The sequence below is a fragment of the Psittacula echo genome, assembly GCF_963264785.1.
Source record: "Psittacula echo genome assembly, chromosome: 27".
Taxonomy (NCBI): domain Eukaryota; kingdom Metazoa; phylum Chordata; class Aves; order Psittaciformes; family Psittacidae; genus Psittacula; species Psittacula echo.
This window is the reverse complement of record NC_137762.1, coordinates 1460223-1582118: the sequence shown is the minus strand read 5'-3', so window position 1 is coordinate 1582118 and position 121896 is coordinate 1460223. Positions and strand designations below refer to the sequence as shown.

The following is a 121896-nucleotide window of genomic DNA, read 5'->3' as shown; positions in this document are numbered from 1 at the left end:
AGCAAAAAGAAGAAGAAAAAAAGGGGGGGGGGGGAGAAAGGGGGAAAGGGAGAAAAAAAACCTCTAGGGGAGATATAAGAAACCGATAAGTGAACAAAGAGCCGGTATTGAAATAGATCTGAGGCCGCGCCGGATCCCTTTGCAGAGCAGTTTGGGGCTTTTCAAAAGCAGCATCCACATCCGCACCCGTGGAGAGAAGGGGGGGCCTGGTGCAAGGTGGGTGCTGGCAAAGAGGGTGCTGAGCATCGCCCCGCCACGGCCTGGGCTGCCCTCACCACCACCACCACCACCGCGATCCTGGCACACGGCACGGTTCGACGCCTCCAGCACAGCGCTCGCCCCATCCAGCTCAGCTCCATGAGCCCGCAGCCGGCCCTGCCCTCTGCTGGGGGTGCGGGTGCTGCTGCCCCCCCAAACTCCCTGCCTCTGCCCTCAGTGCTGGGGCAGCAGCACCGGGGTGAGGCTCAGCCGTGCAGGGGAACAGGAGTGGGAGCCGTGGAGGGGACACTCGAGGGGGCGACCGGAGGGGGACACCGGAGACCCTCGGCCGCTGCTCAGCTGGACGGGGCTATGCCCCTGCTCGCCGCGTGGGGGCGCGCTCATGGGGCGCCAGTGCAGCCCCCCAGCTCCCTTCTCGAGGGCGGCGGTGCCATCTGGTGGCAGCTCCGGGTACTGCATCGGTGACCGGGGATCGGGGCGGGGGTCGCTCCGGGAATCCCGGGGGGGGACGACACAACCACGCATACGCAGGATGAGCCCCCCCTCCTTTTCCCCTGGGACCCCGCATGGAAGCCCCCGTGCTGCCACCCTCCGCCCTCACAGCGTCCATCTAGGGTGCCCCTCGGGGCTCTGAGGGTGTGAAGGCAGAGAGCAGAGCGATGCCCCCCCCCCAGATTGCCGTGTCCCCCCCAAAATCCCTGCCCACAACCATCAGCCTGCTTCCGTTTTTAAAAATTTTATTTATAACAATATCTGTTTTAGTTGTAAAGTAATCCAGCAAAAATTATTATTAAAACATTTCCCCCCAACAAAAGGATGGGGTTGCCCCCCCCCCGCGCTCCCCCGTCCCCACCAACCCCCCCCCCGACATGCGTCTTGTTTATTTCTACTATAAAAGCCAGGTCGTTTCCATGGATTTGTTGGGTTTTTGTTTTCCTGTTAAAAAATGTGCATGTTGGAGATGGGGCGAGAGCAGAGTGAGGGGCCGGGGACCCTCAGCCCTGCACCAGAGCGGGGGCTCCATCCCTGCCCCCTGTAACAGTCGGGCAGAGCCGGGTGGTTGGGGGGTGATAGAGGAAAAGGTGGGGAGAGGGGATAAGGGGGCCAGGTTGCAGAGGCCAAGCTGCAGGAGAAGGGGGACCCAGGAAGCAGCGGATTTGAGGGGGGGGAAAGAAACAGGGTCCCCAGATAGAGGAGCTGCAGGGTCTGGGGGAGACAGAGGCTGAGAGGAGGGGAGCGATGGCCCCTGCTCTGTGCCCCACATCACCATCACCCCTTGTGTCCCATCAACCCCGACCCCAGAGCTTCATCCTGGGCCCCCCCCAGCCCCGAGCGCGGCACCACCAATGGGTGCGAGGGAGAGGGGAGGGGAAAGGGGGGGGGTCCAAATGTAAAGAGATTGAAAAGAAACCAAAGCTGGATCTGGCAATGAGGCGCCGGGGGCCTGGTACGGGGGAATATACAGGTAATAATACTGCTCACATAGAAAAGTAATAATCCTTCATTTGTACATTTATACAGTGGCTCTCGGCCCCCCCCCCGGCCCCCGCCCACCTCCTGCAATGGGTGTCTGTGCCCCCCATCCTGCCCCTATGCCAGGGGGTCCGCCAGGTCGTCATCCGCGCCTCGTGACAGCAGCTCCCGCTTCTCATCCGTGCTGGCCAGCGAGTTACGGCTGTTGTGGGCACCCATGTACAGCGTGGCATAGACGGGGTTGGTGAAGTTGGTGGGCTGCAGAGAACAGGGAGGGGAAAGGATGGGAGGGGGGGCACGGGTATCGCAGTCCCCATCGCTGCCGCTTGGCCCAGTGCAGCATCGCTTGTGCCATGGCGGCCCCGTGCCCCTCACCTTGTCAGGGTCCAGGGCGAAGTCCGCATCCAGAAGCTCCCCCACGTCATCGTCGGGCTCCCCCTCGTACATTTTATAAGTGGGGTTCCCGATCTCCACGTTCATGGCACCGTTGGTCATCCGCTGGTGCTGGAAGCCCTTGGCGCTGGGGAGGGATGGAGCAAGAGGGTCAGTGCCAGCAGCACAGGGCCCCCATTCACCAGTGCTCCCCGCTTGTTTATCCCTCTTCAGTGAGGATTTCAAGCCCTGCAAGGGGGGTTTCTGTGCTGGCTGGGCCCCCAGCAGCCCCGGACTCACCCTTTAATCCTCCACTTGTACCAGACAAAAGCCACCACGGTGAGGAGGATGAGCAGCAGCAGGATGGGAATGATGATGGAGGCTGTTCCTGCAGGAAGAGAGGCACGGGTACAGTCACATCATCAGCAAAGACATACCCTGACACCCCCCCCACCCCGGGTTCGGCACCAGGCCCCATGGACTGCCCCACACGTACGGCTGCTCTGCTGCTCGCTGACGATGAAGTCCTCGCAGCGCGTCCCCGTCATCCCCACCGGGCACCTGAGAGCATGGGGAGAGCATCGGGGTTAGCAAGGGATGGGGGACAGCATGCAGAGGTGGGGCACAGACCTGGGGGCCGGGGGGGGGCACACAGATGGGGGTCTGTCAGTCACGTCTCCCTCTGCTCACCCGTACCCCCCCATCCCACCCCCCCATCCCCTGCAGTGCTTACAGGCACTCGGGCAGCTGTGTCTTGTCGCTGATGGAGCAGGTTCCGCCGTGCAGGCAGTAGCTGTCGCAGGTCAGGCAGCTCGGGGCTATCTTCCCATCTGGGCAGCTGTGGGGCAGAGGGGGTCAGGCACACGGTACCCCCGGCCGGCCCTGGGCCCCCCCAAACCCAGCACATCAGGATGGGCTTAGCGGGTGAGATGCCCGCAGCTCCCGTGTCTCCCACACTGAATTACTGACCCAGCATCTCTCACCCACAGGGACACAGTGATTCTTGCACCCACCATCCCCTCTTCCTCCCTTGAATCCAACGTCCCCGGTACCTACATGCAGGAGACTTCTCCACTCTGCTTATTGATGCTGCACTTGCCCTCCTGGCACCGGGAGCATTTGTTGTCCTGGCACTGGGCGCCCTCGAACTGCGGAGGGCAGCGGCACTGCTTGGCACCACTGGCTGTCATCTGGCAAACCCCATCGTTCTCGCAGTAGTCAAAGCATTGCCCTGCAAGGGGATACGTGGGGTCAGCCCCACGCCATTCCCTCTGGGGGTCCCAGTCCCACCCCGGGTCACCAGAGACATCCCCCAACAGAGGAACCCAAGCTCTCCCCAGAGCATCCCCCAGAACCAGCGCCCTGGGCAGGCAGCACTCACGGTACTGGCAGCGGTCCCCGATGAAGGTGGGCAGGCAGCGGCAGTTGGGCTGGTTGCCCTGGTTCACGGTGCAGCTACCGTTGTGCAGGCAGTAGTCGGTGCACACTTGCTGGTTGCACCGGGGCCCCGTGAAGCCAGTGGGGCAGCGGCAGGTAGGCATCCCTGAAGAACCAAGAGCCGTCAGCATCGCTCCCTACGCACCCAGGAGCAGCCCCGACCCCCAGGCTCGGCCCTCACCCGATGGGGATGCGGCGCACGTGCCCCCGTTCTGGCAGTAGTCCCAGCACTGGTCAATCTGGCACTTGTCACCGTTGTAGCGCGGTTGGCAGCGGCACTTGGCCTGCCTGCGGGCGTTGAGGAAGCAGCTACCGCCGTTCAGGCACACCAGGTCGCAGGTATCGGTGGTGGGCACTAGGAGCGAGGGATGGAGGTGAGCGGGACCGCGCTCGGCTGGGAGCATCCCCCTTTCCTCCTCCTTGCTCCACGTCACCTACCAACAGGGGAGACGGTGGGCGAGGGGATGACCACGCAGGTGCCGTTGTCCAGGCGCTTGCCGTTGGGGCAGGTACAGACGGGGCCGCTGGGGCTGAGCAGGCAAAGCCACTCGCACTTCTTGCGGTCACAAGGGTTGGTCACTGCCGGGAGGGAAGGGACGATGCGGGGTGAGCCAACAGCTTCAGGGCATCTCCCATAGTGCAAACCCAACGCCCTGGGGTTGCCATTGCAGCTGCCTCCCCTTCAATCCACCCTTCTCCCCACCATCCCCTCCTGCCCTGCCCATCCAGATGCCCCCTGCTTGTGTGGCCAATCTCTTGCCCGATCTCCATCAGAGATCAAGCCCCACTTGATGGCACCTCCCTCCCACCCCAAGAGAGGGGTGGGGGTCCCAGGCCCGGCACCCACCCTCTGGTTGCTTATACTGGTGGTAAAGCACGACATCGGTTGCGTGGTTGAGGCCAGACGTCAGGTTGGTGACAGCCTTGTGCCCGAACTTGTGGATCTTGAAGATGCGGTTGTTGATGTAGGTGACTCCATAGATGTAGTCCTCAAAGATGTCGATACTGAAAGGATGGCTCAGCCCTGCAGAAGCAAAGAGGGGGCAAACTCAGCTGCTCGCTGCCTTGTGACAGGGCTGATGAGGGATTCTGGATCCCGTTTGGGGTGGTGTTGGGGTCCTCCCATTTACCCTTCTTGTTGTCAATGGCCACCACAGGGTCGGTGCCGTTGAGCCGGATGCTGCCGATGACGGAGAGCTTGGCATCAGCCCAGTACAGCCGCTCATTGTGGTAGTCCACAGCCAGGCCTGAGGGGACACACACCCCCCACTGAGGTTGAGGCCCCCAGCCCACCCCCCGAGCCCCTCCTGACCAAGTCATGGCCCCTACATGCTCCTGCCATGGGGCTCAGAGCTCCATGGTTGACCCTCCCCATCACGGGTGGGTTGTACATCCCCCCTGCAAGGTCTTCACCACCCCTTGTGCCCCCCTCAGCACCCGTCTTTGTTCACCTGTTGGCCACTGGATGTTGTCCTGCACCAGGGTCTCGCGCAGCGTCCCGTCCATAGCCGCTGTCTCGATCTTGGGGTGATTGCCCCAGTCTGACCAGTACATAGTCCTGCGAAGGACACAGGCAGGTCATTCCCAGTGCGGCAGCAAGGAGGGGAAGAGCAGGAGGACATTGCAAGGCCCCACGGGCAGGGAAATCCTTCCCTATTCTCCCCATAGCATCACCGTCATGACCCAAGGAGCCAGTTGGCTCGAGCGGACACTGGGCACAGGGAGCTTCCACCATGGATGGGCTTGTTGGCAAGAGGAGCCAGAGTGAGGACTGGGCAGAGACAAAGGAGAAAGGGCTCGAGTCTCTCACCCCCTAAGTGGGTCGACCACGATGGCATGGGGCTCATCGATCATGCCCGAGATGAGCGTCTTGCGGTTCTCGCCCTTCATCTGTGCCACCTCGATGACATCGCGGCCCGAGTCTGTCCAGTAAATGTTCCCAGCGACCCAGTCAATGGCAATGCCCCGCGGCATCTTCAGCCCCGAGATCTGTGAAGGGCACAAAGGGGAGAAGAGGTGAGGGCAGAGGATGCCAGCAGCCCGCTCTCGGTGCCTCCCACCGTGCCCCCTGGCAGAGCTCACATTGAGGTGGGTGACACCGCCATCGATCTGGCGCCGGTTGCGGTTGGAGGCGGTGGAGGCGGTGGAAGAGGCGGGCAGCTCCCGGTATGAGATCCTGCCCGTGTGCCAGTTGGTCCAGTAGATCTTGTTGCCCTTGACATAGATGTCCATGGCATCGATGCGCACGTTCTCATCGCCCTGAAAGGCCGGCTCGTAGGCAGAGTTGGGGTTGAAGGGGTACATGCTCCGGATCTTGTTGTCATCCGCGATGTAGAGGATTTGGTGCTCGGAGCCTGCGAAGGAAGAGGAGATGTTGGTGTGGGCAGAGGTGCATGGGGAGAAGGAGCAGGGAGGGAAGAGGGATCCCCATTCCCTCCTCACCTTCTGCTTTGCACATGTTGTCCGTCTTCATGAAGTTCTTGGCGCAGCTGCAGACATGGGAGCCCTTGGTGTTGTTGCAGAGCTGGGAGCAGGTCCCAAAGTGCAGGCACTCGTTGACGTCTGGGTAATGGGAGATGGGAGTCAGGAGGAGAACAGGAGGGTGCCCACCTCAGGGGCTGGTCAGTGCTACCCAGCACTTGGGAGACCCCATCTCTCTCCAAGCCCCACGGACACCATTTCTGATGCCCCATTTTAGGGGCAAAACCCAACCATAAACCCAATGGCCTGACCCCAAACCATATCCATCAGTGTCGGGAAGTACCTTGGCAGGAATTCTTGTCTGGCACCTTCTGGAAGCCTCTACGACACTTGCAGTACGTGGTGGACTGTGACTGGATGCACTGGGCCTCATCCCCACACATGGTGGTGTTGGTCGTGCAGTTGTACGACTTGTGGTCTGCAGTGGGGATGCACTATCAGCACCTTCACAGCTCCCCCAGTGTCCCCCCCTTTGCCACCCCAATGCCCACCCACCATGGGAGCAGGATTCCTCATCGGAGCCATCCCCACAGTCATCAAAGAAGTTGCAGCGGAGGTTGGCACTGATGCATTTCTTGTTCTCGCATAGGAACTCATTCTTGTCCTGGCTGCAGCTCTTGGGTTTGGCCGTGGGTGACTCTGCGGGAGCAGGGGTTGCGGCTGTGATGCTCCATGTCCATGGGCACCCACCCCTTGAGTGCAAACGGTGCAGAAAGGGACAAGGACACCGGCGCCCGCTTTTGGCAATGAGGCAAAGCGAATGCCAACCTCTGGGCTACACACCAGGCTCTGCAACCCACTGCCCGGCTGATGCTGGGCATGCAGCGGTGCCCGTAGGCAGCCCCACTCACCGCAGTCCTTCTCATCCGTGTTGTCTCCACAGTTGTCGATGCCGTCGCACTGTCGACCGATCCACAGACATACCCGGTCGTTCTTGCAGCGGAACGGTCTGTTGGGGGGACACTGGAATTTCACTGCACCGGCAAACAGAAACAAACGGTGACGGTGAAAGGAGACGCCATAGCCGGGCTGTCACGCTTGTCACGAGCTGCTGCTCGGCCTCTGCCTCCGGGGAGGCTTTGTCCCACGAGGGCGAGCGGGCTCCGGAGACTAAAGCAAAGAGACTGAAGCAGAGACAATCGCCCAGTTCCTGGCCCAGCCCCGCTCCCCATAGCCAGCCCCAGCACCTCCAACTGGAGCCATCCCTTGGCACAAAGGGGACCCGTGGCTCTGGGACTGTCACCCCTCAGACTGCTGCCCCTGCAGCACATGCCAGGGAACGGGGAGAGGCACCGCAGCATCACTCACAGCACTCCTCGGGGTTCTCATCCGAGTTATCCCCGCAGTCATCCTCCCCATCACACTTCCAGGCCAGGGGCTTGCACAGCGTGTTGTTGCACTGGAACTCATCCAGGGGACATGTGCGAACTGCGACAGCAACGGGGCAGGAGGAGACATGTGAGATGCTGCTGCCCGGCTACCAAAACCCCAGCCTGGCTCTGCAATTTACACTCCAATTTACAGCACAGCTCCAATTTACAGCATAGCTGGGGGGCTCTCCAGCGCTCGGATATGTGCCTGCGCATGCCCAGAGTGCTCCCACCCACACTGGGGACACAGGAGACACGAGGGACAAGGACAACCAGCCCCGAGGGACACTCACAGCGTTGCCCTTACCCCCAGTGCCGCAGTTCTCCTCGTCAGTGCCGTCCATGCAGTCTGCATCAGCATCGCAGCGCCAGCGCATGGGGATGCAGTGCCCGTTCTTGCACTGGAACTGGTCGAACTCGCAGCGCGGGGTGCAGTCTTTCTGCACGGGAAAGGCGAGAGGCAGCAGTCAGCAAGGACAGCCCCGCACGGGGCAGCATCCCATCCCATAGCGGCACACAGGGTGAAGGTACCTCATCGGAGCCATCCGCACAGTCGTGGTCCCCATCACACTTCCATCTGCCGGCGATGCAGCGGCCGTTGGCACAGGAGAACTCGCTCTCAGAGCAGGGCCGGGGTGCTGGGGGCAGAGAACACTGGGTGAGCCCTCAGTGGGAGCTGCAGGCAGGCTGCGAGGGGGGCACAGGCTGACACAGACACAGGTCCAGTGGCACAGAGTGGGGTGCAAGCAGAGCTGGGGAACTGCCAGAGAGGGGCACGGCTGATGCCACCTCACAGCCCCTTCCCATCCCAGTTGCCTGCGGGGAAATGGGGTTGTTGGGGGGTACCATGGCCATACAGACCGGCTCCTGGCAGCTTCTCTGCTGCATGTGGTCCCCCCAGGTCATTCTCCAGCAGCCCTACAGCTCCCTGCTGCCCATGGCCAGGTCTAGCAGTGCTGGCACATCGTCCCCTCCTTGCATGGCATGGGGACAGAGCCCTCACAGCCCAACGGGCCAACACCAACACAACCAGTGCCAAATCTGCCTGCAGGAGGGCAGTCTCCCACCGGGATCTTTCCCTTCCCTATCACTCTGGTGTAGGACATGTGGGGCAGGTGGCCCCTCTGGCCGCAGGGCAGAAGCCAACAGGGCTATAGGGGAAAACGGAGGCAGGGAATGTCCAGCCGGAGCAGAAAGGGTCAAGGAGGGGATGGATTTTGGAGCCGAATATGAGCCATGCATGGGCCCCGGCAGTGGAGGCAGCAGGGTCAGACCCTCCCTGACTGTGGCTCCAGTGGAGGGAGAAGCTGGTGCTGATGCCCGCTAAATCCGGCTGGGTTGTCCGGTCCCGACCCCTCTGCCCTCACCTAGGATTTATTGTCTTCATTTGCTTTAGAGGGACTGTACATGGGATTAGAAAGATTTCGGCAGGAACCTACCTCTGAGTGCCCCGTAACGACAGTGTGAAAATGGAGAAAAACATAAGATGAAGTGAAATGGCACAAACTCAACCCCACGATGTGAAGCCAACAGAAAACAGAAAGCTGCACCCTAGAGAGCTGCAGGGAGACAGCAGGCCCCGGGTGGGAGCTGATGGTGGGGAGAGGATCTGGCTCTGTCCTGGCCCCTCCAGGATGTGGCAGGGCCCATGTGGATGCCGGGGTCACCTCCTCCCTTCTACCTGTCCCATTTGGACCTGGCACCATCCACTGATGCTCCTCTCTGGAGCTGGGGGGCACTGGCAGGCATTGAGGCTGGAAGGGGGGATCTGAGCCACTCTCCACCAGCTCCCAGCATAGCAGAGGCTCGAAGGCAGCACATACTGCAGCTCTCCTCGTCCGAGTTGTCCCCGCAGTCGTTGTCATAGTCACACTGCCAGCGACCCGGCACGCAGCGGTTGTTCTTGCAGCGGAACTGGTAGGGCTCGCAGGTACGTTCATCTGGGATGGAACGGGACGGGATCAGCACTGCCCTGCCATAGGGCTCCCTGCCACACGGTGCCCTCTGGGCTCACCTCCCCAGCCCCTGCTCACCGCATTCCTCCTTGGGCTCATCGGACCCATCCCCGCAGTCGTCCTCCCCATCGCACTTCCAGCGCGCTGGGATGCACCGGCCCGAGTCCTTGCAGCGGAACTCGTCCACGCCACACGTCATTTGTGCTGGGGGGGGGGACACACAAGATGACACAAGTGGGGTTAGCATGGGCAGGGCTGATGAACACCTTGTGCATCGCTGCTTGGAACACAGAGGGCAAGATCCCCCCGTTTCAGGCAGGGAGAGGTCATAGAAAGGCACAGATCAAGGCAGAATCATCACCACCATCACCCATTGACCACAGGGACCCGCAGCACACAAAGGCACTGGGGAGCTCCCGGTTTCAGTGTGGATCCCCCCATCCCCGCACAGGCTTCTTACTGCAGTTGGCAGGTTCATCTGAGCCATCGACACAGTCGTTGTCCCGGTCGCACACCCAGACACGAGGGATGCAGCGCTTGGTGATGGCGCACTGGAACTGGTTGGGAGCACAAGTCACCTCCGCTGCAGCGGGGAGAAGCTGAGTCAGGAGAGGCAGTGCGGCACAGCCCCACAAAACCCACCCCACTGAGCAGGGGATGCAGATCAGAGTCATGGGATGGCTTGGGTTGGGAGAGACCTTAAAGCTCATCCAGTTCCAACCCCCTGCCATGGGTAAGGATGCGTCACACTAGACCAGGCTGCCTAAAGCCCCTCCAACCTGGCCTTGAACACTGGGATGGAGCATTCACCACTCCTCTGGGCAACCTGTGCCTCTCAGTAAAGAACTTCTTCCTTATATCTAACCTGAGCTGCCCCTGTTCCCGTTTAATCCCTCAGCTGTGCAATAGGCTCAGTGCAAATCCACTGCAAATATTGACCCTGCGCTCTGAGGGATTTAAGGATTTCATTTCCACTAGGAAGCAGGAGTGCCTGCAGGGCGACAGTGGGCAGAGGCAAGGAGAAAGCCTCTGCCCAGAGGAGCCAATACCCAAAGACACGCATCTGATGCAGCACTGAGCTCCTCACCCCAACCGCGCACGCTCCCCGTGGCTCCCAGCCCCACACTCACGGCAATCCTTCTCATCCTCTCCATCACCACAGTTGTCCTGCCCGTTGCAGCGGAAGATGCCGGGGATGCAGCGGTTGGTGTTGGTGCATTTGAACTGGCTGGGCAGACAGACGTGGATATCTGGGAAAGGGGAGGCAGCACGCTCAGGACCTGACCCGCTGCACCTCTGCTCTCCTGGGACACTGGGCTTGTGAGGAGCAGATGGGGAACCTACCACAGTTGGCTTCATCCGAGTTGTCCTGGCAGTCGTTGTCCCCATCACAGATGAAGGCCGGGTTGGTGCAGATGCCAGTGGAGCACTGGAACTGCCCTGGCCTGCATTTGAACTCGGCTGCAGGGTGAGTAAGACAGGGTGAGACGTGTGCCCTGGCAAACCTTCACCTCCCACTTTCCCCTCTGGGGTCCTCAGCACTCAACTGTGGGGCAGTGAACTGAGAGCTGTTGTTATCCCCCCTGTTCCCTAAGCCCCATTAATACAGTGACTCTCCCCTATGCTGGAGCAGGCAGGGAGCAGCAGCACCGTCCTGAGGCCAGATAAGCCGTGGAGCTGGGGGGGACCAGCAGCTCTGCACAGCACACGATGCTGGAGGGGTGGCAAGCGCATGGCCGAGGTGCTGGGACACTGCGGTCACTCACGGCAGTCCTCCGGCTCATCCGAGCGGTCCCCGCAGTCGTCCTCTGTGTCGCATTTCCACCAGAAAGGGATGCACTTGTCGTTCTTGCAGACAAACTGCGATGGAGAGACCCACGCTTGTGAGGGCACAGGGAGGGAGGACCCCAAAGGCTTTATCCCGCTTCCCAGGCTGTATCCCCTCAGGATGCTGTATCCTGAGCTGGGGGAAGAACCTCGACCCACAGATACCCTCTGGCCCCCCTGGGCACCCCCAAACGACTGCAGTCTGTGTGTGCTGGTGAGTGCCACAGGAGGGAGGTGTTGCCTGCGCCTGCAGACACCAGATGCACAGCATGAGCGCACGCAGAGGAGCTGGGACCTGCTGAAACCCCAGCACAAGAGCACAGGGCATGGCCGGGCAGGCAGGGCTGTTACCTGGCTGGCCGTGCAGTTGGAGACGCAGGTTTTGCCATCGCTGCCCAAATAGAAGTTGGTGGGACAAGCACATTTGTGCCCCCCGCCCGGCGAGAGGAGGCAGAGGTTGCTGCATCCAGCGTTGTTGGTCTTGCAGGGATGGTTGGGAACTGGCGGGGGGAAGCGGGGACACAACCATGGGTCAGACCAAGGCAGGGGACCCTCAGCTTCGAGACCCTTCTCCCAGCCTGGTACTGGCACATCTCAGCTCACCGTCAGGCTGGCGGTAGGGGTGGTAGATGTGGATGTCCATGGGGCGATGCAGGGTGCTGATCAGCAGGGTCTTGTTGGCGCCCGTGGTCTTGTGGGCCCGGTTGATGGACTTGGTCTCCCAGTCGGTCCAGTAAATGAAATCCTCAAAGAGGGTGAGGGCAAAGATGTGCGGGATGTCCTGGCTCAGCACTGCAACAAGGGGAACGGGAGGCTCAGCCTCACACCACCCCTTCCAAGGAACAAACCTCTCCTCCTGCTCAGTGGAGCTGGGGACCATACCCAGTCCTGGTGGCACCCCGGGACCCCGGTGCTCTCACCTGTGTGCCGGTTGGAGCCATCCAGGCTGGCAAACTCGATGTAGTCCTCCCGTGCATCAGCCCAATAGATGCGGCTGTTGATGTAGTCCAGGGTGAGGCCATTGGGCCAAGTTATCTTGGTGTCAACGATGACGCTGCGGTTGGTGCCATCCATGCCAATCTTCCCGATCAGGGAGTGGTCCCCCCAGTCTGTCCAGTACAGGTAACTGGGGATGGAGCAGAAGAGCAGAGGGAGGCTGAGTCCAGCCCAAGCCACAGCAGTGAGTGCCCATCACGTGGCTGCACCGAGGCGATGGGTAGGGAGAAGCAACCAAGAGTTCCAGAGGTGAGGAGGGAAGACCTCATCCCATCTCCCAGCCTCCTGGACTACGGCAAGATGGAAGAAGGGCACAGAGGAGAAGGTGCAGGTCCCCCAGGCTCTCACCCATTCTGGACATCCACCACCAGTGCCCGGGGCTCACGCAGACCCGAGTTCACCAGGACAGTGCGATAGGCACCGTTGAGCTTCGACACTTCGATGGTGTCCCGACCTTTGTCGCACCAGTACAGGTTGCCTCCCACCCAGTCCACAGCCAGCCCATCGGGGTTGCTGAGGCCAGTGCGGTGAAGGACCTGTTGAGAGAAAGCAGAGATGTTGGGGCTGGACAGGAGAAGCAGATCCCACCCTGGTTCCTCGGGGATGACAACATGGAACCATAGAATAGTTTGGGCTGGAAAGGACCTTGAGATCATCCAGTTCCAACCCCCAGCATCCCACTTCCTGGTCCTCCCTAACGGTCCTCGCCAGTTCCGTTTCCTCAATCCTCCCTTCCCACCCACTGCTCTGGGGCAGCGTGGAGCCCATGTCTGGTTGGGATGGGGATGCAGAACACCCCGTAGCAACCTAGGCTGATGCCCTGAGCTCAGTGATGACCCCACGCAGTCACTGGTGGCGTCCCTGGGGCAGGAGATGGGTGAGGACCAATGGCCCAGGCTGGGGCTGCCTCAGTCCTCACCTGAACATTGCTGCCGTTGATGTGCATGCGGCGGATCATGCTGCCCTGCGTGGTGACATCAGTCCAGTAGATCATCTGCTCCCGGTAGTCGAAATCCAGCGCCACCGCGTTGTTCAGCCCCTGGGAGGAAGGGAGAAGCATTGGAAGAGCCTTTCCTGCAGCACCTACAAGTAACGGGGCCCTTCTCCAACCCCCAGCTCCTTCCAAACCTGCTTGAGCAGCGTGTAGTTGGAGCCATCCAGGTTGAGCTTCCTCAGGTAGTACCGGTTGGCAAAGATGAGGAAGGGCTCTTCATCTGCACAGGGAAGGCAGGAGAGGTGTCAGGGATGTGGGTCCCACCTCCCTCCCTGCCCCACTGCTTCCCAGCTCTCTTCCATATGCCCAGGGGCAGCAGCTTTGTCTCGTGGAGCACCGTGACCGACTCCAGCACCAGCAGCATCACCAGAAGAGTGTCCCTGCCTCCTCCACTCTCACCTGTAACAGCTTTACAGCTGGTGGGGTTGTCAGGTTTGAGCTTGTAGCCCTCTATGCACAGGCACTTGTAGCTCCCCAGAGTGTTGATGCACTTCTGGCTGCAGGGGTAGGTGGTGGAGCACTCGTCGATGTCAATGCACGTCTTCCCATCATCCTTCAGCCGAAACCCGGGCCGGCATCTGCACTGCAGGAGGCAACCCGGCGCTGTTAGACATAGCCAGGGACGTGACAGGCATCACCACGGGACAAGCGGGCACAGACAGCTTGCAGACATCAGCCCATGTGAGCATCCCCTGCCCAGCTGGTGCAGGACACGATGCTGCGGAGGAGGAAGGGAGCAGGAGAGCATCCCTTTGGCCGATGCTCCCGGCCTGCGGGCCCTTTACCTTGTACCCGATCTTGAGGTCCTCACACTCCTGGGAGCAGCCGCTCAGCTTCTTGTTAAGACACTCATTGATGAAGCAGTTGAGCTCGTCGGAGCCGTCGGCGCAGTCGTTGTTGTTGTCGCACAGCAGAGCCTCAGGGATGCACTTCCCGTTCTTGCAGAGGAAGAAGGAGTCGTTGCACTTGTTCTCTGCAGTGGGGAGGTGGCAGCGGTCAGCACAGGGGCATCCGGGCGGCCCCGCTCCCAACCATGGCCCCCAGAGGTACCTGGGCTGGTGCAACGCGGGTTCTTGGGCGCCTCATCCGAGTGGTCGTGGCAGTCGAACTCGCCGTCGCATTCCCACTGCCGGTTGCTGAGGCAGCGGCCGTTGGCGCAGCGGAACTCATGGGGACCACACGTGGGGTACTCTGTGGGACAGCAGCAGCTCAGGCGATGCGGGGAGCATCCAACCCCTCTCCTCACCCCGAACCCGTTCAGGATAATGAAGACTTTTCCAGGGTCCCACAGAATGGTTTGGGTTGGAGAGGACCTTAGCATCATCCAGTTCTAACACCTCACACCGGACCATGCATCCAAGGCTCCGTCCAACCTGGCCTTGAACGCTGCCAGGGATGGAGCATTCACCACTTCTTTGGGCACCCAGTGCCAGTGCCTCACCACCCTCACAGGGAAGAACTTCTTCCTTATCTCAGGAGACCCAGTGCTACAGGAGATGCAGCCCTCGCTGTCCCCACCCCCAGTCCCACTGGCACCCACCACACTCCAGGGACTCATCCGAGCCATCCCCGCAGTCATCGTCATGATCGCAGACAAAGTGCTTGGGAATGCACTGGCGGTTTCCACACATGAACTCCCGCTCATCGCATGTGTTGTTGTACACTGCAATGAGGCATCACTGTCAGACCCCCCCGTCAGACCCCTCTGCTCTCCTGCCTGCCCTCCCATGGCTGTGAACAGCACCCGGGCGCCTTTGGCCCAGACGCCCCCATGTCCAGGTCTGGTGCGACCACAGTGCTGCAGGATGAGGCATCCCATCTGCTCCCGATGGAGTGCTCTGCCTGCACCACACTCTGCTCCTCCAGCCTCTGGCCCTGCCAAGCACCAGCCCATGGGGGACTCACAGCAGCCAGCAGCGAGGGTCTCATCAGCTCCATCTGCACAGTCCTTGTCTCCATCACAGAGCCAGCGCTCCGGCACGCACACGTAGGTACCCGGGCACTGGAATGATCCCGCGCTGCACGTGGTCAGCCCTGGGGCAGGGAGAAGCAGGAAGGAAGCCGATCGCCCCCAATGATGAGAGGGGGATACAGAACCCAGGACCACGGCACAGGAAAGCAAGGGTGGAAGAAGGGATGGGCAGAGGGAGGAATGCATAGGGATGGAGGCAGGGACTGAGGGGGGTCAGAGCAGCGGCTGGAGCGGACTCACGGCAGCGGCTGTCTTCATCGGAGCCGTCCCCGCAGTCGTCTGCCCCATCACACACCCAGAGCTTGGAGATGCAGCGGTGGTTGTTGCACTCAAACTGCACGGGGTAGCAGAACTTGTCTGGGAGAGGAGAGGAAGGGTCAGGTCTAAGACAATGCAGGGGGAAGGACGCAACGGTGATGGGCACTGGAGCTACAGGACCAGTGGGGGATTCCCTGCTCTACAGCTGGAGATGTTCCCCAGCTCCTGAGCAATGGCTGGGGTTTGTTCAGGGGGGTTGGAACTGAAACTATGAACCAAGGGAGCCATAACTGACCACCTTCAAAATGCCCCTGAGCACCAGTGTGTGCACTGAGCAACGCATTGGTCACAGTTAAAAGCCCAAGCTTTGGTGTAAGACCATAGAGAGGGAAGAATCTGGAGCCTGGTCCTTGGCAAAGGGGTGTCAGAGAGGGCCCTGCCTCCCCTGCCGCATGCCTGCGCTCGCCACCCCATGCCATCACCCTAATGTCCCTTGCTCTCCCCACCCTGCCGCTCACTGCAGTGGGTCTCGTCTTCTCCATTCTCGCAGTCATCCTCTTTGTCACAGGTCCAGGTCATGGGGATGCATCTCCCGCTTGGGCAGGCGAAGTAATTGGCTGGACACTTGGGTTTCCTCCCGCCTGGTTTGTGAAGGGAAACATCCAGAAGGGTGCTGGGGACACATCCTGCCTCCTCCCAACCCAGAACCACCCGGCTCCAAAGGTTTCCTCCCCAAAAGCCCTCTGTGATCCTGCATCCATCAGCACCCTCCACGCAGGACCATGGTCCCAGTGTGCCACCACTCAAACGGACCCCAAAGGGGCATCACCCATCGGGATGCCCTGGTTCTCCCAGGCCCGAGCCCCCTTCTCCTCTCCCTGCACTCACCTGGGCAGTTGCGCTCATCTGAGTAGTCTCCACAATCATTGGCCCCATCGCACACCCAGCTTGGGGCGTAGCACAGGGACGTGTGTTCACACTTCTGGAACGTGGTGCCCTTCACCCCCAGCTTGAAATAGCTGCTGCAGTCAGTGGCGGCTGCAAGGAACCACACCAGGAGCCCCGTGTGATGGGTGCCCTTTGGTCCCACCACGCAGCATCAGCCCTCGCCTGCATCCACCAGCCCTTCCCTCCCAAGAGCAGCACTGAGCATCAGCCCTAAGAGCTGCTGGGACCACGTTAAGCACTTCTGATGGGCTATGGGGTGGTGAGGGAATAGCACGGCACGGAGGGATGCAGTGACATGGTGACGGGACAGGAGGCAGGCCCCTTCTCCTTCATCCCAAGGACTGAAACACGGTGCAGGGACCCAGAGCTGCACCCACAGGCGCAGAGCACAGGAGCAGCTCCATCAGGGCAGAGCTGGGAGCAAGGGGCAGAGCTGGGGCACTCACTGCAGTTCATTTCATCCGAAGCATCCTCGCAGTCAATGAACTGATTGCAGCGGCTCGAGTTCCCGATGCAGGTCCCGTCCCGGCAGCGGAACTCGGTGGCAGCGCAGCTGGTTTCTGTAAGGGGGAAGCCCCACAGGGGATGAGGCTGGGGGGGGGACCCAGCAGCCCCCATACACCCAGTGCCCAGCCCAGCTATGGGCTGACTGATCCTGTACCCCCATCTCTGGTGTCCTTCTGGCTGAGACCTGGTGCCTCCCCAGCTCAGCACACTCTGCCTGGAGCTGGATGAGCTCAGGGAATCTCCTGCTCTTCCCTGTTGGTTCTGAACCAAGCAGCCCTGCAGGGACGCTCAGGGGAGCACGGGAGCCGTGAGGAGCAGCGATGCTGCGCCTGGCCATCGATTTGTGCTCCTCCTGCTGACTGCTTCTCCCAGGTGCTGTGCTCTGGGCGCTGCGTGGCAACGCTCAGGAGCAATTCCTCCCCAGCTGTCAGGGACTGAGCTCACAAAGTACAAGCAGCATGAGCAGGATTTAAACCTCGGACTCTCCATGAAGCCCTGGCTCTGCTCTGATCCTGTCAAGCTCAAGGTAACCCTTTCCCGAAGCTGCTGTCCCTGTCCCAGGCAGCTGACAGAGCCCTGGCAAGGGCTGGCCAGGAGCCAGGCAGCATCCTTACTGTTACAGGGCACTTCGTCTGAGTTGTCCCCGCAGTCGTCCACCCCATTGCACCAGTAGCGGCTGGCGATGCAGCGCCCGTTCATGCAGTGCAGGTAACCCTTCTTGCACTTGCGGCTGCCTGCAAGGGGGGACAAGGAGGAGGAGGTGAGGGTGAGGCTGTCTCAGCTCCTCAGGGACCCTTCAGCAGGAAGAAGAAGCAGGCAGGGTTAGCAGACAGGCTCCCTATGCCGGCAGCATCCCATGTTTAAACCTGTGCCGGCAGCATCGCAGGGTGAAGCATCGCCTTTGCCCAGCTGAGACCCCTCCAGGTCAGGGTTAGACAAGGGATGCTGCAGCCCCACTGGGTCAGCTCAAGGTGTTCCACTCTCCATCCTGCTCCCCAAAACTGGGAACAGTCTGGAGCACTTAAAGCCCGGATGGACCCATCTCTGGGAGGGCAAAAGGGACACAAGAAGACACTCAGGATCCCTGTCTCCCTTTGCCAGCCAGAGCTGGGTGCCTGCACGTGCTGGGGGTGCATGTGTGTGTGTGATCAAAGCAGCAAGAGGAGGAACCTTACTGCAGTAGGACTGCTTCTCATCTGACTTGTCTTTGCAGTGGACGACGCCATCGCAGGTCCGGCTGAAGTCAATGCAGTCGCCGTTCCCACACTCGAACTCGTCGTGCACGTTGCAGGTGGAATTCAGGGCTGGAAAGGACAGGGGGGGGAACGTCAGCGACCGGCCTCTCCTGCCCTTCCCATCCCCACCAGCTCCCGCTTCCACGTCCCCATCACCTTTGCAGGTGAAATCCTCCTGCAGGACACGCTCCCCACGGCAGGAGCAGTTGACGTGGCCCTTGGGAGTGAGCAGGCAGAGGTCCTGGCAGCCGCCGTTGTTCACCCTGCACGGGGACAGCTCACCTAGGACAGAGGGGGAGCGGTCACGCCAGGGGCAGACCCAGTGGCCCCTTCCCCTTCTCCTCCCCAGGCAATTCAGGGGGCACTATGGGGATGCACAGGGTTGGGGCGCCCACTCTTGCAAGGAGGATGCCCTCAAAGAGCGCAAACAGGGAACCCTCCAGCCTGCACAGGGTTTGGAGATGGAAATGCCTTGGCGTGAGGGTCCTGAAGGGGCAATGGCAGGACTGATGGGATGGGTTCTCCCTCCCCTGGCACTGCCTGAGATGGGGCTGAGAGGGGGCAGAGGCAGGGATCTCCGCATCCTTACAGCTGTCCGTGTCGTTGGCCACGGCAATGATGCCCATGGGCTGCTGGGGGATGTCAACACGCAGGAGCTTCATGTCCGTGCCCACGTATTTGTTGGCTCGCTGCACAGCCCTGCGCACCCAGTCCGTCCAGAAGATGTAATCCCCATAGACAGCCAGGCCAAAGGGGTGCACGGGCTCTGATTTCAGGATCACCTGTGGCACAGGGACACACCATGAGCACAAGGGACACCAAACCATAGGCAGCCAGTCCCTGTGGGTCCCCTGTGCCCTCGGACATCGCACCAGCCCCATCCCTGCACTCACGTGGCGGTGGGAGCCATCGTATTCACAGCGCTCGATTTTGTCCAGTGTGGCATCAGAGAAGTAGATCTTCTCAGCCTTGTGGTCAATGGCCAGCCCATTGGGTGTCCGTATGTCCTGGTCGATGATGATGAGGACGTTGGCACCAGAGAGGGTGGCACGCATGATGCTGGGGTGCTGCTCATTCCAGTTGGTCCAGAACATCAGGCTGGAAAGGGAGAGAGAGATACGCAATGGCTTTACAGCCCCAACTCTCAGTCACATCCACATTGGCTCAGCACACCCCTCTGCTGTGGGGCTTCCAGGGACTTTGGGATGGATGGGACGTTGTGGGGTGCGAAAGGGACAAATGAGGCCATTGCAGCCAGCTGGGAAACGTGGTACCCCCTGAAACCAGCCAGGCAGGGAAGGGGATGGGACTTTGGGATGCTGAATGATGTGTGAGGACCTTTCCTCCACGGGTCCAACACTGTCTGTGCTGGGAGCCGGTGCTTCCAGCCCGATGGAGGGCTGTCCTGGATGCTGGCCTTATGGACTACGCATGGACACTCACTTCTGACACTCATCCAGCACGAAGGCACGGGGGTGATCGTCCCCTGACATGGTGATCACCGTCTCCCTCTCGAAGGCGCCCAAGCGGCTCTGGTCCACGGTGTGGCGGGTGATGGTGGAGGTGGTGTAGCTCGTCCAGTACAGCGTGTCCCAGCCGCGGTGGTACGCCAGCCCCTCCACCGAGCCCACGTCTGCAAGGGGAGATACAGGCCAGGGGCACATCAGCCACTGATGGCCATGACACCTGGATGCACCTTCTTCGGCAGCCTGAAGTTATTGCTTCTAATTGCACCCCCTCAGAGGCTCTGGCTGCTTTAACACCACCTGACTGGGCTGGTGTCTGTGCTAAGGGGTGAGATGGGACCCCCCCATCTCATTGAGGAGCCTCCTGGGCTTTACCAACCCAGCAATGACACTTCCTTAAAGGAAGGTTGAGGAATGTTCACCAGTGACAAAACAAGGGCTTGAACTCGTGCTCTGACCATCAGCCCTGCACTGGCCAGGCCTGGTCCTCCTGTCCCCACAGCATCTGCACTGGCAAGGGGAAGGTTCTCCCTCTGCCAAGGGAGGGCTGAGACCCAGAGGCACAAGGTGACAAGACAAAGACTCGTGGCCAACCAGGGAGTCCTTCTCTCCAGCTCCCAGGCCAGGCGCTTGAACTGCTCACCCATCCTTCCCCCGTAGCGACCAGCAAAAGGCTTAATGAACCATCTGTGAGAGCTGGGCCCTGCCCTCCTGATCTCGGTGACAGCGGCCATCCCAAGTGCCAAATGCGAACACCCTCATTAGCAAGCACATCCATAACCCTTGCTGGAGATGCTCCCCAGCGGCAGAGCAGCAGATGTGGGCTCTCCAATTGCTGCAGGAGCCAGTGCAACCATCCGAGGGCAGGCAGGGGCTGGAGGTGAGGACGGGGCAAGGTTTGCTCAGGCTCAACGGCTCCGTCTTGGAAGTCAAAGGCAAACAGGGAGCAGCTCCCAGGTTTGCTGCAGTGCCTTGTTTCTAGAGCAGCGCCTGCCCACGTGCGCGCCTCAGCCTCGTGATACGCTCTGCGTGCCAGAACAAGCTCTGCAAGGCTGCTCCTGACGCCCGCGTCCTCCAGCACAGGCTGCTGCCCCTTGCAGAGGCTCTAGGAGAGAGCTCGCAGCTGAACCCTTCACATTTACCACTCCAAACGCCTCCCAAACACCAAACCACATTGATCTGGGGTGAGGAAAGGGGGAGTTCAGGATGGGGAGAGCACAAAGGAGGGGTGTGAGGGCTCAAAGAGCCCTGCGACACTCACTCTCCACAATTGTCTTGCGCCCGGTGCCGTCGTCGTTGATCTGCTGGATGTTGCCGAAGTGGATGTCGCTGTAGAATATGCGGTTGCTGCCCTTGGAGCCGTAGCGGTAGTCAAAGGCCAAGGCAATGACGTTCTTCATGTGCTCAGCATCCTCGAAGGGCTTGATGGGCGCGTTGAGGTTGTTCTCGTCTGATAGGTGGATGCTCTTGAGGATGGTGCGCTCCGAGTACAGCAGGTATCCATCGTAGTCCCGGCAGCTCACCCCGTCCTCGGACAGCATGCCATGGGCACAGGCACACGTCCTCTGCCCGTTGCCACGGAACAGGCAGAGCTGCTGGCAGCCCCCATTGTTCTGAGCACAGATGTTGGTGCCTGGGGAGGAAAAGGGGGGTTGAGGGGGGCTCTGGGTAGGATGGTCCCGCTCAGCCGCTATTCCCTGCTCCCCCATTCCCAGAGGAAGCTGATCCCCTGCTCCCGCACGCACCCTTCTGCCTGGCCCGGTTGAAGACTTTGATGTCCTTGAGCTGCACGCCGATCCCCGTCCGCAGGGACACCGACTCGGTGGCGTTGTCCTTGTTGCCTCTTTTGATGGAGCCATTCGCATGAGTCCTAAAGAAAGGATGAAGCCACTGAGTGACCCGCATGGGACCAAATGCAGCAGCACCCTGTGGTGGGACCCATAGCACCCATCTTCCGAAGCACCCCCAACACCACCGCATCCCTTGGGCCCCGTACCTATCGCTCCAGTAAATGTACTCCTCAAAGACCGACACGGAGAACATGTCCATGTTGTTGCTGGACAGAACAACCTCTCGGTTTTCACCCGTTTCCAGGTCAATCCGTTCGATCTTGTCTGTCCGGGCATCGCACCAGTAAAGTTTTCCATCCTGACGTGATGAGAAAGCAGCTGAATCAGCAACGGAGCAGTGCATTGGGGTGGCACAAAGGAACCCTCCGCATCTCCCACCACAGAGTTCCTTTGGAACAACCCTCCCTGAACTGGAGAGGAGCTCCCTTGGCCCTGGCAAAGCCGTGTCCCACCAGCAGAGGCATGGCTTTAGGGACCTCTGGGCACACTGTACCTCGTAGTCGACGGATATCCCATTGGGCCAACTGATGCTGACGTTAACCAGCACCATCCTCTCGGTGCCATCCAGGCGTGAGCGTTCAATGCGGGGGTATTGCCCCCACTCTGTCCAGAACAGGTACCTGCAGGGGACAGCATGGATGTGACCAAGGGGCTGGCCAGAAGCAGCATCCTTGGGCCTTTGGAACAAACACTTCTCCCCCTCATCCCTCCACACCAGAATCCTGCTGCTCCGCCAGGATCCCACGTGCTTGCAGGGAAAGGAGCGCTGCATTCAGCTGGATGCAGCCCAGAAAGCAGGCACAAACACCCCATCCTTCCCTGGATCCAAACAACTCCCCTCTCCCTGTGAGTGGCCAAAGCTGGAGCTGCAGCGTCTCACCCCTTCTCTGGATGGACCGTGATGGCCCGCGGCTTGTCCAGCCCTTGTGATATGACCACGTAGCGGAAGGACCCATTCAGCCTGGCCACCTCGATCACATCAAAGCCCTGGTCGGTCCAGTAGATGTTTCCTGCAGACAAGGGATGGTGAACGCCACCATGAGCCCTGATCCCATCCGTTCCTCCCCGCTCCAGAGCCCTATCTCACCGGCGATCCAGTCCACAGCGATGCCCTCCACACGGCCAATGCCATTGGTGACCACGTCCTCCCTCCACGTCTGGTCCCGCTTGGCCCGGCTGATGGTGCTCAGGCCCATGTCCACCCAGTAAATGGTGTCGTTCTCTGCCAGGCAGGAGAGTGGGCATCAGTGACCACCTCTAGGTCACCCCAAGAGCAGCACAGACCCCAAGGCCCCAGTGTGAGGACCTAAATCCCTCCCTCGCCCGAAGCTGCTGAGGGGAGATGCTGTAGGACAGAGGAATGGTTCCCTCATACTCCCCAGCCTCTCAAGCCCCATTGTCCTGCTCCCAGCCCCTGCATCACCTGCATGGAAGTCGATCCCCACGGCCAAGGAGGTTCCTGACACAGGCACGAGAGCATCTGACTTGTCATTCGGGTCCAGAGGAATGCCTCGTATCCCTTCATGGACTGAATACAGGAGGAAGGAGCCAACACCTGTAACATAGATGGCAGGGGGTGACGCTCAGACGGGCAGCACTGTGGTTTCTCAAGGAGGGAGGGATGCCCCTGCACGATGGGGACTAATGAGGATGAGCATACGGAGGAAAAGGGTGGCTTTTACTGCCACGCTGGGCAGGGGGAGGGATGGCAAACCCTATGGAAAGAGGGCAGGGAACAGAGTCCGGGATGAGGTTGCGGATGGCTGGGGCAGCAACACAATGAACAGCCTCAAAGCCCTTCCCTGCCCAGCTCTGCAAAGGGGCTGTGTCCCAGCAAGCCCTGTCCTGGACCCCCTAGATGCTGCAAGGCCCCTATTCAGGGGGTTCTGAGCCACGCAGGACACAAGGGAGGCACGAGCAATGCCTCTGCAGAGCGCTGCTGGCAAAGGCTCCGCACCGCATCTGGGTCAGGGCAGTGCTTGTTATTCAGTCCCTGCCCTGACCCAGATGGTGCAGCAGCTCTGCCAGCGCCCTCCGAAACACCAGGAACATTCTGCACACAAACAGCCTTTGAGAGGCCCTGGCAGTGACCAGGCTCTTCCCTCCCAAGGGAGATGATGGCAACACTGGCAGGGAACAGGGATCTGCAGAGCGAACACTTCCCAGACCCATTCCCAGTGACCCAAACAGGGAAGTTCAGGTTGGATGTAAGGAAGAAGTTCTTTACTGTGAGGGTGGTGGGACACTGGAATGGGTTGCCCAGAGAAGTGGTGAATGCTCCATCCCTGGCAGCATTCAAGGCCAGGCTGGACAGAGCCTTGGGTAACACGGTTGAGGGTGGTCCTCTCGGTTGGAACTGGATGACCCTTTCCAACCCAAACCATTCTATGGCTCTGTGATTCCACGGCTGCACAGCACCACGCGGCACAGCAGAGCTGCGGTACGCAGCAGGCACGGGGGGGTCTCTGTGCTCACCTTCACAGGACTGCTGCCCGCTCTTCAGGCTGTAGCCCGCAGTGCACATGCAGGACCGGGAGGTCTCGGAAGTGGGGAGGCAGAGCTGGGAGCAGTCCCCATTATTTTGGCTGCAGGGGTTGGTTCCAGCTGCCGTGGGGAGAGAAGGGGTTGAGGATGGGCTCAGACAACCACCAGGTCACCGTGGTCCAGCTCTGGCCCCTCCTGGCACCCCGGCCACTGCACAGCCCGGTGCTCACCTTGCTGGATGCTCTCGTCGTACACCTTCATGTGCATCACCAGCGTGGTGCTGTTGCGCAGCACCGTCACCTCCGTCCCGTCCTTCTTATTGCAGGTACCCATCCTCTCGGAGGCCTGGTCAGCCCACCAGAGCTTGTCACCTGAGAGGAGAAGACAGGAACATGCAGCAGCTTTCCCCCATCCCCTCCCACCCCAGGAGCAAAGAGCAGTGGATCCACATGGATTTACAGCCTGGAGAAAGGGGCCTGAGCTCAGCCTTTGGTGGAGAAGCATCCCCTGCACTGGTGATGAGGTGGCCACGAGCAGCCTGTGCTTGGGCAGGGCCAGGAAAGGGCTTCATGAACAGCACCCATCACCGTGCCAGCTCTCACCCATGATGGCCAGGGCAGTCGCCTTGCTCAGCTGGCTCTTGATGGATTCGATCACCTCCAAGTTGCTGCCGTCCAGGTTGCATCTATTGATGGTGCCGTTGCCAGAGCTGATCCAGTACAGCTTGCTCTCAGGGTAGTCAATGGCCAGTCCTACAAAGCAAAGGACCATCAACGTCCAGCACACGGGGACCATCCATCACCACGTGGGAGGTGGGATGACAGGAGAGCAGATGGGGTGATGCAGAGAACAGGCACATGGGGTCAGGGTGACCCAGCACAAACCATCTGCCAACCCCTACGGAGCTCAAGGCTTTTAGGCCCAGGAAGGGTATTGTGGGGTGGTACTGGGGGTGCAGGGGGGGTCCGTACCAACAGGCCCTTTCTGGTTGGTGAAGAGCAGAGTGCGGTTGCTGCCGTCCATGTTGGCCACACTGATGTTGTCCCCGTCTGTCCAGTAAATCTTCCTGTTCCAGTGAGGGGACATTAAGCACAGCAGCCCCCACGCACCTCTGCTGCCCCCCCAGCCCTTCCTGCTCTCCATCCCTCTCCCCTCTCACTGCACAGCCCTGCAGCATCCCCACTGGTGTGGGACCGGTGCAGCCAGGCTGGCGTGCACAGGAACACAGCTTCTGCTGCTGACAACCCCGCACAGCCCCCGGCTCCTCTCACACACCTCCTACACGCTCTGACACATCGGGAGAGCAACCTGCTCCCTGCACCTCCACACGCGTGTGCACACGTGTGCCTGCACATACACCTCCTCCTGCTCCCACAGCCCTGGCCTGACCACCCCCAGGTCTGCAGCATCACTTACCCCTGGAGGGGGTGAACCACCAGGCAATGAGGCTTGTCCAGCCCCTGGATCACTGCGTTCTTGAAGGAGCCATCCAGCCGAGCCACGTTGATCTGCTTCTTGTTGGCATCATAGCTGGTCCAGAAGAGGTTTCTGGAGACCCAATCCACGGAGAGGCCATGGGCATTGGGCAGGTCTGAAAGGGAACGGAGGAAGGAGACTTGTTAGCAGTGAGGATGGGGCTGGGATGCTGCTCAGAGGAAGAGGAAGGGCCGCTTTCCTGGAGCCAAAGCCTCTGCCCTGCTCTGCTGGGACGATGCTCATGCGCACCCACCCGCAGAGACGACGGTCTCCACACCAGTGCCGTTGATGAAGGCTCTCTTGATGGTCTGGGTGCGGACATCAGACCAGTAAATGCGCTGCTCCAGAGCATCGTAGTCGACCACGGTGACGTTGTCGATGTCAGGCACCGTGAAGGAGATGATGTAGTTGTAATAGGGGTTGTCGATGTCCACGCCGCGGATCTCCATCTGCCGCGCGTACAGCAGGAACTTCTTAAACTCTAGGAAGGAGAACAAGAGGGGTGGTCGTGGGGTCTGCAGAGCCAGCTCCAGAGCACCCACACCCCCTCCTCACCCTATGGTGGCCTGCACAGACCCTTACCATAGCAGGTCACGTTGTCCTTGTCCAGCTTCATGAGGTGGGGACAGGCACAGGACAACGTACGGTTGTAGTTGATGAGGCAGAGGTGGGAACACGGCCCTTTGCCCCCATTGGCTTCACAAGGATTGGGAGCTGCAAAGGGGGTAAGACTCAGCAATGTCCCTATTCCACGGGGCCCTAAAGAGCTGCAGACCTCGCAGACCTCAGCCTGCCCCATTGAGGAGCTGGGACCGCTCAGCATCATCACCCCAGAACACCCCTTTTGCTCTCCCCGCTCTCCTCACAGCCCATCCCATTGCCTGTGCCCCCCCAGGGCTCACCCAGGGGCTGCCGGGAGGGGTGATAGACCTGCAGGTCGAAAGGCTGCGTGTTGGTCCTCTGCACCACCGTCACGTTGTGCCCCGTCCACTTGTTGGCCTTGGCCAGTGTGTTGGTGCGCCAGTCGGTCCAGTAGACCTCCCCTCCGTACAGGGTGACGGCGAAGGGATGCGACAGGTACTCGTGTCCCCGCAGCACCTCAATGTGCCCCGTCCCATCGTACAGGGCTGAGTAGATGGCATCTGACCTGTGCACAGCAGAGCCAAGCACAGGTCTGTAACCCCAAAGGGCTGAAGCAGCCGCCTCCTCTGCTCTGTTTAATGCTGCGGAGGAGGACGATTTACACCAGTGATGAGAGCCCCCGCAGAGGACAAAACCCAGAGCAAAGGCTGGGACGTGCTGCAGACACAAACAGACCCCACAGAGCAAAGCCTTCAGCTCCCAGCCCAGCAGTCAAATGGCAGCACAACACAGGAGCAATGGGGAAGGAGCTGCGAGGGCTGGGTCCCAGAGGGGACGGCAGCTGTGGGGCAGTGCCCTGGTCCCACCTGGCATCAATCCAGAGGATGCGCTTCTCCAGGTAGTCCACAGTGAGCCCATTGGGCCACCCTCCAGAGCCCGTCTCCTTGTGGATGGTGCGCCGGCCCGCGCCGCTCATGGAGGCAGCCTCAATGCGGGGCAGGCTGGCATCCCAGTCTGTCCAGAACAGGATCCTGCAGGGAACAGCGCGCAGGGACTGTCAGCACGGGGACGAGCCCTGCTCCCGAGCCTGCACCGGGATGTGTGCCCAAGCCTGGCTTCACACCATAAGGATGCTTGCCCTGGGGACCGACGGCTCCTCCTGCCTTACCCATAGCGAGGGTCCAGGGCGATGGCACGGGGATGCTCGATGTCCCCAGCCAGCAGCGTGGTGCGCATGGTGCCGTCCAGCTTGGCCACCTCGATCTGGTCCAGGTTGCTCTCCACCCAGTAGATGTTGCCAGCGATCCAGTCCACGGCCAGCCCCTCGGGGGTGGCCAGCCCGTACTGTATGACCACCTCGAAGCTGGTCAGAGCTGTGGGGCACAGCACCGGGCAGGATCAGGTTGGTGCCTCTTCCCCACCACTCCTGAACACCCCGCTCCTGAATAGCTCCATAGGGGCCTGCTTCATCCCCAAATGGGGCCTGAATCCCAAAGGGCTCAGCCCCATGTTTGTGGTCCTGGCTGGGTTCTCACTGCCCATTTGCTCTGCAGCACTGATGGGGAGGGAGCCTGGCTTTGTGCTCGCAGCTGCTGGGCTGCAATTACCATGAGGGAAGTGCTGGGAATTCTAATTAACTCCTACATAATGAGCAGCTTCAGAGAGCACAACAGGATCGCTACAGGGGCTGTGGACTCCAGTAGCTGCACCACTGCAGGGTGCCAAGGAGCCATGGACAGCGCCCGATCCCAACCTGCATCCCTGCCTTCCCACCCATCTGGTCCCCACCAGCTTCCTCCGTGCCTCCATGGCTACGCACCCCCATTCTCGAGCAGTTTTCCCCTGTAGATCTTGTCCTCCACCACGTCAGTCCAGTACAGCGAGCTCTGGTTGAGGTGGAAGTCCAAGGCGATGGTGTTGCGCAGCCCGGGGACCAGGACGCTGTAGTCACCCCGGTGCAGGTCAATCCTGCGGATCTCGTGGCGGTTCGAGAAGATGATGAACGGCTTGAAGGGGTCTGGGGGGAGCAGGGCAGGGTCAGAAGCAGGGCACAGACCCTGGTCCCTGGCCCCAGCTCCATCTACTGCCCCGCACAGTAAAGGGATGCTTGTGCGAGGTGGGGACAGCGAGGGGTCTGCTCTCCCCCAGGACCTGATGCTGCTGCCTCCAAGAGCAAGGGGAGGACCCCCCTATCCCCTGCATCCACGCACCCAGGCTGCGGCAGCTCTCTCCATCAGGCTCCAGCATCCAGCCCTCGTAGCAGGAGCACTTGACGTTGTACTTGTCCTGCTCGCACTTCTGGCTGCACTTGAGGTGCTTGGCACAGTAGCTCTGGATCTGGCAGGTCTTGTTGTCCGAGCCCAGCTCCATCCCCAGGGGACAGGAGCAGACGATGCCCTCGCCCGGGGCCACGCTGCAGTTGTGGCTGCACCCGCCGTTGTTGAGGGAGCACTGGTCTATGGGGAGAGGATGCGCTCGTCAGGTCCCCATTGGGGAGCCCCAGTGCCGCAGCGCCCGGCTCCGCAGCCACTCACCGCAGAGCTCGCCCTCATCGGAGCCGTCCCCGCAGTCGTCGGAGCCGTCGCAGAGCTTCTCGGGGGGGAGGCAGATGGAGGTGTTGTTGGCGCAGGTATGGGAGGGGGGTTTGCACACCAGCGACTCGCAGTTCTCCTCGTCCGAGTTGTCCTCGCAGTCGCTGTCCCCGTCGCAGACCCAGGCCTTGCTGATGCAGCGGGCTGCCGCGGGGCGCAGATGCAGGGATGATGTTGTTTAGAATCAGAATGGTTTGGGTTGGATGGGACCTTAAAGCTCTTCCAGTTCCAAACCCCTGCCATGGGCCCAGACACCTCACACTAGAGCAGCCTGCTCCAAGCCCCATCCCACCTGGCCTTGAACACTGCCAGGGATGGAGCATTTACCACTGCTCTGGGCAAACTGTGCACCCGTGCATCACCACCCTTACAGTAAAGAACTCCTTCCTTATCTCCAACCTGAACTTCCCCTCTTTCAGTTTAAACCCATCACCCCTTGTCCCATCACTGCAGTCCCTAATGAAGACAAAGCACCCAGAGCTCGTGTCCCTCCACCACTGCCCCTGTCCCCATTGAGCCCGGCCCAGACGGGGGCAGTCATTTCCCCCCATCCCATGTGCCCTCACCTGAGTCCTTGCAGCCAAACTTGACATTGGGGTCGCAGGCATGGGTGACCCCCTCGCAGTTCTTCTCATCACTGGAGTCCATGCAGTCCGTGTCGCCATCGCAACGCCAGCGCATGGGGATGCAGAGCCCATCCAGCCGGCACTGGAACTCATCAGTGTGGCAGCCCCCGGGCGGGCGCGTGGCTATGGGGGGGACACATACACCCGCTCACTGCTTTTGCCCCCAGGAGCTGGATACTGAGGTGGGGGCTCAGGCATTGGAAGGGTTGGGGGCACCCAGAGATGCAGGAGCGCGGTACGTGGGTGGGCAGAGGATGCTGCGCTATTCCCTCCCTGGAAGTGCTTAGGCAGGATGTCAGCAGAGCTCATGCTCCACCTGGTCCATCCCCATGGGACTCACCCTGGTTGGTGCAGTTGGCGTGAGTCTCGTCGCTGTAGTCCCCACAATCATTGTCCCCATCGCAGGTCCAGTGCACGGGGATGCAGCGCCCGCTGTTGCACTTGAACTGGTTGCTGGAGCAGGAGTGGCTGCAGCCCGCCTCGTCGCTGTTATCCCCACAGTCATTGTCTGCAGGGGGAAAAGGGAGCAGGAACAGGCTCAGAGGGTGCCCAGGAGGGAGGGTTGGTGGAGGCACAGCAGGAGGGAGGAAGGCAGAGACCCCCCCTCCTGCCCCGGGAGGCAGCCACGGGAAGGGGGGGAACAGCAGGGATGGGGATGGACCACACCGACAGACAGGACATGGGGTGATGGGCGGCCCCTCGGTGCTGGACCCTCCATCAGAGAGGTCCCGGCCCCCCGCCTCCCGCCACAGCACCAGCAAAGCACATAGAAAATGAGACACAGAAACTGCATAGATCAGCCATGTACCTGGGGGGGCACCAGCAGCACGGGGACGGCTCTGCTCCCTGGGGGAGCGGAGCTGGGTGATGGTGCACTCCTGTATGGAGCGCATCCATGGGCAGGTTGGGCTCGAATGGCCAACTGGGGGGGTTTCTCTTGCCTGGAGGAACACCCATTGCCCACTGATGGGCAGAGGGAGCTTTAGTCTGATAGTGCTGGACAATGGCAATGCGGCCCCTCTGCCTGCCCTGCACAAGGCAAGGGACTGGCCTGGCTTATTGGGGCTCTGCTCCATGGCAGATGCCTTGCATGGGCTTGGGAATGAGCCTTTACCTCCCGATGCCTCTCCCTCCCCTACACAGGGGAGCTTGTGATGGGCACAGGGATGATGGCACTGGTGATGCTGTCGTTGCTTCACCATCCCCAGCTCCGGCAGCTTTGCTCCCTGGTACCCAGCACAGGGGCATCACCAGTGTCTGGAGCAGCAGCCCACAGAGCGGGGGCAGGTTTGGGGGTTGCCTGGGGCCAGGTTGGGGGGGTTCTGGTGCATGTTGATCTATGCACTAACCGGTAGGCTTTGGACAGTTCTTTTCGTCAGAGCCATCCCCACAATCTTTTTCTGAAACACAGAACCAACCAAGACAGGAGAGTGGGCACGATGACAAACGAAACACCAACAGCACACGCACAGAGGGGTGGCCCCAAACCAGCGCTGACACCGGGACGTGAACACTGACATGGAAGAGGGACACACACAGAGGGGATGCACAGGCACCCGAGCGGCCTGGGGAGGCGAGAGCAGACGCAGGTGCCTGATGGGATGCTCCATGCATTGGTTCCTGTGGCTGCCAGCACTGGTGGGTCCCTGGGGTGGCTCGGAGCTGGGGCTGCCCATGCAGCTCCCTGCTGACCCCCAGCACCAGCAGCTCTGAATGGCTCTCGCCTGCTCTGAAGCCATCAATTAGACCTAAGGATGCAGAGCTGCTGGAATAAACCTGTGGGGAGGGAAAGCAACCTCGGGGCAAACCCTCCCTTCCCAGCCTGGCCTTGGAAGCAGATGTGAGGCCAGATGTGAGCTCACTGGGAGACCTCTCCTGCCTTCCCTGGGGCTACAGGCTCTGGCTGCGCAGCGCAGGCTGCTCCACGCTCATCCCAAACACTGGGGGAGAGCTTTGGCCACTTCACAAAGAGCACCAAGATCTGCTGCAATGATCCCTGCCAGGCTGTGCCTGCGGCACCCAAGGAAAACGAGCATGGATGAGGGATGCGGATCCAGCTTCAGTGAATGCCTCCTCCCTCCAGGGCATGGGCTCTGCTGTTCAAATGGCCCCTGCAGGACCAGGGCTGGCACCCCTGCGTCTGGTCTCGCCGTGCCCTCGGCCGCAGTGGGGCCGTGGCTCCTCACCGTTATCACACCGCCAGTTGATGTTGATGCAGCGCCCGTTGTTGCAGGTGAACTGAGTCAAGGGGAAGCAGGTCGGGTAGGCTGCGGAGGAGGCAGAAGCACCATCAGTGTGTGTGTGTGCGTGTGACCCCCTCCATCCCAGCCCTCACATCCCCAAAGGATGCTCACCACACGAGGCGGACTCATCGGAGCGGTCCCCGCAGTCATCATCCAGGTCACACGTCCAGGAGATGGGGATGCAGCGACCACTGGCACAGGAGAACTGGTTGGGGGAGCAGGTCCGAGCTGGTCCAGGGAAGAGAGACAGAGCTTTAGGAGCTTTGCAAGGGGAAAGGTGGGAACAAACCCCCCTGCGAGGCAAAACAGGCTGCAAGGTGGGCAGCACGCTGTGTTCAATGAAAGCTGTGGACCAACACATCAGCGTGAGCTCCCCTGCTGTTCCCTAAGGATGAGGCAGGCTCCTCACCCGAGCACGTGGAGTTGGACTCGTCCTCGTTGTTCCCACAGTCGTTGTCCCCATCGCAGAGCCAGCGGTTGGGGATGCAGCGGTTGTTCTTGCATTTGAAGCGGTCAGAGGGGCACGTGTGCTGGTCTGCAGGGGGGATGCAAGCTCAGGACCTGCCCTTCATCCCCCCCCCATTCCCCTCCACATCTGCTGGTGAGAAAAACTGAGGCAGGAGAAGGCAGGGATGCAGGCACCCTCATCAGCGTTCCCCCCCTCAACTGCTTGAGCCTGCTCCCGTCTTAGGTATCCGGCTGCCCGGCCCCACATCTCAACCCAAACCCTGCTGCCCCATTAGCACATAAACCACGACCCCACCGCACAGGAGGCAGCTACGCACGGCAGAGCTCCGGGGCCTCGTCGCTGTTGTCCAAGCAGTCGTTGTCCCCATCACACTTCCAGCGCTCTTGGATGCAGCGGTTGTTCTTGCAGGCGAACTCCCCGGGCTGGCACTGCGGAGGGGGGATGTAGGACGGGTTGGCTGGCAAGAGAAAAGCAAAGGGAAGGGAGGATTTTAACCCAGTGCAGGGCAGCAGCGAGGACAGCCCTGTGTCGAGAGGCACTGGTGCCCATGCACATGATGGAGGAGGCACCAGCACAGCTTCACCCCTCTCCTTTAAGCACGGCCCTGCCCACAACAACCCAACCCTCCCCTTCACTGGCAGCATCCTGCATGGAGATGCCACCAAGGATCTCTGCCCGCTGGCATCCTACCCTGGCAGGTCACAGTGTCCGACCCCAGGATCTGGTCCTCAGCGCAGGCACATTGCCGGCCCCGCGGCGTGGCCAGGCACAAGCTGCTGCAGCCACCGTTGTTGACACGGCACTTGTTGGAGCCCACTGCGGAGGCAAAGCAGGGGTGAGAAGGGGGCTCCAGTCCTAACAGGACTCCTAACCCTAACGCCAGGGCTCCTTCAACAGGCTACACAACTAGAACTCAGTTCATCACGCAAGGCAGCAGGGACCCCTGAGGCTGAACTAGCCAGGAAGGGAAGTGAGGAGAGAAAAGGCTGGAAGGGCAGGGGATGAGGGATGGTGATGGATATACATGCAGGGATATGGATGAAAGGAAGCAAAAAGGGGGGGGGGGCTCCTTAGGTGGGGCAGCCCCCAGCCTCCAGCCCCCCATCTCCTCATTGGGGCAGGTCCCTACAGCACCAGGCAGATGGTGAAGAGCTGGCACAGGGTGCCCAAAGAAGTGATAAACGCCCCATCCCTGGCAGTGTTCAAGGCCTGGTTGGATGGGGCTTGGAGCAACCTGCTCTAGTGGGAGGTGTCCCTGCTCTGCCGGGGTTGGAACTGGATGAGCTTTAGGCCCCTTCCAACCCAACCCATTCCCTGGCTCTATGTGGCCCCAGCACCTTGCTGCTGCTGCGCGTCGTACATCCGGATCTCGAAGATGGGCGGGCGCTCGTTCCGCAGCAGGCTCACCACCTTGGAGGCCTGGTCCAGGCGGTAGATGCTGCCGCTGCGGTACTCGGTCCAGAAGAGGAAGTTGCTGTAGTGGCACAGCCCGAAGGCATGATTCAGCTCCGGTCCCTCGTACACGATCTGTAGGTGATGGAGATGGAGGGGCTCGTCGTTAGCTGGGATCCCACGTGGTGGGACAGGGCAAGGGACATTGGAAGGGGATAGGATACAAGGAGCAGGGGAGCACGGATGCAGTGGATGCATTGGGGTCCTCATCACGGCCCGAGTGCCTGAGAGCCTCCACTTGCCTTCCTCTCGGTGCCATTGAGATAGACCATCTCGATGCGGTCATAGAAAGCATCCACCCAGTAAAGGATCTTGGCTGGGATGTCCAGGCTCAGCCCATTGGGCCACAGGACAGTCTTGGAGGTGATGAAGACGTTGCGGTTGGAACCATCCATCCAGGCTCTTTCGATCTTGCCCCTTTTGCTGTCCTTAGGATCCTCCTCCCAGTCCGTCCAGTACATCCACCTACCACAGACACGAAGCTGTTATAGATGCAGACCCAGAGCCCACCCCACCACTGGTCAGAGTGGACCCTCTGTGGAGGGATCCTGTGCCCATAGATGGGTCCCAGCCCAATGCAAAGGCCCAATGGCCCTTCCGGGCACCCGCACCCATTCAGGGGGTCCACCACGATGGCACGGGGATGGGTCATCTTCCCCTCAATCAGCGTCTTCCGTGTCTGGGCAGCCTTCTCCAGGCGAGCCACACTGATGGTCTTCTTGGGGCCATCATCCGTCCAGTACAGGTTGTTCCCCATCCAGTCCACAGCGATCCCTTCCACATTGTGGATGCCTTTGGGGAGAAGCACGAATGGGCGCCCATCACCAGGGTGAGAAGCAGAACCAACAGCCTCCTATGATGAACTCATATTCGGCACCACCAGATCTCAACTCATAGCAACAAGGCTGACAGAACCCCCTCCAGCTCCAGTGCAGGCAGCTCCCCCAGAGGTACAGCAGCCACAGGGAACTGGGTTGGATAAAGCCCAATTTGGGAGCATCCTTAGCTGGTTTGCTCCAAGGCAACACAAATGTACCCAGTTGCGGCAGCATGGGGATGGAGCAGCCACCGCACTGACCCCCAGGGACTATGTGCATCCCTGTCCCTCCCATCTGACCTGATGGTGAGGGGGACATCCCTCTCCCACCTCTGCTGGGCATGTGCTTGGTACCTGTCTCTCTGCATCAGCCTACAGATAAACCCAAACAGCAGCTTCAAACCACAGCTGGGCAGGAGCGCTGCACTACATAGGAGGAAATGCCCTGATGGCCGCTGCTGCCAGCTCCTGGGCTCTGGCCACGCTGGGGAGGGACCCTCAGCCACGCACCGTCCTTCAGGATGGTCTCTCGCTCCGTGCCGTCGATCTTCTGCCGCCCGATGAGGTAGCTGGTGGTGTCAGCGAAGTAGATGAAGCCCGTCTCAGCATGGAAGTCCAGCGCACGGGGGTTCATGAGGTTCTCAATGGGGATCATGTGCTCGTCCGGCACCTTGGCCCCCATGTCCATCCCGCGGATGATGCCCGGACGCCCCTTCCCATACACCAGGAACAGCTCGTGCTCGGGTTCTGTGAGGAGATGGGGAAAGCCATCACCACCAGCCCGGTGTGGGCCTGCAGGTACCACAGAGCCTGGCAGGCAGCCCATAGCTTAGGCCAGGAAGGAAAGGGATGTTCGGAGTGAAGGAACTGCAGAGCTCTGCTTGCCCTCCAGGACTCACTTTTGCAGGACTTCCCATCACTGCCCAGGCTGAACCCGGAGCGGCACCGGCAGGTCCGGCTCTTGTGGCTGTTCCCAAGGAGGCAGATATCGGAGCAGCCTCCCGGCTTGCCAAACTGGTCGGGCTCGCAGGCATGGCTCCTCACTGCAACACAGAGCATCACAGAGGTGTCCTGCCCAGCCCCGCGGTGCACCCATGGGCAGGGGACACTGCCCTGCAACCGCTGGGATGTGGAAACGGTCGCATGGATGGGGTGGCTCTTTCCTCCCTGGAGCTCCCAGCCAGGAGCTGAGCATCACCAAGGCCAGAGATGGGAAAGGACCTGCCCAAGGTGAAGGATGCAGGAGGTGCTGCCTGTCCCCATCACCACCCAGCCAGTCCTTGGGACCCCAGAAGCTGCTGTCACCCAGGCTGGGGTCCTACCTGTGGGCTGGCGCCGTTGGTGGTAGATGTGCAGCGCTCCCCCCTTGTCCACCCGCGTCACCACTTGGTACTCGGTGCTGTTGAAGCGGTTGACGCGGATGACGCTGGTTTTCTGCTGGGCATTGGCGTTGTCGGAGTTGGTGGCATAGAGGTAGTTCTCGAAGACGGTCAGCCCATAGAGGTGCTCGATCTGGGAGGCATCCAAAGGGAACGATGGAGGAGGCACATGCAAAGCCCCTCATCCCGCCCTATGGCTCATGCCCTGCCTCCTCAGGCCAAGTTCAGGCATAGAACCATAGAATGGTTTGGGTTGGAAAGGACCTTAAGATCAGGCAGTTCCAACCCCCCTGCATGGGCAGGGACACCTCACCCTAGACCATGTCACCCAAGACCCCATCCAACCTGGCCTTGAACACTGCCAGGGATGGAGCATTCAGAGCTTCTCTGTTCAACCCATTCCAGCACCTCACCACCCTCACAATAAAGAACTTCTTCCTTAGATCTAACCTAAATATCTACTGGACATGCCCCCAAGCACACTCCATTGTCAGACCCCAACCTCCCCCTGGCCTCACTCACCAGGATGCCCTGGATGATGGTGTGTCTGTTCTTGCCCTCATAGTCCACCACCTCAATATAGTCAAGGTAAGCATCAGCCCAGTACACCAGCCGGTTGACCAGGTCCAAGGTGATGCCGTGCGGGAAGACGATCTTGCTGTCCACCAGCTTGGTGCGGTTCTGCCCATCCATGTCGCAGCGTTCCACCTTGGGGATCTGCCCGTAGTCGGTGAAGAACACTTTGCTGTATGAGAAGGGCAAATACAGGAGCTCAGAGCCTGGATGTCGAGTTCAGAGAGGGAGGATGCCCCATGTACATGGCCTGTGGACACGGGCACCTTCCTTATACAAGGCCAGAGTCTCCCTCCAGGCTGCTATATGATATAAAACCCACTGTGGGTTTCCTGCTCGACAACATCATCTCTCTTCACCCAGGCAAGGATAAAAGCACCCATCTGGAAAGCAGCAGGAGAGGGAGAGATGTCCCCATCGCTGCTCCCGTGACTCAGCATCCCAGCTTCCCCGTGTGGGATTCTGCAAAGGGGAACTGTCATCTGACCGCAGCACAAGGGGAGCTGCTCAACCCGTGCTGGGTTGAATCCGACTGTTTCGGCTACTGAAAGCAAAGCTGTAACCACACAGCCACAGGATGGAAGCAGCAGCTTGACCTGGTCCATCCCCTCGTAAGCTGGGAGTTGCTTCTCCATCAGCATCCCTGCTACCCCTGGATGCAGCAGCCGGACTCCCTTGACCTGCTCCACCTCCCCACGCTGACGGTGCAGGTCCAGGCAGCAACACTGAGCCCTCCCACCCTCCAGCACATCCCTTACCCCATCGCTGGGTCCAGTGCTATTCCCTTGGGGTTGTAGAGCTCCAGGTCCAGCAGCGTGACGCAGGTGACCCCATTCTTGTTGCACACAAAGATCCTGTCGTCGATGTCATCCACGAAGTAGAAGTTGCCCGTGAGCCAGTCAATAGCCATCTGCTCCACGTCTAGGCCATGGGAGGAGAGGAGAGGTTACACAGGGAGGGAGACAGGAGCCCCATGCGTGATCTCCAAGCCCCCCAGGACCTACAAACACAGTGGAGGAGCAAGGTCGTGTGAGCCACGAAGGAGCTGTGATGGGGATGCACAAGGGACCTGCCCTCTCCTCCCTAGGGGGAATGAAAGCATCCCACGGGAATGCCATCTGGAGCAAGGGGGCTCTGCAAGGTGGGCACTGGAGGAGGCTGAGCAGCACGGAAGGGAGATGCCATGGAGGTCTGTCCTGGTGCGAGTGCCCCATGAGACCCTGCACACAGCAGCGCCAGCATCGGCTTCACGCCATGGGGAAGGCAGAGCAGGGCTGGGAGCCCCATAGTCCGGCCACCCCAAGCACATTGGGACCCAGACAGCCCCCGAGGAGTGGGGCCAGACGCTGCTATCATTAACCAGAGCAGCAGCTCGGGAGGGAAAACATGAATCAAGCCAGGATGTTTTGCAATGGCCAGCCCTCCCCTGCTTGCAGGGTGATATCAAGCCCTTCCTCTGCTGCAGCACCACTGGGTTTTGAAGAGACCCAACTGGTGCGCACCCTGGGTTTGGGGGTGCCCTAACACAAACCTGAACCCTGAGCTATCCACATCAGCTTGATGAGCATCTGGTGTCAAGGGATGGGGATGACAGCGATGACCGGCTGGTGCCCAACTGCCCTCCCTCGCGGAAGGGTGAGGCCACGGCGCCCGCAGCCACCACCCAGCATGATGCAGCTCATAAAAACAAGTGGAAACAGCCAGAGCCAAGGACTTAGCATCACATCAGCAGAGCCCAAAGGCAGCACAGGGCTTGCTCTATGCTGCCCAATGAGCCAGAGCTGGTGATGGGGCCAGCACAAAGCTGGGGCTCCTGGTCCAAGCAGGGACCCCCTGGCCCAGCTGGCGATGGAGGGGCAGAGATGCAGGGGCTGAGCTCTGCCTCTGGGATGGGGTTGCCTGAGTCACGCTCCCTGGACCAGCGCCTTCCCCCAGCCCCGGTTCAGCCCCAGCAGCAAAGGGATGTGCAAGAACTCCCCCAAACACAGGTCTTGGCTGGCGCCCACGGGGCTGAGTCAGAGTCACAGGACCAGGGAAGGGATCCAAGCAGGGCCGGACCGGGAGCACCCAGCGGGACGAAGCAGAGGCCCTTGCCCCCCCCATGCACAGGGATGCAGATTCCCCCCTGGCCATCGCTGCCCCATCAATAGCACCTTGGGTCTCCTTTCCCACCACTCTCCCTTCCCAAAGCATCACGGGGCTGCTGCCACCTCACCGGCCACATCCCACAGTGCCAGAGCCCCATCCAACAGGGCAGAAGTTCATCAACACGGCTCTCGAGGGCTAAACAGGAGGGCAAATGGCCAAAACAAGCTCTAAGTCTCCAGAATCTCACTTCCTGGGGCCCGTGGCTCCCCTCACACCATTCTGCACCGTTGCCTCTTGCCATCAGAGGGTCCTGAGCCGCAGGGCCGGGGTGCTGGGGGTGACGCAAGCCCTTGCTCTTCTCCCAGGCTGTATTTTTGCAGCTGGAAAGCATTTCCCTCCTCAAAGGCTTTTGTTTTGCAGCTTGCTCCTTCTCTCCCTGCTCACCATCCTGCCCTCTGCTTTGCAGAAACCAGGGGGTTATACCATCATTATTATTATTGTCATTATTATTATTATCATTATTATTATTATTCTCATTCCTTTCAGCTCTTTCTCGCAGCCAAACCTGGATTCCCTCTTGAACTCTCAGTAGAAGCTAACTTAGCAAACATCTATCTTCAGCCCCTCGTGTTTAGCCCACAGCGAGCTCTCCCCTCACTCATCCCTTGGCTTTGGGAGATGTGGCAGCACAGTGGGTGCCACAGCCACCCAGAACAGCAAGAAAGGGACACCAGCAAGGACAAGAGGGATCCTATGGAGGAAGAAGCCGGGGATGGGTGGCAGCTCCCAGCAGCAAAGGGGGGCCGGCGAATGCTTCCTCCCTATCAATTCCCATCCCGGTGTCTTCCTCCTTGCTCAACTGGGGCTGGGCGTTGCAGGCATTGCAACACACACAGGACTCATTTCCCAAGTCCTATTTATTGGCTTGTGTTTGAAAACGGGCTCGAGAACAGGGAATGGCAACTTTCAAGGCTCTTGCTGGAGGAAGCCAACCAATCTCTGCCGTCCACCCTCGGCCGCGCTGGCCAGGACAAGGCCGGTTGAAGTGAGCTTTGACCTTCCTTGTGGGGAGAGGGCAGATAAAGGGAGGATCGGGGGGAGAAGGCGCACGACAAAGTTCATCTTCAAGCAGCGCATTGCTCAACCAGGGCAGTCTGGCAACTTCAGCAAACCCCAAACCCACCCGCACAGATGTTTCCTGGTTTCATGCTCGCCACGAAGCCACTTTATCCCCGACCAAGCTTTTGCTGAGGTCCCTGCCACAAAATCATCCCTGGGCTTGGATTTTCCTTCTCATGGCCACCAGCGCAAGGAGCTGGAGCCGGATGGATGGAGAAGGCTCCTGGGAGTCCCTTCCAGCCCACACTCCTCTTACATCGGGTTGAGACCTGTCATAGCACTACCAGCACATCCTTAAGGGGAGTAACAGCCCCAAGAGGCACAGAAGCATCCAGCCTCCACTCAAGGAGTTCTTGGCTCCATCAACTCTCCCCTGGCACTCCCAACAATAACATTTCCCCCTTTCCCAACCCCAATTTCACCCTGTGCTTGAAGGGGGGCTGTGAGCATCTCATCCTGCTCAAAAGAGCTCCTTGGTCCAAGCGGATCATCACCTCCACAGAGGTTCTCCCTCCCTTAACCCGAGCCAAAGAGCATCTGATTTACCCCAGGAGCAGTGAAGCACCGCAAGGCTGTGGCTTTCCTTGGGGAAGGAGCTTTGCTGAGCCAGCACATAACTCTGCTCCGGCATGAATCAGTTGTTGTGCAGTCTGCAAATACATCAATTGTGGCCTGACACGAGGAGGAAGGAAATGCGCAATCTTCTCCTCTACTAAAAAACACGGATTTCAACACAGTTCCGAAACAGCTGCCACTGGGATGCGTGCAGCTCGGCAGCAAAGCAGGGCTCTTGCACAGCAAAGCGTGGAAGTGAAACCACCTTTAGTGGGGAAGGTGCAAAGAGCTTGGAAATAAGTGCTCGGTGCTGCTGAAGGTCCCCATCCTGCTGAGGCGCGTTTTCCCCCTTGCCCAAGCACATGGACAGAAGCTGTGGTTGAGCCATCCCTGGCAGTGCTCAAGGCCAGGTTGGACACAGGGGCTTGGAGCAAGCTGCTCCAGTGGAAGGGGTCCCTGCCCATGGCAGGGGTTGGAGCCGGATGAGCTTTAAGGTCCTTTCCAACACAAACTATTGCATGATTCTATGAAACACTGAGCTCTGCTGATGCCATTTCACGTTGCTTTTAAATAAAGAACATTTTTGTCCAAGTGCATCTACTAAGAACAACCCCCAAGGGGGTTTCACCTATCGTGGATAAGACCTAACACAAGCCCCAGCAGTGAACAAGTGCCCGAGTCACTGGGCTGCAGTGACCTGCACAGGGACAACCATGCAGTCCCAAGCGGAAGATGCACCAGTGGGTACCACATTGGAGCCAGGCATCCTCCTGCTCCTGGCAAAGCCACGTGAGCCCGAGCCCAAGGGGCGAGGGGGGTCCAATGTGGCACCCAGCACCACGCGAGCGGCTCCTGCGGAAAACCAGCCTGGAAAAGCTGCCGCATGTTCCGCTTCCAAACCGCCTCCAGAAGAGGAGCGGAGGCTCGTCAGGAATGCGGTCCCCAGGGCTCTGCAGAGACGTTGGTTTCCTACTTTCCTTTTTACACGGAATGATCCGCTTGCTGCATTTACATAATACCATAATCCGGAGGAATTTCTGTCTCTTCCCTCCGCAGACATCCCTTCTCCCCCCTCCGGAAAACAAGACTGTCTCTGTGACGGCAACGTGCTCCATGGATAAACACTGCTCCTGGGGACAATTTTCCTTAATTAGAAGTATGTTAACAGGACAGGCACGAAGACAAACTCCAGCCCCGCAGCGATGGACGGGCACCCTGCGTCCCTCGCGGGACCAGGAACAGACACCTTCTTGTGCAAGGAGCCACCCGCTTCCATAGGGAAAGGAGGGACAGGGGCCAGGGCAGCCGCCGCCATCACGTCAGCCTTGCTGCCTTAGAAAAGCAGGCTAAAAACCAACCCAATTTAAACCCCCTCTTGTTAAGCTGAGGAGGAACCGCTGGGTGGAAGCCGATGGCCCATGTCCAGGACGTCTGACTCGATGCTCGGAAGGATCCCTGTGGCCTCCGCACCAGCCAAACCTCCCCAGGAGGTAAAACCAGCCCCATCGGCTGACATGTAATGGAAGGTACCAGAGCATCACCCTTCCCAATGGACCTCCGCGTCGTCCGGCCAGCGCGGCATCGCAGCACATCCCAAAGGGAACACTCAGGGGCCACTGGCACAACCCCAGCGCCAGGCTCAGCCCCACAGTATCCCTGCACGAGCCCGGCTGCGGCACCGGAGGTGGGAAGAGCAGGGACAGAGCTGGAGCTGCATGGAGGGCAGCCAAGGGACCACTAATTACTCTGCCTTAATGAGACCATTCCACTGGCAAGAATACTCAGCAGAGGCCGAGGGAGGGACAGGGCACTTGGCTTCCTTCTGGATGAGAGGAGACAGACACAGGCTCAACGGGAACACAGGGAACTGCCATTGGAAAGACTGGAAGGGGGGGAAGAAAGCAAGAATGGGGCCAGTCTGACCCCAGCATCATGGTGAACCCAGCATGAGGCAGGCAGATGCCCACACAGTGCCCATCTAAACCCAACCCTATCCCTGTGCCCGAGAGGATCCCAGTTCCTCTGGCCATTCACTTCAGCCCTGAACAGTTAAAAAAGGCAAAACAGGAAGGAGTCAGCAGATGAAGTTACCAATCATCCCGCTTTCTTGCCAAGCAAGTTCACATCGGAGCCTCTTTCTTGGCTAGGAGGAGGCAGCAAGGAAGAAAAATAGCTTTCCATGCAAAGTGGGGGAAGAAATGTACTTGGATCCCTCTGCAGAGCAGCATCCCCTTGCAATCAATTTGTCCCAAACCCTACAGGCTCTTCTGCTCCCTGGCAACAGGACAGGTCATTACGAGTAACAGGGCTGGGACGGAGTCAATGAAAACAACCTCCTAGACATGCTTGTTTAGATAGATGCTGCCCAGGAAGGTATTTTAATAATGGCCAGATTGCCATCGTTTAGGGTTTATAATACACCCGGGATCAAATGTCCTGATATCCCAACCCCCTTCCCGGGGGCTTGCTTTAGAGAACAAAAAGCAAACAACGAACCTTAAAGCAAGAAGGAATAAATCAAAGAACCTCCCTGAGCCCTTTCCCAGCAGCGTCCCGCCGAGCAGACGACATTCCTGCCCGCTCCGCCTGGGAGCTGGCCGCGAGCCCCGGCTCCGGTACTGCGGGATACAGTGCTCCGGCACCGGGAATGCTGGGTTCAGCCAGGACACGGGGCAAAGGAGCAGCAGCACCTTCAGCACAGGAAAGCTGCTGGTTCTGAGCATGCAGAAAGGGGGGGAAAAGAAAGAAGAGGGGAAGGGGAGTGCTAAGAAACCCATTGGGAAACTCAGGTTTCCTTCTCTGCCACAGGTTCTCCGGTGTTTTTCCATAGTAGAAAGCAGAGAACTCCTCTGGCTCTTCCGGAAAGCAGAGGATCCCTCACTCACACCCTGCTTTAACACCACGCTCGAATGCCACGGAGGCCAAGAGGTGGCTGGCACAGGGTCAAGCTGCTGCCAGTGAACGGTGTCCTCTTAAGGAGGGCTCCAGAGGCTGCCAGAGGGGAGACTGGGATGGGATCTGAGGCAGAAGCTGCTCCCTATGAGGGTGCTGGGGCACTGGGATGGGTTGAATGGAGAAGGTTTGGATGCTCCATCCCTGGCAGTGCTCACGGCCAGGTTGGAGCAAGCTGCTCTAGTGGATGGTATCCCTGCCATGGCACGGGTTGGAACTGGATGAGCTTTAAGGTCCCTTCCACACCATCCTGTCCTGAATTGAGTTTCCCCCGGGGGGTTGTGACAAGGAGATAAGGTCACTTGCTCGCTTCTCTCTGTCAGGACACTGGAGAGAAACCTGGGAATCCAATTAGTGGCTTCCCTCTTTATGTGCTTCTTTATGGCATTATCTGCTAACAGCAGGAGCCAGGCTCCCCTGGTGCCTGCCTCTAATGGGGCTCCGGTTGGCATCGGATGGGGGAAGAGTGATGCTGAAGGGCCCCCAGCTGTCAGGGGTAGGTCTGGGCTGGCGCGATGTCAGCCCAGCTCTGACAGCAGCCCCTGCTTCCCTGCCTCCCTGTCCCCGCAGAGAGATTAGTGTCACTTGTGCTGGGGGAGATGTGTTAAATGAATGCTATTAACAGGCCTTGGCAAGGCCCACTGCGCTCCAAGGCTTTGCTTTCCCCCTGGTCCTTGCACTTCTAAACCCTTTTCTCTACCCACAGTGTTGAGTACCGAGCACTGCTTCATGCTGCCTGTCCCCTGGTTCCCAACGCACGCTGCCCATGGGCATTCTTCACAGGCAGTGATTTTCTCAGTTGATCTGAGCTGGCTGCTTCCCTCCCCTCGGGTCTTTTTGCAAGGACCCGTTAAAAACAAGAGGCTGCTGAACTCCTTCATCCATTTCTCTTACAAAAAGCACTTTGTGTTGGAACTGAATGACTTTCCTCCATCATCAGCCCATGGAGAGAGCTCTGGCACGGAGGTGATGGGGAGGACACTTGGGAGCTCGGTGCTGGTGGTCCAGCCTGTCCCCATCCGCACCTCGGAGGTGGCATATTCCCAGCCAGATGAAACATGGAATCATGGAGTCAACCAGGCTGGAAAAGACCTTTAAGTTCATCCAGTCCAACCCTTCCAAGGCCATCACTAACCCATGGCACTGAGGCCTCGTCTGCATGGGTTGGGAACACTTGCAGGGACGGTGCCTGCAGCCCTGCCCTGGGCAGCCTGTTCCAATGCCTGAGCACCCTTTGGGGCAGGAATTGTTCCTCAGCTCCATCTAAACCTGCCCTGGTGCAGCTTGAGGCCGGTTCCTCTTGTCCCTCAGCCGTTCCCCATCAGACTCAGAATGATCCAGGCTCGGCCCCATGAGGAGGAGGGGGCAGGAGCACGCGTGCAGGGATGCAGGAGCGGTGCAGGGGAGGGCTCGTCCTTCCTGCCAGCGCTGGATTGCAACAAGGGGACCTTGTCTCATCCTTCCTCCCTTTCCGCTCTCCCTTTCTCTGCTCTCTGTGAAAACCCAGCGCTGTTTCGGACCGGGCAGGATCCTGGCACATCCATTTGCACTCAAGGACAGAAAGAAGCGCTCCAGGCGAGCATCGCTGTGGTTCACCATGAGCCCCACACATCCCTATCCAGATCCCTCCAGATCCAGTTTCCCGGGGCTGGGAATGGCTCGGGACCATCTGAAGCACACACAAGCACTTGTATAGGTGAAGGAGTGGAGCTGCCCCTGCCCTGTGCCTGCACCCCCGCTAATCCCTGACCCTGGACGTGCTGATCCCATGGCTTTTCTCAACCAGATTCCAGCTTCCACGTGCGGCCCCAGACAATGTCCTTGCTTGTTTGGAGCTGGGCTTCCAAAGAATTCCAAAGCAAAACAACACACCAAACCCCAAGCTGCTTCCGAGCCCTTGTGCTGCTCGGCGCTGCCTCCTCTATGGGTCCTGTGGCCTGAGTCTGTGCTGGGGAAACAGCGAGTCCTGGTTGCCTTGGGTACAACTTTTCTGCCACCATGATCATGGAATCATGGAATGGGTTGGGAATCATGGAATGGGTTGGGAATCATGGAATGGGTTGGGTTGGGAATCATGGATTGGGTTGGGATGGAAGGCACCTTAAAGCTCCTCCAGCTCCAACCCCTGCCACGGGCAGGGACCCCTTCCACTGGAGCAGCTTGCTCCAAGCCCCTGTGTCCAACCTGGCCTTGAGCACTGCCAGGGATGGGGCAGCCACAGCTCCTCTGGGCACCCTGTGCCAGCGCCTCAGCACCCTCACAGGGAAGAGCTTCTGCCTAAGAGCTCATCTCAGTCTCCCCTCGGGCAGGTTCAAGCCATTCCCCTTGGCCTGTTCCTACATCCCCTATCCAAAGCCCTTCTCCAGCTTCCCTGTCACCCCTTTAGGCACTGGGAGCTGCTCTACGAGAGGAGCCAGTTGGAACAGAGACCTCCTTAAGCCCTGCTGAGGGTGTGAGCAGAGAGATGAGAGCCGAGCCCCGTCCTGCCTAATTTCAGGCTATCGCCTGCAAGAGCCTCTCCCTAAAAATACACACAGCCCTAAAAATACACAGCACGAGCTGGAATGAGCCCTGCTGCACACACCCTGGAGCAGCCTGCGGAGCCTCAGCCCTGAGCCCCACATCCCAGCTCATGCCCCATGCTCTCGGCTCCGTGAGCCACCTTTACTCATTTGCAGCCATCAGTTGGCACGTGCTCACCATGGCCAGGTTAGCTGTTGGTGGTGATGAGTTGGTGGTGGTGATGATGATGAACCGTTGGGGATGATGATGAGCTGTTGCTCATCTCCTAACAACACCCCTGTCCCTGCGGAATAAGGGGATCCCTCTTGCATCCTCCAGCTTCAGGAGGTAAGAAACAATGGGAAAACGATGCCAGGGAAGCCAAAGGCTGCAGAACCTGATGGAGACACAGTGCAAACCCCACCAACCCGCAGGAGCACACAAGGAAAGCATCAGGAAGCCCTTAGGACCCCTCACCAGGGAGAGCGGGCACAGGTCTGGGTGCCAGAAATCTCTGCCAGTAACTGTCCTTCCTATTGCGACTCTGAACCGGGACCAGCAAGCCCAGACAGGAGACAGAGCTGTAACCACAGTCATTATGGCCAGGGAGACACAAGCAGAATGAAACCACCATCCGCCAATCACGCCGGTGACTCACGACAGGAGGCACGTTCTGCTTGGGATTCGGTCCCGCTCGGAGCAGGGACCAAGCCCAGGGACAACGCGGGTGGAAAACCAAAGGAGGAAAAGCAATGAGAAGCGCCGTCCCCGAACCCGCTGCGCAGGTACCGTGTCAGCTCCTCACCGCATCGGTTCTCCTCGCCCAAAGCAACCACAAACCTTGCTAGAAACAATCAAGAGGAGGGGAAAGGAAAGCCAAAAGCTACGTTTGTGCTGAGGCCTCTGTGGGAAGCTGCCTCCTACCAAACTCCACTCTTGCCTGGGGATGCTCCTGATGGGGACGGGGGGAGCAAGGTCCAAAAGGGAGCAGCACTCACGGTGTAGGCTCAGGGAGATGTTGATGGAGCGCTCTTCCACGAAGCCCTTCAGGTTGGGGATCTTGGCACACTTGAGGACGGTCTGGGAGGCACTGTCCCCCACGTGAACCCAGCACACCGTGTCCTCGACGTAGTTGAAGTCCATGGCTGTGGTCTGCTTGGCGCTGGTGGGGGTGATGTTGGGCACAGGGGCTCCGCTCAAGTAGGTGGCCAGGATGTTCTGCGAGTTGGCGATGAGCAGCACCGGCGGGCGGTCCACGGGCTCTGGCAGGGAAAAGAGGGAACAAGGGTGGTCATGGCAGGGCACGCAGAGCCTGCGGCTGCAGTGAGGGAGCAGCTCCAGGCAAAACAAGAGCGGGATGTGCAACCCAAGGAGGTGGCAGCAGAAGTGAAGAACCAGGGGCAGGGGCACACACAGGGCAGGAGGCCACGGGCTGCAGATCAATCTGCTCCTCCTGTCATGGTTCTCACCATTCTTGGCTTTGCAGGACCTGTTATCAGGCTGCAAGAGGTATCCTTCGACACAGCTGCACGTGTAGGAGCCCTCCACGTTGGTGCATGTCTGGCTGCAGGTCCCGTAGACAGTGCATTCATCGAAGTCTGGAAAATAAGGCAAAACCTTATTTTGGGGTATATTTGGGGGGTATTTGGGCCAGCAAACATCTCTCTTTACGAGGGAACAAAGGCTCCTCCCTTTCTCCAAATAGAGCTGCAGGGGATGATATGATCCCCAAGCTGAAGGGACCAACCCAAGGGAATAGCTGGCTAAGGTCACCTCACATCGCCCGCATCAGCAGCAGGACAAGCCCTGCCCCACAGCTGAGCCTTTTCAAGGCCTCATTATCCTTGTCCCTCCTCTCCACATCTGCACTGAAATTCCCAGCCTGCAATCTCTAATCTTCAGCTTCCAAAGCTCTGGAAACCGCTGCTCTTTCTTCTGCTCCATGGAAGAGCACCTTGCCCCCAGAGGTGCATTGCAGGAGCTGATAAAGGCCCCTTTCACCTCTGCTCAGATAAGTGAAAGAGATGGAGCTGCTGCAATCTCTCACTTCCAGGCTCATTCCCAGCCATCACATTGATCCCATCGCTCCTCACTGACCCTCTTCCCGTTCATCCAGCATCCTCTCTGAGGTACGGACACCGGGAGCAACGGGCAAAGCCTTCTCCTTCCTCCCTCCCAATAGTCCTCACTCAGGCTTTCAGGACCTGCACCCATGCAACATCAAGGAAGCAGAGCCCCATCCCTGACGGCAGGGTCTGCCCCGAGTCCCTTTGGCCGCATGGCATCGTGATGGGGCGATGGCAACGCCACCCTGTACCAACCTTTGCAGCTCCTCCTGTCCTCGGCCAGCTGGAAGGAGTTGTTGCAGTAGCAGGCGGGTCCGCTCAGTGTCGGCACGCAGTGGTGCTGGCACGCCAGCGCCGTGCAGTTGGCCAATTGCTCTGAGGAGACAGGGAAAGGAGCAAGGGAGGATGGCACCGAGGTGACAAAAGGGATGGAGGGGGCCTCCATGCTGTCCCTTGCTTGCCCAGTGGGGAGGGAAGGACCAAGACCCTCAGCAGAAGGATGTAATGGGTACATGGCTGCTCCATGAGGCCGGGGTCTGAGCAGCCAAAACCATCTTCATCAGGGACTGGAGCGATAGGACAAGAGGTGATGGGTTTAAACTGAAACAGGGGAAGATATAAGGAAGTTCTTCCCTGTGAGGGTGCCACAGGTAGCCCAAAGAGGTGGTAAATGCTCCATCCATGGCAGTGTTCAAGGCCAGGTGGGGCAGAGCCTTGGGCAACGTGGTCTAGTGTGGTCCTCTAGGTTGGAACCACACAATCTTGAGGTCCTTTCCAACCCAAACCATTCCATGATTGATCCTTTCTCTTCCACAAACCTGCCAGCAGTAGGGAAACAGCCTCAAGCCTCTCAAAGCAAAGCCACTGTCCCTTCACAGCCAGGGATGGATGGGAGGTGCTGGGAAAACCCTGCCCCTCACATGTGGAACCATTTAACCAGGCAGGCAGGGGCCAGCTGGGCTGTTTACTGAGGTTTATCAGCTCTGGCAGGCCCAGCTATTCATTTCAGACCCTTATCTCTCAGCTCAAGCATCCCAAACTCCCTCCCCAGGTCTGCAGGAAAGGGGCCGATGGGCAGGTTTGAGGCCCCGATGCCATTTCCACCCTTGTGCAAGGGGGCATCCTGACATCTGCATCCCTGCAGGGAAGGGAGCGGGAGGCAGGGGCAGGATGCTCCAGCAGCCCGAGCGTGATGCGGGGTGACAGCTCGTCCCCCCAGGCATGGGGTGGAAGCAGGAGGAAGGAAATGCCTCCCTGGGGTGGCACCGGCTCTACCCCAATGGGCAGGGGGAGGACCACAGCATCCGACACGAGCATCGGTGAGCGCTGATGTCCTCAGCGTGCCCAAACCTGTGGGCAGCAACTGTCCCGTGAATGGTCCCATCCCACATAAGTAATGAGAATGATTAGTGAAAGGTTAATTGTTAGCATGGGCACAGCTGCTGAAGCCGCCCCAGGCTGTCCCCATGGGAGCCAAGCAGCTCCATCCCAAGCTGGGCTGGAGGGAGCCCTTAGAGCAGGGTGTCCCTTACCTGGTTCAGGCCATGCAGGGCAGGAGCCCTCAGCCCCAGGCAGAGGAAGGGGGAAAAGCTGCTTGCCCAGAGCCCCAGCTCCAGGGGTCAGCTCAGGACACGTGTTCCTGATCTGAGCAGGGATTCAGGGAGTGCTTTCCAGCAGGATTAGCAAGTGGGGACAGGCCAGGAGGGGGGACAAAGCTCCTGGAAACCAGGAAACAACACTAGAGGGGTCTCTGTTATCTGAAGCAGAACCCCAGCCCTGCAAGCTTTTAAAGCCAGGAGACAATGGAGCCATTTAATGGCCTGCAGGCTCAGGAATGATGGGCATTTCACTTGCACATGGCTCTGGCTAATCTCGGGATCTGCTCCCAGCCAGCCCTGAGCCCTGCAGTGAGGGATAAAGGGGAGCACAGAGCACGGTGGCACCGGTGTGAAGCCATTCAACACAGCCCATAGAGCTACAAACTGGGTACCACTGGGGACCTCATGACCATGGGGAAAGGAGGGGCAAGGGCAGTATTCCATAGGGAAAGGAGGGGCAAGGGCAGTATTCCATAGGGAAAGGAGGAGCAAGGGCAGTATTCCATGGGGCAGCCCCCCGCTGACCATCATCCCCCCCCCAAACACCTACCCCGACAGTGCGGCCCCTCATCGGAGCCGTCGAAGCAGTCGTGGAGCCCATTGCACAGCTTGCTCATGTGGATGCACAGCTCCGTGCCCAGGCAGTTGTGCTCATTGGGTTGGCACCGAGACACCTTGCTCTGAGGACCTGCAAGACAGCAAAGGGCAGGACGGTCAGCAAAGGGAGAGCTTGGAAACCCCAACAGCCATGAGGGAGCGTGTGTGAACGTGCTTTGATTTCCTCTCCCTAGCCCTCTTTTCAACCCTCCTTGCTTTGGATCCCTGTACCCCAGAGCACAAGCAGCATCCACCAAGCAAGGCTCCCTGCAGCAGCTCAAGGCCAGATAAGGCCACCAGAAAAGGCTCAAGCCAGGCTCTGTCCCTGCATCCCGAGCTCTCCCTGGAGGAAGCTTATTAAGAGCCATTGGATTTCCCTTTCAAAGCAGCAGGAAGCTGCTCTCCGGAGTGAACTTTCCCTTTCCATCAGCTTCACAGCACTGGGCAAAGGGGATGGAGACCCAGAGCATCCACAGACCCCCCCTTGGGGATGAGCTGGGATGGGGTCCCAGGAGGAAGGTGACCCCAGGCCTCAGCAGACTCCTTGGCCCAGACTCTTGACTCTTAGGGCCCCATCACTACTGGGGGGCCCTAAGCCCCAGCTCTCACCATAGGCACTGCCTCAGGTGCCAACACACTCCTTGCTAAGCTCAGCTTGCGGGGGGCCGCTGAGCACCAGGGCTATGGGCAGACTTAATCTCCATTATTAGCTAGGAAAAACCAGAAAGGGAGTAAGGCTTTTCGTGTTAAGCTGCTCTGAAAAGCAGCACGGCATTGAGACAAACAACAAAATACACCATCAAGCCATGCACATTCTGAAACGAGCTCCAGCAACACTGGGCTCAGGCCAAGGGTGATGCACTGATGGAGAGCCCCGGCTCAGCATCACCAGCACAAGACATGGACCAGATGGCCCTGCAAAGCCCGACTCCCCTCCGTAGGCTCTCTCCATCCCCTTGAACCCCAAACCCAAGGCTTGAACACGCAGCTCCCACTGGAGCCCCCAACACGTTTCTGCTCAGTCCTGGAGGCCCATTTAGCAGGGAGACAGAGGCTGTTTATGCCTTGCCCTCCCATCAGCAGTGCAGAAATAGCTCCCCAAGCTCCCCACGGAGCACCCCGTCCTTGGCAGGGTGAGCACTGAGAAGGGCACATCACATGCCGAGTGCTTTGTCCGTTTTAAGACAGCTCCTGAGACCAGCATCACCTTCACCCACAGCTCCACCGGTGGAGTTTGTCCTAAATAAGCTTAAACTCTCCTTGGCGAGGAGTGTTACATCACACACAGCTCGCAGTGTGCCAGCGCATCCTTATCCAGCAGGATTCCTGCCCTGCCAATGAGGGCTCGGATTCACTCCCTGCGTGCTGCCACTGCTGAGATACCCTAAAGGAGCTTTACCCTTAATGCAGCCGGGGGTAAAGGCTGCTGTGAGCACCCAAACACATCTCAAACACATCCCAGGGTGTTCCCAGTTAGCCAAGTGGGCCAATGGGTTCCAGCAGGATAACGGATACAGAGCTGGGGACTCCATTGCAACCACTGGGGATGCAGATTCCTCCTTTCCCAGCCCAATGCAGGGCACCCAATAGATGATTCCTGGAGTGTTTTTTACTGCTTCAGAGCTTCTGTTTTCCAGGGAAAAATTGCAGATTCAGGGTTAATTAAAGAGGTGTCACCAAATGGGCCAAAAGAACAAAGGCACTGAAAAAAAGAGCACAGCCCATCAGTCAAAACTGATCCACCGTGTCCATTACTCCCCTGCAAAGGGCCTGGATCAAACCACTTATAGCAAACAGGGCAAGATTAAGCTGCAAGCCACTTTGTTTGCTTTTGACTGTGTTGGCTCACTAATAAATGAGCCCATTTATTACATGTGACAAGCTTGTGGTACACCCCAAGGAGCTGGATTAGGTGGGGATTTTTAACCTCTCCAAACCACTGGGAAAGAAAAAAGGGGGGAACGAAAAGCAATTCCTCCTCCTGTAAATGCAGCCTGCAGTTGATCTGGCAACAGCCCAAAGAGGCACAGATGTAGGGGAGCGTGCTAGGGAACAGGCCGGAGCGGGATGGTCCCGCTGGGGTCACAGGAAGAAGCAAGCAAAGGCTTGGCAGACGATGGGCTCACTTGAGATGCATCCGAACCCAAGCAGCCATTGAGAGCTGCAGGCTTGGTGCGGTGAGACCAGGGATGGGAGATGCTCTTAACCTTAGGATGAAGTGGTGGATGCTGAACCCTCGCCAACATCCAAGCGACCGAAGGCTGTGGATGCGCAGATTCGTCTGTGGTAAAGCCAACGGTGCCAACGCGGCACAAGGCCATTTCTGAGAGCCCCACATCTTTGATTTTCAACAGGATGGAGCCTCTTGTCCAAGGCGTTTCTCCCTCTAGGAAAGCTCCAATCGCCTGGGCAAGAACCGGGTATGAGCCATAAGCACAAGCTCGGGAAGGGAGCTCTTCCTATGCTCAGCAAACACGTGAGCAAGGCCAGCAAATACTTAAAAGGATTCCCCAGGGAGGAAAACCTCACACATAATAGACGGTGTTTCAAGAGCCTCTGACACGAGTACATCACTACAATGTCAATAGCGCTGCCAGGGCGCAAAGGGGTGCGCCAAGCAGCGGGGCGAGAGCTTCGGAAGCAGATTAAATACAAGCAATCAAAGTCATTCTCTCCCTGCCAAAGAGATAAGGGGGATGAGAGCCTGCTGGGAGCCCCGGTGCCAAGGTGGCGTGAGAACAGCTCGCCTGGCAAGGCCGGAGATAGCGGGCTCCGCGCCCTGCCTGTGCTGACAGGTCAGGGCAGGAGCAGGCAGGCAGCAGCCTCCATTCATACCCCAGCCATGGGAAAGGCACCCGGCTTCATGTGCACCATTGCCAAGGTGCCAGTGGGGACAGGCACTGACCCCAGGGCACAGCATCCTTGCGGCTCCCTCTTGGTGCTCCCCAGGCTCCAAGGAGGAACTGAGGGCAGGTCACAGCCTGGCTCTGCCTTCCCCGTCCAGAAAGGGGGCTCTGCCTTCACAGAGGAAGAAAGGAGAAGAAAGGGAAAAGGGAAAGAAGGAACAGGAAGAAGGGGAAGAGGGCGAAGCATCCAAGGGGTCCGTTTCCCCTTCACCTGTCCATACGGATGGCTGCACAGGCACGCCATGCGTCAATCAGGACGGGTTTCTTCCAGCCAAGGAAGGCCTCTGAGTCCTCTGGCAGTAATTTTCCAGGGCTGCAGATTGACTGGAGCCAAACAGCCCATCCCAGCCCCCTCGTCCCTCCCACGGAGGGGACGGTTGCATCATTTTGCCTTAAGAAATAAATAACCCCAGTGCTGAACCAGAAACTGCTTTAGAGGAGACCTTTACGGCAAGTACAGCGGGAAGCAGGAATCGAGGAGGACGAGAGGGACAAACCCTGATGCAGTAAAACAAGGCAACAAGGGCAGCAGAGCTTCCCTCCTCCACGTCCTTGCTCCAGCCACAGCAGAGCCCCCATGCAGACCCCTGCTCCCCCAAACATCTCTTGTGCCCCATCTAACCCAGCCCTGGTCCCCATTTGCTTCTGAAGAGACCTGACCGCCCCGTCGGAGGTGGAAGCATCCCTGGTGCCGCCGCAGCAGAGCATCCAATGGTAAAACCAACCGAGCATCCTCATCCAAACACATCCAGGGACCGCAGTGTGGCTTTCCCCAGGACTCCTATAGACTTCCTTCCTTCTCCTCCATCACCGGAGGCTTGAGGAAGGGATGCAGTCGCTGCCCCATCCTCCACCTTCCTCACGTCCGTCAGTTGGGATGGAATCACCACCAATAACCCAGCGCTACCCCACGCCCAGGAGGCTGGTCTGTGATGACAGATCACAGCCCCATACAGATACAGGGAGAACAGAGAGATGGATGAGCGGTACCCACCCCCACCAAGGGGAGAAGCAGGAGCAGAGGTAGAGCGGTTGACGCTGCCTGGAAGAAGCGTGCAAGGAGGGGATGGATGAAGCAAACCCAAAGGAACACGATGAGGAAAGGAAAGGCATACATACATATATCGGGTGATTCATCCGAGCCATCCGGACAATCCTTTTCCCCGTCACAGCGCCAGCCCTTAGATATGCACGTTATCTGATCTTTGCATGCAAACTGTTTAGGGCTACATGTCTTCGGTGCTGGATGAGAAAAGAAAGAACGAGAAGAGAGAAGATCAGTTTCTTCCCAAAGAAAAAACCCCACTAACATTGAAATTAAAGGCTAAAGATGGCTTTTGGGTTGATTCCTTCCTAACGGCTCCGCAAAAGCTGGAGCCTGGCATCAGCTCCATCAAGCTTGCCCCTAAGGAAAGGAGAGAATTGAAAGCGGAGCATTAATTACACTGCGAGAAAACAGGAACCGGGATCCACGATGCGCTACCCGATTTTAAAGCTCATTTAACTGGGATGAATTAGCTCCGGGAGCCAAGGGAGGGTTGTTTTCTACGCTAGACAGGAAAAAAAAGGGGGAAAAGCATCAGAAAACCCAAATGAGAGCAAATTAAAAAGTCCCATTTTTAAAGGATGCAAACGGCGCCAGCAGCGGGATGGGGGTTCCATCCATCCTTAACACACATGGACACGTGGGCACTGTGGCTGGAATGGTGCTGCCAAGGGAGGGATGGTGACCCCGGCACCATGGTCCTGCCCCAAGCAGGAATACACTAAAGCCAGAGCAAAAACCAGCAGGAAAAACTAAAGCACAGGGAGCAAACCAGGCCTGATCCCTGTGGATAGGAGCAGGGCTGGGAAGAGTCCCAGTGCCCTCATCCCATTGACACAAGTGGTACCTCGAGGGAGCTGCAATTAGGGCAGGAAAGGCAGGAATTCTTGGAAACCCAACAAAAAGCAACCGTGGAGGTTTGCATAAAGCAAAGGCAAACACACACAATTCCCTAAGCATTTATCTTGTGCCATCCCTGCCTCCTGCTAAACTCCCTGCTCCGAGGATCTCTGTGGAAAGAGGGGCTCTGCATGGGCCTTGCTGCAGCATTCCATGACCCTCAGCTTCCCGACAGGCAGAGAAGGTGCCACAATCCCTCTCCAGCTCCTGCCATGGGAAGGAAATGCTGCAGCCAGGTCTGGGCAGCTTCTGTCCTGTCTGCAACAGGGATGCTGCTGAGGATGGGTAAAGCCCGGTCCCCACTCCAAATCCCGGCTCCTGAAGGGTGGGAGGATGCTCTCCCCGCCATGGAACAACACTGACTCTTCCTCAGCCCTGCACAAGGGCTTTGTTTGATGTCACTCGCTTTGATTGAAGGGTACCACCTCCCACAGGCCTCGCTTCCCTTCTGTCTCCCGAGCATCCGCAGCGTTGGAGCTGCTGCTTTGCGGGGAAGGCTCCACACCTCGACAGGGAGCTCAGCGCAAGCAAGATGGAGACTGGACCTATCAAAATGGATGAAACAGCCCCGGTTATGAGCAGATGCCTCCAACACCCCCCCCACAACTCTTCTTTAGGATGACTTGGAGACCAAACCTGTCCCCATCCTCCCACAGGAGGAGCCTGGGGACCAGCTCGGCTCCGCCGCCTCCTCCTCTTCCCGGAGGAGCTCATCTCCCACCTCCATCTCCCAGCCACAAGCGCACCAAACGCGAGGCTCCTTAAGGGAACCACAGCAAAGAACCAAGCCCCCCTGTGGATTTCCTGCCCTCCCTTCATCCTCCCAGGTCTGCACCAGCCCCAGAGTGACCCACGGCAGCCGCAACCGCACCACCGACAGCAGCCAGCACCCAGGAACCAACAGCATCCATTGTCTGCCCCGCAATGAGCTCAGCCCCCAGCCTCTCAGCACCTCCTGCCCCTCAATGGGAGCGGGTAGGTCCGTAGGAAGAGGGTTAGTGGTCCCCAGCCTGCTGGGGAGGAGAAACCACAACCAGGAGCTTGTATTGCACTGGAGACACCAGTCCTGGAGCAGGGATGCTCACAAGCAGGGAAGATTGGTCCCTCTGGCAGGTTAAAGCCGTTCCTCCTTGTTTTGTCCCTACATCCCTTGTCCAAAGCCCCTCTCCAGGTTTCTTGTAGCCCCTTTAGGCCCTGAGAGCTGCTCTAAGGTCTCCCCAGAGTGCTCTGGGGGTGTAGCCCAGCACATTGAGGGGTTCTGGGCTCAAGCACAGACTGAAGCCAGGTCATGGTGGCCCCTATGTACCAGCACCTACACCTTGCGGAGCAGCCCTATCGCCATGGATGCTCTTGGACCAGAGCGGAGCAGGTTCTCCTGTGTTGGCAGCAGCTCCCCCAAGCAGGAGCAGTGTGGGACCTTCTCCAAGCACTGCAGCTCTGTCAGGCTGCACATCACGGCTTTCCTTAAGGAAAACCACCCCTGAGGACAATACCCTGCTCCTGAAGGGGTGATGCCACAGCACAGCCATACCCAAACCCAGCTCAAACCCCCTCCACCATTCCCAAACATGACAACAGCTTCAGTCAAGGCCTTGTGCTTGCCATTGCTGCCACGGCTCCATGCACGGGGAAGGATGGAGATCACTTCCCCTTGGCTCCTTGGCAACCCAGCGCGCTTTCTGTCCTTGCACAGCATGTTCCCAAGCGAGTTAAATGGCCCCAGAGTAAGCGTGGGGATGGCCCTGGTGCCAGGTGGACAATTAGAGGCGGTGTCTCTTAATGCATCCTTCACACGGAGCCAAATCTGCTTCCCAAAGCCGGGCACCAGCAGAAGCGGCAGCGGAGCACGAAGCGGGGAATAAAGGTGCCTTCATGCAGCGCACAATGGCCAGCTCAGAGCAGGGCCAGGGCAGCTGCAGGAGCCATCGCACGTCCCTCTTTGGCAGCCGGAGGAGAGATCCCTGCTTAAAAGTAATTCAAAGGGGGAAGAAGGGGGAAAACTGTCCTTAAAAATGGCTATTTGGGTCCAAGAAAGGGGATCCTTCTTCATCCCGCAGGATGGGGACTGAGCGCCTGGCCCTGCATCCCGCTATCCACGGGCTCTGCGAGCAGAGGGATGGGCAGAAAAGGGCTGTTCAAGAAACACAACAGAACCCATTTCATTTTGCCCAGAGCAAGAACTGAACAATCCCATTTCACCGGCCCATCCCGTTGCGGGAGCTGCTGAGCAGGGTCTTCACCTCGAGCCAAGCCATGCCAGGACGGCATAAAAACCTCGCTGAACTGGAAGCAAAGCCCGCAAGCATTAAAGGGCTCCTTTCCCGTCCGTTCCTCTTCATCCCAGCTCCTCCTCCCCTCCGCAGGAGGAGGTGGCCAGCAAAGGAAACAGCCTGGCCATAAAGAGGGGCTGGAATGAGGGTGATTTGCAAACCAGATGTTCTGGAGGGGGGGGGGGGGGGGGGGGGGAAGACGAAAGCACGAGAGGGAGCAAAAGAAATCCACTCCACATTCCTCCCAGGTCTCCATTCCCTGCTTCCCCCTCCTTTCCATGCTTCCACACCCCATCTCCTGCAGTGGGGAGCCTGCCAAAGCACACACCTCCTGCGCCCTGCACACGGAGCCGGGAGCCATCATCCCACCCGGTACGATGGATCCAGAATGGTACCCGCAGCATGACCAAGCATCACGCAGCTCCCAATGCTGCTATGATCTGATCTCATCTGCTCCCATTTGGGCCACTTTGGGCTGATTTCTGGCCTTTCTCCAGGGAAATGACCCATCAGCCAGCTGAACATCGCATCTTCATGCCTCCTCTTCACTGTCCCTCCCTGTGGACTCAGGCCTCAAGGCACCACTTGTTTGGTGCTGTAGCACCCAATGAACCAAACACAGAGCTCAGAGTCACCCTTTCATTCTTCCCCCCTGCACCGTCCATCCTTTGGCCTTGAATTTCAGGGATAAACCCCACCATTGGCTCCTTTTCTGCGCTTTGCACTCCCAATTTCCCGGAGTTTCTCCAGGAAAGGATAAAGCAGGAGGCACACGCACCCCTCGGCTCTTCCCTGCTGCAGGGGCTTGGTGCAGAAGCCATGAGGCTGATGCTAAACCCCCAAATCCCTGCAGAATTCCAGCTTTGGCTTCAAAATAGGGTAACAGAGACACTCAAACCAAGCGAACCTAAAGCCCAAGGCACATTTTTCCAATGGGAAAGGCGAACGGAAGGTTGCTTCGTTCCATTCTGCATTTCCATGCAAGAGCTCTGAACAGTTCAGATGCATTTTTGCAATTCTTCCACCCGGCCCCTTCCAACGGGAAGATTCAAACCAGATCCACGGCTCCATCCCAGCGCCGCTTCCATGAATGACGTTGCTGTGCGCTCCCGGCCATTCCCGACGGAGAAGCCGCAGGTATGAGCGGAGGGGCCCGTCCAATTGCTAAGTAAATATTGACTTTCAAATACATCCCCCCCCCCCTTTTCCTTTCAATTCTTCTCCTACTGCATCTAAATCCTGCGGGATCAACCTTCATAAACACAAAAAGGAGACAGTTTGGGGAGGAAGAGCAGCATTCCAACGGCAGCACAGCACTGATCCTAGGAAAGGCTCCGGTTGGAATATTGCGGCTCCTTTGCTGATGATCTTAGGCAGACGTTCTTCCCTGTGAGGATGCTGGGACACTGCAATGGGTTGAATGGAGAAGCTGCCCCATCCCTGGCAGTGTTCAAGGCCAGGTTGGACACAGGGGCTTGGAGCAAGCTGCTCTAGTGGAAGGTGTCCCTGCCCATGGCAGGGGATGGGAACTGGATGAGCTTTAAGGTTCCTTCATCCCAAACCATTCCATGATTTCTCCTGACTGCAGGATCTGCCATCCCTGCTTCCCAAACTCAGACAAAAGAGGGAAGGGAAGACTTGGGGGGGGGGGGGAAAGAAGGACAATGGATGGGAGAGCATTGCCCCTAAGGGCAGATGGGAGGCTGCCCCAGGAGCATCCAGGAGGAAGGGGGAAGGGGAATAACATCACATTGTGGCTCCCAAGGGCTGCTTTCATCCCACAGCCCTGCCATCACCTGACTTCAAACAGAGCCAGGGGGGAAGACGATGGAAACGGGAGCACGGATCAGGAAATCTGGATGCGATGGGAGGAGGAATGTGCTTCCCCCCTCTCTGCCCAGCCCCTTCCCTCCCGATCCCCAGATGAAATGCATTAAAAACACGGGGGGGGGGGGGGGGGGGGAAGAGAGAAATCATTTGCATCTTAAACCAAATTCAGAATCCCCCTCATCCCCCTCCTGCTCCAGCCCCACAGAGGGGTCCAGGGAAGAATGAGCTGGAAAATGGCAGGAGATGGAACCAGATGAAACGAATCCAGTAAAAGAGCTTGATAATACACAACGTGCTGGGGAGGGGAGGGCAGAAGGGGCTGGCTCCAGCCACACACTAGAGGGTGTTTGGAGGCAGATCCGTGCCGGTTTGGTTTCTTTCTCTTTTTTGCAGCTTATCTGCAATGTAAATGAAAAGGAGGGGATAAAAAACAGGGAAGAAAAAAGGCATTTGCAGCCAAGAGAAAGGGGCTTTGGATGGGCTGCAGCCACCCAAGGGGATGCTCCGGCTCCCCCCCACCCCAGTCACCCCATCAGGGCTGACCCAAACCAGGCAGCGGGGACGGGTTCCCCTCTACCTGCTTTATTCCCTTGATTTATTGTAGGAATGCTAAGTGGGATGTTTCTAGCCTGGGCAGTTGGGAACCCAAACAGAAGAGAGTGTTCTGGCCTGGAGGCAGTTATTTATGGCTTGTGGCTAAAGCTGATAACGCTTCCTCCAGAGACCTGCCTGCATTGTGCAATAAAGTAATTGCACATTATAGATTAATAGGCATTTCATCTGGGCAGCTGAAATCAAGGGGCAGAACGCTGCTGCTGGAGCTCAGCAGAGGAGCCCAGGGCTCCATGCAGCCTATGGGGCTTTGCTGGGGGCAGGAGGGTGCTGGTGCTTCCCCTGCCCGGGCCGGGCAGCAGCTCGCCAAGGCTTTCAAAGGGCTGGAGCCAGGCCAAAACCATTGGCCTTAATTCATCAGTCAACTCAATTTCGCTGCCTTCGCAAATAAGGACTTTGTCTGAGATGGGGAAACGGAGCAGAGCAGCTATTGTGGCCCCGGGAGCGGGCAGAAAGGGCCCTTTGAGAGGACACTCTGCCGGAATAAAAGTCACTTTCATCCCAGAATAATTAGCATGCTCTGAGTACACTAATTATTCCGGCATAAAGGGACTCTTATTCCCGAGCAGCGCAGGGAGATGCTCTGGATTCTGGTCCACCTGCCCGTGTGAACGCAGCATCAGAGGGGTGATGAGGATGTGGAGATGCAGCTCCATCTCCAGCCAGCAGGTCCTCTGTGGGGAGCATCCCCCAGTGCTGGGGAGGACACGGAGCCACCACCATCTCCTGCTGTTTTAAGGTCTCCCCATGACAAAACACTGCTGTGGCCCATACAGGGCTTCTGGCCGTCACCAGCTCCCATCCTGATCCCCAAAAGCAAACCTGACCGCCCTGCCACGGCATGGCAAAATGTCCCATCTAACTGGTACAGATGTTTACAGAGGAATCCGTATGGATGTGTCTCTTCACGTGCTGCATCCCAGACGCTACCCTAGCCCTTGGCATCTCCATCAGTGATGAAGCTCTCGCCTGCAGCAGCCTGGATGCTCTAAGGTGGCTCCTGTGGGTCAAGGATCCTGGCTGGGCTGGTTTGACCTTCTGCAAGTTGCAGAAGAAGAAGCTTTAAGATTTTATATAGAGATATAGAGAGAGCTATATAGATATATGGATATAGAGATATATATGGGCTGGGTGGGTTTTGAGGGATGATGGCATTGGAGCAGCTGCGGAGGAGAAGACCAAGCTGGTGAGTAAGCACAACGCTGGGCTTCAAATCCACGCTTCCGCAGGGAAAACACGCTCCAGGCCACAAGAGGAGACGCTGAGTGAACCCATCTGGAAGGGCCGGGGGCTGCGGCAGGAAGCGAGGCACCAACCCAGGGATGCTGATCCGGCGTGGGGCCAATGGCCCTGCTGGGAGCAGGCAGGGGACAGGGGATGGGTCCCATGGTTGGGATGTTTCAGCTGACTTTTAGGACAGGGAGAGAACGTTTCCGTCCTTGGAAGGGAGGTGGGAAGCACCAAGTGACAAAGGCAAAGCCCAATTGACCCCACAGTGATTGCCCCGGTGCCCCACAGCATCCGCCCCGGCTGCCGGAGCGGGAAGTATTAAACCCAAGTGCTTCCTTTTCCAAACAATAAAAAGGCACCGGGACACGCACGGGACCAAACCCTTCCCAGCCTTCTCCCAGCTGCTCTCCCCACACTGGGCTGTGCAGAGGGATGGGGTCCAGCACCCCAGGGAGGATGGGACCACCGCAAGCACTGCGCTTGGGGATGCTGCAGCCCCCCCTGTGCTGTGCATCATCAGCTGGAGCTGCTTTCCCAGGCACAAACTGGACAGGGATGGATGAAGAGCATCAATGTTGGCAGCTGGGGATGGAGAACACAAGGCACACGCTGGACCCCCACTATTAGCAAGCCAGTGTGGTGCCTGTGAAGCAGAGTGGGGCAGGGGACGGTCACGGCACCAGCGTCTGCATTAATGATGATCTTAAAGGTCTTTTCCGACCTGGTTCATTCTATGATTCTATGATCCCTTTAGGCCACGCCATTCAAATTCGAAGCACAGCACCAGCAGAACGGCACATCCACAGGATGCCAACGCTTTGTGCCGCTGCAGCACCAAGAGGCAGAGCAAGGGGACCCCGGCAGGGACTCAGCCCCCATAGAACCCAATGCAGCATCACAGGGCACGGGCGCAGGGAGACGCTCGGCTCTTCATCAGCTACAAAGAGCCGCTGCGTGAATCCAGGGCCCGGTCCCCGCGCGCAGCCGGCTGCAGAACAAAGAGCTGCACCGTATTGAGTAAATGGAGGAGGCTGATGTGTTCCAAAGCAGATTCCAACAACAATTTGCCCGGCAGCAAACACAAAACCCAGGCACCCCCAGCAAGGCCACGGCAGGGGAGCAGCAGCGGTGCAGCTCCCAAAGCCTGCGCCAGGCTGAAATCCTCCCCCTTGGCTACGGTGGCCAAGGGATGGACACCAGAGCCCCGAGTGCAGCGCCAAGCCTAAAGCAGCAATTAATGCCCTCGCCCCCCATTATTTACCAAGCAAACCACGCTCATGGTCACCATCCCATCAGCAGCTCACCACGATGCGAGTGTCAGCGCCACGGTGCCCTTTGGAGAAACAGCATCTTGCAAGAGGCTCATTCGTCTGTTCCATTAAAGATGCAACTTCCAACTCCACCAGACCCCCCCCAAGCATCTGCCATTCCCTCAGGCCACACGCTTTGGACACTGCAGATGAGCCAAGGCTGCTCTTCCCATCCCTGCCCTCGGTGGCACCGTGAGCACGGTCCCACTGGAGAAGCTGCCAGCAAGGTCATTATCCACCATTCCAGTTGCCAACCCCACAAGCCCTTTGCTTCACGCAGTGCTGGGACCGTCTGGGATCCTGCAGAGCATCTGCATGACTGCAGCTCCAGCCTGCTCCCTTCCCCTGGCTAAGAAAGGACATGGGGAGTCTATATTTAGCCTTAGAAATGGCTGGAGTGCGTTGGGGAGAGCAACCTCACACAACAGAATAACAACCAGCAAACCAGTGCTCGCGGCCCACCCAGTACTTTTCCTCCTTAAAATAAGAAGCAGAGAGTGAAGAAAACAAGAAGTTGGAGCCAAACGAGAAAACACGGAGAACATTTGCTGCCGGTCGCTGCTGGCCAAGGGACGTTAAATGGAAAGGACGGGGAAGTCAACAGCAAAACCTGGTCTGTAAATAGCTTGAGCCTGGCTTGCAAAGGGGAGGGAAACGCATCCTCCCGACAAGCCTTGAGGATGGAGCCGATGCACTGACTGGGAGAGCTGCCCGTGGGTCAGTTGGGGACGTCCCAGGGGCACAGAGCAAGGGTTCCATGTGTGAGGCTGGCACAAAGAAGGTGCTCGATGTGGAGCTGGGAACTGAAACCGGGGCAGTGCCTGGAAGAGGAACCTCCTGCCCCAATCCCACCCGCGCGCTGGTGGTGCTGACTCAGCAGGAGCGCGGCACAGCCCGGCCCAGCCTGTGGCTCAGCCCTGACCACACACCCCACGCTGTCCTGCGGCTTCAGAACCCCCCCTCCATGCACTCCCTCCCAGGGCAAAGGGCCCTTGCAGAGGCACGTGCTCCCTGCACCGCTTGGAGGGGCTGAGCAGCACCCAGGTCCCTGCTGAATGGCCCCCCATAGGGAACTCAGCATCCCAAAGGCAGAGCCAAAAACCACAACGATTTTGGGCTCAGCTGCCCCTGCCTCCTGTACGAGGCAGCGAAACTCCCCCACTGTGGGCATCTGTTCCTGTGGGAAGACATCTGGAGCAGGGAACAGCGGGAGCACACAGCAGAAAGCCGGCACAGACCCCTGCATCCCTCTAGGAACGGTAGCGATGCTCCTGGTGAGGGCAAAGGGCTCCTCACCCTGCCCCATCCTCAGCCACCCTCCCCAGTGGAGGATAATGCCCACAGCAAACACCAGGAGATAACCAGGATGCTGCTGCAGCCGAGTCCCCCCACAGCATCCCAGATGGGGAAGGAGAGGGGCTGAGCTCAACCTGCCCACGACAGCGAGAGGATGGGTTTCCCCCTCCCACCTCAAAGCTGACACAAGGCTGTTCCTGGGGTCCCCACCTCACAGTTGGTTATGGGGCTTTTCCCTTCACTTGTCCCTGCTTTTCCACTCCTGCAAGGAGTTGGGAATGCCTCGTGCAGCAGAACGGAGCCGGCGCACGAGGCAGGCAACCAGCACCAGGCATCTCACACAGGCTCATGGTGAGGACGAACCGGAGCCAGATCCTTTGGAAGAGGCTCTGGGGAGCCAGGATTAGGGAGGACCAGGGTGGGTTTTGCTCCACATCAGCCCCGTGGGTCCTCAACACCTGAGAAGCAGCATCACGAGCTGGAGGGCTTGAGCAGCCCCCGCTCCTGAGGAGCACACGGAACCACATGGAGAGGACATGAGGAGACACCAAAAGACAAGGGGGACGTGTGCCACAGCTGCTCCCACCTCCACACCACCCACCATGGCTTTGGAAGCTGCACGAAGGCAGAACGCAACGCCTCGGTTTCACCCCAAAACCGGCACCGCTGCCAGGGATGCTCCAGCACTGCCCCATCCATCAGCACACACCATGGGACAGGGAGCACACGGGACAGAGGCAGCATCCACAGCACAGCATCTCCTATGCACCGGCAGGCTCCTGCGAGCCCCAGGATGCTCCACACAGGGCCAGCGGGTACCCTCCTGTCCCCACCACTGCATCAGAAGCACTGCACCGAAGCACCACAGCCCTTAACCACAGGTACCGCCAAGCCAGGAGCGGGGCAAGCCCTGCCTGCCCTCACCCGTGGCCCCATGGCTGTGTGGGGCAGCTCCGTGCCACTGGGAAGCAGCACCATAGCTCTGCAGGCAGGAGCCGTGCACCGGTGCCCTTTGTCCCACTGGAACGGATTCCCCCCTATCCCCCAAGCTGGACTTTGCCTCCTGCAGCCAAAGCCAGGATCAACTGAACAGGTCCAGAGCTGCAAACAGGCGCAGTGCTTGTCTCCAGGCAAGGATGGGGACTCTGCACCCCACTGCCCGCAGCATCGGAGCAGCACCGGCTCCATCACAGCTCCCAGCTTGCCCCTGGCCTGAGGCAGGAGACCAGAGCCCAGCCAGGACCACTGGAGCCAAGGTGCCACCCTCTGTACCCCTGTCAGTTCAAGAGCCCCTCTGCAACCTCCTGCGGCTCCATCCCCAGCTCTCCAAGGAGCCCTCATCCTGCTGGGCTGCCCCATGGAGCAAACAGCACCTTGCCCCCAGTGTCACCCCCAAAGGGAGAGCAGCCTGGCGCTGGGAGGGAGGGGTGGCTCTGCATTGGGTTTCACCCCACTCCAGCTCCTGGGGTGGAGAAGGGGCCAGAGGAACTTCCTTCCCGCACATCATCCTTCCGCAGCCTGTTTCCAAAGGCAACGCAGCTTATGCAATGAGCGATGCCCGTCCCTCCCGCCCCCATGGACTTGGGAATCTGCCGGCAGCTCCCAGCCACCATCCAGTGAGGATGAGGCCTATGGACACGGGGATCCTGGGGAGCAGGCTGGGAGCAGGGAAGCCTCGGGTCAACGGTTCACCATCACCATCCCCATCGGGTCAATCAACCTCTGTTCCCTGCAAGGGACGCCGATGAAGCACCCAGACCTCCAGTGGGGCGAGGAGGGATGGAAACCGCAGGCTCCAGCCTCCCGCAGCCCCAGACAGTAATGTGGGGCAGGGATATGGCGTTTGCCCAAGCCTCCTCCTCCTCCTCTTCCTCCATCCCGCTGACCTGCAGACAGGTCAAGCGCTGCCACCACACCAAACACCAGCAGCTTCACTCCAAGGTGGGCGAAGAAAGAGGACAGAAAACCCACTTCCCCCCCCCCCATAAATAACCCTCACGGCAACCAACTGCTCCAGTCCCCTGCCAGGGCCATCCTGAGGGAAACCATAAGCAGAAAGTGCCAACTCAGAACCCCCATTTCTCTGCTTTGAAAGGGAAAAGCAGGCTCCAGCCCCGTGTGTTGAGGCATCGCAGGAACTTCTCCATGGCCGGGTCCCGGCGCGTTCGGCTGCCAGCTCCCAAACGCGCTCCCGCTGCCAAGAGCGGCCCCTCATCCGCTCGGAGCCCTCGGCCATGGAGCTGACGAGCTCCTCAAAGTATTTACTGAATAGATCAATAAGCGCCGGGAACGCGAGACGTGCGCAGCCTGGAAAGAAAGCGGCTGGCGGGGGGCCGGCCCGGGCCGACGGACGGGGGGGACAACCCCATCGCTGGGTAAACATTTATCCCAGTGCCACCGCGCTGGCCACGGCCGAGCCCCGCAGCAGGGGCTGCGGCAGGAGAAGCGGCCCCACTTATGCAAGGAGCGTGGGGCGAGGCCAGGCTGCCCCGGGGAGCTGGGGGACCCCCGCGTTAAGGGGACGCCGAGTTCCAACTTTCCTGCTTGGCTGGAGGGGGGGAAACTTTGGATTCCCGAGGAAAAGGGGGCGTCGGGCGGGTGGAACCCCCCTGAACGGGAGGGAGCCTGGGGGGCGCGGGGAAGGGCGGCCGGTCCCGGTGCCCCCCCCCCAAAACCCCCGGTGCCCTCCGTCGCTCTCCCCCGCGGCGCAGCGGGGCCGTGCTGCGCCCGCTCTGCTTTGTCACGGCGACGTCCCCCGACCCGAGCGCCGCGGCCCCGCTGGCTCCCGGCTCCGCGTCCCCGACAGCGGCCGCGGGGCCGCGCAGCTGCTGCGCTCTGTGGTGTCCCCCCCGCCTCCAACCACCACCACCCCCGCTCCCCACCGCGGGGCCCGGGCCCGCACTCACCTTCGAGGGCGCGGGCGGCGGGCGCGGCCAGCAGGGCCAGCAGGCACCCGGCGAGGGGCAGCAGCGGCCCCATGCCGGCGGCTCGGCGGCGGCTCGGCGGCTCCTCACGCCGTGCTGCCCGCGGGGCGGCGCGTCCCGGGCCCGCGCACCGACATCCGCGGAGGGAGGGGGCGCGGGGCGGGGGCGGGCGGGGGAGGGACGGGACGGGGCGGGACGGGGCGGGCGGAACCTCGGGACCCTCCGGACCCTCCGGGCTGGGCGGCGGCGGCGGCGGCGGAGAAGGGGGGCGAGGGGAGGGAAAGGGAAAGGGGAGGGGGGGGCGGAGGGGATGGATGGATGGATGGAGGGATGGAGAGCGCTCGCCGCCGCGCCCGCCTGACGTCACCGTGCGCGCGCCGCCGCCGCCTCGCGCGCTCCCGTTGGGGAGCGCGGAGGGGAGGCGGGCGGGGGGGGGGAAGAGTGAGGGGGGTCCTACGCGGCGGCCGCTCGGTGCGCATGCGTACGGGGTACCGGGACTGTCCCCCCCCACCCGGTGCGGGCAGGGGCACGGCCCGGTGCGGGCTCGGTATAAGCGCGGTGCGGTGCGGGCCGGCGCTGCCGCTGCGGTACCCACGCGTGGTTGCCGGGCCCTGCGATGCCCCCCCCCCCCTCCCCAAGTTCGGGGCGGAGGCGCCGCTGCGGATCAAGCACAGGACGGAGAACAAACGGTGCCCGGGACGGGGGAGCCTCGGCCCCGCTTCCCCCGCGGCCACCGGGCAGTCCCGGGGGACCCTCTGCACGGGGTCGCCATCCCAAGTACGTCCGTGCGAGCCCCCCCTCGATCCCCCCCATCCCTTCTCCTCGGTGGGTCCCCGTGGGACGGCTCCGTTTTGTCACCCCAGAGACCCCCTCATCACCACGGTATGATGTCAGAGCCGGAGCCCTGACGTCAGAGCCGGAGCCATGACATCATTCATCTGTCACAGCATCCCCCCAGTCCGCTGCCTGCACGGGGCTGAGGCCGGGTGCTGGGGGGGGGGGTTTGCAATCTGCAACCCCCCCCGAGTGATGTCACTTGTTAAAACAATGACGTCACTCGCCCGCCCCACCCCGTGAGGCAGCAGCGCTGGCAGAAGCTGCTGCACCAGATGTTTGTGAGGAAGATCCAGATGTTCTGGGAAGCCGCCCCTGCAGAAGGGCGGGGGGGGGGGGATGTCCCGGGGGCGGCGGAGGAGGAAGGGGGGAGCCGAAGGGCTGCTCGGTCCCGTCCCCTCACGGGGGCCCCCGGAGGTTGCGCAAGCCCCGCCGAGTGGAGACGACCGGATTCCTCCCTCGAGTGGCCCCCGGACAGAGACCCCCTTCCCCGCAGGGTGCTGCCCCGAACCAGGATCTGGGGAGGGGGACCCCGTCTGCCCCCCCAGGACACCCGGGGCTGGACGGTGGGGGACAGCACCCGGTGCAAAGGGGGGTCAGCGGATACGGCGCCACGTCTGATACCCGTAACGGCCACGAGCACCGAGGGGTCACCAGCGCCGCGGCGCGAAGAGCGATGGGGACAACGCGTGGAAGCGACCCCAGAGCTTCGGACCGCGGGGGTCCTGCGGCGGCCCTGCCCCGGCACCGGCAGCCCCCGCCCCGGAGGCACCGGCGGTGCGGCAGCGCTCCCTGGCGGCCCCGCCGTGGCCCTCCCCGATGCGGCCCCCTCCGCTCCGATGAGGGGTGTCGGGGCAGCCCCAAGAGCACCCCGGGGTGGGCAACGGGCCCATCCGGTCCCCGCGTGGGTATCCCCGTGAAGGGACCCCGTTCCCATCCTCGGGCCGGCACAGGAAGGGGCACGGGACCGGGTGCGGGAGCGGGGTGTGTGGGTACCAGAAACGGGGCAGATGCGGAGCTCGGGGCGGGCGGGGGCACCGGGCGGGCGCGGGGCTCGGGCGGGTCTCTGCAGTGGCCGCGGGTGCCGGTGTCGGGGCCGTTCCATCGCCGGTGCCGCCCCCCCGCACGCACCCGCCGCCCGCGCGTCTCCTCCCCCTTCCTGGTGCTCGGCGCTTTCCGCCGGAGCGGGGCAGCCGCGGGACCCGGCCCGGCCGCGCCCGCCGCCGCCATGGAGTGAGGGGTGCGCGGCCCGGCCCGGCCGCCCCCCACGACCGGCGGCTCCCGCCAGGTAACGGCGCTGCGGGCGGGACGGGGGCGCGGGGCCGGGACCGGGACCGGCGGCGGGGCCGAGGCCTCAGGGAGCGCCCGTTCGGGGGGGCCCGTCACGGCACCGGGGGCTGCGGGGGGGAGCGGAGGCACTGCCCGGTGTCACTGCGGCGTTTTGGGGTGCGATGGAGAAGGGGGTCCGCATCTGCGGGAGCCAGGGCTGGGCTGAGCTGGGCTTGGGCCGGTGTCGAGGCTCCCGTTGGCCTCGTAGATGGCCCTAAGAAGAGCTTCCACTGGCAGGGAGCGTCCGGTTGAGGCAGCCGCTGCGGGGTCCACAGTGTCCTCCCTGCAGCGCCATCCCCGGGGTTCCACTGGCCAGGGCAGTGGTGCTGTGGTCACAGAGTGGTGGCCCCCCCCCAGCACCGTGGGGAAGCCGAGGCGTGGTGAGGGGCAGTGAGGTCTCTCAGGCTGCATCCCTATGGAGGCAAAGGTGGAACAGAGCCCAGGTGTCCTGAATGTCAAGAGCCTCACAACCTCGGAGCATCTGACCCGGGAAAAGCCCCTGGGAAATCTCTGCTCTGTGCCCCGGCGGATGAGGAGGGTGCAGAGGGATGTGTGTACCCACAGGCTGCCAGCTCCCGGTACTGGGCTGGGACATGGCCAAGGGCAGGGGGGAACTGGCCTGGAGTGGGATCCCTCCCGGTCCCTAAGGGTAGGGCTGCATTCTGCTGCCAGGAGGTGCCTGTGTTTACCGAGTAACAGCAGTGAGGGCAATGGCAGCTCTCGCCTCTAGGATGGGGACTTGGTTTCCCTGTGAGTAAGCAGAAAGCCCCTGCTAGGAGCACGGGGGTCCCTGATCCCCCCTCCTCCACCAGAGCTGCCAAGGAGGCAAAGTGGCCCCTTGGGTAGAGGAGGAAGCGAAAGCGGCTGCGCCGGGGTGGTTTGGGCAGGGGGAGCCGGCACGGGGCACACCCCGGGGCCGTATCCTGCCGCGGGGTTTCCCCGGGAGGCAGCTCCCTGGCCGAGCACGTGTCCCATTGGGGGCCCGAATGTGGCTTCCCCGGCCACATCTCATCTCCTTGCTGTTGCATCAGGCCTGGTCACTTGCTGCCATGGGAGCCTCTGCTCTGGAGTGCCACCTTGGGGGTATGAGCCCTGTGGGAGGTTGGGGTGCATCTGCAGTGGTTGGGGTAGGTGTATGCTTGTCCTGGGGCAAGGGTCTGGAGCTCTGTCCCCAGTCACTACCCTGTTTCCTTCTCCAAAGCACTGTGGAGGTGCTGATGCAGCAAACCCTGCGTGGCTTGATCCTGTGGCAGTGCAGGGTGCTGGGTCTTGGCAGGGAAACGCTCTTCTGCAGAAAGAGCAGAGGAGGAAAACATGGAAATGAGGAGAGGAAGAAAATAGGGCACGGCTGAGCCGAAGGAGCTGCTGTGATTGATGCCAGGAGGGGACGGGCCTGTCCCCACCCTTGGAGCTTCTTCGAGCCGTTGTCCCCTGGGTTGGAAGGGAGCTGGGAACTGGGGAGGAGGAGCACAGCACCTCCTGCAGCCTCTGAGCATATTCAGGCATGCCCAGCTTTACGTTCCAGGTTGCCACTTCCCAGCCAGCAGCTTTCTTCCAAGCAGAAATACAGGTTTGATTCTGTATTCAGATAAGAGGGGAGGCTGGGGATTGCATCCCGAGGATCACTGCACCAGAGGCTGCTTTTCCCCTCTCGCTTCCCTGCATCCCGGCAGCTGCGACCTCCCCGATGCCATGGGCAGAGCGAGGGCAGCCCCGGGGTGTCCCTGGTCGCAGCGGGCCGGGCCGGAGCGGCGCTGGCAGCCGCGGCGCGGTTGTTGTGCGCTCCGTGCGACGTTGCCCCAGTGACGCCGGCTTCCTTCCCCTCGCAAGGCTCCCCAGAGCCTCCCCGGCAGCTCCACCTCCGCCACCGTGACGTGACGCGGCTCCTGTTTGCGGTCGGGGCACGGGAAGCCAACCCTCGGGGTCCCGGAGCCATCCCGGACGTGTCCGAGCGGCAGGATCCAGCCTCTGCCCCCGGGGAACCGGCAGCGAGGTGCGTCCGCAGGCGGCGCAGAGACCCCCCCCCCTTTCCTCCCGTGCTGGGCCCTATGAGCGGGGCAGGGGGAGGAAGGGGATGGAGCCGTTTGGAAGAGGCACGGAGCGGGCGGGCTGCTGGGCACAGGGAGGGATTCTCGGAGCTGCAATGCCGGGGCCTGAAGGAGCCGCGACGCCGCCCACTCCCAGCGCTGGAATTCCCTGCGGAGTTTCCCATCTAGCGCCTCATTCCAGGCCTCTTCGTGCTTTCCATGACCCCCCTGTTTACGGGGGGCGGCTGGGGAATGGTTCGGGGGAGCAGCAGAGCTGTCTCGCACTCTTCCTGCTCCACCAGTGGTTCTCCCACCTCTCCTGTGCCGAGACCGTCAGCGCTCACTCATCCCTCCCCATTGTCCTTGTACATTGCCCACGGCAGCAGGCGCAGGGATTCCCCAGAGATGCAGGGAACTGAGGCACAAGCTGGCTGCCCGCCTGACCAGGATTGCCCAAGAGGCTGATCCTGGATCAGCTCCTTCTTCCTGCTCCTCCTCCTCTGCAGCAGCCCTGACCCCACGGAGCAGCAGGTTCAGATGGAGCAGGCACAAGCAGCAGCTCTCGGAGGAGCTGGGCTGGGGGCTCTGGGTGCTGCCCTATGGCCCCTCCTCCTGTTTCTCCACAGTTCCCAAGATGTCCCTCTGGAGCATCGTCTCCCATATGCCACCGGAGGAATTCAGTGGCCTCTTCACGGAGTTTCCCCGTAGCCTGCGCTGTGTCCTGGCTGACTGGCTGGAGAACCAGCCCTGGTGAGGCCCCAGAGGCACTGCCTCTTCATCAGGGACTGTAGCACTAGGACAAGGGGTGATGGGTTTGAACTGAAACAGGGGAAGTTTAGGTTAGATATAAGGAAGAGGTTCTTTACTGTGAGGGTGGTGAGGCGCTGGCACAGGGTGCCCAAGGGTGCTGTGAATGCTCCATCCCTGGCAGTGTCCAAAACCAGGTTGGACGGAGTCTTGAGTGACGTGGTTTAGTGTGAGGCATCCGTGCCCATGGCAGGGGCTTGGAACTGGATGATCTTAAGGTCCTTTCCAACCCAAATCAGTCCAGGATTCTATGGTGGAGGCAGATGCACATTTGGGAGAGGTTCTAGGAGGTCACGTCCTCCCCAGGGAACCGTCTTGCCCTTGTTCATGCACCAAATTGCCCCCACAAACACAGCCAGCACTGGGTGGCAGCAGGAAGGTGGCTGTCCCGCTCCTCCGTGGCACAAGTGTGTGGTTCAGGGTTGCACAGGGGATGGTGGAGGATTCCTGCCCATCCACTCAACCCTTTTCCCCTCTCCAGGGAGTTCATCAATGGCTCGGATGCCTTCTGCACCAGCGTGGCCAGCGGGATGCTCTCGGCCATGCTGGAGAAGCTCCGCAGCGCTGCCAGCAGCGACGGGCAGCAGTGCCAGATCCTCCAGCAAGTCAATGGCATCGAGGTGCGTGGCGCTGGGCACGGGGCTCCTTGGGGCTGTGTCACACCGGGGTCCATTTGGTTCTATTCTGCTTCGGATTTGGTTCAAGCACCGCTTGAAGGGGTCGATGCCCCCCCTATGGAAGGCCAGCACCATCCATAAGCAATGAGCTTGTGTGGACTCAGCCATTGGGGGTTTTGGGGTGCTGCCAGCCCCCACCTCACCAGATGTTCCCCATGTTCTGCTTGAGCAGTTGATGCCTCCTTCCTCCACACCATGTGCTGTGTGCCCTGCCTTGTGCCGTGCCACGTTTCCTCCTGCTGCATGGGCATGGGCGTGCGCTGGGTTTCTTTTGCTGGGCTTTCACTCTGTACCGAATTTGAACCCTTTCTGTCTCTCTTCCACCTTCTGTGATTGCAGATTTAACCCCTCTCCTCTCTGCTGCCAGCGAAACTCTTGGCATAAGGGCTGAGTGCTGCTCATTCTGGCTGCAAGCTCTGCTTTTTGGGTAACAGACACTTCTAATCTCCAGCATTTGGGAAGGGGTCAGCTTTAGTCGTCACTTCCAGGGAGCGGGGTGGCTTTCCAAAGCGTTTTGAAGCTGCTATAGGAAAACCCGCAGCTGTTTGAGCTGAGGGTGTTTAAACAAGAGCCACCCTCCCATGTTCCCTCCTCCTCATCCCGTAACAGCAAACCCTTATCTCTCCCGAGCTGCCTACCGCATCCAAGCCCTGTCAGGAGGCAAAGGCCTGGAGCTGGAGCTCTCCCATGAGGCAGGCTGGTGGGAGACCAAACCTGGCCCTTCTGTCCCCCGGTGCTGTGTCCAGACATGGGGCAGGAGCAGAGGGTCCGGATTGGTTGAATGGGAAGCATCCGACATTCCTGGTTTGGGAAGTAGCTGATGTGGGAAGCGTGTGCAGGCCGGAGGAGATGATGTGGGACACAGGGAGCAGAGCCAGCAGGGAAATTCCTCTGCTCGCGTTCTATGGAAGGCATTGATCCACCCGGGCCAGGCCAGCAGGGAGGATCTTCCCTGGGCGTCAGGCTTGGGATACTTGGCAGCAATAGACGATTTGCTTTGGTTGGATTGTTTGCCTGGTCCAGTTCTCATTTGAAATGGATTCATTTCTGTTTTGATGCACAGCTCAGGGTGGGAATTACCAGCATTCCCATGGATCGGGTCTTGAAACCCCATAACCTGACTTAGCACCAGAAGGCATGGCTGGGATGGGAGGATGCTGGGGATGCGGGGATCATGTCCTGCCCCACTGATGCTCTGCCTTCCTGCAGAACATGTACCGGCGGGACCCGCTGCGCCTGGTGTCCATCCTGAGAGCGATCCTGGATGGGGAGAAAGCCGCTGTGCTCAAGAGGGTGCGTGGTCCCTGCTCCCCTCTTGTGGCACCGCAGGGCATGGGGTGGGCTCTGGGCACTGCTCACCACGCTCTGCTCTGCCCCAGGACCATCACCTACCCCTCAGCTTCCACCGGCGGCAGGAGGAGCTCAAGTTCAACCTGGGGCTGCAGCGGCTGCAGCATCGCGTGCACCGGATCCAGGCGCTCCGGGATGCTCCCACAGGTGAGGGGATGCATCAGGATGGGGCCCATGGGGCAGCGCGTCCTGCAGTACTCAGACACCATCTCCCCACACTAATGGGGGTGCCCCATCCTTCTCCACAGCCTCTTTGCAGGACCCACAGCTAAAGACGGAAGCAAAAGCCCCAGAGAGCGTGAGTGGGGTCTGGGTACCAGGGGGAAGAGCAGCACCTCTGGGGCAGGAGAGGGTTTGGTGCCCTGCAGGAGATGGCACAGGGCTGTGGGTTGATGCCCCACAGGAGCTGCCCACCCTGATCCTGGAGGCTGTGAAAGAGCTGGAGGCAGCCAAGCAGCAGGTACTGAAGAGGATCCAGATCTGGAAGAGGCAGCAGCAGTTGGCAGGGAACGGGGCTCAATTTGAGGAGAACCTGGCTCCGCTGCAGAAGAGGTGAGTGGCACAGGGCAGGGATGGGGGATCCGGAGCAGGGCTGTGGCTGAGGGTCCCCCTTTCCCCTCGGTTCAGGTGCGAGAACCTGGCCGAGATTCACTTCCAGCTGCATCAACAAGTGATGGGAGCGAGCGCGGAGCTGGGGGCTGAGCTGGTACCCAGGCTCCGGGAGCGGCTCAATGAGGTCTTATCCAGCCTGGTCAAGAGGTAACGGTGGCATTGGGGTGAGGGGGGTCTGCAGCGGCGGTGCTGTGCTGAGCACCATCGATACCTGTGTCCCCAGCTCCTTCCTGGTGGAGAAGCAGCCCCCGCAGGTCCTGAAGACCCAAACCAAGTTCCAAGCCAGCGTCCGGTTCCTGCTGGGCCCGCGGCTGCTGAAGGCATCGGCCAAGCCCTACATGGTGCGGGCTGAAATGGTGACGGAGAAGCAGGCGCGGGAGCTGGCGCTCAGCGCCTACAGCAGCACCCTCAGGTGAGGGGCCGGGGGCTCAGCACAGGGCAAGGGGGCTGCAAGTGTCAACCATAGCCCCTGACCCTTTCCTCTGCCCCAGCGAGAGCACCGGGGAGATCATGCACAACGTGGTGGCCCTGGAGACCAACCCCACCAGCGGGACCTGCTGCGCCAACTTCAAGAATGTGGTGAGTGCCATCAGCGAGGGATGGGATGGGATGGGATGGAATGGGGTGGGAGCTTTGGGATGGGAGCGATGGGATGGGATGGGGTGAGAGCTTTGGGATGGAATGGGATGGGATGGGATGAGATGAGATGGGAGCGATGGGATGGGATGGGGTGGGAGCTTTGGGATGGGATGGGGATGGGATGGAATGGGATGGGGTGAGAGCTATGGGATGGGATGGGATAAGATGAGATGGGAGCGATGGGGTGGGAGCTTTGGGATGGGATGGGGATGGGATGGGAGCTTTGGGATGGGATGGGGATGGGATGGGATGGGAGCTTTGGGATGGGATGGGGATGGGATGGGATGGGATGGCATGGGGGTCCCCAAGGCTTGCCCAGAGGTGATGCTCGGCTCCCCTCCTACCCAGCTGCTGAAGAAGATCAAGCGCTGCGAGCGGAAGGGGTCTGAGTCGGTGACGGAGGAGAAGTGCGCGGTCCTGTTCAGCACCTCCGTGGCCCTGACCGCCAGCAACCTCTCCATCCACCTCCAGGTACCAGCGCCATTCCCATGGGATAGGGCTGGGCAATGCTGTGTCCCCTATAGGACACCCTGGTACATCCTGGGCAGCCCCATCTCAGCCAGGGTGGCCTCAGGACTGATGGGGGGCCGTTGTCTCTGCCCCCAGGTCCTGTCTCTGCCCATCGTGGTCATTGTCCATGGGAACCAGGACAACAACGCCAAAGCCACGGTCCTGTGGGATAACGCCTTCTCCGAGATCGTGAGTGCCACGGGACAAGGAGATGCCGGGATGCTGGGGTTGGGCCCGGCTCCGGGATGGACAGGTCCTGACGCCATCCTGCCCTGCCGCAGGACCGGGTGCCCTTTGTGGTGGCCGAGCGGGTGCCCTGGGACAAGATGTGCGACACGCTGAACCTGAAGTTCATGGCCGAGGTGCAGACCACCAAAGGGCTCCTCAGGGAGCACTACTTCTTCCTGGCACAGAAGATCTTTAATGACTACAGTGCCAGCCTTGAGGACTTCCAGAGCCGCAGCGTGTCCTGGGCCCAGTTCAATAAGGTTACTGGGAGAGCTGGTCTGGGTGAGCAGGGACCAGCGTGGCCCTGGGCATCCTCACACCCTCTCTTCTACCCCAGGAGATCCTGCCCGGTCGGGGATTCACCTTCTGGCAGTGGTTTGATGGAGTCCTCGACCTCACCAAGAGGTGCCTCAAGAGTTACTGGTCTGATAGGTGAGTACCCGGGGCCAAGCGGGACTCCAGAGCAGCTCCAGGACCAGAGCTGGGGATCCCCGGTCCCACCTGCACATCCCTGCAGGCTCATCATCGGCTTCATCAGCAAGCAGTACGTCTGCAAGCTCCTGAGCACGAAGCCCGATGGGACCTTCCTGCTGCGCTTCAGCGACTCCGAGATTGGGGGTGTCACCATTGCCCACGTTATCCGGGGCAACGATGGTGCGTTGGGGGCATGGGGGCTGCTCTTGGTGCTGTCACCGTGGCCTGGGGACATCGGGTGTTACGAGCTCATGATGGAGCCCTGTGCTGTCTCCCTTCAGGCACCAGCCAGGTAGAGAACATCCAACCCTTCTCTGCCAAGGACCTGTCCATCCGCTCCCTTGGCGACCGCATCCGGGACCTGGGGCAGCTCCGCAACCTCTACCCCAACACCCCCAAGGACCAGGCCTTCGGGAGCCACTACAACAGTGAGCAGGAGGGGAGCAGAGATGGGCAATGCTGTGGGGAGCTCAGGGGGGTTTGAGCAGAGGGGCAGAGAGGGTTGGCATGGCTGGGGTGGTGGGTGAGGGATGCTTCTCCTCTCTGAGCAGAAGAGCAGACAGGCAAGGACGGCCGGGGTTATGTCTCCACCGCCATCAAGATGACAGTGGAAAGCGAAAGGTGGGTGTTTGTGCAAGATCCCCCGTAGGGATCCTGAGCCTCCCATGGGGATCCCGAATCCCCCCCATGGGCTGCACTGGAGCACATCTGTGAGCACTGCCTTGCCCATGCCCAGAGGCTGGACCACACCAGCCCTGTGCCCATGGCAACGATGCGCTTGCAGGGACCAGCATCCCCAGGGCGCTGCAGGGACCCTCCCCGAGGCCCCCCCGGCTCCGATGTTCAACCTGCCCATGCTGCAGCCGGTCCTCAGCCCCATGTGGTGAGTGCCCGGGGCAGAGGCAGCCGCACCGGGGTGCAGGGGGGCTGTGGAGGGGTGCTAACACCGCCATGTGTCTACATTGCAGCCCCCCCGCTCCCTTCTGCCCCCCGCCCGTCCCCACGGGCTACCCCACAGGTGAGAGCAGCGTCAACGTGATGGTCACCAGCAACCTCGGGTCCTCCTTCCCCAGGTAGGAGCGGTGCTGGCTGAAGGCACTGGGGGCAGGTTGGGCCCCCCCATGGCCCCCACGGAGGGGGGTGTTTCCCCATGCGCTCCTCCTCCCCGCAGCACATCCCCGATGCTTTCTCCATCCCTGGCCATGGACCCGCCGCTGCCTCGCTGCGAGGACCTTGCCCTCAGGAACCCATTGTAAGACTCAGCACATGGGTACGGGGGGGGGTATCCAGCCCTGACCCCCCCTTCTCCCACCCCAAGGGACCTTCCCTGGCTGAGCAGTGCTCACCCTGCTGCTGACCTAGCCAAGCACTTCCCCTCTGGGGAAGCACCAAGGGGGTACCCCATGGCTTACATCACCCCCCCCTTTCTTTGCCCCCCCCAGGACCTTCATGCCCAACCAGTACATGACTGGGGAGGCCTCACAGATGCTGTCGGGGGGGCCCTCGCCGGAGCCCCGGGATGAGGAGATGCTTGAGCTGGCCCCATTGACGCTGATGGTGGACCCACCGCTCCAGAGCAGCCAGAGGTGGTAAGCACGAGTGGGGGGGACACCATTGGGGTGCCTGATGGGGGGGATGCCCTGAGTCACCCTGTGCCTCCCCTGCCCAGGCTGCCCAGCATGGACCAGCCGCCCTGCTCGGACCTGGACCAGTTCCTGCAGGAGATGTCAGTGGAGGGCCCCCCCTTCCCGCCCCCCCCCCAGCACAGTGGGTACCCCAATGCCTCCTGCTGGGGCCTGGGGGAGTCCCGGTGGGATGACAGCATCCGACCGGGGCACGCGTGAGGGGGATGCTGGGGAGGGGACATTGGACTGTGCCCCCCCCCGCCTCCCAAGGCATCACCAGGTTTACACGGCTTGGGGGGGGGGGGGATTTTGGGTAACACTCGGGTGAATCTGCTGCACTTCGGAGCCCGGAGCTGCCGCCCTGTATGCAGGGACCCCCCCCAGCCCCCCCGTACCACGGGACACACATTGGGACCCCCTCACTAAGCCCAGAGATAGCGCTTGCTTTGGGGTTTGTGAGGTGCACCCCCCCGCCTTGGGGGGGGGGGGGGTTCCAGTGGGGTGCGGGGGGGGGGGGGGGCAGGGATATAAGCCATAAAATAAAGTTTTATTCCCAAATAACAAAATAAATAATCTCCTGTACACGTTACAAAGGAGGAGGCGCCGCTAACGCTCGAGACAGACACCACAGTCCTATGGGGGGGGGACACACACAGGGACATGGGGACCCCGGGGCTGGGCACCGCTTATGGGGACATGGGCATGGGACAGGAGAGACCCCGAGGGGCTGGGGGGGGGGGGGGGGTAGCACCACCCCCTTGCCCATCAAACGCCACCCGCATCGTGCTGGGAAGGGGTGCACACGCGTGACCCCCGCAACACGCGTGACCCCCACACCACAGGGACGAAGGTAAATGGGGGGGTGCGGGGGGGGGTTGTGCGGGGGGGGGGGATTTATAGCTGAAACGCTGCACGTGGGTGATGCGGTGCTGCGGGGGGGTCACAACGGGTGTGCGGGGAGGGAGGAGTGGGAAGGGGGGGTCACAACGCGGTGCGTGCTGCGGGGGGGGCGGGTGCTGCGGGGGTGCTGCGGGGGGGGGGGAGCGGTGATGATGCGGGAGCACACGGTGCTGCACGTGGCTCCTGTGCGGTGATGGGGGGGGCACGGGTTGCCTGCCCGAAGGGGCCTTGGGGGGGGGGACACGGGACGGTCAGCACAAGGGGTGAGCCGAGGGGGGGCTGTACAGCAGCTTCGAGTCCATCGAGGGCTCCCCCCAGCCCCGGGGGGGGTCAGAGCCTGGTGGGACCAGGGTATTGCTGCTGCGGGGCAGGGAAGGGGGGGCACATCCCGCCGCGGCTGAGGTAACCAGAGCGTCGGTGCGGGAGAGGATGGGGCCCGGGGTGGGGGGGGGCTGCGGCCAGGCCCTCACCGGCTCCCCGCACCCGGAGCACCGCCGGTACCCGTCCCCCAGCACGTTATTGCTTCGTTAATGGTGGGGGGGGGGCTGCAGGGGCCTCACTGCCGGCTGGTCTCCTGCTCCACCTTGATGGTGCCGCGGGGGGGCTCAGGGGGGGCCGGAGGACCCCGTTCTGCCAGCCCGTCCTCGAACTCTGTGGGGAGAATGAGGGATGGGGGGGGTTGCATCAGGGAGATGCTCCCATAGAGAACAACGCAGCTGTGTCGTGTCCCCCCCCCTCGCCCCGAGGGGGCTCACCGGGTGCCGGGGGCTTCCCGGGCAGGCAGGGGCTGAGCCGCCCCACACGCTCGTGGGAGACCAAGCGGGCCAAGCGCAGCCCCTCGTCCATCAGCGTCTGCTGCAGGATGTGGCGGCTCCAGAGCCCGTGCGGGGGGAGCCCCAGGGCCACGTCGGGGCCGGCACCGGGCGGCGGCGTCAGCCGGGGACAGGCCCCCGGCACTGCGGAGAGAAGGGCGAGATTTGGGGTTACCCGATGGGGCGGGGGGGTCCGGCTGCTGCCTATGGATGGGTCCTCAACTCACCCTGCAAGTGGCCGTCGAGGCTCTCCCCAGAGAGGCTGGCGGCGTCCTCCTCCAGCCCGGCTCGGAACGCGGCCCCGGGCGGCTCCGGCCCCACCGGCAGCGGCAGCAGCTCGGGGCGGCTCTGCTCTCCCGCCTGCCGGGAGCGCGCAGTGAGCGCAGGGCAGCGGGGACGGGCCCCATCCCACCGAGAGCAAGGGGAGCTCCGCGCTGTGCGCAGCACCAGCCCCACAACCAGCACCCCGCGACCCCTGTGCCAGCATCAGTGCGGGTACGGACCCACCTCCTGCTTGAGCCGCTTGGCCGCGGTGGCTGCGCTGTCCTCGGGATGTGCCCTGCGCGGGGAAGCGGGGGGGGACACAAAGGGGCTGCGTCAGGCGTGCGGTGACCGCGCAGGGGCCCTGCGGGCAGCGCCAGCCGCCGCGAGGAGCGTGGGCCGGGCAGGGCGGTGCCGCGGCATCGGGGCTTTGGCACAGATGGAGCCGGGGGTGGCACAAGGGGGGAGCGAAGGGAAAGGGCAGCGCGGCCACAGCGCACAGAGGGAAGGGAGGGGTGAGGGATGGGGCACCCCCAGCATCATCATCCCTCCCCCCCCCCGGCATTCCAGCCATACTCCACCTCCCGCGGGTCCGAGGTCAGGCAGAAAACAACCCACACGAGGGAAAGGGGAACTTGGGTCCTGTCCCCATTGGGAAGCGCTGAGCTATGGGGCGCAGAGGGGGGTGACAGCCAAGGCTCCCCCCGTCTGGTTTGCGAGGTCCGGGCTCACCTGGACACCTTGAGCGAGGACAGGTAGGTGCTCTCCCGTGCTACCTGGCGCGAGAGGGAGAAGAGCTCGACGCGCCGCAGCAGCAGCGAGTTGTCCCGCAGGCAGAACTGCGCGGCCGCCTCGTTGATGATGAGCTGCGGGGCGCAGAGGATGCGTGAGAGGGGGGAACCCACAGCACCCCACGGCAGAGGCAGTGTCTGACCCAGCGGACCCCACCTCCCACCCCAACCAACAGCGGGACCTCGGCGCCACACACCTCGTGCAGGGTGAGCTGCTTGCCCTCGCGGCGCCGGGCCTCGCCGCGGCCGTAGATCGCGCTGTGCCGGCGGATCTCCTCCTCCTTGTGCCGGTCGCCATCCTCCAGCTGGAAGATGTGTCCCACAGCCTTGGCCAGCTTCTTGTTGAGCTTCATCAGCGCCCGCAGCTCGGCCTCGCCGCCGCGGGGGTAGTTCTGCAGCAGCCGCTCCACGCTCTCTGCCACCGTCCGCGCCAGCTCCGGCTCCAGCACCTCGGTACCCATTGCCTGCTCACCGCTGCTCCCACCCGGGGAGAAGGGGGGACCCCCAGGCTCCTCATCCCCGCCGCCCTCCGACTCAGGGGTGCTCCTCCCCGGCCACGGCGGCACCGCTGATGGTGACAGCTTCTCCCCCGGCTCTGTGGGGCTCCGGGCTGGGGGTGTCCCGGTGCTGCTGCCCCCTTTGCCCACAGCCTCACCGGGGCTGGCGTGACCGTTGCTGAGCGCCTTGCGCCCGCCCGCCTCCGAGAGCTTGAAGAGGGGGATGCTGCTGACGGGCACGGCCGAGACGGGCTGGCTGAAGAGCCCCGGGTTGGAGGCCCACTCACGCAGGGCCTTCTGGAGGCGGCGGACGTGCAGGGGTTTGGTGGCCATGCCCACCAGCGCCATGATCTCCAGGAACTCCTCCTCGCCCGCCTCGCAGAGCTGCTGCACGTCGTCCCCCCCTTGCTGGATGAAGGTCTCGTAGTAGCCCAGCAGGTTGGCGCGTTGCAGCACCCGGTACAGCTGCAGCTCCCCCAGCGTGCGGGGCAGGGCCATGGCGATCGCGCCTGCAAGACCCACGGGTCACGACGGGCAAGCAGGAGAAGCCCCCTCCCCACCAGGGAGGTGATTCAGGGGGGGCTTCAGGGTCCCCAAACCCCACGGGGCACCCCGGCTGGGTCGGACCCAGTGCCCACAGCTCCTTTAGACACAGCAAAGACACGAATGGGCCCCCCCATCCCCTCAGCAGCAGCCCCGCACCTCCCAGAGCCCCCCGTGGCGCCGGACACGCTCCCGAGGCTGCCTCATCCCCCCCCATCCCCGACGGCGCAGCGCGAGTCCCGCTCCCGCAGGGGCCGCCCTTCCCCGGCTCCCGTTCTGCTCCGTGCCCCTCGCTACCGGTGCCCCGGCCCTCCCGGCCCCTTCCGCCGTTCCCCCCCCCCCCCCGTCGGTCGCTCACCGCCGGCTTGGAGCCGCCTCCCGGCCGCTGCGCCCGCCCCGTGCGTGGCCGCTTGGAGCGGGGGGGAAGCAGCCGGAGCTCCGGGGCCGGCGGGGCCGGGGGGTGCCGGGGCTCGGGGGGGTCCCGCGGCCGGGCCGGGCGCGCTCGCTCCTTCGCTCCGCGCCGCTTCTGCTCGCCGCCCACACGGGCGGTACCGTGAAATAGCAGCGGCCCCGGCAGCGCCGCGGCGTGGGAGGCCCCGGGGGCGGATCCCGCGGCTGCCGCCCCCGTCGAGCACAGCGCGGGCGGCTGCGGCGGGGGGAGGCAGCAGCGGGCGGGGAAACCGGGACCCCCCCCCCCCACATCTCCGCTCCCGGTGCCGCTGCGCCTCCCGCCCCGAGGGGGGGGGGGTACAGGGGAGCGGCGCCCCGCACGGTGGCACCGCGGAACCGGGCGGCGAAGGAACCCCCCCATCACCGGGGCGGAGGGGACACGTACGGGGTCCCGGGGAGCCGGTGCTTGGGAGCGCAAGACCGCTGTGCTCGCAGCATCGGCGGCTCCTGCAGCATCGCGGTGCCCGTTATCCCGGCGTTGTCCCGGGAGCGCGGCCACTTCGTGCCTCAGCCCCCCCCCCCGGCTGCCCTCCGTAGGCTTCAGGGTGAACACCCCACAGCGCGGCGCGGACGGAGGTGACTCCTCGGGTTGGGGAGGAAGCGCTGAAGCCTCATCCCCCGTCCCCCCCCACCACTCCGGGCTCACGTCCCGCGCCCCGGTCCTGCGTGTCACGGCGCTATTTATACCGCTCCCTGGCACGGCTCCAGCCGCCCCTGCCCGGGGCTGGCGGGGGGCAGCCGGGTCTCAGTGCCCCGCCGTGATTGGGGGTCCTGCCCCATCCGTGCCTCCCCCTGCCCCAAAACCGGCTCCCCCCCCCGCAACCGGGGGTCCGGCTCGGCGGGGCCGCTCCCAGGCCCGGCGCTGCCCCCGGCTGACGCACATCCTCCGCCTACGGCCCCGCCGCTTCCCGGCTCCGCCGCCCACGGGCCAGGGGGGGCCGCCCGAGCCCGCTCCCCGCCTACGGGCGGCCGCTGCCCACAGGGACCGGACCCGCTCGGGGCTGCGGGAGCCCCGCGCATCGCCCCCTCCCCTCGACGTGGCCATGAACCGGGGCACGGAGCCCGCGGCCCCGGTCCTCCCCCCGCCCCCCCGGGCCCTGCGCGCTGCCCGGTGCGGGGGCTGCGGGGCGGGACTCCGCGCTCCCTCCCACGCGTGACCCCCGGCACAAAAACAACGCCTTCTGATAGGAGGAGGGGCTTGTCAATCAGGTGGGCTTGTCTCTGATTGGCTGAGGGTGCGTCTGTCAGAGCCGTTACTAAGGCGGGATTAGTGGTTGCTATGGGATGGGCTTAAACGGCCCGTCTGGTTGGTCACCGTGGTAGGCGTGCCTGGCTCCTGATAGGCTGCTAAACCAAGCTGCCTTCCGATAGGCCGGTTTGGCCTTCACTCGGCGAGGACGCAACGCCCGCGCCCTCTCTCATTGGCTGCCGCTTGCCCCTCGGTGGCCGTTGCCAGGCGGTGAGGCGGAAGGCGACGGCGCGGCCGCGGCGGGAGGGATGAAACCGGCTCCGGGGCGGCGGCGGCGGCTGCTCTGGGGCGCGTTGGTGCCGGTGCTGCTGCTGTTGGGGGCCGCAGGTACGCGGGGACCGGGGGGCTCTGCAGCCAGAAACGGGAGCAGGGGACGGGTCCGTGCCGTTCCCCACCTCCGGAGCGGGGTTATCCCCGTATCCCGGAGGATGCGGTGCTGGATCCTCCCCGCTCTGTGCCTTGCAGATGCCGAGGCAGCACCGGTGATCCCGCTCCTGGAGGGCTACACGTGCTATCACTCGACCCCGCATCACTTCTGCTACACCAACACGCACAATCCGCGGTGGCACGAGATCTGGACCAGGATGCAGGTGAGAGGAGGAGGAAGAGGAGGCGCAGGAAGGTCCTTTGGGTCCCCATGGGAACCATCGCTCCGTTTGCTCCCCTTTCCCCTGTGCAGATCCGGGTGAACAGCAGCCGCATGATCTGGGTCACCCAAGTGGACAGCGAGGAGGAGCTGGGCAAGTCCAGCGTGTGGAGTTTCCTCTCGTCCTTCCTAAAGGAGAAGCTGAACGACACCAGCATTGACGTGGATCTCTACAGCAAGAAAACCTGCTTCAAAGTGGAGCTGCTGGAGGACGGCACCGTATACTGCATCGTCCTCTTCCGACGTACGGCCCCTCCATGGTGGGGAGGCTTTAGAGGGGGCAATGAGGACACGGGCTCATGTGCTGAGGGCCGGTCCTTCCTTGGGAAGGAGAATGGGCTGCAGAGAGAAGTGTGTGTTCATCCGTGGGGTGTAACCGTAGGGCTCTGGTCAGGGGTTGCTTGCGATGCTGCCCCTTCCCTGTCCTTGTGACTGCACCCAAGGGACTCCGTGCTGGGTGTTCTCCATCCGGATTCATTCCCTTTCCAGGCTTTGACCCAAAGCTGTTCCTGGTGTTCTTCCTGGGCCTGTTGTTGTTCTTCTGTGGGGACATGCTGAGCAGGTGAGTGCCCCGGGGACGAGGAGTGTCGGGTGGCACTGCCTGCTTGTGCCTGTGCACAGGCACCCCTGAGCTGTAAAACACCTCGTGGGATCTCTGCAGGAGCCAACTCTTCTTCTACTCGGCCGGGATCAGCTTTGGCTTGCTGGCTTCATTGCTCATCCTCATCTACATGGTCTCCAAGGTCTTGCCCAAGGTGCGTGTCTGAAGAACACTATACAACTATGCAAGAGCAACCTGTGTACAAGAACAAGTTGCATGCAGCTATACGAGAGCAAGTTGTATACAGCTTGAATCTCCCATCTCTTCTAGAAGAACCATGTTTACTTCTTGCTGGTAGGGGGCTGGTCCTTCTCCCTGTACCTGCTTCAGCTGGTCTTCAAGAACCTGCGGGAGATCTGCAAGACCTACTGGCAGTACCTCCTAGGTGAGTGTGAGCCCTTTGGGCTCACTGGAGCTGCAGCAGGCTGGTTGCCAGCCATACCCTGGGCTGCATCCTGAGGAGCAGGTCGTGGAGGGAATGCTGCCCCTCTGCTGTGCTCTGTGAGAGCCCTCCTGCAGCACTGTGAGCACTCTGGTGTCCTCAACGTAAGGACATGGAGCTGTTGGAGGCCATGAGGATGAGCAGGGGCTGGAGCAGCTCCCATAGGAGCCAGGCTGAGAACATTGGGGCTGGAGCAGAGAAGCTGCCTGGAGAGCTCAGAGCAGCTTCCAGTGGCTGAAGGGGGCTACAAGGATGCTGGAGAGGGACCTGCATCAGGGAGCGATGGGACACGGGGTGATGGGTTCAGACTGGAACAGGGGAAGCTCAGATTGGAGATAAGGAAGCTCTTCCCTGTGAGGGTGCTGGGGCACGGGGATGGGTTGAATGGAGAAGGTTTGGATGCTCCATCCCTGGCATTGTTCAAGGCCAGGCTGGAGCAAGCTGCTCCAGTGGAAGGTGTCCCTGCCTGTGGCAGGGGGTTGGAACTGGATGAGCTTCAAGGTCCCATCCATCCCATTCTATGAGTCTAGGATAAGATGCTCGTTTCCTGCCAGCTCAGTGCTGCAGCCCCTGCTCCTCTGGGGCTCCTTCAGCCAGGCTGAGCCTCTGCTCTCCCACAGGTTACCTGCTCCTCATGGGCTTTGTGAGCTTCGGCATCTGCTACCGGTACGGCCCATTGAAGAATGAGCGCAGCATCAACCTCTTCTCCTGGACCCTGCAGCTCCTGGGCCTCTTACTGATGTACTCAGGCATCCAGATCCACCCCATCGCCTTGGCCTTGGTGGTCATTGCCTTCTGCACCAAGAACCTGGAGTACCCATTGTACTGGGCTTTCGCTGCCTACAGGTGAGGGCTGCATTCCCTGCTCTTGCTGCTGGATGGAGCCTATGGGGTGGGTGTCCCAGGGGGTTGTGCCCTGTTTTCCCTGGGGTTGATGCCTTGGAGCAGAAGCCAGAGGGACCCAGCAGCTCTGATCCTGCTGGATGAGCAATGACTGCTGCTGTGTTGGCAGGAGGGTGCAGAGCACCTGGCTTGGGCCGAGCCCCCCGCGCCTGCTCACGGAGGAGGAATTCCGGGTCCAGGGCGAGGTGGAGACCCGCAGAGCCCTTGAGGAGCTTCGGAGCTACTGCAGGAGCCCGGATTTCTCTGCCTGGACAGCGGTGTCCCGCATCCAGGCTCCCAAGAGGTAACGTGCCCTGGCACAGGGGTGGCCAGCCCGGGGCTCTGTGTGCTTCTGAAAGCCCAGGCTCGCTCTATGCTCCCATCCTGGCTTTAGAGATGGGGAGATGGAGGCATGGATGCTCTGTGGTGGGTTGGGAGCAGGGGAGGTGCCACAGGGGAAGGACAGATAGCGCTTGGTCCTGGTGCCAGAACACTTCACGCCGGTGTGCCGGAGCCACACAGGAGGGCACTGGGCACGTGTGTACAACAACGCGTATGTACAACACGTACATACAACAACATGTATGTACAATACATGCGCATAACGTGTGTCCTTGGGGCTCCTTACCAGGTTTGCTGACTTTGTGGGTGGCGCCTGTCATGTCACCCATGACGAGGTCTCTGTCCACGAGCGGGAGTACGGCCTTGGTGGCATCTTCCTTGAGGACCAGCTCTTCGATGAGGAGGAGGAGGAGGAGGACGATGCCGATGCCTCCATGGACAGGAATCACACCTGTAACTCCCTGCCCTACAACCACCTGTATGCTGATTGAGATTGGCTGCCTTGCGTGGAGGTGAGGGGCAGAACTGCTGCTGCCGCCGTGGAGGAGCCCCTCTTCCTGCCCCAGCACCTCTGGGCTCTGCTGGGAGCGTCCCTGTCTGCGGGGTGGGGATGGAGTGAACGCGCTGTCTCGTGTGCAGGTGCCTGGGAGGGTTGAGGTGCACGAGAGGACCTTCGGACCTGTCCCACCAGTCCCTGCGTGCTCAGCCCGTGCCCGCAGCCAGGCTGCTGCCAGGAGCGCCCTGCTCCTCCTCTTACCAAAGACACCAGAGGGCTCTGGCTGGCTGGGATCTGCCTCTGCCTTGTCTTAAACTCCCTGTGGATACCAAAAAGCCCCCGATGGAGACGTGGCTCAGCTCCGGCGCTCGAGAGAAGCCTCGAAGCCTGCGTGGTGCCCTGCTCCCCGCTGCTGCTGTGTCCTGGCAGAGGCCGGGAGCAGCCTCCTTGTCCCCCTGCCTCGTGCTCCCTGGGCTGAGGATGAGTGTGGATGTGCTTCCTCCCCTTCCCACCTTGCTGAAGTGGGGTGCTGGCACCTCCCTGTGCCATTGAAGCCTTTAACCAGTGTTATGTGGGGCCATCCCCACTGCTGCGCTCCTTCCTGGCTCTGGCAGAGTTGGAGGGGACACCCCATCTATGCAATCACAGCAGCCCTGTGAGGCCCCTTTGCTAAGCAATAACCCTGCCCCTATGGCCGCTGCTGCCCTGGCCCCATCGCAGGTTTGCTCCCCTGGCCTTGCCTTGCTTTCCTTTCCTTTCCTTCCCGTGCTGGTGTGAGCACCCTCTCTTGCTGCATCCCTCTGTGTGACTAATGACTGATTATATTTGTAATAAAGATGTATTTTGTAGCTTAGGAGCCTCCTTTGTCCATCCCAAGGATGCTGATGGTGCCTTGGGGGCAAACACCATGCCCCTGGCTGCTGTGTTCGCTATGACAGGACTCACCATGGGGGAGGAAGCTCCCTTTGTTTGCTTTGAGCTGCCAGGGGGTTTCCCTGCTTGTTCCTGCCCGGAGCTGCCACCGGGGCAGGGAGGGGAGCGCGGCCGCAGCTGCTCCGAGGGGCCGGGGGCAGCTTCCCAGCTCCTTGTGCCTCAGTTTCCCTGCCTGCGAGCGGGCACCGTGCCCTGAGGGAGGGCCCCTCCGGTCTCCCGCCCCTCCGGGGGCCGCACCGGGTGCTGGGCTGGGCTGGAGCCACTCTCAAGCTGCTGCTCTGCAATCGGGAGGTGAGTCCTGGACCCCTCCGCTCCCACCCAGCTTTGAGCACCCAAACCCTTCCCTATCCCCCCCCGGGCACCCTATCCCCACAGCACCCAACCCAGGGCACCTCCACCCCATGGGGTGTTGGGGACGCAGCGCTATGGGGAGGTTGGCGTGAGCCCTGGAGCTGAGGGTGAGTTCTTGCTCCGGTTCCCCCCTATGGGTGCTCGCTTTGGGGTCCCGCTCCCAGCAGCACGGGGGGAGGCTGTAGGGACCGGGGGGTGCCGCCTTCTCCGGATGGAGCCATCTCCATCCTTCCCCACCTCTGCGCTCGTGAACTTTCCCCGGGCACCGGTGTTACGGGGTTGGGTTTACAGCCTGCACCCGGGCTGTAAACGGGGGGTGAAGGTCACCGCAGGGACTGGGACTGCTCCGTAAGAGCCAGGTAAGGGATGGGTGGGGAGGGAGCCGGATCTCATGGGTGCCTTCAGGTGCTGCAGGGCTGTCAGCGGGGGTCCTGAGCTCCCCTGGCCCTGAGCCTGGCCCTTCCCACCCCGGCTTCCCCCTGCCAGGAAGGAGGGAGGAAGCAGAGGCTGGATTTGTCCCTGCCCCAAGAATAGGCTCCAGGTGTCCGCGTTTCCTGCCCGGGGCTCTGCTTCCCCCTTCCGGGTCCCCATCCCCATCCCGGGGTCCTGAGCGCTTCGGTGCCCTCCGTGCTTTGTCCCACCCGTGCGACGAGGTTGGGGGGGGGCACCAGGGGCTGCTGAGGACAAGGGGGGGCTGTTTTGGGGACGGAGCTGCGCGTCTGTGGCTGCAGCGCCCTCCCCTCTCCGCAGCATCCCCGGAGCCGCCCGGCCATGGAAGGCACGAACCCGCTGCTGGACGCGGCCGCGATCGGGGACCTGGTGCTGCTGGACCCGCTCAGCGAGGATTCGCTGCTCCGCACCCTGCGGGAGCGCTTCCGACGAGGAGACATCTACGTGGGCACCGGGATGGGGCTGCGGGAGGCTGCGGGGCGGGGGGGAGCAGAGCGCGGCGTCGGGGTCTGGGTCCCCCCCGCAGCCGCACGCAGCATCCTGCTTCCCTGCAGACGTACATCGGGAACGTGCTGATCTCGGTGAACCCCTACCAGCCCCTGCCCATCTACACCCCCGAGAAGGTGCAGGAGTACCGCAACTGCAACTTCTTCGCTGTGAAGCCCCACATGTGAGCGCGGGGGAGCCCCTCGGTCTCCATAGACCCTGCCCGAGGCTTTGGGGTCCGAGGGAGTGGACTCACAGCCATACAACGGGGGGCTTTTGGCGTTCCCTGCTCCAAACCCCTCCTAACGCCTCCTCACCCGCAGCTATGCCATTGCCGATGATGCCTATCGCTCGCTGCGGGACCGCGACAGGGACCAGTGCATCCTCATCACCGGGGAGAGTGGGTCTGGCAAGACGGGTAGGGGCAGGGATGCCGCTGGGGGCTCATAGGGGTGCTATGGGATGGGTGGGCACGGCCCCGGTACCCATGGCCCCTCACTCGCAGAGGCCAGCAAGCTGGTGATGTCCTACGTGGCAGCGGTGTGCAGCAAAGGGGAGGAGGTGGACAAGGTGAAGGAGCAGCTCCTGCAGTCCAACCCCGTGCTGGAGGGTAAGCGTCCTGCACCCTGCATCCATTCCACCCCCCTGGACCACGCTGTAACGCCATGTGTCCCCATCCTGCAGCCTTTGGGAATGCCAAGACCATCCGTAATGACAACTCTTCCCGCTTTGTGAGTGCCCGGGATGCTGGAGCTGTGTCCTGACGGGGCTGGAGGCACAGCAGCAGATGGGGATGTGGTTGTGGGGAGTGAATCCCCTCATCCTGATCCCAGCGCCATCCCTCAGGGCAAATACATGGATGTGGAGTTCGACTTCAAGGGGGAACCCCTGGGGGGGGTCATCAGCAATTGTGAGTAGCGACCACTCATCCTCGGGGGGGTCTCCATGCGTCGCACAGCCATGAACACTGCCCCTGCCCACAGACCTGCTGGAGAAATCCCGCATCGTGCGGCACGTCAGGGGCGAGAGGAACTTCCACATCTTCTACCAGCTCCTGGCTGGGGGCTCGGCGCAGCTGCTCCGTAGGTCCCAGCCCCATAGCACAGGGTCCAAGGGGGAGTCCATGGGGGGCTATGGCTGAGCCGCCTCCTTGTCCCCGCTCCAGAGCAGCTGAAGCTCCACCAGGACTGCCAGCACTACCCCTACCTGCGAGGGGAGAGCTGCAGCCTGCCCGGTGTGGATGATGCAGCCAACTTCCGCGCCGTGCAGGTACCACTGGGACCAGGAAGCTGTGATCCCCCCCCCCGCCAAAGCATCCCCCCCATCCTGCTGAGCTGCCCGTGTCTGTCCCCAGGATGCCATGAGGGTCATCGGCTTCTCGCCCACCGAGGTGACGGAGCTGCTGGAGGTGACGGCCGTGGTCCTCAAGCTGGGTAATGTGGAGCTGAGCAGCAGCTACCAGGCCAGCGGGATGGAGGCGTGCAGCATCGCTGAGCCGCAGGGTAGGGATGGCGATGGGACCGGTGCGGGGACCCCTTCTTGTCCCCCTGCTCCGCACCCCTCTCATCGCTGCATCCCTATGCACAGAGCTGCAGGAGATCTGTGAGCTCATCGGGCTGGACCCCGGCACGCTGGAGCAGGCGCTGTGCTCCCGCACGGTGAAGGCGCGGGATGAGATGGTGCTCACCACACTCAGCGTCCCCCAGGTGAGTACCCCCCATTGCAGCACCCAGCGGCCCCAGGAGCAGCCCCAGGAGCCCCCACTTTGTCCTCTCCATAGGGATACTATGGCCGGGATGCACTGGCCAAGAACATCTACAGCCGCCTCTTCGACTGGCTGGTGACCCGCATCAACACCAGCATCCAGGTAGAGTGCCCAGGGCGACAGGCACCGGCTCCCCCATCCTGGATGTGGCCCTGGACCCCCTCAGCACCCCGCTGTGTCCCCAGGTGAAGCCGGGCAAGCAGAGGAAGGTGATGGGTGTCCTGGATATCTACGGCTTTGAGATCTTCCAGGTGAGTGCAGGGTCCTCCCGGCCCCATTCTGCAGCACCATGGGTATGGGCATGACCGAGCAGGCCCCTTCTTTCACAGGACAACGGCTTTGAGCAGTTCATCATCAACTACTGCAATGAGAAGCTGCAGCAGATCTTCATCCTGCTGACCCTGAAGGAGGAGCAGGAGGAATACGTCCGAGAGGTACCCCCAGCCCACGCTGGCCGGGCAGGATGCGGCCCCTCTGCCTGTGCCAGAGGATGGTCCCATAGAGCCTTGGCCCCCCCAGTGATGGGGAAGTGCCGGAGCCGCCTCCGGAGCACGTCGCTCCCTCGCCCCGCTCCCTGCCGGGAGCACATTCAATTGCAGGAAGGCAGGGAGGGATTCGGGATCCCTGTCCCCGTGGCCGGACATCCGGTTCCTGCCCCACATCAGCTGGGGGGTGTCCGTGGGGCAGGCTCCAGGGGTCCATGCGCATCCCTGTCTGCTCCCAGGGTATCCAGTGGACCCCGGTGGAGTTCTTTGACAACAGCATCATCTGCAACTTGATTGAGAACGTGAGTTGCACCCAGCGGTGGGGTCCTGGGTCAGGGTCCTGGATCCCCCCCATCACATTGGTTTGGGTGACACCATCCATCCCGGTGCAGAGCAAGAGCGGGATCCTGGCCATGCTGGACGAGGAGTGCCTGCGGCCCGGCGTGGTCAATGAGGACACCTTCCTCACCAAGCTGAACCTCCTCTTCGCCACCCACAAGCACTATGAGAGCAAGGAGACCCAGAACGCCCGGCGCGTCATGGACACCAGCCTGCCTCCGCAGTGCTTCCGCATCCATCACTACGCCGGCAAGGTCCATGGGATCAGCTGGGAACGGGCGCAGAGACACGGATCCATCCCTGCTGAGCGCTGACCCCGCTCCCTCTTGTAGGTCACCTACAATGTGACGGGCTTCATAGAGAAGAACAACGACCTCCTGTTCCGTGACCTCTCACAGGCCATGTGGGCCGCCCGGCACCCACTGCTGCGCTCCCTCTTCCCCGAGGGGGACCCCCAGAAAGCCTCCCTTAAGCTACCCCCCACTGCAGGCTCCCAGTTCAAGGCCTCGGTGGCGATGCTCATGAAGAATCTCTACTCCAAGAACCCCAACTACATCAGGTACCAGCCCTATGGGGAGAGAATCAGGGCTCCAGCACCATCAGGGACCCTCTCATCCCATCACTGCCCTCCTTAGGTGCATCAAACCCAATGAGACCAAAGCAGCGATGCTCTTCACGCCGGAGCTGGTGCTGGCGCAGGTCCGGTACCTGGGGCTGATGGAGAACGTGCGGGTGCGGCGCGCGGGCTATGCCTTCCGGCAGCTCTACGGCTCCTTCCTGGAGCGATACAAGATGCTCGGCTCCCGGACCTGGCCCCGCTGGACCGGTACTGACAGGTAATGGGGATGGATGAGACAGCGAATGGTGACTCCATCATCCCTGATGCTCGGAGCAGCCTTGTGTCCCTCTGGTGCAGGGCAGGGGCTGAGGCTCTGCTGGAGGAGCTGGCGTTCCCCTCCGAGGAGCTGGCGTTTGGCCACACCAAGATCTTCATCCGCTCCCCACGCACTGTGAGTGTGGGGGCAAGGGGGGACCCTGCTATGGGGCGGGTGGGTGCCAGCCCCATGGGTCCCATTGCCGCGCTGGGGGACCCTGCTCAGTGCCCTGGTTGTCCCCAGCTCTTTGACCTGGAGCGGCGGCGCCAGGAGCGCGTGGTCCAGCTCGCCACCCTCATCCAGAAGATGATCCGGGGCTGGCGCTGCCGGACCCAGTACCAACTGATGCGCAAGAGCCAGATCATCCTCTCCGCCTGGTTCCGGGGCCACGCGGTGAGGATGGAGCAAGGCGGGGGCCTGGTCCTTGACCCCCAAGCCGGGCCCTGGAGCTCACCCCACCTCTCCCACCGCAGCAAAAGAACAAGTACAAGCAGATGAAGCGGTCAGCGCTGATGATCCAGGCTTACGTGCGCGGCTGGAAGGTGAGGGATGAGCATCCCAGGGCCACCAGGTCTCCCAGCGCAGGCAGCGGGGTGGGAAACACCACGTACCCCATGGTGGGACCGGACTCATCCCCTCTCCCTGTCTGCCATCCTTCTCCCTCCTTCTCTCTTGCTCCCTATCTGTGTTGGTGCCCCCGCTCCCCGGGCCCCCCGGGCTCTCCCCCCACAGTCTCGCCGGCTCCTGCGGGAGCTGAAGCTGCAGCAGCATCGCCACGCAGCCGCCACCACCATCGCCTCTTATTGGAGAGGGTACCAGGTAACGCACCCGCTGCGTCCGTCCTGTCTGTCTGTCTGCCTGCCTGCACCTCCTGTTCTCTCCACTGGGGACCGAATGGGGATGGAGGGGAGGGATACCCGCATCCATAGGGGTTGCCATGGGGATGCCCCGTGTCCCCATCACTGATGGGTGTCTCTGCAGGTCCGCAGGGTGTACAGGAGATATTTCCGTGCTGAGGCCAGCAGCCGCTTGGCCAACTTCATCTATCGGCGGCTGGTGAGTGGGGCTGGGGGCATGGAACCCCCCTGCTCCTACCATGGGGCTGCACCAGGGACTCTCCCGACCCCTTTCTGCCCCCCAGGTCCAGAAGTTCCTGATGGGGCTCAGCAGGAACCTGCCGCCGCTGGCGGTGATGGACCGGACCTGGCCCCCGGCGCCATACAAGTTCCTCGCCGATGCCAACCAGGAGCTGAGGAGCATCTTCTCCCGCTGGAAGGTGGGAGATGGGGACATGGAGGAGGGCTCCCTTTGGGACCTCGTGTCACTGCCATCGTCATTCACCCCTTGCCTTGGTAGTGCAAGAAGTACCGGGAGGAGCTGCCGCCGCAGCGCAAGGCCCTGCTGCAGACCAAGCTCTGTGCCAGCGAGCTCTTCAAGGACAAGAAGATGCTGTACCCCAAAAGGTGCTGGGATGGGGGGGCTGGCAGGGCGGGCGGTGATGGGGCAGCACCGTGCTCACGGCCTCTGCCCCCCCCAGCCTGCAGCAGCCCTTCCGTGGCAAGTACCTGGACCTGACACAGAACCCCAAGTACCAGAAGCTCCACGCCGTGGCCAAGGACAAGCTGGTGATGTCCGATACCGTGAGGAAGGTGAACAGAGCCAACGGCAAGGTGAGACCCCATCACTATGGCACCGGGAGGGAGCACGGGGCCACGCTGACCCCCCCGGTACCCACAGGCAGTCCCGCGCCTGCTGCTGCTCACCACCGAGCACCTCATCCTGGCTGACACCAAGGCCGCCCAACCCAAGACCGTGCTGAGCCTGGGGGACATCCGCAGTGTCTCCGTCACCCGCTTCTCCGATGGCTTCTTGGTGCTGCACCTCAAAGAGGTACCCAGGGAATGGGGCATCCCTTGGGGGGGGTCCCCGGCGCAACTGAACCCCCTCTTTCCCTCCCCCCCAGGCCTCCACAGGGGCAGCCAAAGGCGACTTCTTGCTTGTCAGTGACCACCTCATCGAGCTCGTCACCCGCCTGCACCAGACCCTCATGGACACCACTGCCCAGGCCCTGTCCCTGCACATCACGGACCAGTATGGCCGGGGCGGGGCTAACGGGGGGGGGGGCATTGAGGGGCGGGGCTAAAGGGGGTGTGGCAGGGTGGCGGCCAGGGTGGGGCATGAGCAGGATGGTCCTGATTGGCTGTAGCCCTTGAGCGGTAGCTGTAATGAAGGCAGCTGATTGGGCAGGGGTTGGGGTGGGGCTGGAAGTGTCCCCCCTTCATCCTATTCTCCCCCTCCTCAGCATCTTCACCATCCCTTTGTGATCCCCCCATTTCTTTATGATTCCCTCCCATTCCCTTATGACCCCCCATCCATTTATGATCCCACCCATCCCTTTATGATCCCCCCATTTCTTTATGATTCCCTCCCATTCCTTTATGACCCCCCATCCATTTATGATCCCACCCATCCCTTTATGATCCCCCCATTTCTTTATGATTCCCTCCCATTCCTTTATGACCCCCCATCCATTTATGATCCCACCCATCCCTTTATGATCCCCCCATTTCTTTATGATTCCCTCCCATTCCTTTATGACCCCCCATCCATTTATGATCCCTTCCATTTCTTTATGATTCCCTCCCATTCCTTTATGATCCCCGCCCTCCAGGTTCTCCACCCGCTTCCAGAAGGGCGACATGGCCATCACTGTGGTGGAGTCGGCCAAGGCTGGCACCAACGGCCCCGTTTGCAAGAAGCGGGGCAGCCACAGCATGGAGGTGCTGGTCCACTGATGGGGACCCCCTCATGCCCTGCCGGGACCCCCCGCATCCCCTGTGTGTCCTCCTCCTGCACCCAGGAGATGCTGCACCCCCATTAAAGGGATGCTGTGGTGTCGGTGTCGCAGTGTCCCCCCCGTTACAGGCGCAGCAGGGACACCCACAGTGGTGTAGATGCGGGGGGTGCTGTTCAGAGCAGAGGACAGAGCCCCCACCCTGGCCCCCCGCCTTCCCCGCTGCCTGATTGCGGCCGGCTCTCGGCTCGGCAGTGATTGGAAAGGCCCCAAATTGCAGCCACTTTTCCCATTAAGTGGAAGCAGCTCGCTCTGCCGCAGAGGCAATTTCGGGGTGGCCGCGGGTGGTTGGCACGTGAGGTCCTCGCCTCTCTGTCCCCATCTCCCCCCCATGCTCAGCATCCACAGCCCTGCTGCAGGACCCCCCCCTTGTCTCCATGCAGGGGGCCCCCCACTGCTGCATTTGGGGACCAGAGAGGAGCCGCTGCTGCACCCCATGTCCTGCAGCCCCCCGAAGCGGGGTCCCCACACAGCTGCCACCCCCCCACACTGCTTTTTCTCTCCTGCACTCATCATGCTCTCAGAGAGGGTTTTTTTCCCTGTCCCCACACGTCACCCGCGTTACCTTTGGGATCTGTCACCTCCCCATCACATCAGCATCAGCACCAGCTCCCCGGTGGGCCCTGCAGCATCGCTGTGCTGTGTCGTGCACGGGGATGGGGGGGGACACACATGTGTGACAACGCGTGCCAGGGCACTCGGGCAGCACGCAGAGGGGCACGTGCTTGTGTGCGGGGGGTACTTGACGGCAGGGATGTGCCCTGGCTCTAAGGGCTTCCCCCTCCTCTTCCCACCATGGGCTGCATCACGTCCCAGCGCAGGGACCCTCCTGCTTGTGCATGGAGAGGGGTGAAAGCCAAAAAGAAGCCCGGGGGCACCGCAGCTGTTGGCGGCTGCATCGCGCTTGGCACCACTCAAGTAGGTGTTATCCATTAATTAGGCCGGCTCTGGCCAGGCTCCCGTTTAATTAACGTCCCCAGCACTGCAGATGCTGCCCTGCCCCGGGCTGCGCTGCCACGTGAGCCACTGCTGCTGGGCCACGGGCCCACGGGGCCGCCTGTTGCTGGGGCTGATGGCGGCAGCTTCGCTTGTTGGCCTGAGTTCCCCTTCCCTCCGCTTCCCCCCAGCTCTCTGGAGTAGGGACGGTGAGGGCAGGGCAGGGATGGGGGCTCACAATACAGGAGCGGGATGCGGGGGGGTCAGGATGATGGGGCTCCCAGGAGGCTGAATCAACCCTAAGTGGGAGATCGAGGAGTCTGGAGGCTCTGTGTGTTATGGGAGCTTGGCTGCGAAGCCGCAGGCACCACCGTGTGCGTGCCCTCCCTGTGCATCCCCACACGTGCCGGCAGCCACATCGTGCTCGGGTGAGCGCGTCCCCCCGTGCCTGCGGCACAAGGAGGGGCCGGGGGCTGCGTGGGCCCGGTGCTGGCCCCTGCTGTGTCACAGCGTGACTCCGTGCGGGTACCGGGTGCTGCCGGTGACACCGTGTGGGCGAGGAGCCGCAGGCTGGGGGGTGCCACCCCCCTCCCGGCCCCCATTGGCAGCTCTCCTCTCGCCCACCCGTGACGTGCCATGGGCAGAGCCCCTCTATTTATCCCCGCACCGCAGCCCGCACCCCGGTTCTTCACCTCCCGACAGCCGCAAGCACCGAGGGTTGCTCAGCCCCCGGCTCCGCACCCAAGGGCTCAGCAGGTCTGTGCCCTGCGGCACCCGGCCCCGGGGGCTCCCCGGGGGTCCTGGGGGGCTGCTGCGCCCCATCCTCACCCCGCTGGGAGAGGGCGGAAGGGAGGAGGAGGATGGTGGTGAAGGCACTGGGGAGGAGATACAGGGTGAAGATGCTGCTTGAATTCGGCTTGGGGAGGGCTGGGTTGGCAAGGATGTGTGTGCCAGTGTGTGCCAATGTGTGTACCAGTATGTGTGCCAATGTGTGCCAGTGTGTGTGCCAATGTGTGTACCTATGTGTGCCAATGTGTGCCAGTGTGTGCCGATGTGTGTGCCAGTGTGTGTGCCAATGTGTGTACCTATGTGTGCCAATGTGTGCCAGTGTGTGCCGATGTGTGTGCCAATGTGTGTGCCAGTGCGTGCCAATGTGTGTGTCATTGTATGTGCCAATGTGTATACCAGTGCATGTCCGGTGTGTGCCAGGGGACACGCGTGTGCACTCATCCAGGTGAATGTGCAGGACCGAGCCCGAGCTGGTGTTTGCACGGTCCGGCTGCTGTGAGTGCACGAAGGGGGCACCACCGGCACGAGGGCGGGTACGGGACCCCCCCCGTGTCCCTCTGTGATGCACCCCCGTGAGGCGCTCCCGCACCCCTGAGAGGCAGCCCCGGGGCAGCGCCTCCCGAGGACGCGGTTCCCCCCCTCATTCCCAGCGCTTACCCCGGTCCCGGACTCACCCCGGTCCGCCCCGCAGAGGGGGCTCTGGCTCGAGGGGACCCCGGGCCCCTCCGCTCCGCCTCTGACCTCAACTCCCAGGCCCCCCTGGACGATGAGGACCCGCCCGGTGCTGACGGCGCTGCTCGTCCTGGCGCTGCCGCTTGCCCTCGCCCGCCGCCCCGCCGCCGCCGCCCCGCCGGGCCCCGCACAGGTAGCGCCGTCGGGGAATGAAGCCGCGAGGGGACCCCGCTTTCCCGCTTCCCCCCATTCTCTTCCCGCTCACCCGCTTCCCTTCCCGCAGGGGATGCCCGACCCGGAGCCGGTGCCCCGGAGAGCCCGCGGCAGCCCCGGGCCCGTCTACGCCGCCTTGCTGCAGCTGCTGCGGGAGGAGGACGCCGGTGAGCACCGGGGCTGGCCGGGGGGGGTCGGTCCCTCCGGTCTTCCCGGCCGCTCTCACCCGCTTCGGTCTCTTGCAGGTCCCCCCGCGCCCGCGGCTCTGCAGAAGCGTAAGTCCCGCCCGGTCCCGGTGCCGGTGGCGGCGCCGCAGCCGGGCCCCGCGGCGCTGAGGGCGGCTCTCTCCGCAGGGGACATGCACGACTTCTTCGTGGGGCTCATGGGGAAGCGGGCGGAGGAGCCCGGGCGGCCGGCGGGGGGGGACAGCGGCGGCCCGTGCCCACGGTGCTCTCCGGTGTGACCGCGGGCAGAGCCGAGGGGGGGGGGGCCTGGACGGGGCCGTGCCCTGTGTCCCGGTGCGGGCACCGGCACCGGCCGCGGGGGTGTCGCGGTGTCCCGGTCGCGCCGCCGCTGACGGAGCCGTCGAGGCCGCGCCCGCAGCGGGGCCGAGCCACGCACCCGTGTACGAACATACCCGGTGTACGGAGCCCGCGAACAAACACCCGTGCCCGTGCGGGGCGGTCTCTGTGTCTTGGCTGCGCCGCGCTGGGACCCACGGAGGTGGGGGGGGGGTGAACGAGCCCACGGGGATGAGGCTGCGGGACCCGTCCCTGACCCCCGGTAACCGGAGCGGTGCCCGCCCCGTCCCCGCGCAGCGTCCTCCAACCCGCATGGGAGCGCTGTGTCCCCGCCGCACGCAGGGCGGACGGAAGCGGCTCCGGCGGCGGCCCGGGGCGGGTCGGCGCCTTTGTGTGAGCCGAGCCGGGATGGTGCGGGGCAGCGGCCGGGTAAGGACCCTGCCGGCCCCCCCCCCAACCCCCGCGGGGCCCCGCGATGCCCCCCCCCTTCGGGCCTCCCGTTACCCCCCCCCGGGGTCCTTCTGCTCCCCCTCCCCATCCTCGTGGGTCGCCGCATCCCCGGGCTCCCCCGTTCCCCCCTCCCGCGGTCCCCGGTTCCCTCCGCGTTGCTCCCGTTCTCCCGGGATTATCCGGACACCCCCGCGGGCAGCGGAGCTTCTCTGCCCGCTCCCGGCCCCCCCCGTTCCCGTCTCCGTCCCGACCCGGGGATCCCCCCACGCTGCCCAAGTGCAGCGTTTCCTCTGCGGAGCCTTCCTCGGCCATCCTCATCCTCCTTTGCCTCCATCACTCGTGTTCCGGGGGGGGCCCGGCCCGGTCTCGGCTCCTCTTTGCCTCTTCCTGAGCGCAGGATAAAGCCCAGACCCCAAAGTCCCACCTCTGGGGTCGCCGGGAGGGAAAGGTGTGGGGTTGGGGATGGAGCTCCCTGGTGCTGCGTCCCCGTGTGGCCCGGGGCACGCCGAGAGTGGGATGGGGACAAAGGTGGAAGGAGGAGCTCAGGTGGGGATTGCCGGTGCCATGGGACAGGCAGCGTGGGAATGCTGCACAAAGTGCGCTGAGAGGGGGGCCACGCAGCAGAGAAATCGCAGGGGAGCCAGGGAAGCTGGTGTGGAGGGGAGCATTCCCACCTGGAACCCTGCTGCATGGGTACGGGAGTGATGTGGAGCAAAGGGATGAAGGGGCTGGAGCAGACCGGGAGTTGAAGCCAACCAGCGAGCAGAGCCTGACTGTGTTACCCTGGCTCGGGCAGAGGGGGAATGGATGTAACAGGCACCACTTGGGGCTGGGGTCCTCTGTCCATGCCCAGGTAGCAGTGGGAACCTGAGGCTGTTCCTGGCACAGTCAGTGGTGGTTTGCTTTGTCCCTTTGCTCCCAGAGCTGGCTTTTGAGGTCCCACGATGGGTTTTGGTCCATTTCCCTCTAAGCAGCTCCACTGCTGCTTCGGTTGCTCATTGGGAAGGTGGGAGATGTGAGGCATGACTGCAGTGATGTTCTTTGGTACCATTCCGCGTCTCCCTTTCTCTAGAGCCCCTCGCCCTGCCAGTCTCTGGATGCCAAGCACCTCCTGCTCACGCAGCTGCTGAATGCGTGAAGAAGAAGCTGACCCAGGAGAAGGACTCTTAAGCAGCTAAGATGGGCATGAGGATCAAGCTGCACAGCACCAATCACCCCAACAACCTGCTGAAGGAACTCAACAAGTGCAGGCTCTCCGAGACCATGTGCGACGTTACCATCCTGGTGGGCACCCGCTCCTTTGCTGCACATAAAGCTGTCCTGGCTTGCGCTGCAGGTTACTTCCAGAACCTCTTCCTGAACACGGGGCTGGATGCTGCCAGGACCTACGTGGTGGATTTCATCACGCCAGCCAACTTCGAGAAGATCCTCAGCTTCGTGTATACCTCCGAGCTCTTCACAGACCTCATCAATGTGGGTGTCATATACGAGGTGGCAGAGAGGCTGGGCATGGAGGACCTGCTGAAGGCTTGTCACTCCACCTTCCCCGACTTGGAGAGCTCAGCCATCACGAAGCAACCCTCCCTGTCCATGAGCGAAGGGCGGTCGGGGCCTCTGAGCAGCACCTCCTCGGAGCAGAGCCATTCCTTGGGTGACATCCGGAGCAGTGGCGAGCATTTTGGCCCGGAAAGGAATTACGTCTTGCACGGGGAAGTGGCCGGTGGCTACAAAGAGGATGAGAGGACAACGGTGAGCGAAAGCAGCCAGACTCTTCCCTTAATGCATCCGCAGCAGCCTCCCAAGACGGAACAGGAGTCGGATCAAGGGCAGTTTGCTCTTGCCACGAGCATGGTGACCCAGCCCATGAGCATCGTCGCTCAGAGCACCGCAAGCTCCTGCCAGCAGTATAAGGTCCAGAGCAACGGTGACTACAGCAAGGGCAGCTTCTTCCCTGCTGATCCTTCCCTGGACGTCTCCACGGGGAGCAATTCGTGTCCCAGCAACAGCGACCACTCCAAAGAGCAGGGCTTTGGGCAGATGGATGAGCTTCAACTGGAGGACCTGGCCGAGGACGAGCTGCATTTCGAAGATGCCAGTGAAGAGCTGGTGCCATCAGAAGAAGTCATTGAGCTGAGCGACGACAGCGAGGAGGAGCTGGCCTTTGAGAGCGACAGCAGGGACAGCAAGGCCATGCCCTGCCAAGTGTGCAAGAAGGTTCTGGAGCCCAACATCCAGCTCATCCGCCAGCACGCCCGAGACCACGTCGACCTCCTCACCGGCAACTGCAAGGTCTGCGAGACCCACTTCAAGGACCGCAACTCCCGGGTCACTCACGTCCTGTCCCACATCGGCATCTTCCTCTTCTCCTGCGACATGTGCGAGACCAAGTTCTTCACCCAGTGGCAGCTGAGCCTGCACCGCCGGGAGGGGGTCTTTGACAACAACCTCATCGTCCACCCCAGCGACCCGCTCCCCGTCAAGGGCCCCGTGGTCGGGGCCGGCCCGGGCTCGGAGCTCTCCTGTGCCGCCTGCGGGAAGCCTTTGGCCAAGGATTTCCACTCCGTCCGCAACCACATCCTGGAGCACGTGAACTTGAAAAGCCAAACGTGCGGCGTGTGCGACCAGAGGCACCTCAGCCTCTGCAGCCTCCTGTGGCACGGCCTGGCCCACTTGGGCATCTCGGTCTTCTCCTGCTCCGTCTGTGCCAGCAGCTTCGTGGACCGGCACCTCCTGGAGAAGCACTTGGTCGTTCACCAGGGCGCCGAGGAGGCTCTGCTGCGGTGTCACTTCTGCGGGCAGAGCTTCAAGCTGGAAGCGGCGTATCGCTACCACGTCAGCCAGCACAAGTGCGGGAGCAGCCTGGACCTGCGGCCGGCCTTCGGGGAGCGCCTCCAGCACCAGAGCCTGCAGAAGAGGAAGGTGCCGGAGGAGTTCCTGAGCGAGGAGCTGGCGCTGCCCAACCAGGCGGGCAACAGCAAATACAGCTGCAAGGTGTGCGGGAAGCGGTTCGCCCACACCAGCGAGTTCAACTACCACCGGCGCATCCACACCGGGGAGAAGCCCTACCAGTGCAAAGTGTGCCACAAGTTCTTCCGCGGCCGCTCCACCATCAAGTGCCACCTGCGGACGCACTCGGGGGCCCTCATGTACCGCTGCACGGTGTGCGGGCACTACAGCTCCACGCTCAACCTCATGAGCAAGCACATAGGGGTGCACAAAGGCAGCCTCCCCCCGGACTTCACCATCGAACAGACTTTCATGTACATCATCCATTCCAAAGAGGCGGAGAAGAGCGCCGATAGCTGAGGGGCTCAGGCAGGGCAGGGCCAGCGAAGGAGCCGTGGAGAAACTGGCGCTGAGTTTGTTCCGTGGTCAGGAGACGGCGTCCTCCTTCTTCTCCTTTTGGTTCTCTTGGTTTTTGGCCTTTTTAGAGAGCGGTGGCGTTGTCCGAGCGAGCAGCCCGGGAGCCGCATCCCTGGTCCGAGCAGTCCGTCGTGGTTCCTTACCTCTGGTCCCGGTAGAGGCCCTCCAGTTCTGTGTTTTTAGCGTTTCCTCACTAGGGTTTGGAATCTAGATGCTTTCCTTTGGAAACCTCGTAGCCCTCTTGGCTAGGCTTCACCCTCACTTCGAGCTCGTCCACAAACCGATGCTGCTAAGACTTTTCACACCTTGACCTCAGTAAGAGAGGGACAGAGCCAGAGCAGGATGGTGCTGGACTCCAAGAAGAGGAGAAGAAAGAAGCGGGAATAGACTCATGCTGGGCATCACTGGGGTTCTGCTGCTATGGCGAGGAGAGGGGCAAAGTCCAGGTCACAGCATCATGGAGGTCCCCGTGGTGGGGACCGGAGCAAGCGTGCGCGCACCAAGAGGAAGGATTCCTGGTGGGAAGCCACCGGGATGGTGACTGTGGCTCCAGGGCCATTCCCAGGACACCCCATCCCTGGAGGAGGAGCTGGAGGGGTGACTCCCCCCCTCTGAAGCCCTGGGTGGAAGGAAGGAGGCAGCAGCGGCAGAGGGATCCCTGCAGGGGAGGGAGCAGGCTGGGGCTGTGGGGTCGAGGTGTGACATCAAAGAACCATGGAATGCTTTGGGTTGGAAGGGACCTTAGAGCTCCTCCAGCTCCAAGCCCTGCCACGGGCAGGGACACCTTCCACTGGAGCAGCTTGCTCCAACCTGGCCTTGAGCACTGCCCGGGATGGGGCAGCCCCAGCTCCTCTGAGCACCCCATTCCAAGTGTCCCAGAGGGAAGAGCTTCCTCCTCGTCTCCAACCTGAACTTGGTCCCGGCTGACTTCTACCAACCTGCAGAAGGTGCTGATGTCCCCTCGGTCCCCTCAGCACCGCGCTGGCAGCACGGATCCCAGCGGACAAGGCTGGGATGAAGCTGTTGCCTTAACCCCCAGGCAGGTACCTTTGAGGACTTGGATCCCCACCGCATCCTGGCCGTGTCCCACGTTCCTGGTCCATCCGGGTGCGGAACCGGGCTCTCAGTTCCGCAGGCACCAGCTGGGGGCTGCAGCAGAGCAGCTCCAGGAGCAGCAGCCCCGACGTGACCCTGAGCCGGGTCCTCCCGCCAGGAAGGGCTGGGGCTGCCTTTTCCCTGTGTTATCCTGCTGTGGGCAGAGCTGGAGGGAAGCAAGGGTTTCCCATGCCGCAGCATGAGCTCCGCCTGCCCTTCGGTAACTCATTCTACCTCACAAACAGGAAGCACTCAGGGCTTTCAAGCCACAGCCAGAGCAAAACTGGCTCCCGTGCTCCTGCAAACGCTGTTCCAAACAAAACTGCTGATAGCAAAGCCTGGAAGCTCATCCCCCCCCCCTTTTCCCCCTTGGAAGGGACAAGGAATGGCACGAGCTGGGTGCGTGGTTAGAGCTTGGAATTGCCCCTCCCTGCTGTGGCCTTGGCCGAGTCCCTTCACCTCTTTGCCTCAGTTTCCTCATCTGTAAAATGAGGGTGGTGACACTCGTGGTCCCGACCTACCTCCAGGGAGCGTGGTGGAGGACGCTCCTACCCGCACGTAGTGAGCAAGTGATGCTGCTTGTCCTTGGCAAGCGGCAGCCTCCATCCTTCCCGTCCTTCCCATCCTTCCCTGTCCTGGACCGCTTTGCCCGGGTTGTTTTCCTGCCGTTACAGCCTTCCCCATGGAAAGCAAACTCGCCTTTAGCCCCATCCCTGCCTGTGAAACAAGCTCCGGAGCAATACAAGTAGTGGGAAGCAGGTGCTGGGGGCTCCTGGGCATTGCAGGGCACATCCCATGGGAGGCGTTCAAGAGAGAGTTGGAGGGTGCTGGGTTAGGGATGGATTTATCCTGCCCCCGGAGCCTGTGTCCGGAGGGGAGGCGCTGGAGCTGTTGCCAAACCCAGGGCTTTGGTTGCCAATGGCCGGCCTCGTGGTGCCGGGCTGCTGGCTGTGATGTCCCCATGGTCTGAGGAGGCATCTTGAGCTTTGTGCTGTGAAGATGGGGGGGTTTGAAGGCGTTTGGAGGCCATGGGGTGCTCTAGGAAGGGGTAGGAGCCGGTGGAGGCCCCTCTGAGGTGTCTTTCCTTGTCCTGGTGCAAACAGGAACGGATGCGACGTGCTCCGCTCTGCCGGTTGCTATGAAGGATGTGAGGGGGGGACCTTGGGGTCCCGGAAGCTGGGATGAGCTTTGGGATGGGTGAAGGCATCTCCTGGAGCTGACAAAGCTGTGAAGCAAAAGCCTTTTGTGCACATAAACCAAATAGAAGCTTTGGCACTGAACCGCTACGGGGCAGAGCAAGCCCAGCTCTGCAGGCAGGGGCAGGAGAGCAGGGGCTGGGTTTGGTGGTGGGGACAGGGAGAGCGCTCGGACCCCTCGCGCTTGTGTCTTAGATTCCTTCCTGTCCTCGAAGGAGCCATTCCCATGTGGAACATCCCAGGCTTCGGCGAGTCCCATCTACGGAGGGGATGTGGGGACGGATCTGGACCCCAAGGGGGTCCCCAGACCCAGCTCCAGGCTGGCAGCTCCGGTGTTCCTGCGGGATGACACTTACCTACCTCGCCTGGAGGTGCTTCGGGATCCCCAGGCTCCAAGAGGGAATTGCAGAGGGCGATGCTTGGCTGGGCAGAGAGCACCCAGGAAACCCCAGCACAAACCCCCCCCTCCAGAAGGCTTCGAGAGGGGTTTTCCTCTGGTTCCTCACCCACAATCCCATTGGATTCTCCCCTTTCCCGACAGATCCAGGTCTCCTCATGAAGCAGACGAAGGATAAGCGTGGCGTTGCTGTCTAACCTCTCTGTTAAGTGAATCGTAGGTACTGACCTCCTGATATTTAAGTGTTTCCTATCTATTTGCTGTAAAGTTTTGTATATTTTGTAAACTTGCCCCCCCCCGTTGATGTCTACACCGGTTCCCATCGGGTTCTTTTCTACTCCATCGCTCAGCACAAAGTGTGGTCTTTATTTAGAATAATAAAATGGAAAACGTTGACCTCTTGCTCCCGGCTTCTTCCAGGCAGCTCCATGGATGTCTCAGCGCATCCCCGGCTCCTCCGGAGCGCCGCTGCCGGTATCCTGCTCCCGTGCTGTGCTCGGCAGGATGCAGGGCACGGCTCCAGGGTCACAAGGAGAGCAGAGCCCGGCGTTCCCATGGCTGATTCCTCAGCAGGGTGGAAGCTGAAGCCTCCTTAAAGCCACGGAGGAGCCGCTCCGGGTTTGTGTTCCTTGATGAGCTCTTTCCATGCAGCCAATGGCGGGTGCCAGCAGGAGCTGGAGCGCGCCAGGCTCGGAGCTGTTGCCTGGCAAAGCAAACCCTGTTGGCATTTGAGAGCTGCTTCGGTTTATGGCAGCGCTGAGAAGTCCTGCTTGGGTCAGGGTGACCTCCTCAGGCAGAGCTGCTCCCATAGGAGCCAGGCTGAGGACAGTGGGGCTGGAGCAGAGCAGCTTCCAGTGGCTGAAGGGGGCTACAAGGATGCTGGGGAGGGACCTGCATCAGGGACTGGAGCGATGGGACAAGGGGTGATGGGTTCAGACTGGAACAGGGGAAGTTCAGGTTGGAGATAAGGAAGCTCTTCCCTGTGAGGGTGCTGGGGCACTGGGATGGGTTCAGTGGAGAAGGTTTGGATGCCCCATTGAACCTGCTGTAGTGGAAGGTGTCCCTGCCCATGGAACTGGATGAGCTTTAAGCTCCCTTCCAACCCAAACCGTTCCATGGGTCTATGATTCCCGGTGGGAGCCACGGAGGAGCTGGAGCAGCCCTGGGCTGCTGGTCCAGGGGTACCCTAAAGGAGCCAATGGCAGGATTACCCTAAGGGGTGGTGGAGGCTTTAATGGGAGATGGAGGGACCCAGCTAAAGGACTCGCTGGGCTTCAAGCCCAGATCCCTGTGTGGGGCTTTAGGAGGGTTTGTTTGAGGCCAGTCTGGCCCTGGGGTCTGTGAGCAAAGCTGCAGGTACATGAGGAGAGGGGTTTTCTTATCAAAAGAAGAAGTTTATTAGGTCAAACACCAGATTTTACAGGTTTAAACTGGAATACATTGTCCTGGTTATGTCACACAGCGAGTCTTCCATTGGGATTGGCGTTAGCAGAAGGGAAGGATCAGGATCAGAACTGGGGGTCGGGTCTGTGCGAAGCTGCTTCACATCCACTGGTGTTGGGGCTTTGCCTTGTGCCCAGGTGATGGGGATGAAGGAGCTGGCACAGTGCAGGACCCCAAGGCCAGGCTGTGAAACTGGGGGTAAGGAACATAAGGAAGAGGAACAGCGCGAGGTGCTTCCCTGAGCTGGACACTGGGATGTGAACAGGGACAAGGGGTGATGGGTTTAAACTGAAACAGGGAGGTTAGGTTGGAGATAAGGAGGAAGTTCTTCCCTGTGAGGGTGCTGAGGCGCTGGAATGGGTTGGATGGAGAAGTGGTGAATGCTCCATCCCTGGCAGTGTTCAAGGGACAGGGCTTGGAGCAACCTGATCTAACGTGAGGCATCCCTGCCCGTGGCAGGGGCTTGGAACTGGATGACCTTAAGCTCCTTTCCAACCCAAGCCACTCCATGACTCCATATCCAAGGGAGCCAGCTTCATCCCCAGCCGCAGCACATCCCTATGAGATGGGTTTGGCTTTTGCTCTCAGCCCAGCAGCGAGCGGAGCCCTGGGGCAGGCAGTGATTTACGCTGTCAACAGCAGAGCTGCTCCCGGTGATAACGGAGCACCCGCCGTAACCCCTGGCCATGGGCTTCTCCCGCATATCCCGGGATATCCTGCTCCCCACCCTGCACCCCCGCATCCTGTCCCGGGATTTGCTTACGCTTGGCTCGTTTAAAGGCGGCGTTTCTGGCGCAGCTCAAGGCCTTTGGGAGATTTATGGACCCGCTCCTTCACCTTCCCTGCCGAGGGCTTGACCCGCGGCACGTGACGGCGGAACCCGGACAATGATGAACTTTCTCCGGATGCTCCGGTTTCTTACACAGCCAAACCCCGCGTTCCGGCTCTCAGGAATGCTGCGTTCCCATGGGAGCACAGACTTGGGTCAGAAGGAGCCACCGGAGCCTGGTTAGATGCTTAGAAACACAACCGGTGGCCTTAAACCTGCCCAGGTTGGATGCAGAACACAGGGTGGGAACCCCCTCTCTGTGGCCGTGCCTGGTCAAACCCAGCTTCACCCAGCCCTGCTTTACTGCTGGGTTTGCCCTCAGCAAGCTGCTGATCCCGAATCCTTCCTGCCCTGCTTGAAGCTCAGCCCCGCCGGGTCGCGTTGCCTTTATCTCTGTACAATCAGGCTTTGAGGCCTTTGCTGGGCATTCCAAAGGGATGGATTCCTTCTGTCCTGCTGGGGTTGGCTTCACGGCGAAAGGGGCAGCATCCAGGGCTTGTGTGTGGGGAATGGTTGGACTTGATCTAAAGGTCTTTCCAAACCATTTGATGCTATGATTATGATTCCATGATTCCATGATTCCGTGATTATGACTCTGATTCCACGACGGTCAGGGGCTGCAGCAAGATGTCTGTATCCCCCAGTCCACATTTGGTACCCAGCCCTGCTCCATAGCACAGGAGGTGAGCAGCCAAGAAGTGTTGAAGAGCAAAGAGTCTCCTTATCACCAAGGGAAAACCAACCTTACCAGCCCCGGGGCTGAGCAGGAGAGCCCCATCCCCGTTAGTTGGGGGGGTTGTTGTCCTTCGCGATGACTATGGAGTGCTGCGTGCTGGAGGAGGAGTTGCCTGCGCCCTTGGGGTTGCCCTGCTCCTTTGGGATGTACTTGACGACGGCCGAGATGAGTTTGCTGCGGAAGTTCTTGCTGAGGAAGTTGTAGAGGATGGGGTTGACGACGCAATGGAGCAGCGTGAAGCAGTCGATGACGTCGTAGAAGAAGTAGAGGACATGGGCGAAGGTGCAGTGGAGGATGATGTGGTTGCCGTCGAGGGTGAGCAGCGTGAGCATGATGTGGAAGGGCAGCCAGCTGATGAGGAAGACGAGGATGTAGGCGTAGATGAGCAGGCAGTGCTTCCTGCTCTCCGGCTTGGTGCGCTTGATGAACCTGGCCGTCAGGACGTTGAAAACGGCGATGATGGGGAAGGGGATGAGGAACCCAATGGTGGTGGTGGCCAAGCTGACCGCCAGCGCCCACTCGTCGTAGGTCTCGAAGGGGGCCATGAAGATGCAGATGGGCTCCCCGGTATTGACCAGCTGCATGTGAGTGACCTCCAGCACCGGGATCACTGCTGCCAGGAGCCAAGCGCAGGCGCAGACGATGCGGCGAGCGCGGTGCTGGTGCTTGCGCCAGAAGAGGGAGGAGCTGGTCAGGGACACGTAGCGGTCCACGCTCAGGCAGGTGAGGAAGAAGATGCTGGCGTACATGTTGGCGAAGTAGAAGTAGTGCGTGAAGCGGCAGAGGAAGCTGCCCCAGAGCCAAGTGTAATCCAGCATCACCTCCAGCATCCAGATGGGCAGCGAGAGCAGCACTCCCAGGTCGGCAATGGCCATGTTGAGGATGTAGAGGTTGACCAAGCTCTTGTTGCCCCGTGTCTGCCAGTTGACCCAGATGACGAGGAGGTTCTCCACCAGGCCCACCACAAAGATGACGAGGTAGAGGATGAAGAGGATCACGCGCTTGACGTTCTCATCCAGGCTGAACTCGCAGAAGCTGTAGGTGTAGTTGAGGAGGTGGAACAGCTCGGACCAGTTGTGGTAGTCCCTGTACTCATTCAGGAGCGTGTGGGTCTCAGTGGGGGCAGTGGTCACCTCGGCCATCCTGCTAGCTGCAAGGCAAGGGGAAGCTCAGCCCCAGCTGTGATGGGGACAATGGAGCAGAGGGGTGAAGGATGGTGGCAGCCCCCAACAGCCCTGAAGCTCTGCAGCATCAATCACTGCAGAAGCAGAGCTGACAACCCAGGACAGCAGCTCTCCCCCAAGCCCTGGTGTGTGGATGCTCCTATTGGGATCCACTGGGACTTCCAAGTAGGTGACAAACCCATAAGCTGAAGGGAAATGCAGTTAACCCGAGCATCCTTTAATTGCCTCAAGCTGCATCCGTGCAGCGAAGACGCCGCAGACCCCATCCAGCCTCACAAACCCAACCGTTCCCCTGGGAAAGCAGGAGCGTGCCGAGCTTGGAAGCAGGAATCCCCCACTCCTCATCAACCCTCCATCACCCACCCAAGCCCCAAACCACAGAGATGGGCTCTGGAGCCCCCCATTCCCATTGCTCCCCACCTTGCGGCAGGTCCTGACAGAGGTGCTGGCGCAGTCGGATGCTGCTGGATGTGGATGCGGCTCAGGGATCCTCTCTGCTCCGCTACTCGGGCGCCTCTGGGGCAGCGGAGCCGCGGCGCGGAGCTCGGGGTGGGCTTTTTGGCTGCTTCCCAGCAGGAAATGACCCTCGTGGTCCGACATCCTGCGGCAGCTCAGCGCCCGTGACACTTGACTCGATTCCCAGCGCCGGCGCCCCGCTCCCGTTTGATCTCACTGCTGGGAACGGCGTCCATGTGGAAGCTGCAGGTGCCTGGGGATGGAGCCCCAACAGCTCCCCTCCATCATCGCTCCGCTCCCAGGGGATGGATCCTGCCCTGCTCCCGCTGTGGATAGGAGGGGAAACGCATCCCTTGGGATGGAGCCGGCTCCTCCCGCAGCTCGGGGAGCCCCAAGGGTGGGTTAAGGCATCAGCATCCCTCATGCTCCCACGGTGCTGGGGCGAACCCAAGGTTCTTATGGGGGGGGGGGAAAGGGCTGGAAGCGGAACCTCGGGTAGCAGATGCCAGTGGCCGTAGGAGCGCCCGTGCGCTGAGCCCCGAGGCAGTGATTGATGCCTGCTTGATGGCAGGGGAAGGGAGGGGGCTTGAGCCGTGCCCCGGCGCTGGGGAGGGGGCCGATGGCCGCGAACTGAGCGCCGAGCCGCGGGCTGGGTGGAACAATGGCAGGAAATGGCCCTGCGGAGCGCGGGCGAGGTTTGTGCTGGGCAAGCGGCTCGGAAGGAAGCGCCAGGGCACTGATAACGTCGGGGCTCATAACGGCAGCGCGGAGCCGCTGAGCCCGCAGGCAGGTACCCGGCCCCGGCCCCGGGCTCAGCCAGAAGCCCTGTGCTCACCCGGAGCGCTCTGGCTCAACGGGGAGCGTTTCAGCTCGATAAGGGAGCGTTTTGGCTCAATGAGGAGCATTTCAGCTCAACAGGGAGCATTTTGGCTCAATGGGGAGCATTTCAGCTCAATAGGGAGAGTTTTGGCTCATTGGGGAGCATTTTGGCTCAACAGGGAGCGTTTTGGCTCCATGAGGAGCGTTTCGGCTCAATGGGGAGCGTTTCAGCTTAGTAGAGAATGTTTCAGCCCAATAGGGAGCGATATGGCTCAATGGGAAGCATTTAAGGTCATCGGGGACTGCAGGGGAGGTCTCTTTGTTTTCCTAAGCCCTGCGGGGTGCTCAGGGAAGCTTTCTTGCCTGGGTATTGCAGCTTGCACAAGGGCCCTGTGTGTTATCCAGCTGCAGCACCCAAAGGGGTGGCTTGGTTTTACATGAGCTCCGCACGTGTGGGAGTGAGGGAGCTGCTGACCCTGCTCCAGCCTCAGGGACCTAATCCCCAGCTCTGATCACTGCTCAGCCCTTAATGATGGGTATGGAGGATGCAGGAGGCACCATGGGCAGCAGGAGGGCCCTGAGGGTGAGCAGGGGCTGGAGCAGCTCCCATAGGAGCCAGGCTGAGGACATTGGGGCTGGAGCAGAGAAGCTGCCTGGAGAGCTCAGAGCAGCTTCCAGTGGCTGAAGGGGGCTACAAGGATGCTGGAGAGGGACCTGCATCAGGGAGCGATGGGACAAGGGGTGATGGGTTCAGACTGGAACAGGGGAAGCTCAGGTTGGAGATAAGGAAGCTCTTCCCTGTGAGGGTGCTGGGGCACTGGGATGGGTTGAATGGAGAAGGTGTGGATGCTCCATCCCTGGCAGTGTTCAAGGCCAGGTTGGGGCAACCTGCTCCAGTGGAAGGTGTCCCTGCCCATGGAACTGGATGAGCTTTAAGCTCCTTTCCAACCCAAACCATTCCATGACCTTGTACCTGGCCCGGGAGCACCCATCACCCTAAGAGCTCATACCCTGTGGGGTGAGGAGGAGCTTTTGATCCCGTCTCCATGCTCAAGGCTTTCTCACACCCATCCCTCTGATTGCACAACCCTTGCTCCATTGTCCAAGCTGCAGGTGACTGTGTTGATGTTGCACAAGTGCCCGCCTTGGCTCTGCACAGGGAAGGGTGTAACTGGGTGCCACGTGTGGGGTGGGGAACGTGGGGCAGAGGCACCCGGCATGCACAGGGGAGCAGTGGGAGCTGCTGGTTGCAGGGTTAGCGCTGCCCTTGGGGTAATGGTTGGATGTGATGAGCTTAAAGGGCTTTCCATGATGACACAAGCTGGATCCTGCTTGGGATGATGGCCGGAACCCAATGGCAGCGCTGGTGCTGCTGCAGGATGATCAGGGACACAGCCTCAGTGTGCCCCCATCCAAGACCAAAACCAAACCCAAACCCAAGAGCAGGAATTGCCTTTATTCAGCCGGTTCCCAGAAGTGCATTGGATCAGGAGCCCAGGAATGCGCTGGTGCTGCCGGATCTCTCCCTGCCTTTGCCACATCCCCGGCTCAGGCTTTGTGGGCCGGCAGGGGCTGGTGCTTGGCAAGCATGCGGTCGGAGAGGGCGGAAGGCACGTAGCTGAGGGGGATGTAGAGCAGTTTGGCATCCCAGCCCGCGGCGTAGCGGGTGCGCGGGTAGCGGCTGGTCAGCGCGTGCTCCATGCAGTCCGTCACCAGCGACAGGTTGGGGCTGCACAAGTTCTTCATGTTCCTGAACGCTTCCAGAACTGTGGAAGCAGGAGGCGGCCGGTCAGGCTCAGCGCCTCGAGCAATGGGATGATGGGGGTGATGGGACCACTCTCTTGAGCATCCCTTAACCTTTAGGTGAGGTACTTACAGTGCTTCAAGTATTTCTCCCCATAATCCGCTTTGATTTCCTCCGGGAGCTTCTCCCAGGTGTCAAGAAAATGCTTCTTTATGTTCTCCTCGTTGGTGATGTTCGTCTGGAACCACCCGGGCTCGATCACGCTCACCTTCACCCCGAAGTTGCGCATCTCAAGCCTGCAAGGGATCAAGCCCCATGGCAGCATCCGCTGCTTTTGCCAGGGATCCCAAGCACAGCCCGAGCACCCCAATGGACCCAGCATGAGGCTGGATGGACCGAAGCCAAAGCAAACGCCGTTGCCATCACCCCTGGATCCGGGATGGGGGCAAGGTCCGCGGCGTGGGGCTCAGTGCCAGGGCAGGCAGTGCTGGCCGGCGTGGCCACAGCCTCCTACGCTGTGGGAATGAAATCAAAGCACTGCCAAGCCCTTTTGCTTTCCCTTATTTGGGGCTGCCTCTGTGTGCGCTTGGCTGACGGCGGAGCAGAGCCTGCCAGCGGCAAGGAAAGGGTCAGAGATCCTGCGCTATGGCGCAAGCTCGACCTGGCTGCACCAGGAAGGGGTTTGGCTGGTGAGTGCCCTACCAGACAAAGAGCCCATAGAGGCGAATGGGGACACTGGGGCAATGTCTTCAGTGCTGGGCTTACCGGAGGCTGTCGGAGAAGGCTTCCACCCCGAACTTGGAGATGCAGTACCCCCCACCGATGAAGGAGATGCGGCCAAACATGCTGGACATATTGACCACGCGGCCCCGCGCCCGCCGCAGCAGGGGCAGGACGCTCCGCGTCACCTCGATGAGGCCGATCAGGTTGACGTTGATCACCTTGAGGAAGTCGTCCTTGCTCAGCCACTCGTTGGGGGCGGTGGGGGTGGTGATGCCCGCGTTGTTCACCAGCCCCCAGAGCCCTGCGGAAGAGAGGGGATGGGGTGAGCCGGTCCCTACCCGATATCCCCATGCAGGAGGGGTCGCTTCAGTGATGCTGCCCCATCCTACCTCGGTCACCCACTTGCTCCTTGACCCATGCGGCGGCAGCAGCAACGCTGGGGCTGGAGGTGACGTCCAGGAGCAGGGTCTGCAGCCGCGGGGATGCAGCCGCCCGCAGCTGCTCGGCTCCCTGCTCGGTCAGGCACGCAGCGAGCACCCGCACACCCCGCGCATCCAACTGCCGCGCCAGGAGGTTCCCGAAGCCGCTATCGCAGCCCGTGATGAGCACGAACTTCTCGGGGAGCCCCGGCACCGTCTGGCGCTCCCGGTACCAGCGACGCAGCAGGAACAGCGCCGCCAGCGCTGCCACCACGTACGGCCACATCCCCGCACCGGCACCTGCAGCGCAACCGAGAGCGGGCTCCGCTCTTAATGATCAGTCCCCGCGGGATCCGCTCCAGCGCTACCGGTTGCTTAAGCGGCCGCTCCCCTCCCCGCCCCGGGCCCGGCCCATCCCCGCCCCGGGCTTAGCGGGCTCAGCGCCGCTCCGTGCGGCCGTCGGGGTAAGCGTTAACCCAGAGCGGGGCAGCCCCGGGGGTTCCCGCACCAAGCCCCCCCATGCGCTGCCGCCCCGGAACGCCCCCGGACCCCTCCGGATGCTTCCGGACCCCCCCGAGCATTCCCGGACCTTCCGGGTCTTCGCTTCGTCCCCCCTCGACGTGACTCGAGGCGCGGCCCCCCCCCCCAAACCCCCGCCGCGCAGGGTCCGGACTACATCTCCCAGCGGCCCCTGCGCACCGCTTCCCGCCGCTTCCCGCCCACGATGGCGCGGTTCGAACCCGCGGCGCTGCCCGATCTGCTCCCGGTCTTCTACCGGCGGCTCTTCCCGCACGGCGCCTACGGCCGCTGGCTCGGCTACGGCGGCGGTGAGCGGGGATGCGGGGCCGGGGCGGGGATGCGGGGCCGGGGCGGGGCTGTGATACTGGGTCGGGGCTGCGGTACCGGGTTGGGGATGAGGGATCGGGTTGGGGATGCGGTACCGGGTCCCGGGGGCTTAGGTACCGGGTCGGGGATGCGGGATCGGGTTGGGGATGCGGTACCGGGTCCCGGGGGCTTAGGTACCGGGTCGGGGCTGCGGGACCGGGTTGTGGATGTGGGACCAGGTGGGGCCTACGGTACCGGGTACCGGGGATTGCAGTCCCGGGGGCTGCGGTACTGGGTCGGAGGCTCCAATACCGGGTTCGGGACGCGGTACCGGGTCGGAGGCTCCGATACCAGGCTGGGGCTGCCATACCAGGTCCTGGGGGCTGTGGTACCAGCCGCGGGTACCCCCCAACCATCCTGCCCCCCCCCGCAGTGGTGAAGAACTACTTCCAGCTGCGGGAGTTCTCCTTCACGCTGCGGGACGATGTCTACGTGCGCTTCCAGTCCTTCGGCAGCCCCCAGGAGCTGGAGCGGGAGCTGCAGAAAACCAACCCCTACAAGATCGACATCGGTGCCGTCTACTCCCACCGGGTGAGTCCTTGATCCCGACATCCCAAGCGGGAATGGGCCCCGGTGTCACTGAGCCCATTCGCATCCCATCCTGCAGCCCAACCAGCACAACACGGTGCACTTGGGAGCCTTCCAGCCGCAGGAGAAGGAGCTGGTCTTTGATATCGACATGACGGACTACGATGATGTCCGGACGTGCTGCAGGTTCCAAATAGGAGCTGGGACAGCTGGCGAGGGATAAAAGGGGGATGCAGGGGCAGAGGGTGCAGCCTGACCCATTGCTCTGTGCCCACAGCTCCGCTGACATCTGCTCCAAGTGCTGGACCCTGATGACCATCGCCGTCCGCATCATTGACCGTGCACTCGTGGGTGAGGGTCCTGGGGACCCCTCCTGCACCCATGGATGTGGTGGTGCCCGATAGGGTTGGGTTGGGAATGCCGCATCCCAACACGCTCCCGCTGTCCCCTCCATAGAGGACCTGGGCCTGAAGCATCGCCTGTGGGTGTACTCGGGCCGGAGGGGCGTCCACTGCTGGGTGTGCGATGATGCTGTGCGCAAGTGGTCCCCAGCGCTGCGGGCGGCCACTGTGGAGTACCTGACCGTGGTGAAGGTGGGTGCATGGGGAGCCAGGCACCCCCTTATTGCCCCCCAACCCGCTGAGCATCGCTGTCCCCTCAGGGTGGAGCAGAGACTGTGAAGAAGGTGAATCTCTCCGAGCCCATCCACCCCTTCATCAGGTCAGCTGGGGACCCCCTTGCCTGGTGCTGAGTGGTGCTGAGTGATGCTGAGCCTCTCCCCTGCTCCACAGGCGCTCGGTCGGTGTGGTGGAGAAGTACTTTGAGACCTACGCCCTGGTGGGGCAGGATATCCTGGGCAGCCCAGAGAGCTGGGACAAGGTGCTGGCCCTCATCCCGGAGGATATCCTTCCTGAGGAGGGCATGCTGCAGTGCTTGGTGCTGGATGGAGGGTCTGAGAGGGGGGAACAGGGTAATCCCAGAGGATGCTCAGGCATTGGAACAGGGTACCCAGGGGATGATGGAGTCACCATCCCTGGCAGTGCTCAAGGCCAGGCTGGAGCAACGTGCTCCAGTGGAAGGTGTCTGTGCCCATGGAGCTGGATGAGCTTTAAGGTCCCTTCATCCCAACCCAATGCCATGGTTCTCCTGTTGTCAGTGACCAGCCTTGACCCTCCCCACAGCACCGCGAGGCGCTGCAGGCTGAGTTCCCCAAGAGGCGGGACTCGGTGCAGCGCTGGGAGCTGCTGAAGGGCCGCATGGAGCGGACACGGGTGAGTGTGACCCTATGCAGGGACCAGGGGACAGGCACTGGCGCCCACCCCACTGCCCCTGCCCCACACGTGTGCCCCACAGAAGCAGGCAGCGGGCGGGAAGGGCACTGGGTGCTACGCGGACTGGGAGGTGATGCTGCAGTTCTGCTTCCCCCGCCTCGACATCAACGTCAGCAAAGGGGTCGGGCACCTCCTGAAGAGCCCCTTCAGCGTCCACCCCAAAACGGGTTAGTCTGGGGTGGGGATGGCACTGCACAGGGATAGCATCCCAACAGGGATAGCATCCCAACAGGGAGAGCATCCCAATAGGGAGAGCATCCCAACAGGGAGAGCATCCCAATAGGGAGAGCATCCCAACAGGGAGAGCATCCCAATAGGGAGAGCATCCCAACAGGGATAGCATCCCACAGGGGGAGCATCCCAACAGGGAGAGCATCCCAACAGGGAGAGCATCCCAATAGGGAGAGCATCCCAACAGGGATAGCATCCCACAGGGGGAGCATCCCAATAGGGAGAGCATCCCAATAGGGAGAGCATCCCAACAGGGAGAGCATCCCAACAGGGAGAGCATCCCAATAGGGAGAGCATCCCAACAGGGATAGCATCCCACAGGGGGAGCATCCCAACAGGGAGAGCATCCCAATAGGGAGAGCATCCCAACAGGGAGAGCATCCCAATAGGGAGAGCATCCCAACAGGGATAGCATCCCACAGGGGGAGCATCCCAACAGGGAGAGCATCCCAACAGGGAGAGCATCCCAATAGGGAGAGCATCCCAACAGGGATAGCATCCCACAGGGGGAGCATCCCAATAGGGAGAGCATCCCATAGGGAGAGCATCCCAATAGGGAGAGCATCCCATAGGGAGAGCATCCCAATAGGGAGAGCATCCCAATAGGGAGAGCATCCCAATAGGGGTAGCGTCCCAAAGGGAGAGCATCCCATAGGGAGAGCATCCCAATAGGGAGAGCATCCCAATAGGGAGAGCATCCCAATAGGGAGAGCAACCCCATGACTGCTCTCTTTCAGGTCGCATTTCGGTACCCCTGGACCTGCAGAAGCTCGACCAGTTTGACCCATTCACTGTCCCCACCATCAGGTACATGATGAACAGTGGGGCCCAGCTGTGCCTGCAGCCCCCTCCCCAAGTCCCATCATAGAATGAACGGGGTTGGAAAAGACCTTGAAGCCCATCAAGCCGTTGCCCACAGCTCCCTGTGCCATGAGCTGGATGCGGCTGGTGCCGATGAGGAGCAGGAGGATGGAGCGGAGACGGAGCCAAAGCGGCGCATGCGGGGTGAGTGTGACCGGGGGGGCACTGGGGGGTCCCCCCATGGCTCCTGCTCAGCCCCACATCCTGCAGACTACAAGAGGACGAGCCTGGCGCCCTACGTGCGGCTCTTCGAGCACTTCGTGGAGGACATGGAGCGAGCGCGGAGGGGAGAGATGCTGCGGAGGAGCGGTGGGTGCCAGCGAGGGGCTGCGGCTGCATGAGAGCACAATGGGAGTCCCAATGGGACCCGAATGGGAGCCGTATGGGAGCCTGAATGGGAGCCCCAATGGGAGCTGAATGAGAGCCCCAGTGGGAGCCAAATGGGACCGGAATGAGAGCCCCAATGGGAGCTGAATGGAACCCGAATGGGAGCCAAATGGGAGCCTGAATGGGAACCCCAGTGGGAGGTGAATGGGAACCCCAATGGGAGCCTGAATGGGACCTGAATGAGACCCTGCGTGGGAGCTCAGATGGGAACCAAATGGGACCTGAATGGGACCTGAATAGGAGCCAAATGGGAGCTCTTGGCTATAAACCTCCCTGTTTCTCCTCATTACAGACCTGCAAGGAGACTTCTGAGGCCTCCGCCATCGTCCTCTCCGGTGCCTGGAGCCAGATCCGGGTCCTGTCCTGCTGTGCCCCCCACCCCACACGGACCCTTCTCTGGTTCTGTGCCTTTGCCATGCAAACATCATTAAATGTCTCCATTCACCGTGTGCCTGCGCCCGGGACCTGCCTTTGCCTTGGGGATGTGGGGCTGCTGCCCCCCATACCCTGCCCTATAGCGGGGGTTCGGCCCCATACCGGGGGTCCCAGCCCCACACGGGGGCCCGGAACGGAGGGGCCCGGAACGCTGGAGTGCGGTGGCCGGACCGGGCCGAGCCGCGCGGCCCCGTGCCCCGGATGTGCTCATCCTCCCGGAAGTCCCGCATCCAGCCGCTCGCTCTCTTTCCGCCGCCATCTTGGACCCTGCTCCCTGCACAGTGAGTCCCGCCGCCGCCATCGAGCACCATCCGCTGCCATCCGCCGCTCCGGGGCCGCGACGGGAGCCGATAGCTCCTTACGGGCCGCCCCAGGGCCGGGCGGGAGGGAGGGAGGGCGGGCAACGGGAGCCGGGCCGCTGGGGCAGGCCGGGAGGGCCGGGAGAAGGCGGCCTGTACCGGCGTGTCCGGTAGCCGGTGGTGGCGGGCGGCCCCCGGCCATGGTGCGTTCTCCCTCTCCCCAGAAATGCCCGGCGAAGCGACAGAAACCGTCCCGGCCACCGAGCAGGAGCTGCCGCAGCCGCAGGCTGAGACAGGTAAGGCCCGGCCGGGGGGGGACGACACCGGGACACCCGGTCCCGCAGGCGGGCGGTGTTAACGGGGGGAGCTTGACCCCCGGGGCTCCTCGTTGCTGCTTGTGTTCGGTTGTTCCCCCCCCAGACCCGGTTGTTGGAAGCGGGGTTGAAGTCATTGCTTTGGGGACACTCCCCCCTTGTGCCCCAGGCCCCTCGGGTGTGTGTGCTCCTCATGGAGTCATTGGAGCCATGCGAATGGGCCGCGGGGTGACACATCCCGGGGGCAGGAGCCCTCCAAGCGCTGGAACCGCTTGGATTTGGGAATGGGACACGTGGCTCCGTGTTGGAATGTCACGGAGGGAGCAGGGCTCAGGCTCTGCCTGTTGCGCTGCCTGGCTCCATTGGAGGTGTCCCCGTGCTGTGGGTCTGCCTGGCTTTGTTGCGTCCCAGGAATACCCTATGGAATGCTTCAGGCTTGGGGAAGCTGCTCCTGGAAAAGGACCTGCATTGATGGAGCTGAACAGGAGCTTGTAGGCAGGAAGCTCCTGGCTCAGCACCAGTGTGGCAGCAGGGCCAGGGCAGGGATTGTGCGCCTGCTCTTTCCCACCCTGGTTGATTCCATGGTTTTCCCTGTGGCCGGGATCTGTCCGAAGGGTGCGTTGGATTTGGGGATCAGGAGGGAATGCGGGGCTGAGTGACAGCTCTTGCTGTGGCAGCTGCAGTGCTAAGCGGGAGGACCTGCTGTGCTCTTGGGCTCCCTCCAGGAATCGCTGGGATTCCTGTGCTGGGGCCGCTTCCCAGCATCCTCCCCATTCCCAGATGGGAACATCCTCAAAGGGTGCTGGGGGTGCTGGTGCGGGTGCATGGGCTTCCCAGAGGAGGCTGTTGTCCGTGCAGGGCTCGGGACCAGCATAGCTCTTGGCAGGGGTTGTTGCTCCTTCCTGGAGCAGGTTCCCTGGAGCAGGATGTGTCCTGGTGCCTTTTGGCTCCGGGCAGGTTCCCCTCTCCTCCCACTGGGATAGGCTTGGGAAATGACTAAGGCATAATGACATAAGGACATGGAGCTGTTGGAGCGAGGCCAGAGGAGGCCACGAGGATGAGCAGGGGCTGGAGCAGCTCCCATAGGAGCCAGGCTGAGAACACTGGGGCTGGAGCAGAGAAGCTGCGTGGGGACCTCAGAGCAGCTTCCAGTGGCTGAAGGGGGCTACAAGGATGCTGGAGAGGGACCTGCATCAGGGACTGGAGCGATGGGACAAGGGGTGATGGGTTCAGACTGGAACAGGGGGAGTTCAGGTTGGAGATAAGGAAGCTCTTCCCTGTGAGGGTGCTGGGGGACTGGGATGGGTTGAATGGAGAAGGTTTGGATGCTCCATCCCTGGCATTGTTCAAAGCCAGGTTGGAGCAAGCTGCTCCAGTGGAAGGTGTCCCTGTCTGTGGCAGGGGTTGGAACTGGCTGAGCTTTAAGGTCCCTTCCAACGCAAACCACAGAGGAGGCTCTGAGGCTTCCACACATGTGTTGCTGCTCCGGGTAGCAGCAAGCTGAGGATGTTCTATAGCTTTCTCCGGGCTCTGGGTGATGCTGTGCGTGGGGCTGAGCAGGTTCCACTCTCCCAACCAGCACCGGTGCTGGTTCCACTGGTCAGACTGGCTGCTCTGACAGCCTCTCCCCAGAGCACTTCCCTCTGATTACCGGTTGGCGTTGGGAATGGTGTCGGGAATGCTGGGCTCCCTGAGTAAGGGGAGCCAGATGCTCCATCACTTGTCTTAACGTGTTGTTCTCACTCTGCAGCCCCTGTCACTGCTCCTGTCCCAGCGCCAGGTACTGGGGACCCACTTTAACCCCTCGTGTGCTACCTTAATCAGAGTTTGCTGTTCTTGGGGAGGGACGGGGGGTGCAGTTACATTAACGCTTAACAGCCTGCACGGGGGGGCAGGTCACTGCATGGAGCCAGGGCTCAGCATCCTGTGTCCCGCAGGGCTGGAAGAGGCTCTGCCAGAATTGGATTCCAATCCTCAATGGATCCTCATCCCAGTGCAGCCCAGGCTGGGACTTCCCAGCCTCTGGAGCAGCACTGGGGTCTGGCCAGGCCTCTGTGGAGCTTGTGACAACCCTTTTGGGAGGGAAGAGCCAAGGGCAGAGCCCTGCATTCCCAGCGTTCCGATGCCAAGGCTTGAGTGGGGGAACCCGGGCCCTTGTGCTGGTTCCTAGAAGGGGATGAAGGTCCTGTCTGTGCTGGTGCACTGGGTGATGCTCCTCTGCCGGGGGGGGGGGGGGGGCAGGGCCATGTGCCCCCCCCATGCTCCCTTCTCTCATGGGTTCACTCTCTTTCTCTCCTGTAGCTGTTCCTCTCGCTGCTCCCTCCCCAGCCCTGAGCCCAGCCCAGGCTCTCCCAGCAGAGCTGCCCAGTCCCACCACTGCTCTGCTGCCCCCCCCCGGTCCCCCAGCTCCCATTTCCCCCCCTGTGGTCCCAGCTGCAGCCATCCCCGTGTTCTCTGCCCCCCCCCAGCTCCCTGCCCCAGCTCTGCAGGTCCCGGTTACCATTCCCCCCCCTCCAGCCCCAGTTAACCCAGTGTCTCCAGTGGCCCCTGCTCCTGCTGTGACAGTGCCCCCCCCCATCAGCCCTGGTGCTCCCACTGCAGCGCTCTCCTCCCCTGCCACCCCTCTGAGCCCCACGGCCCCTCTCCCACCCCCCCCTTCCCTTCCCCTTGTGCCATCCCCCCCACCCGTGTCCCCCCCTTTCCTGCCTGCTCCCACTGTGCCCCCCAAGGCTGCAGCTTGTCTCCAGGGCCTGGCCCCGCCTCCCGCCTTCCTGGCTGCCCCCAGGGCCCCACTGTCACCCCCTGGGATGTCACCGGGGGGTCCTGCTGCTGCCACAGCCCCTGGGGCTCCGCTCTCTGCGCTGGTTCCTTCTCCTGCCAGTACCTGTCCCCTGGGCCCTGCCCTGCCTGTGCCCTCTCTGGCAGCTGCCACATCTCCCCCAGGGCCACCACCAGCAGCTCCAGTGAGTCCCATGTCCCCAGCGGCACCCACTGTGCCCCCGGCCCCGGTCACACCGACAGTGACAGCTCCACCTGCGCCTAAAGCAGCTCCTGGGAGCCCGGTCCCTGCCCCAGCAGCTGCTGCTGCCCCTCCTGCAGCCAAAGCAGCCCCTGAGGGCCCAGTCCCTGCCCCTGCTGCCCCTGCTCCTCCTTCTGCAGCCAAAGCAGCCCTTGTGGCCCCTGCCACTGCCGTCTGCCCGCCTGTCCCACCAGTGATGGCAGCTGCGGCCACCCCTCCTGCAGCCAAAGAGGCTCTGGTGAACGCTGCCCCGGCTCCTCCTGCTGCTGCCATGGCAGCTCCTGGGAGCCTGGTCCCTACCCCAGCTGCTCCTCCTGCTCCTGCCCCTCCTGCAGCCAAAGCAGCCCCTGTGGGCCCTGGCACTGCCACCACCCCGCCTGTCCCACCAGCAATGGCAGCTCCTGGCCCTCCTGCAGACAAAGCGGCCCCTGTGAGCCCTGTCCCTGCCCCAGCGGCTCCTCCTGCTGCTGCCATGGCAGCTCCTGCCCCTCCTGCAGCCAAAGCGGCCCCTGTGAGCCCTGTCCCTGCCCCAGCAGCTCCTGCCCCTCCTGCAGCCAAAGCGGCCCCTGTGAGCCCTGTCCCTGCCCCAGCAGCTCCTCCTGCTGCTGCCATGGCAGCTCCTGTGAGCCCTGTCCCTGCCCCAGCGGCTCCTCCTGCTGCTGCCATGGCAGCTCCTGTGAGCCCTGTCCCTGCCCCAGCGGCTCCTCCTGCTGCTGCCATGGCAGCTCCTGCCCCTCCTGCAGCCAAACCGGCTCCTGTGAGCCCTGTCCCTGCCCCAGCAGCTCCTCCTGCTGCTGCCATGGCAGCTCCTGCCCCTCCTGCAGCCAAAGCAGCCCCTGTGGGCCCTGGCACTGCCACCTCCCCGCCTGTCCCCCCAGCGATGGCAGCTCCACCAGCCCCTGGCAGCCCGGTCCCTGCTCCCTCAGCCCCTGCTGCTCCTCCTGCAGCCAAAACACCTCCCAAGAGCCCTCTCACTGCCCCCTCCCCGCCGCTCACAGCAGCTCCTGCTGCCCCCCCTGCAGCCAAAGCGGCTCCTGTGAGCCCTGGCACTGCTCCGGCTGCTCCTGCCCCTCCTGCAGCCAAAGGGGCTCCCATGAGCCCGGTCCCTGCTCCCTCGGCCCCTGCCACAGCAGCTCCTGCAGCTCCCCCAGCTCTTGCTGCCCCCCCTGCAGCCAAAAAGCCTCCAAAGAGCAGCTCTGCTGCTGCT

At 61.5% G+C, this 121896-nt stretch overlaps 10 protein-coding genes across 12 annotated transcripts in view; 6 read left to right on the top strand and 4 right to left on the bottom strand.

The window, feature by feature from the left end:
- Window positions 1-1809: 1809 nt before the first annotated feature.
- Window positions 1810-65907, bottom strand: LRP1 (LDL receptor related protein 1; the record flags this gene model as incomplete). Its single annotated transcript, XM_080635623.1, has 89 exons — window positions 1810-1950; window positions 2068-2212; window positions 2365-2446; window positions 2555-2625; window positions 2798-2902; window positions 3121-3295; window positions 3446-3607; window positions 3683-3856; window positions 3940-4080; window positions 4349-4525; window positions 4632-4748; window positions 4953-5059; window positions 5312-5490; window positions 5584-5855; window positions 5944-6063; window positions 6266-6400; window positions 6478-6621; window positions 6834-6956; window positions 7291-7410; window positions 7660-7792; window positions 7884-7990; window positions 9176-9292; window positions 9386-9511; window positions 9768-9890; window positions 10438-10557; window positions 10652-10768; window positions 11074-11167; window positions 11486-11634; window positions 11738-11926; window positions 12055-12260; window positions 12479-12666; window positions 13050-13169; window positions 13259-13344; window positions 13524-13707; window positions 13910-14097; window positions 14175-14315; window positions 14665-14787; window positions 15030-15158; window positions 15337-15453; window positions 15861-15995; window positions 16243-16392; window positions 16749-16862; window positions 17424-17543; window positions 17985-18113; window positions 18201-18326; window positions 18634-18826; window positions 18938-19142; window positions 19488-19677; window positions 20772-21143; window positions 21256-21380; window positions 21507-21658; window positions 21854-21980; window positions 22241-22370; window positions 22448-22582; window positions 22784-22915; window positions 23836-23964; window positions 24075-24215; window positions 24447-24596; window positions 24816-24910; window positions 25261-25435; window positions 25574-25801; window positions 25903-26034; window positions 26223-26467; window positions 26769-26933; window positions 27071-27275; window positions 27722-27919; window positions 28113-28358; window positions 28437-28637; window positions 29060-29242; window positions 29460-29627; window positions 31306-31386; window positions 31474-31590; window positions 31772-31897; window positions 32148-32288; window positions 32522-32647; window positions 33169-33358; window positions 33526-33748; window positions 33895-34075; window positions 34611-34847; window positions 35000-35143; window positions 35423-35612; window positions 36002-36224; window positions 36811-36973; window positions 46267-46530; window positions 46738-46866; window positions 47590-47709; window positions 49483-49620; window positions 53555-53677; window positions 65835-65907. 89 exons carry the CDS (start codon window positions 65905-65907, stop codon window positions 1810-1812), a joined length of 13632 nt encoding a protein of 4543 aa, XP_080491749.1.
- Window positions 65908-67871: 1964 nt separating this feature from the next.
- STAT6 (signal transducer and activator of transcription 6) lies at window positions 67872-77377 on the top strand. 3 transcript variants are annotated; one of them, XM_080635335.1, is made up of 23 exons: window positions 67872-67974; window positions 69846-70008; window positions 70669-70792; window positions 71331-71469; window positions 72736-72819; window positions 72906-73023; window positions 73125-73174; window positions 73280-73428; window positions 73504-73635; window positions 73712-73900; window positions 73980-74067; window positions 74476-74598; window positions 74734-74826; window positions 74919-75125; window positions 75203-75297; window positions 75383-75519; window positions 75621-75767; window positions 75891-75960; window positions 76124-76222; window positions 76308-76412; window positions 76511-76591; window positions 76782-76928; window positions 77009-77377. In XM_080635335.1, exons 3-23 carry the CDS (start codon window positions 70677-70679, stop codon window positions 77181-77183), a joined length of 2544 nt encoding a protein of 847 aa, XP_080491461.1. In that variant the 5' UTR covers window positions 67872-67974; window positions 69846-70008; window positions 70669-70676; the 3' UTR covers window positions 77184-77377. The 3 variants fall into 3 exon arrangements, with proteins under 3 accessions (XP_080491461.1, XP_080491459.1, XP_080491460.1); XM_080635333.1 differs by having other exon boundaries at window positions 75888-75960; XM_080635334.1 differs by lacking the exon at window positions 69846-70008 and having other exon boundaries at window positions 67919-67974; window positions 75888-75960.
- Window positions 77378-78220: 843 nt separating this feature from the next.
- Window positions 78221-80734, bottom strand: NAB2 (NGFI-A binding protein 2). The gene is made up of 6 exons (XM_080635473.1): window positions 79926-80734; window positions 79670-79803; window positions 79184-79235; window positions 78904-79036; window positions 78620-78820; window positions 78221-78515 (listed from the first exon to the last, which is right to left on the bottom strand). Exons 1-6 carry the CDS (start codon window positions 80721-80723, stop codon window positions 78421-78423), a joined length of 1413 nt encoding a protein of 470 aa, XP_080491599.1. The 5' UTR covers window positions 80724-80734; the 3' UTR covers window positions 78221-78420.
- A 1961-nt stretch (window positions 80735-82695) lies between these two features.
- Window positions 82696-86724, top strand: NEMP1 (nuclear envelope integral membrane protein 1). Its single transcript, XM_080635465.1, has 10 exons — window positions 82696-82794; window positions 82933-83057; window positions 83147-83357; window positions 83603-83675; window positions 83775-83868; window positions 83985-84099; window positions 84777-85002; window positions 85169-85342; window positions 85670-85892; window positions 86020-86724. Exons 1-9 carry the CDS (start codon window positions 82716-82718, stop codon window positions 85869-85871), a joined length of 1299 nt encoding a protein of 432 aa, XP_080491591.1. The 5' UTR covers window positions 82696-82715; the 3' UTR covers window positions 85872-85892; window positions 86020-86724.
- A 1207-nt stretch (window positions 86725-87931) lies between these two features.
- On the top strand, window positions 87932-94355 carry MYO1A (myosin IA; the record flags this gene model as incomplete). The annotated part of the gene is made up of 28 exons (XM_080635451.1): window positions 87932-88054; window positions 88165-88280; window positions 88420-88514; window positions 88602-88706; window positions 88781-88827; window positions 88943-89006; window positions 89080-89178; window positions 89262-89365; window positions 89451-89598; window positions 89684-89802; window positions 89877-89963; window positions 90047-90112; window positions 90191-90295; window positions 90586-90648; window positions 90739-90939; window positions 91018-91244; window positions 91321-91521; window positions 91602-91695; window positions 91804-91953; window positions 92034-92102; window positions 92293-92379; window positions 92542-92616; window positions 92702-92836; window positions 92917-93023; window positions 93098-93230; window positions 93298-93450; window positions 93524-93651; window positions 94232-94355. The coding sequence occupies 28 exons, from the start codon at window positions 87932-87934 to the stop codon at window positions 94353-94355; spliced, it is 3225 nt and encodes a 1074-aa protein (XP_080491577.1).
- A 4819-nt stretch (window positions 94356-99174) lies between these two features.
- On the top strand, window positions 99175-101301 carry ZBTB39 (zinc finger and BTB domain containing 39; the record flags this gene model as incomplete). Its single annotated transcript, XM_080635434.1, has 1 exon — window positions 99175-101301. The coding sequence occupies one exon, from the start codon at window positions 99175-99177 to the stop codon at window positions 101299-101301; it is 2127 nt and encodes a 708-aa protein (XP_080491560.1).
- Window positions 101302-107101: 5800 nt separating this feature from the next.
- On the bottom strand, window positions 107102-108200 carry ACKR5 (atypical chemokine receptor 5; the record flags this gene model as incomplete). The annotated part of the gene is made up of 1 exon (XM_080635359.1): window positions 107102-108200. Exon 1 carries the CDS (start codon window positions 108194-108196, stop codon window positions 107102-107104), a length of 1095 nt encoding a protein of 364 aa, XP_080491485.1. The 5' UTR covers window positions 108197-108200.
- A 2861-nt stretch (window positions 108201-111061) lies between these two features.
- On the bottom strand, window positions 111062-112685 carry LOC308230614 (retinol dehydrogenase 16-like; the record flags this gene model as incomplete). Its single annotated transcript, XM_080635413.1, has 4 exons — window positions 111062-111279; window positions 111390-111553; window positions 112023-112281; window positions 112370-112685. The coding sequence occupies 4 exons, from the start codon at window positions 112683-112685 to the stop codon at window positions 111062-111064; spliced, it is 957 nt and encodes a 318-aa protein (XP_080491539.1).
- Window positions 112686-113123: 438 nt separating this feature from the next.
- On the top strand, window positions 113124-116934 carry PRIM1 (DNA primase subunit 1; the record flags this gene model as incomplete). The annotated part of the gene is made up of 13 exons (XM_080635412.1): window positions 113124-113226; window positions 113658-113815; window positions 113892-113998; window positions 114090-114163; window positions 114269-114405; window positions 114474-114532; window positions 114604-114715; window positions 114994-115083; window positions 115166-115310; window positions 116112-116181; window positions 116294-116379; window positions 116446-116544; window positions 116915-116934. The coding sequence occupies 13 exons, from the start codon at window positions 113124-113126 to the stop codon at window positions 116932-116934; spliced, it is 1260 nt and encodes a 419-aa protein (XP_080491538.1).
- A 325-nt stretch (window positions 116935-117259) lies between these two features.
- NACA (nascent polypeptide associated complex subunit alpha) overlaps window positions 117260-121896 on the top strand; it is an 8632-nt gene continuing 3995 nt past the window's right edge. Inside the window, exons 1-2 of the mRNA XM_080635264.1 lie at window positions 117260-117338; window positions 117581-117652. Of these exons, the coding sequence (XP_080491390.1) occupies window positions 117583-117652 (70 nt within the window). The 5' untranslated portion in view covers window positions 117260-117338; window positions 117581-117582. The remainder of the gene's footprint in view (window positions 117339-117580; window positions 117653-121896) is intronic.

Excerpts from the sequence above, each read along its gene's own strand:
- STAT6 (XM_080635333.1), top strand. The coding sequence starts at position 70,677 with ATGTCCCTCTGGAGCATCGTCTCCCATATGCCACCGGAGGAATTCAGT. Across the intron at positions 72,820-72,905 it reads AAGCCGCTGTGCTCAAGAGG|GACCATCACCTACCCCTCAG; the intron begins GTGCGTGGTCCC and ends GCTCTGCCCCAG. Across the intron at positions 73,024-73,124 it reads GCTCCGGGATGCTCCCACAG|CCTCTTTGCAGGACCCACAG; the intron begins GTGAGGGGATGC and ends CCTTCTCCACAG.
- NAB2 (XM_080635473.1), bottom strand. The coding sequence starts at position 80,723 with ATGGCCCTGCCCCGCACGCTGGGGGAGCTGCAGCTGTACCGGGTGCTG. Across the intron at positions 79,236-79,669 it reads TCCTCGCTCAAGGTGTCCAG|GGCACATCCCGAGGACAGCG; the intron begins GTGAGCCCGGAC and ends TTCCCCGCGCAG. Across the intron at positions 78,821-78,903 it reads CCTCGACGGCCACTTGCAGG|TGCCGGGGGCCTGTCCCCGG; the intron begins GTGAGTTGAGGA and ends TTCTCTCCGCAG.
- NEMP1 (XM_080635465.1), top strand. The coding sequence starts at position 82,716 with ATGAAACCGGCTCCGGGGCGGCGGCGGCGGCTGCTCTGGGGCGCGTTG. Across the intron at positions 82,795-82,932 it reads GCTGCTGTTGGGGGCCGCAG|ATGCCGAGGCAGCACCGGTG; the intron begins GTACGCGGGGAC and ends TGTGCCTTGCAG. Across the intron at positions 83,676-83,774 it reads TGTGGGGACATGCTGAGCAG|GAGCCAACTCTTCTTCTACT; the intron begins GTGAGTGCCCCG and ends GGATCTCTGCAG.